Source organism: Salvelinus fontinalis, chromosome 25 (genome assembly GCF_029448725.1).
Source record: "Salvelinus fontinalis isolate EN_2023a chromosome 25, ASM2944872v1, whole genome shotgun sequence".
NCBI classification, from domain to species: domain Eukaryota; kingdom Metazoa; phylum Chordata; class Actinopteri; order Salmoniformes; family Salmonidae; genus Salvelinus; species Salvelinus fontinalis.
In genome coordinates this window covers 42838796-42982974 of record NC_074689.1, presented here as the reverse complement: position 1 = coordinate 42982974, position 144179 = coordinate 42838796, and the positions used below count along the sequence as shown (strand labels likewise).

The 144179-nt window shown below is 46.8% G+C and overlaps 1 protein-coding gene across 1 annotated transcript; it reads left to right on the top strand.

Moving 5' to 3' along the window:
- The first annotated feature begins 49006 nt into the window (after positions 1 to 49006).
- LOC129823294 (1-phosphatidylinositol 4,5-bisphosphate phosphodiesterase delta-1-like) lies at positions 49007 to 130056 on the top strand. Its single transcript, XM_055882228.1, has 15 exons — positions 49007 to 49225; positions 72893 to 73051; positions 99311 to 99539; positions 99709 to 99838; positions 100453 to 100681; positions 101676 to 101877; positions 110078 to 110222; positions 111343 to 111495; positions 122936 to 123103; positions 124990 to 125146; positions 126063 to 126179; positions 126544 to 126722; positions 127517 to 127652; positions 128001 to 128150; positions 128256 to 130056. The coding sequence occupies exons 1-15, from the start codon at positions 49195 to 49197 to the stop codon at positions 128345 to 128347; spliced, it is 2277 nt and encodes a 758-aa protein (XP_055738203.1). The 5' UTR covers positions 49007 to 49194; the 3' UTR covers positions 128348 to 130056.
- The last annotated feature ends 14123 nt before the right edge of the window (positions 130057 to 144179 follow it).

Sequence of the window (144179 nt, the reverse complement as noted above, 5' to 3'; positions counted from 1 at the left end):
CACCAGGTTAGCCCAGCTAGTAGCAGACACCAGGTTAGCCCAGCCAGTAGCAGACACCAGGTTAGCCCAGCTAGTAGCAGACACCAGGTTAGCCCAGCTAGTAGCAGATACAAGGTTAGCCCAGCTAGTAGCAGACACCAGGTTAGCCCAGCTAGTAGCAGACACCAGGTTAGCCCAGCTAGTAGCAGACACCCGGTTAGCCCAGCTAGTAGCAGACACCAGGTTAGCCCAGCTAGTAGCAGACACCAGGTTAGCCCAGCTAGTAGCAGATACCAGGTTAGCCCAGCTAGTAGCAGACACCAGGTTAGCCCAGCTAGTAGCAGACACCAGGTTAGCCCAGCTAGTAGCAGACACCCGGTTAGCCCAGCTAGTAGCAGACACCAGGTTAGCCCAGCTAGTAGCAGACACCAGGTTAGCCCAGCTAGTAGCAGATACAAGGTTAGCCCAGCTAGTAGCAGACACCAGGTTAGCCCAGCTAGTAGCAGATACCAGGTTAGCCCAGCTAGTAGCAGATACAAGGTTAGCCCAGCTAGTAGCAGATACAAGGTTAGCCCAGCCAGTAGCAGACACCAGGTTAGCCCAGCTAGTAGCAGACACCAGGTTAGCCCAGCTAGTAGCAGATACAAGGTTAGCCCAGCCAGTAGCAGACACCAGGTTAGCCCAGCTAGTAACAGACACCAGGTTAGCCCAGCTAGTAGCAGACACCAGGTTAGCTCAGCTAGTAGCAGACACCAGGTTAGCCCAGCTAGTAGCAGACACCAGGTTAGCCCAGCTAGTAGCAGACACCAGGTTAGCCCAGCTAGTAGTAGACACCAGGTTAGCCCAGCTAGTAGCAGATACAAGGTTAGCCCAGCCAGTAGCAGACACCAGGTTAGCCCAGCTAGTAGCAGACACCAGGTTAGCCCAGCTAGTAGCAGATACAAGGTTAGCCCAGCTAGTAGCAGATACCAGGTTAGCCCAGCTAGTAGCAGATACAAGGTTAGCCCAGCTAGTAGCAGATACAAGGTTAGCCCAGCTAGTAGCAGACACCAGGTTAGCCCAGCTAGTAGCAGACACCAGGTTAGCCCAGCTAGTAGCAGATACAAGGTTAGCCCAGCCAGTAGCAGACACCAGGTTAGCCCAGCTAGTAGCAGACACCAGGCTAGCCCAGCTAGTAGCAGACACCAGGTTAGCTCAGCTAGTAGCAGACACCAGGTTAGCCCAGCTAGTAGCAGACACCAGGTTAGCCCAGCTAGTAACAGACACCAGGTTAGCCCAGCTAGTAGCAGATACCAGGTTAGCCCAGCTAGTAGCAGATACAAGGTTAGCCCAGCCAGTAGCAGACACCAGGTTAGCCCAGCTAGTAGCAGACACCAGATTAGCCCAGCTAGTAGCAGACACCAGGTTAGCCCAGCTAGTAGTAGACACCAGGTTAGCCCAGCTAGTAGCAGATACCAGGTTAGCCCAGCTAGTAGCAGACACCAGGTTAGCCCAGCTAGTATCAGACACCAGGTTAGCCCAGCTAGTTGCAGACACCAGGTTAGCCCAGCTAGTAGCAGATACAAGGTTAGCCCAGCCAGTAGCAGACACCAGGTTAGCCCAGCTAGTAGCAGACACCAGGTTAGCCCAGCTAGTAGCAGACACCAGGTTAGCCCAGCTAGGAGCAGACACCAGGTTAGCCCAGCTAGTAGCAGACACCAGGTTAGCCCAGCCAGTAGCAGACACCAGGTTAGCCCAGCTAGTAGCAGACACCAGGTTAGCCCAGCTAGTAGCAGATACAAGGTTAGCCGAGCTAGTAGCAGATACCAGGTTAGCCCAGCTAGTAGCAGACACCAGGTTAGCCCAGCTAGTAGCAGACACCAGGTTAGCCCAGCTAGTAGCAGACACCCGGTTAGCCCAGCTAGTAGCAGACACCAGGTTAGCCCAGCTAGTAGCAGATACAAGGTTAGCCCAGTTAGTAGCAGATAAAAGGTTAGCCCAGCTAGTAGCAGTCACCAGGTTAGTCCAGCTAGTAGCAGACACCAGGTTAGCCCAGCTAGTAGCAGACACCAGGTTAGCCCAGCCAGTAGCAGACACCAGGTTAGCCCAGCTAGTAGCAGACACCAGGTTAGCCCAGCTAGTAGCAGATACAAGGTTAGCCCAGCTAGTAGCAGATACCAGGTTAGCCCAGCTAGTAGCAGACACCAGGTTAGCCCAGCTAGTAGCAGATACCAGGTTAGCCCAGCTAGTAGCAGACACCAGGTTAGCCCAGCTAGTAGCAGACACCAGGTTAGCCCAGCTAGTAGCAGACACCCGGTTAGCCCAGCTAGTAGCTGACACCAGGTTAGCCCAGCTAGTAGCAGACACCAGGTTAGCCCAGCTAGTAGCAGATACAAGGTTAGCCCAGCTAGTAGCAGACACCAGGTTAGCCCAGTTTGTAGCAGTCACCAGGTTAGCCCAGCTAGTAGCAGACACCAGGTTAGCCCAACTAGTAGCAGATACAAGGTTAGCCCAGCTAGTAGCAGATACAAGGTTAGCCCAGCTAGTAGCAGAAACCAGGTTAGCCCAGCTAGTAGCAGACACCAGGTTAGCCCAGCTAGTAGCAGATACCAGGTTAGCCCAGCTAGTAGCAGACACCAGGTTAGCCCAGCTAGTAGCAGACACCAGGTTAGCCCAGCTAGTAGCAGATACAAGGTTAGCCCAGTTAGTAGCAGATAAAAGGTTAGCCCAGCTAGTAGCATTCACCAGGTTAGCCCAGCTAGTAGCAGACACCAGGTTAGCCCAGCTAGTAGCAGACACCAGGTTAGCCCAGCTAGTAGCAGACACCAGGTTAGCCCAGCTAGTAGCAGACACCAGGTTAGCCCAGCAATTAGCAGATACCAGGTTAGCCCAGCTAGTAGCAGATACAAGGTTAGCCCAGCTAGTAGCAGATACAAGGTTAGCCCAGCTAGTAGCAGACACCAGGTTAGCCCAGCTAGTAGCAGACACCAGGTTAGCCCAGCTAGTAGCAGATACAAGGTTAGCCCAGCCAGTAGCAGACACCAGGTTAGCCCAGCTAGTAGCAGACACCAGGTTAGCCCAGCTAGTAGCAGACACCAGGTTAGCTCAGCTAGTATTAGACACCAGGTTTGCCCAGCTAGTAGCAGACACCAGGTTAGCCCAGCTAGTAGTAGACACCAGGTTAGCCCAGCTAGTAGTAGACACCAGGTTAGCCCAGCTAGTAGCAGATACAAGGTTAGCCCAGCCAGTAGCAGACACCAGGTTAGCCCAGCCAGTAGCAGACACCAGGTTAGCCCAGCTAGTAGCAGACACCAGGTTAGCCCAGCTAGTAGCAGATACAAGGTTTGCCCAGCTAGTAGCAGATACCAGGTTAGCCCAGCTAGTAGCAGACACCAGGTTAGCCCAGCTAGTAGCAGACACCAGGTTAGCCCAGCTAGTAGCAGACACCCGGTTAGCCCAGCTAGTAGCTGACACCAGGTTAGCCCAGCTAGTAGCAGATACAAGGTTAGCTCAGCTAGTAGCAGACACCAGGTTAGCCCAGTTTGTAGCAGTCACCAGGTTAGCCCAACTAGTAGCAGATACAAGGTTAGCCCAGCTAGTAGCAGATACAAGGTTAGCCCAGCTAGTAGCAGAAACCAGGTTAGCCCAGCTAGTAGCAGACACCAGGTTAGCCCAGCCAGTAGCAGACACCAGGTTAGCCCAGCTAGTACCAGACACCAGGTTAGCCCAACTAGTAGCAGATACAAGGTTAGCCCAGCTAGTAGCAGATACAAGGTTAGCCCAGCTAGTAGCAGAAACCAGGTTAGCCCAGCTAGTAGCAGACACCAGGTTAGCCCAGCCAGTAGCAGACACCAGGTTAGCCCAGCTAGTACCAGACACCAGGTTAGCACAGCTAGTATCAGAAACCAGGTTAGCCCAGCTAGTTGCAGACACCAGGTTAGCCCAGCTAGTAGCAGATACAAGGTTAGCCCAGCCAGTAGCAGACACCAGGTTAGCCCAGCTAGTAGCAGACACCAGGTTAGCCCAGCTAGTAGCAGACACCAGGTTAGCCCAGCTAGTAGCAGACACCAGGTTAGCCCAGCTAGTAGCAGACACCCGGTTAGCCCAGCTAGTAGCAGACACCAGGTTAGCCCAGCTAGTAGCAGATACAAGGTTAGCCCAGTTAGTAGCAGATAAAAGGTTAGCCCAGCTAGTAGCAGTCACCAGGTTAGCCCAGCTAGTAGCAGACACCAGGTTAGCCCAGCTAGTATCAGACACCAGGTTAGCCCAGCTAGTTGCAGACACCAGGTTAGCCCAGCTAATAGCAGATACCAGGTTAGCCCAGCTAGTAGCAGATACAAGGTTAGCCCAGCTAGTAGCAGACACCAGGTTAGCCCAGCTAGTAGCAGACACCAGGTTAGCCCAGCTAGTAGCAGATACAAGGGTAGCCCAGCCAGTAGCAGACACCAGGTTAGCCCAGCTAGTAGCAGACACCAGGTTAGCCCAGCTAGTAGCAGACACCAGGTTAGCCCAGCTAGTAGCAGACACCAGGTTAGCCCAGCTAGTTGCAGATACAAGGTTAGCCCAGCCAGTAGCAGACACCAGGTTAGCCCAGCTAGTAGCAGACACCAGGTTAGCCCAGCTAGTAGCAGACACCAGGTTAGCCCAGCTAGTAGCAGACACCAGGTTAGCCCAGCTAGTAGCAGATACCAGGTTAGCCCAGCTAGTAGCAGACACCAGGTTAGCCCAGCTAGTATCAGACACCAGGTTAGCCCAGCTAGTTGCAGACACCAGGTTAGCCCAGTTAGTAGCAGACACCAGGTTAGCCCAGCTAGTAGCAGATACAAGGTTAGCCCAGCTAGTAGCAGATACCAGGTTAGCCCAGCTAGTAGCAGACAGCAGGTTAGCCCAGCTAGTAGCAGACACCAGGTTAGCCCAGCTAGTAGCAGACACCCGGTTAGCCCAGCTAGTAGCTGACACCAGGTTAGCCCAGCTATTAGCAGACACCAGGTTAGCCCAGCTAGTAGCAGATACAAGGTTAGCTCAGCTAGTAGCAGACACCAGGTTAGCCCAGTTTGTAGCAGTCACCAGGTTAGCCCAGCTAGTAGCAGACACCAGGTTAGCCCAACTAGTAGCAGATACAAGGTTAGCCCAGCTAGTAGCAGATACAAGGTTAGCCCAGCTAGTAGCAGAAACCAGGTTAGCCCAGCTAGTAGCAGACACCAGGTTAGCCCAGCCAGTAGCAGACACCAGGTTAGCCCAGCTAGTATCAGACACCAGGTTAGCCCAGCTAGTTGCAGACACCAGGTTAGCCCAGCTAGTAGCAGATACAAGGTTAGCCCAGCCAGTAGCAGACACCAGGTTAGCCCAGCTAGTAGCAGACACCAGGTTAGCCCAGCTAGTAGCAGACACCAGGTTAGCCCAGCTAGTAGCAGACACCAGGTTAGCCCAGCTAGTAGCAGACACCAGGTTAGCCCAGCCAGTAGCAGACACCAGGTTAGCCCAGCTAGTAGCAGACACCAGGTTAGCCCAGCTAGTAGCAGATACAAGGTTAGCCCAGCTAGTAGCAGATACCAGGTTAGCCCAGCTAGTAGCAGACACCAGGTTCGCCCAGCTAGTAGCAGACACCAGGTTAGCCCAGCTAGTAGCAGACACCAGGTTAGCCCAGCTAGTAGCAGATACCAGGTTAGCCCAGCTAGTAGCAGATACAAGGTTAGCCCAGCTATTAGCAGATACAAGGTTAGCCCAGCTAGTAGCAGACACCAGGTTAGCCCAGCTAGTAGCAGACACCAAGTTAGCCCAGCTAGTAGCAGATACAAGGTTAGCCCAGCCAGTAGCAGACACCAGGTTAGCCCAGCTAGTAGCAGACAACAGGTTAGCCCAGCTAGTAGCAGACACCAGGTTAGCCCAGTTTGTAGCAGACACCAGGTTAGCCCAGCTAGTAGCAGACACCAGGTTAGCCCAGCTAGTAGCAGACACCAGGTTAGCCCAGCTAGTAGCAGACACCAGGTTAGCCCAGCTAGTAGCAGATACAAGGTTAGCCCAGCCAGTAGCAGACACCAGGTTAGCCCAGCTAGTAGCAGACACCAGGTTAGCCCAGCTAGTAGCAGACACCAGGTTAGCCCAGCTAGTAGCAGACACCAGGTTAGCCCAGCTAGTAGCAGATACCAGGTTAGCCCAGCTAGTAGCAGACACCAGGTTAGCCCAGCTAGTATCAGACACCAGGTTAGCCCAGCTAGTTGCAGACACCAGGTTAGCCCAGCTAGTAAGAGATACAAGGTTAGCCTAGCCAGTAGCAGATACCAGGTTAGCCCAGCTAGTAGCAGACACCAGGTTAGCCCAGCTAGTAGCAGACACCAGGTTAGCCCAGCTAGTAGCAGACACCAGGTTAGCCCAGCTAGTAGCAGACACCAGGTTAGCCCAGCCAATAGCAGACACCAGGTTAGCCCAGCTAGTAGCAGACACCAGGTTAGCCCAGCTAGTAGCAGATACAAGGTTAGCCCAGCTAGTAGCAGACACCAGGTTAACCCAGCTAGTAGCAGACACCAGGTTAGCCCAGCTAGTAGCAGACACCCGGTTAGCCCAGCTAGTAGCAGACACCAGGTTAGCCCAGCTAGTAGCAGACACCAGGTTAGCCCAGCTAGTAGCAGACACCAGGTTAGCCCAGCTAGTAGCAGACACCCGGTTAGCCCAGCTAGTAGCAGACACCAGGTTAGCCCAGCTAGTATCAGACACCAGGTTAGCCCAGCTAGTTGCAGACACCAGGTTAGCCCAGCTAGTAGCAGATACAAGGTTAGCCCAGCCAGTAGCAGACACCAGGTTAGCCCAGCTAGTAGCAGACACCAGGTTAGCCCAGCTAGTAGCAGACACCAGGTTAGCCCAGCTAGTAGCAGACACCAGGTTAGCCCAGCTAGTAGCAGACACCAGGTTAGCCCAGCCAGTAGCAGACACCAGGTTAGCCCAGCTAGTAGCAGACACCAGGTTAGCCCAGCTAGTAGCAGATACAAGGTTAGCCCAGCTAGTAGCAGATACCAGGTTAGCCCAGCTAGTAGCAGACACCAGGTTAGCCCAGCTAGTAGCAGACACCAGGTTAGCCCAGCTAGTAGCAGACACCCGGTTAGCCCAGCTAGTAGCAGACACCAGGTTAGCCCAGCTAGTAGCAGATACAAGGTTAGCCCAGTTAGTAGCAGATAAAAGGTTAGCCCAGCTAGTAGCAGTCACCAGGTTAGCCCAGCTAGTAGCAGACACCAGGTTAGCCCAGCTAGTATCAGACACCAGGTTAGCCCAGCTAGTAGCAGACACCAGGTTAGCCCAGCTAGTAGCAGATACCAGGTTAGCCCAGCTAGTAGCAGATACAAGGTTAGCCCAGCTATTAGCAGATACAAGGTTAGCCCAGCTAGTAGCAGACACCAGGTTAGCCCAGCTAGTAGCAGACACCAAGTTAGCCCAGCTAGTAGCAGATACAAGGTTAGCCCAGCCAGTAGCAGACACCAGGTTAGCCCAGCTAGTAGCAGACAACAGGTTAGCCCAGCTAGTAGCAGACACCAGGTTAGCCCAGTTTGTAGCAGACACCAGGTTAGCCCAGCTAGTAGCAGACACCAGGTTAGCCCAGCTAGTAGCAGACACCAGGTTAGCCCAGCTAGTAGCAGACACCAGGTTAGCCCAGCTAGTAGCAGACACCAGGTTAGCCCAGCTAGTAGCAGATACAAGGTTAGCCCAGCCAGTAGCAGACACCAGGTTAGCCCAGCTAGTAGCAGACACCAGGTTAGCCCAGCTAGTAGCAGACACCAGGTTAGCCCAGCTAGTAGCAGACACCAGGTTAGCCCAGCTAGTAGCAGATACCAGGTTAGCCCAGCTAGTAGCAGACACCAGGTTAGCCCAGCTAGTATCAGACACCAGGTTAGCCCAGCTAGTTGCAGACACCAGGTTAGCCCAGCTAGTAAGAGATACAAGGTTAGCCTAGCCAGTAGCAGATACCAGGTTAGCCCAGCTAGTAGCAGACACCAGGTTAGCCCAGCTAGTAGCAGACACCAGGTTAGCCCAGCTAGTAGCAGACACCAGGTTAGCCCAGCTAGTAGCAGACACCAGGTTAGCCCAGCCAATAGCAGACACCAGGTTAGCCCAGCTAGTAGCAGACACCAGGTTAGCCCAGCTAGTAGCAGATACAAGGTTAGCCCAGCTAGTAGCAGACACCAGGTTAGCCCAGCTAGTAGCAGACACCAGGTTAGCCCAGCTAGTAGCAGACACCCGGTTAGCCCAGCTAGTAGCAGACACCAGGTTAGCCCAGCTAGTAGCAGACACCAGGTTAGCCCAGCTAGTAGCAGATACCAGGTTAGCCCAGCTAGTAGCAGACACCAGGTTAGCCCAGATAGTAGCAGACACCAGGTTAGCCCAGCTAGTAGCAGACACCCGGTTAGCCCAGCTAGTAGCAGACACCAGGTTAGCCCAGCTAGTAGCAGACACCAGGTTAGCCCAGCTAGTAGCAGATACAAAGTTAGCCCAGCTAGTAGCAGACACCAGGTTAGCCCAGTTTGTAGCAGTCACCAGGTTAGCCCAGCTAGTAGCAGACACCAGGTTAGCCCAACTAGTAGCAGATACAAGGTTAGCCCAGCTAGTAGCAGATTCAAGGTTAGCCCAGCTAGTAGCAGACACCAGGTTAGCCCAGCTAGTAGCAGACACCAGGTTAGCCCAGCTAGTAGCAGATACCAGGTTAGCCCAGCTAGTAGCAGACACCAGGTTAGCCCAGCTGGTAGCAGACACCAGGTTAGCCCAGCTAGTAGCAGATACAAGGTTAGCCCAGTTAGTAGCAGATAAAAGGTTAGCCCAGCTAGTAGCAGTCACCAGGTTAGCCCAGCTAGTAGCAGACACCAGGTTAGCCCAGCTAGTAGCAGACACCAGGTTAGCCCAGCTAGTAGCAGACACCAGGTTAGCCCAGCTAGTAGCAGATACCAGGTTAGCCCAGCTAGTAGCAGATACAAGGTTAGCCCAGCTAGTAGCAGATACAAGGTTAGCCCAGCTAGTAGCAGACACCAGGTTAGCCCAGCTAGTAGCAGACACCAGGTTAGCCCAGCTAGTAGCAGATACCAGGTTAGCCCAGCCAGTAGCAGACACCAGGTTAGCCCAGCTAGTAGCAGACACCAGGTTAGCCCAGCTAGTAGCAGACACCAGGTTAGCCCAGCTAGTAGCAGACACCCGGTTAGCCCAGCTAGTAGCAGACACCAGGTTAGCCCAGCTAGTAGCAGATACAAGGTTAGCCCAGCTAGTAGCAGACACCCGGTTAGCCCAGCTAGTAGCAGACACCAGGTTAGCCCAGCTAGTAGCAGATACAAGGTTAGCCCAGTTAGTAGCAGATAAAAGGTTAGCCCAGCTAGTAGCAGTCACCAGGTTAGCCCAGCTAGTATCAGACACCAGGTTAGCCCAGCTAGTAGCAGACACCAGGTTAGCCCAGCTAATAGCAGATACCAGGTTAGCCCAGCTAGTAGCAGATACAAGGTTAGCCCAGCTAGTAGCAGATACAAGGTTAGCCCAGCTAGTAGCAGACACCAGGTTAGCCCAGCTAGTAGCAGACACCAGGTTAGCCCAGCTAGTAGCAGATACAAGGGTAGCCCAGCCAGTAGCAGACACCAGGTTAGCCCAGCTAGTAGCAGACACCAGGTTAGCCCAGCTAGTAGCAGACACCAGGTTAGCCCAGCTAGTAGCAGACACCAGGTTAGCCCAGCTAGTTGCAGATACAAGGTTAGCCCAGCCAGTAGCAGACACCAGGTTAGCCCAGCTAGTAGCAGACACCAGGTTAGCCCAGCTAGTAGCAGACACCAGGTTAGCCCAGCTAGTAGCAGACACCAGGTTAGCCCAGCTAGTAGCAGATACCAGGTTAGCCCAGCTAGTAGCAGACACCAGGTTAGCCCAGCTAGTATCAGACACCAGGTTAGCCCAGCTAGTTGCAGACACCAGGTTAGCCCAGTTAGTAGCAGACACCAGGTTAGCCCAGCTAGTAGCAGATACAAGGTTAGCCCAGCTAGTAGCAGATACCAGGTTAGCCCAGCTAGTAGCAGACAGCAGGTTAGCCCAGCTAGTAGCAGACACCAGGTTAGCCCAGCTAGTAGCAGACACCCGGTTAGCCCAGCTAGTAGCTGACACCAGGTTAGCCCAGCTAGTAGCAGACACCAGGTTAGCCCAGCTAGTAGCAGATACAAGGTTAGCTCAGCTAGTAGCAGACACCAGGTTAGCCCAGTTTGTAGCAGTCACCAGGTTAGCCCAGCTAGTAGCAGACACCAGGTTAGCCCAACTAGTAGCAGATACAAGGTTAGCCCAGCTAGTAGCAGATACAAGGTTAGCCCAGCTAGTAGCAGAAACCAGGTTAGCCCAGCTAGTAGCAGACACCAGGTTAGCCCAGCCAGTAGCAGACACCAGGTTAGCCCAGCTAGTATCAGACACCAGGTTAGCCCAGCTAGTTGCAGACACCAGGTTAGCCCAGCTAGTAGCAGATACAAGGTTAGCCCAGCCAGTAGCAGACACCAGGTTAGCCCAGCTAGTAGCAGACACCAGGTTAGCCCAGCTAGTAGCAGACACCAGGTTAGCCCAGCTAGTAGCAGACACCAGGTTAGCCCAGCTAGTAGCAGACACCAGGTTAGCCCAGCCAGTAGCAGACACCAGGTTAGCCCAGCTAGTAGCAGACACCAGGTTAGCCCAGCTAGTAGCAGATACAAGGTTAGCCCAGCTAGTAGCAGATACCAGGTTAGCCCAGCTAGTAGCAGACACCAGGTTAGCCCAGCTAGTAGCAGACACCAGGTTAGCCCAGCTAGTAGCAGACACCAGGTTAGCCCAGCTAGTAGCAGATACCAGGTTAGCCCAGCTAGTAGCAGATACAAGGTTAGCCCAGCTATTAGCAGATACAAGGTTAGCCCAGCTAGTAGCAGACACCAGGTTAGCCCAGCTAGTAGCAGACACCAAGTTAGCCCAGCTAGTAGCAGATACAAGGTTAGCCCAGCCAGTAGCAGACACCAGGTTAGCCCAGCTAGTAGCAGACAACAGGTTAGCCCAGCTAGTAGCAGACACCAGGTTAGCCCAGTTTGTAGCAGACACCAGGTTAGCCCAGCTAGTAGCAGACACCAGGTTAGCCCAGCTAGTAGCAGACACCAGGTTAGCCCAGCTAGTAGCAGACACCAGGTTAGCCCAGCTAGTAGCAGATACAAGGTTAGCCCAGCCAGTAGCAGACACCAGGTTAGCCCAGCTAGTAGCAGACACCAGGTTAGCCCAGCTAGTAGCAGACACCAGGTTAGCCCAGCTAGTAGCAGACACCAGGTTAGCCCAGCTAGTAGCAGATACCAGGTTAGCCCAGCTAGTAGCAGACACCAGGTTAGCCCAGCTAGTATCAGACACCAGGTTAGCCCAGCTAGTTGCAGACACCAGGTTAGCCCAGCTAGTAAGAGATACAAGGTTAGCCTAGCCAGTAGCAGATACCAGGTTAGCCCAGCTAGTAGCAGACACCAGGTTAGCCCAGCTAGTAGCAGACACCAGGTTAGCCCAGCTAGTAGCAGACACCAGGTTAGCCCAGCTAGTAGCAGACACCAGGTTAGCCCAGCCAATAGCAGACACCAGGTTAGCCCAGCTAGTAGCATACACCAGGTTAGCCCAGCTAGTAGCAGATACAAGGTTAGCCCAGCTAGTAGCAGACACCAGGTTAACCCAGCTAGTAGCAGACACCAGGTTAGCCCAGCTAGTAGCAGACACCCGGTTAGCCCAGCTAGTAGCAGACACCAGGTTAGCCCAGCTAGTAGCAGACACCAGGTTAGCCCAGCTAGTAGCAGACACCAGGTTAGCCCAGCTAGTAGCAGACACCCGGTTAGCCCAGCTAGTAGCAGACACCAGGTTAGCCCAGCTAGTATCAGACACCAGGTTAGCCCAGCTAGTTGCAGACACCAGGTTAGCCCAGCTAGTAGCAGATACAAGGTTAGCCCAGCTAGTAGCAGACACCAGGTTAGCCCAGCTAGTAGCAGACACCAGGTTAGCCCAGCTAGTAGCAGACACCAGGTTAGCCCAGCTAGGAGCAGACACCAGGTTAGCCCAGCTAGTAGCAGACACCAGGTTAGCCCAGCCAGTAGCAGACACCAGGTTAGCCCAGCTAGTAGCAGACACCAGGTTAGCCCAGCTAGTAGCAGATACAAGGTTAGCCCAGCTAGTAGCAGATACCAGGTTAGCCCAGCTAGTAGCAGACACCAGGTTAGCCCAGCTAGTAGCAGACACCAGGTTAGCCCAGCTAGTAGCAGACACCCGGTTAGCCCAGCTAGTAGCAGACACCAGGTTAGCCCAGCTAGTAGCAGATACAAGGTTAGCCCAGTTAGTAGCAGATAAAAGGTTAGCCCAGCTAGTAGCAGTCACCAGGTTAGCCCAGCTAGTAGCAGACACCAGGTTAGCCCAGCTAGTATCAGACACCAGGTTAGCCCAGCTAGTAGCAGACACCAGGTTAGCCCAGCTAGTAGCAGATACCAGGTTAGCCCAGCTAGTAGCAGATACAAGGTTAGCCCAGCTATTAGCAGATACAAGGTTAGCCCAGCTAGTAGCAGACACCAGGTTAGCCCAGCTAGTAGCAGACACCAAGTTAGCCCAGCTAGTAGCAGATACAAGGTTAGCCCAGCCAGTAGCAGACACCAGGTTAGCCCAGCTAGTAGCAGACAACAGGTTAGCCCAGCTAGTAGCAGACACCAGGTTAGCCCAGTTTGTAGCAGACACCAGGTTAGCCCAGCTAGTAGCAGACACCAGGTTAGCCCAGCTAGTAGCAGACACCAGGTTAGCCCAGCTAGTAGCAGACACCAGGTTAGCCCAGCTAGTAGCAGACACCAGGTTAGCCCAGCTAGTAGCAGATACAAGGTTAGCCCAGCCAGTAGCAGACACCAGGTTAGCCCAGCTAGTAGCAGACACCAGGTTAGCCCAGCTAGTAGCAGACACCAGGTTAGCCCAGCTAGTAGCAGACACCAGGTTAGCCCAGCTAGTAGCAGATACCAGGTTAGCCCAGCTAGTAGCAGACACCAGGTTAGCCCAGCTAGTATCAGACACCAGGTTAGCCCAGCTAGTTGCAGACACCAGGTTAGCCCAGCTAGTAAGAGATACAAGGTTAGCCTAGCCAGTAGCAGATACCAGGTTAGCCCAGCTAGTAGCAGACACCAGGTTAGCCCAGCTAGTAGCAGACACCAGGTTAGCCCAGCTAGTAGCAGACACCAGGTTAGCCCAGCTAGTAGCAGACACCAGGTTAGCCCAGCCAATAGCAGACACCAGGTTAGCCCAGCTAGTAGCAGACACCAGGTTAGCCCAGCTAGTAGCAGATACAAGGTTAGCCCAGCTAGTAGCAGACACCAGGTTAGCCCAGCTAGTAGCAGACACCAGGTTAGCCCAGCTAGTAGCAGACACCCGGTTAGCCCAGCTAGTAGCAGACACCAGGTTAGCCCAGCTAGTAGCAGACACCAGGTTAGCCCAGCTAGTAGCAGATACCAGGTTAGCCCAGCTAGTAGCAGACACCAGGTTAGCCCAGATAGTAGCAGACACCAGGTTAGCCCAGCTAGTAGCAGACACCCGGTTAGCCCAGCTAGTAGCAGACACCAGGTTAGCCCAGCTAGTAGCAGACACCAGGTTAGCCCAGCTAGTAGCAGATACAAAGTTAGCCCAGCTAGTAGCAGACACCAGGTTAGCCCAGTTTGTAGCAGTCACCAGGTTAGCCCAGCTAGTAGCAGACACCAGGTTAGCCCAACTAGTAGCAGATACAAGGTTAGCCCAGCTAGTAGCAGATTCAAGGTTAGCCCAGCTAGTAGCAGACACCAGGTTAGCCCAGCTAGTAGCAGACACCAGGTTAGCCCAGCTAGTAGCAGATACCAGGTTAGCCCAGCTAGTAGCAGACACCAGGTTAGCCCAGCTGGTAGCAGACACCAGGTTAGCCCAGCTAGTAGCAGATACAAGGTTAGCCCAGTTAGTAGCAGATAAAAGGTTAGCCCAGCTAGTAGCAGTCACCAGGTTAGCCCAGCTAGTAGCAGACACCAGGTTAGCCCAGCTAGTAGCAGACACCAGGTTAGCCCAGCTAGTAGCAGACACCAGGTTAGCCCAGCTAGTAGCAGATACCAGGTTAGCCCAGCTAGTAGCAGATACAAGGTTAGCCCAGCTAGTAGCAGATACAAGGTTAGCCCAGCTAGTAGCAGACACCAGGTTAGCCCAGCTAGTAGCAGACACCAGGTTAGCCCAGCTAGTAGCAGATACAAGGTTAGCCCAGCCAGTAGCAGACACCAGGTTAGCCCAGCTAGTAGCAGACACCAGGTTAGCCCAGCTAGTAGCAGACACCAGGTTAGCTCAGCTAGTAGCAGACACCAGGTTAGCCCAGCTAGTAGCAGACACCAGGTTAGCCCAGCTAGTAGCAGACACCAGGTTAGCCCAGCTAGTAGCAGACACCAGGTTAGCCCAGCTAGTAGCAGACACCAGGTTAGCCCAGCTAGTAGCAGACACCAGGTTAGCCCAGCTAGTTGCAGACACCAGGTTAGCCCAGCTAGTAGCAGATACAAGGTTAGCCCAGCCAGTAGCAGACACCAGGTTAGCCCAGCTAGTAGCAGACACCAGGTTAGCCCAGCTAGTAGCAGACACCAGGTTAGCCCAGCTAGTAGCAGACACCAGGTTAGCCCAGCCAGTAGCAGACACCAGGTTAGCCCAGCTAGTAGCAGACACCAGGTTAGCCCAGCTAGTAGCAGATACAAGGTTAGCCCAGCTAGTAGCAGATACCAGGTTAGCCCAGCTAGTAGCAGACACCAGGTTAGCCCAGCTAGTAGCAGACACCAGGTTAGCCCAGCTAGTAGCAGATACAAGGTTAGCCCAGTTAGTAGCAGATAAAAGGTTAGCCCAGCTAGTAGCAGTCACCAGGTTAGTCCAGCTAGTAGCAGACACCAGGTTAGCCCAGCTAGTAGCAGACACCAGGTTAGCCCAGCCAGTAGCAGACACCAGGTTAGCCCAGCTAGTAGCAGACACCAGGTTAGCCCAGCTAGTAGCAGATACAAGGTTAGCCCAGCTAGTAGCAGATACCAGGTTAGCCCAGCTAGTAGCAGACACCAGGTTAGCCCAGCTAGTAGCAGATACCAGGTTAGCCCAGCTAGTAGCAGACACCAGGTTAGCCCAGCTAGTAGCAGACACCAGGTTAGCCCAGCTAGTAGCAGACACCCGGTTAGCCCAGCTAGTAGCTGACACCAGGTTAGCCCAGCTAGTAGCAGACACCAGGTTAGCCCAGCTAGTAGCAGATACAAGGTTAGCCCAGCTAGTAGCAGACACCAGGTTAGCCCAGTTTGTAGCAGTCACCAGGTTAGCCCAGCTAGTAGCAGACACCAGGTTAGCCCAACTAGTAGCAGATACAAGGTTAGCCCAGCTAGTAGCAGATACAAGGTTAGCCCAGCTAGTAGCAGAAACCAGGTTAGCCCAGCTAGTAGCAGACACCAGGTTAGCCCAGCTAGTAGCAGATACCAGGTTAGCCCAGCTAGTAGCAGACACCAGGTTAGCCCAGCTAGTAGCAGACACCAGGTTAGCCCAGCTAGTAGCAGATACAAGGTTAGCCCAGTTAGTAGCAGATAAAAGGTTAGCCCAGCTAGTAGCATTCACCAGGTTAGCCCAGCTAGTAGCAGACACCAGGTTAGCCCAGCTAGTAGCAGACACCAGGTTAGCCCAGCTAGTAGCAGACACCAGGTTAGCCCAGCTAGTAGCAGACACCAGGTTAGCCCAGCAATTAGCAGATACCAGGTTAGCCCAGCTAGTAGCAGATACAAGGTTAGCCCAGCTAGTAGCAGATACAAGGTTAGCCCAGCTAGTAGCAGACACCAGGTTAGCCCAGCTAGTAGCAGACACCAGGTTAGCCCAGCTAGTAGCAGATACAAGGTTAGCCCAGCCAGTAGCAGACACCAGGTTAGCCCAGCTAGTAGCAGACACCAGGTTAGCCCAGCTAGTAGCAGACACCAGGTTAGCTCAGCTAGTAGCAGACACCAGGTTAGCCCAGCTAGTAGCAGACACCAGGTTAGCCCAGCTAGTAGTAGACACCAGGTTAGCCCAGCTAGTAGTAGACACCAGGTTAGCCCAGCTAGTAGCAGATACAAGGTTAGCCCAGCCAGTAGCAGACACCAGGTTAGCCCAGCCAGTAGCAGACACCAGGTTAGCCCAGCTAGTAGCAGACACCAGGTTAGCCCAGCTAGTAGCAGATACAAGGTTTGCCCAGCTAGTAGCAGATACCAGGTTAGCCCAGCTAGTAGCAGACACCAGGTTAGCCCAGCTAGTAGCAGACACCAGGTTAGCCCAGCTAGTAGCAGACACCCGGTTAGCCCAGCTAGTAGCTGACACCAGGTTAGCCCAGCTAGTAGCAGATACAAGGTTAGCTCAGCTAGTAGCAGACACCAGGTTAGCCCAGTTTGTAGCAGTCACCAGGTTAGCCCAACTAGTAGCAGATACAAGGTTAGCCCAGCTAGTAGCAGATACAAGGTTAGCCCAGCTAGTAGCAGAAACCAGGTTAGCCCAGCTAGTAGCAGACACCAGGTTAGCCCAGCCAGTAGCAGACACCAGGTTAGCCCAGCTAGTACCAGACACCAGGTTAGCCCAACTAGTAGCAGATACAAGGTTAGCCCAGCTAGTAGCAGATACAAGGTTAGCCCAGCTAGTAGCAGAAACCAGGTTAGCCCAGCTAGTAGCAGACACCAGGTTAGCCCAGCCAGTAGCAGACACCAGGTTAGCCCAGCTAGTACCAGACACCAGGTTAGCCCAGCTAGTTGCAGACACCAGGTTAGCCCAGCTAGTAGCAGATACAAGGTTAGCCCAGCCAGTAGCAGACACCAGGTTAGCCCAGCTAGTAGCAGACACCAGGTTAGCCCAGCTAGTAGCAGACACCAGGTTAGCCCAGCTAGTAGCAGACACCAGGTTAGCCCAGCTAGTAGCAGACACCAGGTTAGCCCAGCCAGTAGCAGACACCAGGTTAGCCCAGCTAGTAGCAGACACCAGGTTAGCCCAGCTAGCAGCAGATACAAGGTTAGCCCAGCTAGTAGCAGATACCAGGTTAGCCCAGCTAGTAGCAGACACCAGGTTAGCCCAGCTAGTAGCAGACACCAGGTTAGCCCAGCTAGTAGCAGACAACCAGTTAGCCCAGCTAGTAGCAGACACCAGGTTAGCCCAGCTAGTAGCAGATACAAGGTTAGCCCAGTTAGTAGCAGATAAAAGGTTAGCCCAGCTAGTAGCAGTCACCAGGTTAGCCCAGCTAGTAGCAGACACCAGGTTAGCCCAGCTAGTATCAGACACCAGGTTAGCCCAGCTAGTAGCAGACACCAGGTTAGCCCAGCTAGTAGCAGATACCAGGTTAGCCCAGCTAGTAGCAGACACCAGGTTAGCCCAGCTAGTAGCAGATACAAGGTTAGCCCAGCTAGTAGCAGACACCAGGTTAGCCCAGCTAGTAGCAGACACCAGGTTAGCCCAGCTAGTAGCAGATACAAGGTTAGCCCAGCCAGTAGCAGACACCAGGTTAGCCCAGCTAGTAGCAGACACCAGGTTAGCCCAGCTAGTAGCAGACACCAGGTTAGCTCAGCTAGTAGCAGACACCAGGTTAGCCCAGCTAGTAGCAGACACCAGGTTAGCCTAGCTAGTAGCAGACACCAGGTTAGCCCAGCTAGTAGCAGACACCAGGTTAGCCCAGCTAGTAGCAGATACAAGGTTAGCCCAGCCAGTAGCAGACACCAGGTTAGCCCAGCTAGTAGCAGACACCAGGTTAGCCCAGCTAGTAGCAGACACCAGGTTAGCCCAGCTAGTAGCAGACACCAGGTTAGCCCAGCTAGTAGCAGATACCAGGTTCAGCCCAGCTAGTAGCAGACACCAGGTTAGCCCAGCTAGTATCAGACACCAGGTTAGCCCAGCTAGTTGCAGACACCAGGTTAGCCCAGCTAGTAGCAGATACAAGGTTAGCCTAGCCAGTAGCAGACACCAGGTTAGCCCAGCTAGTAGCAGACACCAGGTTAGCCCAGCTAGTAGCAGACACCAGGTAAGCCCAGCTAGTAGCAGACACCAGGTTAGCCCAGCTAGTAGCAGACACCAGGTTAGCCCAGCCAGTAGCAGACACCAGGTTAGCCCAGCTAGTAGCAGATACAAGGTTAGCCCAGCTAGTAGCAGACACCAGGTTAGCCCAGCTAGTAGCAGACACCAGGTTAGCCCAGCTAGTAGCAGACAACAGGTTAGCCCAGCTAGTAGCAGACACCCGGTTAGCCCAGCTAGTAGCAGACACCAGGTTAGCCCAGCTAGTAGCAGACACCAGGTTAGCCCAGCTAGTAGCAGATACCAGGTTAGCCCAGCTAGTAGCAGACACCAGGTTAGCCCAGCTAGTAGCAGACACCAGGTTAGCCCAGCTAGTAGCAGACACCAGGTTAGCCCAGCTAGTAGCAGACACCAGGTTAGCCCAGCTAGTAGCAGACACCAGGTTAGCCCAGCTAGTAGCAGATACAAGGTTAGCCCAGCTAGTAGCAGACACCAGGTTAGCCCAGTTTGTAGCAGTCACCAGGTTAGCCCAGCTAGTAGCAGACACCAGGTTAGCCCAGCTAGTAGCAGATACCAGGTTAGCCCAGCTAGTAGCAGATTTAAGGTTAGCCCAGCTAGTAGCAGACACCAGGTTAGCCCAGCTAGTAGCAGACACCAGGTTAGCCCAGCTAGTAGCAGATACCAGGTTAGCCCAGCTAGTAGCAGACACCAGGTTAGCCCAGCTGGTAGCAGACACCAGGTTAGCCCAGCTAGTAGCAGATACAAGGTTAGCCCAGTTAGTAGCAGATAAAAAGTTAGCCCAGCTAGTAGCAGTCACCAGGTTAGCCCAGCTAGTAGCAGACACCAGGTTAGCCCAGCTAGTAGCAGATACCAGGTTAGCCCAGCTAGTAGCAGACACCAGGTTAGCCCAGCTAGTAGCAGATACCAGGTTAGCCCAGCTAGTAGCAGATACAAGGTTAGCCCAGCCAGTAGCAGACACCAGGTTAGCCCAGCTAGTAGCAGACACCAGGTTAGCCCAGCTAGTAGCAGACACCAGGTTAGCTCAGCTAGTAGCAGACACCAGGTTAGCCCAGCTAGTAGCAGACACCAGGTTAGCCCAGCTAGTAGCAGACACCAGGTTAGCCCAGCTAGTAGTAGACACCAGGTTAGCCCAGCCAGTAGCAGATACAAGGTTAGCCCAGTCAGTAGCAGACACCAGGTTAGCCCAGCTAGTAGCAGACACCAGGTTAGCCCAGCTAGTAGCAGACACCAGGTTAGCCCAGCTAGTAGCAGACACCAGGTTAGCCCAGCTAGTAGCAGATACCAGGTTAGCCCAGCTAGTAGCAGACACCAGGTTAGCCCAGCTAGTAGCAGATACAAGGTTAGCCCAGCTAGTAGCAGATACCAGGTTAGCCCAGCTAGTAGCAGATACAAGGTTAGCCCAGCTAGTAGCAGATACAAGGTTAGCTCAGCTAGTAGCAGACACCAGGTTAGCCTAGCTAGTAGCAGACACCAGGTTAGCCCAGCTAGTAGCAGATACAAGGTTAGCCCAGCCAGTAGCAGACACCAGGTTAGCCCAGCTAGTAGCAGACACCAGGCTAGCCCAGCTAGTAGCAGACACCAGGTTAGCTCAGCTAGTAGCAGACACCAGGTTAGCCCAGCTAGTAGCAGACACCAGGTTAGCCCAGCTAGTAACAGACACCAGGTTAGCCCAGCTAGTAGCAGACACCAGGTTAGCCCAGCTAGTAGCAGATACAAGGTTAGCCCAGCCAGTAGCAGACACCAGGTTAGCCCAGCTAGTAGCAGACACCAGGTTAGCCCAGCTAGTAGCAGACACCAGGTTAGCCCAGCTAGTAGCAGATACCAGGTTAGCCCAGCTAGTAGCAGACACCAGGTTAGCCCAGCTAGTATCAGACACCAGGTTAGCCCAGCTAGTTGCAGACACCAGGTTAGCCCAGCTAGTAGCAGATACAAGGTTAGCCCAGCCAGTAGCAGACACCAGGTTAGCCCAGCTAGTAGCAGACACCAGGTTAGCCCAGCTAGTAGCAGACACCAGGTTAGCCCAGCTAGTAGCAGACACCAGGTTAGCCCAGCTAGTAGCAGACACCAGGTTAGCCCAGCCAGTAGCAGACACCAGGTTAGCCCAGCTAGTAGCAGACACCAGGTTAGCCCAGCTAGTAGCAGATACAAGGTTAGCCCAGCTAGTAGCAGATACCAGGTTAGCCCAGCTAGTAGCAGACACCAGGTTAGCCCAGCTAGTAGCAGACACCAGGTTAGCCCAGCTAGTAGCAGACACCCGGTTAGCCCAGCTAGTAGCAGACACCAGGTTAGCCCAGCTAGTAGCAGATACAAGGTTAGCCCAGTTAGTAGCAGATAAAAGGTTAGCCCAGCTAGTAGCAGTTACCAGGTTAGCCCAGCTAGTAGCAGACACCAGGTTAGCCCAGCTAGTATCAGACACCAGACTTAGCCAAACTAGTAGCAGACACCAGGTTAGCCCAGCTAGTAGCAGATACCAGGTTAGCCCAGCTAGTAGCAGATACAAGGTTAGCCCAGCTAGTAGCAGATACAAGGTTAGCCCAGCTAGTAGCAGACACCAGGTTAGCCCAGCTAGTAGCAGACACCAGGTTAGCCCAGCTAGTAGCAGATACAAGGTTAGCCCAGCCAGTAGCAGACACCAGGTTAGCCCAGCTAGTAGCAGACACCAGGTTAGCCCAGCTAGTAGCAGACACCAGGTTAGCTCAGCTAGTAGCAGACACCCGGTTAGCCCAGCTAGTAGCAGACACCAGGTTAGCCCAGCTAGTATCAGACACCAGGTTAGCCCAGCTAGTAGCAGACACCAGGTTAGCCCAGCTAGTAGCAGATACAAGGTTAGCCCAGCCAGTAGCAGACACCAGGTTAGCCCAGCTAGTAGCAGACACCAGGTTAGCCCAGCTAGTAGCAGACACCAGGTTAGCCCAGCTAGTAGCAGACACCAGGTTAGCCCAGCTAGTAGCAGATACCAGGTTAGCCCAGCTAGTAGCAGACACCAGGTTAGCCCAGCTAGTATCAGACACCAGGTTAGCCCAGCTAGTAGCAGACACCAGGTTAGCCCAGCTAGTAGCAGATACAAGGTTATCCCAGCCAGTAGCAGACACCAGGTTAGCCCAGCTAGTAGCAGACACAAGGTTAGCCCAGCTAGTAGCAGACACCAGGTTAGCCCAGCTAGTAGCAGACACCAGGTTAGCCCAGCTAGTAGCAGACACCAGGTTAGCCCAGCCAGTAGCAGACACCAGGTTAGCCCAGCTAGTAGCAGACACCAGGTTAGCCCAGCTAGTAGCAGATACAAGGTTAGCCCAGCTAGTAGCAGATACCAGGTTAGCCCAGCTAGTAGCAGACACCAGGTTAGCCCAGCTAGTAGCAGACACCAGGTTAGCCCAGCTAGTAGCAGACACCCGGTTAGCCCAGCTAGTAGCTGACACCAGGTTAGCCCAGCTAGTAGCAGACACCAGGTTAGCCCAGCTAGTAGCAGATACAAGGTTAGCCCAGCTAGTAGCAGACACCAGGTTAGCCCAGTTTGTAGCAGTCACCAGGTTAGCCCAGCTAGTAGCAGACACCAGGTTAGCCCAACTAGTAGCAGATACAAGGTTAGCCCAGCTAGTAGCAGATACAAGGTTAGCCCAGCTAGTAGCAGAAACCAGGTTAGCCCAGCTAGTAGCAGACACCAGGTTAGCCCAGCTAGTAGCAGATACCAGGTTAGCCCAGCTAGTAGCAGACACCAGGTTAGCCCAGCTAGTAGCAGACACCAGGTTAGCCCAGCTAGTAGCAGATACAAGGTTAGCCCAGTTAGTAGCAGATAAAAGGTTAGCCCAGCTAGTAGCAGTCACCAGGTTAGCCCAGCTAGTAGCAGACACCAGGTTAGCCCAGCTAGTAGCAGACACCAGGTTAGCCCAGCTAGTAGCAGACACCAGGTTAGCCCAGCTAGTAGCAGATACCAGGTTAGCCCAGCTAGTAGCAGATACAAGGTTAGCCCAGCTAGTAGCAGATACCAGGTTAGCCCAGCTAGTAGCAGACACCAGGTTAGCCCAGCTAGTAGCAGACACCAGGTTAGCCCAGCTAGTAGCAGATACCAGGTTAGCCCAGCTAGTAGCAGACACCAGGTTAGCCCAGCTAGTAGCGGACACCAGGTTAGCCCAGCTAGTAGCGGATACAAGGTTAGCCCAGCTAGTAGCAGACACCAGGTTAGCCCAGCTAGTAACAGACACCAGGTTAGCCCAGCTAGTAGCAGATACCAGGTTAGCCCAGCTAGTAGCAGACACCAGGTTAGCCCAGCTAGTAGCAGACACCAGGTTAGCCCAGCTAGTAGCAGATACAAGGTTAGCCCAGTTAGTAGCAGATAAAAGGTTAGCCCAGCTAGTAGCAGTCACCAGGTTAGCCCAGCTAGTAGCAGACACCAGGTTAGCCCAGCTAGTAGCAGACACCAGGTTAGCCCAGCTAGTAGCAGACACCAGGTTAGCCCAGCTAGTAGCAGATACCAGGTTAGCCCAGCTAGTAGCAGATACCAGGTTAGCCCAGCTAGTAGCAGATACAAGGTTAGCCCAGCTAGTAGCAGAAACCAGGTTAGCCCAGCTAGTAGCAGACACCAGGTTAGCCCAGCTAGTAGCAGATACCAGGTTAGCCCAGCTAGTAGCAGATACAAGGTTAGCCCAGCTAGTAGCAGATACCAGGTTAGCCCAGCTAGTAGCAGATACAAGGTTAGCCCAGCTAGTAGCAGATACAAGGTTAGCCCAGCTAGTAGCAGACACCAGGTTAGCCCAGCTAGTAGCAGAAACAAGGTTAGCCCAGCCAGTAGCAGACACCAGGTTAGCCCAGCTAGTAGCAGACACCAGGTTAGCCCAGCTAGTAGCAGATACAAGGTTAGCCCAGCTAGTAGCAGATACAAGGTTAGCCCAGCTAGTAGCAGACACCAGGTTAGCCCAGCTAGTAGCAGACACCAGGTTAGCCCAGCTAGTAGCAGATACCAGGTTAGCCCAGCTAGTAGCAGATACAAGGTTAGCCCAGCTAGTAGCAGACACCAGGTTAGCCCAGCTAGTAGCAGATACAAGGTTAGCCCAGCTAGTAGCAGACACCAGGTTAGCCCAGCTAGTAGCAGACACCAGGTTAGCCCAGCTAGTAGCAGACACCAGGTTAGCTCAGCTAGTAGCAGACACCAGGTTAGCCCAGCTAGTAGTAGACACCAGGTTAGCCCAGCTAGTAGTAGACACCAGGTTAGCCCAGCTAGTAGTAGACACCAGGTTAGCCCAGCTAGTAGCAGACACCAGGTTAGCCCAGCTAGTAGTAGACACCAGGTTAGCCCAGCTAGTAGTAGACACCAGGTTAGCCCAGCCAGTAGCAGATACAAGGTTAGCCCAGCCAGTAGCAGACACCAGGTTAGCCCAGCTAGTAGCAGACACCAGGTTAGCCCAGCTAGTAGCAGACACCAGGTTAGCCCAGCTAGTAGCAGATACCAGGTTAGCCCAGCTAGTAGCAGATACAAGGATAGCCCAGCTAGTAGCAGATACAAGGTTAGCCCAGCTAGTAGCAGACACCAGGTTAGCCCAGCTAGTAGCGTACACCAGGTTAGCCCAGCTAGTAGCAGATACAAGGTTAGCCCAGCTAGTAGCAGACACCAGGTTAGCCCAGCTAGTAACAGACACCAGGTTAGCCCAGCTAGTAGCAGATACCAGGTTAGCCCAGCTAGTAGCAGACACCAGGTTAGCCCAGCTAGTAGCAGACACCAGGTTAGCCCAGCTAGTAGCAGATACAAGGTTAGCCCAGTTAGTAGCAGATAAAAGGTTAGCCCAGCTAGTAGCAGTCACCAGGTTAGCCCAGCTAGTAGCAGACACCAGGTTAGCCCAGCTAGTAGCAGACACCAGGTTAGCCCAGCTAGTAGCAGACACCAGGTTAGCCCAGCTAGTAGCAGATACCAGGTTAGCCCAGCTAGTAGCAGATACAAGGTTAGCCCAGCTAGTAGCAGATACAAGGTTAGCCCAGCTAGTAGCAGAAACCAGGTTAGCCCAGCTAGTAGCAGACACCAGGTTAGCCCAGCTAGTAGCAGATACCAGGTTAGCCCAGCTAGTAGCAGATACAAGGTTAGCCCAGCTAGTAGCAGATACCAGGTTAGCCCAGCTAGTAGCAGATACAAGGTTAGCCCAGCTAGTAGCAGATACAAGGTTAGCCCAACTAGTAGCAGACACCAGGTTAGCCCAGCTAGTAGCAGAAACAAGGTTAGCCCAGCCAGTAGCAGACACCAGGTTAGCCCAGCTAGTAGCAGACACCAGGTTAGCCCAGCTAGTAGCAGATACAAGGTTAGCCCAGCTAGTAGCAGATACAAGGTTAGCCCAGCTAGTAGCAGACACCAGGTTAGCCCAGCTAGTAGCAGACACCAGGTTAGCCCAGCTAGTAGCAGATACCAGGTTAGCCCAGCTAGTAGCAGATACAAGGTTAGCCCAGCTAGTAGCAGACACCAGGTTAGCCCAGCTAGTAGCAGATACAAGGTTAGCCCAGCTAGTAGCAGACACCAGGTTAGCCCAGCTAGTAGCAGACACCAGGTTAGCCCAGCTAGTAGCAGACACCAGGTTAGCTCAGCTAGTAGCAGACACCAGGTTAGCCCAGCTAGTAGCAGACACCAGGTTAGCCCAGCTAGTAGCAGACACCAGGTTAGCTCAGCTAGTAGCAGACACCAGGTTAGCCCAGCTAGTAGCAGACACCAGGTTAGCCCAGCTAGTAGTAGACACCAGGTTAGCCCAGCTAGTAGTAGACACCAGGTTAGCCCAGCTAGTAGCAGACACCAGGTTAGCCCAGCTAGTAGTAGACACCAGGTTAGCCCAGCTAGTAGTAGACACCAGGTTAGCCCAGCCAGTAGCAGATACAAGGTTAGCCCAGCCAGTAGCAGACACCAGGTTAGCCCAGCTAGTAGCAGACACCAGGTTAGCCCAGCTAGTAGCAGACACCAGGTTAGCCCAGCTAGTAGCAGACACCAGGTTAGCCCAGCTAGTAGCAGATACCAGGTTAGCCCAGCTAGTAGCAGACACCAGGTTAGCCCAGATAGTATCAGACACCAGGTTAGCCCAGCTAGTTGCAGACACCAGGTTAGCCCAGCTAGTAGCAGATACAAGGTTAGCCCAGCCAGTAGCAGACACTAGGTTAGCCCAGCTAGTAGCAGACACCAGGTTAGCCCAGCTAGTAGCAGACACCAGGTTAGCCCAGCTAGTAGCAGACACCAGGTTAGCCCAGCTAGTAGCAGACACCAGGTTAGCCCAGCCAGTAGCAGACACCAGGTTAGCCCAGCTAGTAGCAGACACCAGGTTAGCCCAGCTAGTAGCAGACACCAGGTTAGCCCAGCTAGTAGCAGATACAAAGTTAGCCCAGTTAGTAGCAGATAAAAGGTTAGCCCAGCTAGTAGGAGTCACCAGGTTAGCCCAGCTAGTAGCAGACACCAGGTTAGCCCAGCTAGTATCAGACACCAGGTTAGCCCAGCTAGTAGCAGACACCAGGTTAGCCCAGCTAGTAGCAGATACCAGGTTAGCCCAGCTAGTAGCAGATACAAGGTTAGCCCAGCTAGTAGCAGATACAAGGTTAGCCCAGCTAGTAGCAGACACCAGGTTAACCAGCTAGTAGCAGACACCAGGTTAGCCCAGCTAGTAGCAGATACAAGGTTAGCCCAGCCAGTAGCAGACACCAGGTTAGCCCAGCTAGTAGCAGACACCAGGTTAGCCCAGCTAGTAGCAGACACCAGGTTAGCTCAGCTAGTAGCAGACACCAGGTTAGCCCAGCTAGTAGCAGACACCAGGTTAGCCCAGCTAGTAGCAGACACCAGGTTAGCCGAGCTAGTAGCAGATACAAGGTTAGCCCAGCCAGTAGCAGACACCAGGTTAGCCCAGCTAGTAGCAGACACCAGGTTAGCCCAGCTAGTAGCAGACACCAGGTTAGCCCAGCTAGTATCAGACACCAGGTTAGCCCAGCTAGTTGCAGACACCAGGTTAGCCCAGCTAGTAGCAGATACAAGGTTAGCCCAGCCAGTAGCAGACACCAGGTTAGCCCAGCTAGTAGCAGACACCAGGTTAGCCCAGCTAGTAGCAGACACCAGGTTAGCCCAGCTAGTAGCAGACACCAGGTTAGCCCAGTTAGTAGCAGATAAAAGGTTAGCCCAGCTAGTAGCAGTCACCAGGTTAGCCCAGCTAGTAGCAGACACCAGGTTAGCCCAGCTAGTAGCAGATACAAGGTTAGCCCAGCTAACAGCAGACACCAGGTTAGCCCAGTTTGTAGCAGTCACCAGGTTAGCCCAGCTAGTAGCAGACACCAGGTTAGCCCAGCTAGTAGCAGATACCAGGTTAGCCCAGCTAGTAGCAGATACAAGGTTAGCCCAGCTAGTAGCAGAAACCAGGTTAGCCCAGCTAGTAGCAGACACCAGGTTAGCCCAGCTAGTAGCAGACACCAGGTTAGCCCAGCTAGTAGCAGATACAAGGTTAACCCAGCCAGTAGCAGACACCAGGTTAGCCCAGCTAGTAGCAGACACCAGGTTAGCCCAGCTAGTAGCAGACACCAGGTTAGCTCAGCTAGTAGCAGACACCAGGTTAGCCCAGCTAGTAGCAGACACCAGGTTAGCCCAGCTAGTAGTAGACACCAGGTTAGCCCAGCTAGTAGCAGACACCAGGTTAGCCCAGCTAGTAGCAGATACAAGGTTAGCCCAGCCAGTAGCAGACACCAGGTTAGCCCAGCTAGTAGCAGACACCAGGTTAGCCCAGCTAGTAGCAGACACCAGGTTAGCCCAGCTAGTAGCAGACACCAGGTTAGCCCAGCTAGTAGCAGATACCAGGTTAGCCCAGCTAGTAGCAGACACCAGGTTAGCCCAGATAGTATCAGACACCAGGTTAGCCCAGCTAGTTGCAGACACCAGGTTAGCCCAGCTAGTAGCAGATACAAGGTTAGCCCAGCCAGTAGCAGACACTAGGTTAGCCCAGCTAGTAGCAGACACCAGGTTAGCCCAGCTAGTAGCAGACACCAGGTTAGCCCAGCTAGTAGCAGACACCAGGTTAGCCCAGCCAGTAGCAGACACCAGGTTAGCCCAGCTAGTAGCAGACACCAGGTTAGCCCAGCTAGTAGCAGACACCAGGTTAGCCCAGCTAGTAGCAGATACAAGGTTAGCCCAGTTAGTAGCAGATAAAAGGTTAGCCCAGCTAGTAGCAGTCACCAGGTTAGCCCAGCTAGTAGCAGACACCAGGTTAGCCCAGCTAGTATCAGACACCAGGTTAGCCCAGCTACTTGCAGACACCAGGTTAGCCCAGCTAGTAGCAGATACAAGGTTAGCCCAGCCAGTAGCAGACACCAGGTTAGCCCAGCTAGTAGCAGACACCAGGTTAGCCCAGCTAGTAGCAGACACCCGGTTAGCCCAGCTAGTAGCTGACACCAGGTTAGCCCAGCTAGTAGCAGACACCAGGTTAGCCCAGTTTGTAGCAGTCACCAGGTTAGCCCAGCTAGTAGCAGACACCAGGTTAGCCCAACTAGTAGCAGATACAAGGTTAGCCCAGCTAGTAGCAGATACAAGGTTAGCCCAGCTAGTAGCAGAAACCAGGTTAGCCCAGCTAGTAGCAGACACCAGGTTAGCCCAGCTAGTAGCAGACACCAGGTTAGCCCAGCTAGTAGCAGATACAAGGTTAGCCCAGTTAGTAGCAGATAAAAGGTTATCCCAGCTAGTAGCAGTCACCAGGTTAGCCCAGCTAGTAGCAGTCACCAGGTTAGCCCAGCTAGTAGCAGACACCAGGTTAGCCCAGCTAGTAGCAGACACCAGGTTAGCCCAGCTAGTAGCAGATACCAGGTTAGCCCAGCTAGTAGCAGATACAAGGTTAGCCCAGCTAGTAGCAGATACAAGGTTAGCCCAGCTAGTAGCAGACACCAGGTTAGCCCAGCTAGTAGCAGACACCAGGTTAGCCCAGCTAGTAGCAGATACAAGGTTAGCCCAGCCAGTAGCAGACACCAGGTTAGCCCAGCTAGTAGCAGACACCAGGTTAGCCCAGCTAGTAGCAGACACCAGGTTAGCTCAGCTAGTATTAGACACCAGGTTTGCCCAGCTAGTAGCAGACACCAGGTTAGCCCAGCTAGTAGTAGACACCAGGTTAGCCCAGCTAGTAGTAGACACCAGGTTAGCCCAGCTAGTAGCAGATACAAGGTTAGCCCAGCCAGTAGCAGACACCAGGTTAGCCCAGCTAGTAGCAGATACCAGGTTAGCCCAGCTAGTAGCAGACACCAGGTTAGCCCAGCTAGTAGCAGACACCAGGTTAGCCCAGATAGTATCAGACACCAGGTTAGCCCAGCTAGTTGCAGACACCAGGTTAGCCCAGCTAGTAGCAGATACAAGGTTAGCCCAGCCAGTAGCAGACACTAGGTTAGCCCAGCTAGTAGCAGACACCAGGTTAGCCCAGCTAGTAGCAGACACCAGGTTAGCCCAGCTAGTAGCAGACACCAGGTTAGCCCAGCTAGTAGCAGACACCAGGTTAGCCCAGCCAGTAGCAGACACCAGGTTAGCCCAGCTAGTAGCAGACACCAGGTTAGCCCAGCTAGTAGCAGACACCAGGTTAGCCCAGCTAGTAGCAGATACAAGGTTAGCCCAGTTAGTAGCAGATAAAAGGTTAGCCCAGCTAGTAGCAGTCACCAGGTTAGCCCAGCTAGTAGCAGACACCAGGTTAGCCCAGCTAGTATCAGACACCAGGTTAGCCCAGCTACTTGCAGACACCAGGTTAGCCCAGCTAGTAGCAGATACAAGGTTAGCCCAGCCAGTAGCAGACACCAGGTTAGCCCAGCTAGTAGCAGACACCAGGTTAGCCCAGCTAGTAGCAGACACCCGGTTAGCCCAGCTAGTAGCTGACACCAGGTTAGCCCAGCTAGTAGCAGACACCAGGTTAGCCCAGTTTGTAGCAGTCACCAGGTTATCCCAGCTAGTAGCAGACACCAGGTTAGCCCAACTAGTAGCAGATACAAGGTTAGCCCAGCTAGTAGCAGATACAAGGTTAGCCCAGCTAGTAGCAGAAACCAGGTTAGCCCAGCTAGTAGCAGACACCAGGTTAGCCCAGCTAGTAGCAGATACCAGGTTAGCCCAGCTAGTAGCAGACACCAGGTTAGCCCAGCTAGTAGCAGACACCAGGTTAGCCCAGCTAGTAGCAGATACAAGGTTAGCCCAGTTAGTAGCAGATAAAAGGTTATCCCAGCTAGTAGCAGTCACCAGGTTAGCCCAGCTAGTAGCAGTCACCAGGTTAGCCCAGCTAGTAGCAGACACCAGGTTAGCCCAGCTAGTAGCAGACACCAGGTTAGCCCAGCTAGTAGCAGATACCAGGTTAGCCCAGCTAGTAGCAGATACAAGGTTAGCCCAGCTAGTAGCAGATACAAGGTTAGCCCAGCTAGTAGCAGACACCAGGTTAGCCCAGCTAGTAGCAGACACCAGGTTAGCCCAGCTAGTAGCAGATACAAGGTTAGCCCAGCCAGTAGCAGACACCAGGTTAGCCCAGCTAGTAGCAGACACCAGGTTAGCCCAGCTAGTAGCAGACACCAGGTTAGCTCAGCTAGTATTAGACACCAGGTTTGCCCAGCTAGTAGCAGACACCAGGTTAGCCCAGCTAGTAGTAGACACCAGGTTAGCCCAGCTAGTAGTAGACACCAGGTTAGCCCAGCTAGTAGCAGATACAAGGTTAGCCCAGCCAGTAGCAGACACCAGGTTAGCCCAGCTAGTAGCAGACACCAGGTTAGCCCAGCTAGTAGCAGACACCAGGTTAGCCCAGCTAGTAGCAGACACCAGGTTAGCCCAGCTAGTAGCAGATACCAAGTTAGCCCAGCTAGTAGCAGACACCAGGTTAGCCCAGCTAGTATCAGACACCAGGTTAGCCCAGCTAGTTGCAGGAACCAGGTTAGCCCAGCTAGTAGCAGATACAAGGTTAGCCCAGCTAGTAGCAGACACAAGGTTAGCCCAGCTAGTAGCAGACACCAGGTTAGCCCAGCTAGTAGCAGATACAAGGTTAGCCCAGCCAGTAGCAGACACCAGGTTAGCCCAGCTAGTAGCAGACACCAGGTTAGCCCAGCTAGTAGCAGACACCAGGTTAGCTCAGCTAGTATTAGACACCAGGTTTGCCCAGCTAGTAGCAGACACCAGGTTAGCCCAGCTAGTAGCAGACACCAGGTTAGCCCAACTAGTAGCAGATACAAGGTTAGCCCAGCTAGTAGCAGATACAAGGTTAGCCCAGCTAGTAGCAGACACCAGGTTAGCCCAGCTAGTAGCAGACACCAGGTTAGCCCAGCTAGTAGCAGATACCAGGTTAGCCCAGCTAGTAGCAGATACAAGGTTAGCCCAGCTAGTAGCAGATACAAGGTTAGCCCAGCTAGTAGCAGACACCAGGTTAGCCCAGCTAGTAGCAGACACCAGGTTAGCCCAGCTAGTAGCAGATACAAGGTTAGCCCAGCCAGTAGCAGACACCAGGTTAGCCCAGCTAGTAGCAGACACCAGGTTAGCCCAGCTAGTAGCAGACACCAGGTTAGCTCAGCTAGTATTAGACACCAGGTTTGCCCAGCTAGTAGCAGACACCAGGTTAGCCCAGCTAGTAGTAGACACCAGGTTAGCCCAGCTAGTAGTAGACACCAGGTTAGCCCAGCTAGTAGCAGATACAAGGTTAGCCCAGCCAGTAGCAGACACCAGGTTAGCCCAGCTAGTAGCAGACACCAGGTTAGCCCAGCTAGTAGCAGACACCAGGTTAGCCCAGCTAGTAGCAGACACCAGGTTAGCCCAGCTAGTAGCAGATACCAAGTTAGCCCAGCTAGTAGCAGACACCAGGTTAGCCCAGCTAGTATCAGACACCAGGTTAGCCCAGCTAGTTGCAGGAACCAGGTTAGCCCAGCTAGTAGCAGATACAAGGTTAGCCCAGCTAGTAGCAGACACAAGGTTAGCCCAGCTAGTAGCAGACACCAGGTTAGCCCAGCTAGTAGCAGATACAAGGTTAGCCCAGCCAGTAGCAGACACCAGGTTAGCCCAGCTAGTAGCAGACACCAGGTTAGCCCAGCTAGTAGCAGACACCAGGTTAGCTCAGCTAGTATTAGACACCAGGTTTGCCCAGCTAGTAGCAGACACCAGGTTAGCCCAGCTAGTAGCAGACACCAGGTTAGCCCAACTAGTAGCAGATACAAGGTTAGCCCAGCTAGTAGCAGATACAAGGTTAGCCCAGCTAGTAGCAGAAACCAGGTTAGCCCAGCTAGTAGCAGACACCAGGTTAGCCCAGCTAGTAGCAGACACCAGGTTAGCCCAGCTAGTAGCAGACACCAGGTTAGCCCAGCTAGTAGCAGACACCAGGTTAGCCCAGCTAGTAGCAGATACAAGGTTAGCCCAGCTAGTAGCAGATACAAGGTTAGCCCAGCTAGTAGCAGAAACCAGGTTAGCCCAGCTAGTAGCAGACACCAGGTTAGCCCAGCTAGTAGCAGATACCAGGTTAGCCCAGCTAGTAGCAGACACCAGGTTAGCCCAGCTAGTAGCAGACACCAGGTTAGCCCAGCTAGTAGCAGATACAAGGTTAGCCCAGTTAGTAGCAGATAAAAGGTTATCCCAGCTAGTAGCAGTCACCAGGTTAGCCCAGCTAGTAGCAGTCACCAGGTTAGCCCAGCTAGTAGCAGACACCAGGTTAGCCCAGCTAGTAGCAGACACCAGGTTAGCCCAGCTAGTAGCAGATACCAGGTTAGCCCAGCTAGTAGCAGATACAAGGTTAGCCCAGCTAGTAGCAGATACAAGGTTAGCCCAGCTAGTAGCAGACACCAGGTTAGCCCAGCTAGTAGCAGACACCAGGTTAGCCCAGCTAGTAGCAGATACAAGGTTAGCCCAGCCAGTAGCAGACACCAGGTTAGCCCAGCTAGTAGCAGACACCAGGTTAGCCCAGCTAGTAGCAGACACCAGGTTAGCTCAGCTAGTATTAGACACCAGGTTTGCCCAGCTAGTAGCAGACACCAGGTTAGCCCAGCTAGTAGTAGACACCAGGTTAGCCCAGCTAGTAGTAGACACCAGGTTAGCCCAGCTAGTAGCAGATACAAGGTTAGCCCAGCCAGTAGCAGACACCAGGTTAGCCCAGCTAGTAGCAGACACCAGGTTAGCCCAGCTAGTAGCAGACACCAGGTTAGCCCAGCTAGTAGCAGACACCAGGTTAGCCCAGCTAGTAGCAGATACCAAGTTAGCCCAGCTAGTAGCAGACACCAGGTTAGCCCAGCTAGTATCAGACACCAGGTTAGCCCAGCTAGTTGCAGGAACCAGGTTAGCCCAGCTAGTAGCAGATACAAGGTTAGCCCAGCTAGTAGCAGACACAAGGTTAGCCCAGCTAGTAGCAGACACCAGGTTAGCCCAGCTAGTAGCAGATACAAGGTTAGCCCAGCCAGTAGCAGACACCAGGTTAGCCCAGCTAGTAGCAGACACCAGGTTAGCCCAGCTAGTAGCAGACACCAGGTTAGCTCAGCTAGTATTAGACACCAGGTTTGCCCAGCTAGTAGCAGACACCAGGTTAGCCCAGCTAGTAGCAGACACCAGGTTAGCCCAACTAGTAGCAGATACAAGGTTAGCCCAGCTAGTAGCAGATACAAGGTTAGCCCAGCTAGTAGCAGAAACCAGGTTAGCCCAGCTAGTAGCAGACACCAGGTTAGCCCAGCTAGTAGCAGACACCAGGTTAGCCCAGCTAGTAGCAGACACCAGGTTAGCCCAGCTAGTAGCAGACACCAGGTTAGCCCAGCTAGTAGCAGATACAAGGCTAGCCCAGTTAGTAGCAGATAAAAGGTTAGCCCAGCTAGTAGCAGTCACCAGGTTAGCCCAGCTAGTAGCAGTCACCAGGTTAGCCCAGCTAGTAGCAGACACCAGGTTAGCCCAGCTAGTAGCAGACACCAGGTTAGCCCAGCTAGTAGCAGATACCAGGTTAGCCCAGCTAGTAGCAGATACAAGGTTAGCCCAGCTAGTAGCAGATACAAGGTTAGCCCAGCTAGTAGCAGACACCAGGTTAGCCCAGCTAGTAGCAGACACCAGGTTAGCCCAGCTAGTAGCAGATACAAGGTTAGCCCAGCCAGTAGCAGACACCAGGTTAGCCCAGCTAGTAGCAGACACCAGGTTAGCCCAGCTAGTAGCAGACACCAGGTTAGCTCAGCTAGTATTAGACACCAGGTTTGCCCAGCTAGTAGCAGACACCAGGTTAGCCCAGCTAGTAGTAGACACCAGGTTAGCCCAGCTAGTAGTAGACACCAGGTTAGCCCAGCTAGTAGCAGATACAAGGTTAGCCCAGCCAGTAGCAGACACCAGGTTAGCCCAGCTAGTAGCAGACACCAGGTTAGCCCAGCTAGTAGCAGACACCAGGTTAGCCCAGCTAGTAGCAGACACCAGGTTAGCCCAGCTAGTAGCAGATACCAGGTTAGCCCAGCTAGTAGCAGACACCAGGTTAGCCCAGCTAGTAGCAGACACCAGGTTAGCCCAGCTAGTATCAGACACCAGGTTAGCCCAGCTAGTTGCAGACACCAGGTTAGCCCAGCTAGTAGCAGATACAAGGTTAGCCCAGCCAGTAGCAGACACTAGGTTAGCCCAGCTAGTAGCAGACACCAGGTTAGCCCAGCTAGTAGCAGACACCAGGTTAGCCCAGCTAGTAGCAGACACCAGGTTAGCCCAGCTAGTAGCAGACACCAGGTTAGCCCAGCCAGTAGCAGACACCAGGTTAGCCCAGCTAGTAGCAGACACCAGGTTAGCCCAGCTAGTATCAGACACCAGGTTAGCCCAGCTAGTAGCAGACATCAGGTTAGCCCAGCTAGTAGCAGACACAAGGTTAGCCCAGCTAGTAGCAGATACCAGGTTATTCCAGCTAGTAGCAGAAATGGTGACCAAGGATGTAAGTATACAAATGTATTAGAAGTGTAGTAATTAATGTTATGTCTGTAACGCAAACATCTCACCTCGTACACATTGTATTAACAGTGTGACTTTATTTCTCTCCATAGGTGAAAGCTCTTGTCGTGTGTCATGTCCTAGACTAACAGCAGACATGTCCATGAACGTGTCCTGTCTTGTTACCTGACGGTATGATTTTTAAAATATATATTTTTTAACTAGGCAAGTCAGTTAAGAAAAAAATTCTTATTTACAATGACAGCCTAGCCCTAACCGGGATGACGCTGAGCCAATTGTGCGCCGCCCTACTCCTAATCACGGCCGGATGTGATACAGTCTGGCTTTGAACCAGCACTGCACTGAGATGCAGTACCTTGGACCGCTGCGCCACTCGGGAGCCTATGCAGGAATGCAGACGGACTGAACTTAAATAATTAAATAAAAAAATAAAATGACTGCTCTCTCTTGGTTCATATGCATTCATTCAATTGCGAAAGTATTTGAATCTTTATAAACTCTGAACCAAAACAGGATGTTCAGATAAATGGCGAGATTGTTCTTCCTCCGTTTGAGTTGATCCTGGGAAAGGAGACCATCACATGATTTGGGTGCATGTCCTCGCTTCCCTCTGGAAAATACATTCATCCCCACATCTAACTACCATACAAATCACATCTAACTACCATACAAATTACATCTAACTACCATATACATCACATCTAACTACCATATACATCACATCTAACTACCATACAAATCACATCTAACTACCATATACATCACATCTAACTACCATATACATCACATCTAACTACCATACAAATCACATCTAACTACCATACAAATCACATCTAACTACCATATACATCACATCTAACTACCATATACATCACATCTAACTACCATACAAATCACATCTAACTACCATATACATCACATCTAACTACCATATACATCACATCTAACTACCATATACAAATCACATCTAACTACCATACAAATTACATCTAACTACCATATACAAATCACATCTAACTACCATACAAATCACATCACATCTAACTACCATACAAATCACATCTAACTACCATACAAATCACATCTAACTACCATATACATCACATCTAACTACCATATACATCACATCTAACTACCATACACATCACATCTAACTACCATATACATCACATCTAACTACCATACACATCACATCTAACTACCATACAAATCACATCTAACTACCATATACATCACATCTAACTACCATACAAATCACATCTAACTACCATACACATCACATCTAACTACCATACAAATCACATCTAACTACCATATACATCACATCTAACTACCATACAAATCACATCTAACTACCATACAAATCACATCTAACTACCATACAAATTACATCTGACTACCATATACATCACATCTAACTACCATACAAATCACATCTAACTACCATACAAATTACATCTAACTACCATACAAATCACATCTAACTACCATATACATCACATCTAACTACCATACACATCACATCTAACTACCATACAAATCACATCTAACTACCATACAAATCACATCTAACTACCATACAAATCACATCTAACTACCATATACATCACATCTAACTACCATACAAATCACATCTAACTACCATATACATCACATCTAACTACCATATACATCACATCTAACTACCATACAAATCACATCTAACTACCATATACATCACATCTAACTACCATACAAATCACATCTAACTACCATATACATCACATCTAACTACCATATACATCACATCTAACTACCATACAAATCACATCTAACTACCATACAAATCACATCTAACTACCATACAAATCACATCTAACTACCATATACATCACATCTAACTACCATACAAATCACATCTAACTACCATATACATCACATCACATCTAACTACCATACAAATCACATCTAACTACCATATACATCACATCTAACTACCATATACATCACATCTAACTACCATACAAATCACATCTAACTACCATATACATCACATCTAACTACCATACAAATCACATCTAACTACCATATACATCACATCTAACTACCATACAAATCACATCTAACTACCATACAAATCACATCTAACTACCATACAAATCACATCTAACTACCATATACATCACATCTAACTACCATATACATCACATCTAACTACCATATACATCACATCTAACTACCATACAAATCACATCTAACTACCATATACATCACATCTAACTACCATACACATCACATCTAACTACCATACAAATCACATCTAACTACCATATACATCACATCTTACTACCATACAAATCACATCTAACTACCATATACATCACATCTAACTACCATACAAATCACATCACATCTAACTACCATACAAATCACATCTAACTACCATATACATCACATCTAACTACCATACAAATCACATCTAACTACCATACAAATCACATCTAACTACCATATACATCACATCTAACTACCATACAAATCACATCTAACTACCATACAAATCACATCTAACTACCCTATACATCACATCTAACTACCATACAAATCACATCTAACTACCATATACATCACATCTAATTACCATACAAATCACATCTAACTACCATACAAATCACATCTAACTACCCTATACATCACATCTAACTACCATACAAATCACATCACATCTAACTACCATACAAATCACATCACATCTAACTACCATACAAATCACATCTAACTACCATACAAATTACATCTAACTACCATATACAAATCACATCTAACTACCATATACATCACATCTAACTACCATATACATCACATCTAACTACCATATACATCACATCTAACTACCATATACATCACATCTAACTACCATACAAATCACATCTAACTACCATATACATCACATCTAACTACCATACAAATCACATCTAACTACCATACAAATCACATCTAACTACCATATACAAATCACATCTAACTACCATATACATCACATCTAACTACCATATACATCACATCTAACTACCATATACATCACATCTAACTACCATATACATTTCATCACATCTAACTACCATACAAATCACATCTAACTACCATACACATCACATCTAACTACCATACAAATCACATCTAACTACCATATACATCACATCTAACTACCATATACATCACATCTAACTACCATATACATCACATCTAACTACCATATACATCACATCTAACTACCATACAAATCACATCTAACTACCATACACATCACATCTAACTACCATATACATCACATCTAACTACCATATACATCACATCTAACTACCATACAAATCACATCTAACTACCATACACATCACATCTAACTACCATATACATCACATCTAACTACCATACAAATCACATCTAACTACCATATACACCACATCTAACTACCATATACATCACATCTAACTACCATACACATCACATCACATCTAACTACCATACAAATCACATCTAACTACCATATATATCGCATCTAACTACCATACAAATCACATCTAACTACCATACACATCACATCACATCTAACTACCATACAAATCACATCTAACTACCATATACATCACATATAACTACCATACAAATCACATCTAACTACCATATACATCACATCACATCTAACTACCATACAAATCACATCTAACTACCATACACATCACATCTAACTACCATACACATCACATCTAACTACCATATACATCACATCTAACTACCATACAAATCACATCTAACTACCATACAAATCACATCTAACTACCATATACATCACATCTAACTACCATATACATCACATCACATCTAACTACCATACAAATCACATCTAACTACCATATACATCACATCACATCTAACTACCATACAAATTACATCTAACTACCATACACATCACATCTAACTACCATACACATCACATCTAACTACCATACACATCACATCTAACTACCATATACATCACATCTAACTACCATACAAATCACATCTAACTACCATACAAATCACATCTAACTACCATATACATCACATCTAACTACCATACAAATCACATCACATCTAACTACCATATACATCACATCTAACTACCATATACATCACATCTAACTACCATACAAATCACATCTAACTACCATATACATCACATCTAACTACCATACAAATCACATCTAACTACCATACAAATCACATCTAACTACCATATACATCACATCTAACTACCATATACATCACATCTAACTACCATACAAATCACATCACATCTAACTACCATACAAATCACATCTAACTACCATACAAATCACATCTAACTACCATACAAATCACATCTAACTACCATACAAATCACATCACATCTAACTACCATACAAATCACATCTAACTACCATATACATCACATCTAACTACCATACAAATCACATCTAACTACCATACAAATCACATCTAACTACCATATACATCACATCTAACTACCATATACATCACATCTAACTACCATACAAATCACATCTAACTACCATATACATCACATCTAACTACCATACAAATCACATCTAACTACCATATACAAATCACATCTAACTACCATATACAAATCACATCTAACTACCATACAAATCACATCTAACTACCATATACATCACATCTAACTACCATACATATCACATCTAACTACCATATACATCACATCTAACTACCATACAAATCACATCTAACTACCATACACATCACATCTAACTACCATACACATCACATCTAACTACCATACACATCACATCTAACTACCATACAAATCACATCTAACTACCATACAAATCACATCTAACTACCATACAAATCACATCTAACTACCATACAAATCACATCTAACTACCATATACATCACATCTAACTACCATATACATCACATCACATCTAACTACCATACAAATCACATCTAACTACCATACAAATCACATCTAACTACCATACAAATCACATCTAACTACCATACAAATCACATCTAACTACCATATACATCACATCACATCTAACTACCATACAAATCACATCTAACTACCATATACATCACATCTAACTACCATATACATCACATCTAACTACCATACAAATCACATCTAACTACCATACAAATCACATCTAACTACCATATACATCACATCTAACTACCATATACATCACATCTAACTACCATACAAATCACATCTAACTACCATACAAATCACATCACATCTAACTACCATATACATCACATCTAACTACCATATACATCACATCTAACTACCATATACATCACATCTAACTACCATACAAATCACATCTAACTACCATATACATCACATCTAACTACCATATACATCACATCTAACTACCATACAAATCACATCTAACTACCATATACATCACATCACATCTAACTACCATACACATCACATCTAACTACCATACAAATTACATTACATCACATCTAACAAATTTATTTATATTTTTTATTTGTAACATTGGATAAAGTAGAGACTCAGAGCTAGATAAATGGTATATCACACACTACAGTTGAGGAACAAAGGGAAAGTAGTTCTGCTTTGAAAGTTGATGAACTTGTAAACTCACTTTTGAGAAAAGGGCCTTTGTATGTTTTGGTACACCTACTGGAACGTTCTCCGTTGTCTACACCCATTCAGCGTTGTTCCAACCCTCTTAAGCCAGCACCACCCATCTCTTTAAGGATTCACGTGTAACGTCATGTGCTGAACAGAGTGAGTAGTGTGAGTAAAGATGAAGACTGAAATTAGTAGTAGCCTACAATAAGGAACAATTCCAGGTTAAACAGAAAGTGTCCAGATAAAAATACGTTATAAATATTATATGACTCTTACCCAGACACACTGGTCTAAATTGGTGCGTCATGTGAAAGAAATGCGGTAACCCCCAGCCACATCCAGTGGTGGAAAAAGTACTAAATTGTCATACTTGAGTAAAAGGATAAATCATTTGAAATTCCTTATATTGAACCAGACGGCACAATTTTTGTAAAAAAATGTTTTTATTGGCGGATAGCCTGGGGAACACTCCAGTTCTGTAAACTGGTCATCTCTGTATACCCGTCACAAGACCCACTGGTTGTTGCTTATTTATAAAACCCTCTTAGGCCTCACTCCCCCCTATGTGAGTTATCTACTGCAGCCCTCGTCCTCCACATACAACACCCGTTCTGCCAGTCACATTCTCTTAAAGGTATCACATTTCAGGTACGACCCAGATGCAGACAGTGTACAAGAAACAAAAGTTTATTTCTAAAACAGGGGCAGGCAAACAACAGGTCAAAGGCAGGCAGAGGTCAGTAATCCAGAGAGGGTACAACAGGTCAAAGGCAGGCAGAGGTCAGTAATCCAGAGAGGATGCAACAGGTCAAAGGCAGGCAGAGGTCAGTAATCCAGAGAGGGTACAACAGGTCAAAGGCAGGCAGAGGTCAGTAATCCAGAGAGGATGCAACAGGTCAAAGGCAGGCAGAGGTCAGTAATCCAGAGAGGATACAACAGGTCAAAGGCAGGCAGAGGTCAGTAATCCAGAGAGGATACAACAGGTCAATGGCAGGCAGAGGTCAGTAATCCAGAGAGGATACAACAGGTCAAAGGCAGGCAGAGGTCAGTAATCCAGAGAGGGTACAACAGGTCAAAGGCAGGCAGAGGTCAGTAATCCAGAGAGGATACAACAGGTCAAAGGCAGGCAGAGGTCAGTAATCCAGAGAGGATACAACAGGTCAAAGGCAGGCAGAGGTCAGTAATCCAGAGAGGATACAACAGGTCAAAGGCAGGCAGAGGTCAGTAATCCAGAGAGGATAGAACAGGTCAAAGGCAGGCAGAGGTCAGTAATCCAGAGAGGATACAACAGGTCAAAGGCAGGCAGAGGTCAGTAATCCAGAGAGGGTACAACAGGTCAAAGGCAGGCAGAGGTCAGTAATCCAGAGAGGGTACAACAGGTCAAAGGCAGGCAGAGGTCAGTAATCCAGAGAGGGTACAACAGGTCAAAGGCAGGCAGAGGTCAGTAATCCAGAGAGGGTGCAACAGGTCAAAGGCAGGCAGAGGTCAGTAATCCAGAGAGGATACAACAGGTCAAAGGCAGGCAGAGGTCAGTAATCCAGAGAGGGTACAAAGAGTCAGACCGTTGCAGTTTGCTTGTTGCTTGTTGCATTGTTGTCTCTACCTTGTTGCCCTTTTTGCTATAGTCTGTGACCAACAATGTTTGTACCCTGTTTTTTGTGCTGCTACCATGTTGTGTTGCTACCATGTTGTGTTGCTACCATGTTGTTGTCATGTTGTGTTGCTACCATGTTGTTGTCATGTTGTGTTGCTACCATGTTGTTGTCATGTTGTGTTGCTACCATGTTGTTGTCATGTTGTGTTGCTACCATGTTGTTGTCATGTTGTGTTGCTACCATGTTGTTGTCATGTTGTGTTGCTACCATGTTGTTGTGTTGCTACCATGTTGTTGTCATGTTGTGTTGCTACCATGTTGTTGTCATGTTGTGTTGCTACCATGTTGTTGTCATGTTGTGTTACTACCATGTTGTTGTCATGTGTTGCTACCATGCTATGTTGTCATGTTGTGTTGCTACCATGCTGTGTTGTCATGTTGTGTTGCTACCATGCTATGTTGTTGTCTTAGGTCTCTCTTTATGTAGTGTTGTGTCTCTCTTGTCGTGATGTGTGTTTTGTCCTATATTTTTATTTCATATATTTTTAATCCCAGCCTCTGTCCCCGCAGGAGGCCATTTGCCTTTTGGTAGGCCGTCATTGTAAATAAGAATTTGTTCTTAACTGGGTTGCCTTGCGAAAATTGAAAAAAATGGTTGGATCCTTAAGATGTAAAATAAAGGTTAAATAAAAAATTCAAAATAAAGCTTTAACTATCAATACAACCCAATTGTGGTTAATTTATCTACTCATTTGATTAGCTGTTTTAAGTGTCACTAATACCTGCTATAGATCACTATCAGAGATAGTGTTTATGTAGGTTGGACTTTTAATTGGTATTATTGCTTTTGGTCTGAGACCTGCCATGGGGGAGAATTAATAGGTTTTTATTAGATAGTTTGAGACCTGCCATGGGGGAGAATGAATAGGTTTTTATTAGATAGTTTGAGACCTGCCATGGGGGAGAATGAATAGGTTTTTATTAGATAGTCTGGGACCTGCCATGGGGGAGAATGAATAGGTTTTTATTAGATAGTCTGAGACCTGCCATGGGGGAGAATGAATAGGTTTTTATTAGATAGTCTGAGACCTGCCATGGGGGAGAATGAATAGGTTTTTATTAGATAGTCTGAGAACTGCCATGGGGGAGAATGAATAGGTTTTTATCAGATAGTCTGTGGGTCTGGGACCTGCCATGGAGGAGAATGAATAGGTTTTTATTAGATAGTCTGAGACCTGCCATGGGGGAGAATTAATAGGTTTTTATTAGATAGTCTGAGACCTGCCATGGGGGAGAATGAATAGGTTTTTATTAGATAGTCTGTGACCTGCCATGGGGGACAATGAATAGGTTTTTATTAGATAGTCTGAGACCTGCCATGGGGGAGAATGAATAGGTTTTTATTAGATAGTCTGAGACCTGCCATGGGGGAGAATGAATAGGTTTTTATTAGATAGTCTGAGACCTGCCATGGGGGAGAATGAATAGGTTTTTATTAGATAGTCTGTGACCTGCCATGGGGGAGAATGAATAGGTTTTTATCAGATAGTCTGTGGGTCTGGGACCTGTCATGGAGGAGAATGAATAGGTTTTATTCGGATAGTCTGTGACTGATTGGCTAACCACACATTGGCTAACCGGGCTATCTGCATTGTGTCCCACCACCCGCCAACCCCTCTTTTGCGCTGCTGCTACTCTCTGTTCATCATATATGCATAGTCACTTTAACCATATCTACATGTACATACTACCTCAATCAGCCTGACTAACCGGTGTCTGTATGTAGCCTGGCTACTTAATATAGTCTGTCTTTTTACTGTTGTTTTATTTCTTTATCTACCTATTGTTCACCTAATACCTTTTTTTGCACTATTGGTTAGAGCCTGTAAGTAAGCATTTAACTGTAAGTTCTACACCTGTTGTAGTCAGCATTTCACTGTAAGGTCTACTACACCTGTTGTATTCAGCATTTCACTGTGAGGTCTACTACACCTGTTGTATTCAGCATTTCACTGTGAGGTCTACTACACCTGTTGTATTCAGCATTTCACTGTGAGGTCTACTACACCTGTTGTACTCAGCATTTCACTGTACGGTCTACTACACCTGTTGTATTCAGCATTTCACTGTAAGGTCTACTACACCTGTTGTATTCAGCATTTCACTGTAAGGTCTACTACACCTGTTGTATTCAGCATTTCACTGTGAGGTCTACACCTGTTGTATTCAGCATTTCACTGTGAGGTCTACTACACCTGTTGTATTCAGCATTTCACTGTGAGGTCTACTACACCTGTTGTATTCAGCATTTCTGTTATGCTGATGGAGGACCCAAAAGCGACGAAATAGAAACAGAGTCTTTATTCCAGTCTTAGACAAAAACGATACTCCTGATATATCTAAGGTAAAAACAAAACAGGAAAACTGAAATCCTCTCGTCAGTAGAGATGAACGACTGGAGACGCGACCCCTAGACACCTGCTCACACGCTGCATCTGATGAAGGCAAAAACACGAAAGGGCCGAACAAGGACACAGAACAGCACACATCAAACAAGAATCCGACAAAGACAGAAGCAGAAAACAGAGGGAGAAATAGGGACTCAAATCAGAGGGCAAAATAGGGGACAGGTGTGAAAGAGTAAATGAGGTCGTTAGGAGAAAGAGAAACAGCTGGGAGCAGGAACGGAACGATAGAGAGAGAGAGCGGGGGAGGGAGAGAGGGAGGAGGAGAGAGAGGAATAGAAAGAGGGAAAGAACCTAATAAGACCAGCAGAGGGAAGCACAGGGACAAGACATGAAGATCAAAGACAAAACATGACAATTTCACTGTAAGGTCTACTACACCTGTTGTATTCAGCATTTCACTGTGAGGTCTACTACACCTGTTGTATTCAGCATTTCACTGTAAGGTCTACTACACCTGTTGTATTCAGCATTTCACTGTGAGGTCTACTACACCTGTTGTATTCAGCATTTCACTTTAAAGGTCTACTACACCTGTTGTATTCAGCATTTCACTGTAAGGTCTACACCTGTTGTATTCAGCATTTCACTGTGAGGTCTACTACACCTGTTGTATTCAGCATTTCACTGTGAGGTCTACCTACACCTGTTGTATTCAGCATTTCACTGTGAGGTCTACTACACCTGTTGTATTCAGCATTTCACTGTAAGGTCTACACCTGTTGTATTCAGCATTTCACTGTGAGGTCTACTACACCTGTTGTATTCAGCATTTCACTGTAAGGTCTACTACACCTGTTGTATTCAGCATTTCACTGTAAGGTCTACTACACCTGTTGTATTCAGCATTTAACTGTGAGGTCTACTACACCTGTTGTATTCAGCATTTCACTGTGAGGTCTACTACACCTGTTGTATTCAGCATTTCACTGTGAGGTCTACTACACCTGTTGTATTCAGCATTTCACTGTAAGGTCTACTACACCTGTTGTATTCAGCATTTCACTGTGAGGTCTACTACACCTGTTGTATTCAGCATTTCACTGTGAGGTCTACTACACCTGTTGTATTCAGCATTTCACTGTGAGGTCTACTACACCTGTTGTATTCAGCATTTCACTGTGAGGTCTACTACACCTGTTGTATTCAGCATTTCACTGTAAGGTCTACTACACCTGTTGTATTCAGCATTTCACTGTGAGGTCTACTACACCTGTTGTACTCAGCCTTTCACTGTAAGGTCTACTACACCTGTTGTATTCAGCATTTCACTGTGAGGTCTACTACACCTGTTGTATTCAGCATTTCACTGTGAGGTCTACTACACCTGTTGTATTCAGCATTTCACTGTAAGGTCTACTACACCTGTTGTACTCAGCATTTCACTGTGAGGTCTACTACACCTGTTGTATTCAGCATTTCACTGTGAGGTCTACTACACCTGTTGTATTCAGCATTTCACTGTAAGGTCTACTACACCTGTTGTATTCAGCATTTCACTGTGAGGTCTACTACACCTGTTGTATTCAGCATTTCACTGTGAGGTCTACTACACCTGTTGTATTCAGCATTTCACTGTGAGGTCTACTACACCTGTTGTATTCAGCATTTCACTGTGAGGTCTACTACACCTGTTGTATTCAGCATTTCACTGTAAGGTCTACACCTGTTGTATTCAGCATTTCACTGTAAGGTCTACTACACCTGTTGTATTCAGCATTTCACTGTGAGGTCCACTACACCTGTTGTATTCAGCATTTCACTGTGAGGTCTACTACACCTGTTGTATTCAGCATTTCACTGTGAGGTCTACACCTGTTGTATTCAGCATTTCACTGTGAGGTCTACTACACCTGTTGTATTCAGCATTTCACTGTGAGGTCTACTACACCTGTTGTATTCAGCATTTCACTGTAAGGTCTACACCTGTTGTATTCAGCATTTCACTGTGAGGTCTACTACACCTGTTGTATTCAGCATTTCACTGTGAGGTCTACTACACCTGTTGTATTCAGCATTTCACTGTAAGGTCTACTACACCTGTTGTATTCAGCATTTCACTGTGAGGTCTACTACACCTGTTGTATTCAGCATTTCACTGTGAGGTCTACTACACCTGTTGTATTCAGCATTTCACTGTGAGGTCTACTACACCTGTTGTATTCAGCATTTCACTGTGAGATCTACACCTGTTGTATTCAGCATTTCACTGTGAGGTCTACTACACCTGTTGTATTCAGCATTTCACTGTGAGGTCTACTACACCTGTTGTATTCAGCATTTCACTGTGAGGTCTACTACACCTGTTGTATTCAGCATTTCACTGTGAGGTCTACTACACCTGTTGTATTCAGCATTTCACTTTGAAGTCTACTACACCTGTTGTATTCAGCATTTCACTGTAAGGTCTACTACACCTGTTGTATTCAGCATTTCACTGTGAGGTCTACTACACCTGTTGTATTCAGCATTTCACTGTGAGGTCTACTACACCTGTTGTATTCAGCATTTCACTGTAAGGTCTACTACACCTGTTGTATTCAGCATTTCACTGTAAGGTCTACACCTGTTGTATTCAGCATTTCACTGTAAGGTCTACTACACCTGTTGTATTCAGAATTTCACTGTGAGGTCTACTACACCTGTTGTATTCAGCATTTCACTGTAAGGTCTACACCTGTTGTATTCAGCATTTCACTGTGAGGTCTACTACACCTGTTGTATTCAGCATTTCACTGTAAGGTCTACACCTGTTGTATTCAGCATTTCACTGTGAGGTCTACTACACCTGTTGTATTCAGCATTTCACTGTGAGGTCTACTACACCTGTTGTATTCAGCATTTCACTGTAAGGTCTACTACACCTGTTGTATTCAGCATTTCACTTTGAGATCTACTACACCTGTTGTATTCAGCATTTCACTGTAAGGTCTACTACACCTGTTGTATTCAGCATTTCACTGTAAGGTCTACTACACCTGTTGTATTCAGCATTTCACTGTAAGGTCTACTACACCTGTTGTATTCAGCATTTCACTGTAAAGGTCTACTACACCTGTTGTATTCAGCATTTCACTGTGAGGTCTACTACACCTGTTGTATTCAGCATTTCACTGTAAAGGTCTACTACACCTGTTGTATTCAGCATTTCACTGTAAGGTCTACACCTGTTCTATTCAGCATTTCACTGTGAGGTCTACTACACCTGTTGTATTCAGCATTTCACTGTAAGGTCTACACCTGTTGTATTCAGCATTTCACTGTGAGGTCTACTACACCTGTTGTATTCAGCATTTCACTGTAAGGTCTACTACACCTGTTGTATTCAGCATTTCACTGTAAGGTCTACTACACCTGTTGTATTCAGCATTTCACTGTGAGGTCTACTATACCTGTTGTATTCAGCATTTCACTGTGAGGTCTACTACACCTGTTGTATTCAGCATTTCACTGTAAGGTCTACTACACCTGTTGTATTCAGCATTTCACTGTGAGGTCTACTACACCTGTTGTATTCAGCATTTCACTGTAAGGTCTACTACACCTGTTGTATTCAGCATTTCACTGTGAGGTCTACTACACCTGTTGTACTCAGCATTTCACTGTAAGGTCTACTACACCTGTTGTATTCAGCATTTCACTGTGAGGTCTACTACACCTGTTGTATTCAGCATTTCACTGTGAGGTCTACTACACCTGTTGTATTCAGCATTTCACTGTGAGGTCTACTACACCTGTTGTATTCAGCATTTCACTGTAAGGTCTACTACACCTGTTGTATTCAGCATTTCACTGTGAGGTCTACTACACCTGTTGTATTCAGCATTTCACTGTGAGGTCTACTACACCTGTTGTATTCAGCATTTCACTGTGAGGTCTACTACACCTGTTGTATTCAGCATTTCACTGTGAGATCTACATCTGTTGTATTCAGCATTTCACTGTGAGGTCTACTACACCTGTTGTATTCAGCATTTCACTGTGAGGTCTACTACACCTGTTGTATTCAGCATTTCACTGTGAGGTCTACTACACCTGTTGTATTCAGCATTTCACTGTGAGGTCTACTACACCTGTTGTATTCAGCATTTCACTTTGAGGTCTACTACACCTGTTGTATTCAGCATTTCACTGTAAGGTCTACTACACCTGTTGTATTCAGCATTTCACTGTGAGGTCTACTACACCTGTTGTATTCAGCATTTCACTGTGAGGTCTACTACACCTGTTGTATTCAGCATTTCACTGTGAGGTCTACTACACCTGTTGTATTCAGCATTTCACTGTGAGGTCTACTACACCTGTTGTATTCAGCATTTCACTGTGAGGTCTACTACACCTGTTGTATTCAGCATTTCACTGTAAGGTCTAAACCTGTTGTATTCAGCATTTCACTGTGAGGTCTACTACACCTGTTGTATTCAGCATTTCACTGTAAGGTCTACACCTGTTGTATTCAGCATTTCACTGTGAGGTCTACTACACCTGTTGTATTCAGCATTTCACTGTGAGGTCTACTACACCTGTTGTATTCAGCATTTCACTGTGAGGTCTACTACACCTGTTGTATTCAGCATTTCACTGTAAGGTCTACACCTGTTGTATTCAGCGCACGTAACAAATAAACTTTGATTTGAAGACCAACTCATTGTAAAGCATTATGACCATGAACTGACAATGACACCCGGGACTTGATTCCTCCCTGGCATTATTGTGAAGACACACAACACAATTGAGTCTTCAGTTCCAAATTACACCAGTAGAGGTCCTTCGTTACATAAATGATAGCAAAAGTATGATTTTTGGTGACATTCATCAACATCAACAAGGCATCATTATTTTGCAATAACAATCAATGTGTGTTGACAATTTATTATTATTAGCTTCACTACGAATTGACATTACATTTATTTGTAGTGCTTCCATTTCACTTTCCACTCAAGGATTGGTCCAGCAGAGAGTCAAGGTAGGTACTGGCTTCGGGTAAAGTCAGAGACGGTGGGTAATGAAGGGTCCTTGCTATTCTGGATCCTTGGGATGTCCCTATGCCATTGAAGTTGACATTTAAAATTGTTAAAGTAAAAAATTAAGATTATGGTAAAATAAAAGTTATGGTTAGGGATTAGAGTAAGGACGTCCCAAGGATCCCAGATAGGACTGTCCCTTGAGTAAGGACTGTCCCTTGAGTAAGGACTGTCCTTTGTCTCCATGGCATAACTGTGATTAATTTAGCCTTCTGTCTTGTTCCAGTGCAAGGAAACACAAAGACACACAGCAGTAGAAATATGTATTGGAAAACAAATCAGAATTTCCCCTGCGTCAGGAATTCCATGTAGAGGTGTAGCCTAGCCCAGGCTGCAATACGATCACCCGTCCGACCGGTGTAGCGGTGCGGAGGGTGTGGGCTGGTTGGGCTGAAGGGCAGGGCGCATACTTCGTACTGGTTATGCTGTAGGCTAACAGCTACTTTGCGCACTGTCTGTCTAGATCTAATCGGCAGCCTAAAGTGCCCAACGCTTTCCATCGCCGCTTTGTTATTCGCATTTATCCATAGAGACCCTTGGATTTGTACGTGCGCGTCATTTCTGACCTGTGGAGTGATTTTACGCAGCGGCAATTTGGGGCTGATCTTATCGAATCCGAATGGAATCAAACGGCAAAGCGGGAAAACATGGTAGGTTGAGCTGCAGATATACGGACTATTGAGTGATATCTGATCATATTTAGAGAAACTTCTTTTTTATGCTCTACTACCCGAACCACTGTAACATCCTCAATGGGCGTTGTGACCAGTTATGCTTGAGTGGAATGTGATTTGTTTGTCTGAGATTGTTGTCCCGTGTCTTGTGTAGGGCTGACTGACAGAGTGTTGTCCTGCGTCTTGTGTAGGGCTGACTGACAGAGTGTTGTCCCGTGTCTTGTGTAGGGCTGACTGACAGAGTGTTGTCCCGTGTCTTGTGTAGGGCTGACTGACAGAGTGTTGTCCTGCGTCTTGTGTAGGGCTGACTGACAGAGTGTTGTCCCGTGTCTTGTGTAGGGCTGACTGACAGAGTGTTGTCCTGCGTCTTGTGTAGGGCTGACTGACAGTGTTGTCCCGTGTCTTGTGTAGGGCTGACTGACAGAGTGTTGTCCCGTGTCTTGTGTAGGGCTGACTGACAGATTGTTGTCCTGCGTCTTGTATAGGGCTGACTGACAGATTGTTGTCCTGCGTCTTGTGTAGGGCTGACTGACAGATTGTTGTCCTGCGTTTTGTGTAGGGCTGACTGACAGAGCGTGTTGTCCTGCGTCTCGTGTAGGGCTGACTGACAGAGTGTTGTCCTGTGTCTTGTGTAGGGCTGACTGACAGAGCGTGTTGTCCTGCGTCTCGTGTAGGGCTGACTGACAGAGTGTTGTCCTGCGTCTTGTGTAGGGCTGACTGACAGAGCGTGTTGTCCTGCGTCTCGTGTAGGGCTGACTGACAGAGTGTTGTCCTGTGTCTTGTGTAGGGCTGACTGACAGAGTGTTGTCCTGCGTCTCGTGTAGGGCTGACTGACAGAGTGTTGTCCTGCGTCTTGTATAGGGCTGACTGACAGAGTGTTGTCCTGCGTCTTGTATAGGGCTGACTGACAGAGTGTTGTCATGTGTCTTGTGTAGGGCTGACTGACAGAGTGTTGTCCTGTGTCTTGTGTAGGGCTGACTGACAGAGTGTTGTCATGTCTCTTGTGTAGGGCTGACTGACAGAGCGTGTTGTCCTGCGTCTTGTGTAGGGCTGACTGACAGAGTGTTGTCCCGTGTCTTGTGTAGGGCTGATGTTAAAACAAGGACAAAGTAATGGTCGTTATTGTCCTAGGAAGAATAAGTAGAATAAATGCTTTATCTCAGGAATTAACAATGTGGTTTATTGATGAGCAACAACATGTTTGTGTGCAGCAAGATCCGATGTTATTATGTGTGGAGGCAGGTGGAGAGAGGCAGCCAACCAGGGAGCAGGCAGAAAGAGGCAGCCAACCAGGGAGCAGGTAGAGAGAGGCAGCCAACCAGGGAGCAGGCAGAGAGTGGCAGCCAACCAGGGAGCAGGCAGAGAGAGGCAGCCAACCAGGGAGCAGGCAGAGAGAGGCAGCCAACCAGGGAGCAGGTAGAGAGAGGCAGCCAACCAGGGAGCAGGCAGAAAGAGGCAGCCAACCAGGGAGCAGGTAGAGAGAGGCAGCCAACCAGGGAGCAGGCAGAGAGAGGCAGCCAACCAGGGAGCAGGCAGAGAGAGGCAGCCAACCAGGGAGCAGGCAGAGAGAGGCAGCCAACCAGGGAGCAGGCAGAGAGAGGCAGCCAACCAGGAAGCAGGCAGAGAGAGGCAGCCAACCAGGGAGCAGGTAGAGAGAGGCAGCCAACCAGGGAGCAAGCAGAGAGAGGCAGCCAACCAGGGAGCAGGCAGAGAGAGGCAGCCAACCAGGGAGCAGGTAGAGAGAGGCAGCCAACCAGGGAGCAGGTAGAGAGAGGCAGCCAACCAGGGAGCAGGTAGAGAGAGGCAGCCAACCAGGGAGAAGGTAGAGAGAGGCAGCCAACCAGGGAGCAGGTAGAGAGAGGCAGCCAACCAGGGAGCAGGCAGAGAGAGGCAGCCAACCAGGGTAGCAGGCAGAGAGAGGCAGCCAACCAGGGAGCAGGCAGAGAGAGGCAGCCAACCAGGGAGCAGGCAGAGAGAGGCATCCAACCAGGGAGCAGGCAGAGAGAGGCAGCCAACCAGGGAGCAGGCAGAGAGAGGCAGCCAACCAGGGAGGAGGCAGAGAGAGGCAGCCAACCAGGGAGGAGGCAGAGAGAGGAAGCCAACCAGGGAGCAGGCAGAGAGAGGCAGCCAACCAGGGAGCAGGTAGAAAGAGGCAGCCAACCAGGGAGCAGGTAGAGAGAGGCAGCCAACCAGGGAGCAGGTAGAGAGAGGCAGCCAACCAGGGAGCAGGTAGAGAGAGGCAGCCAACCAGGGAGCAGGTAGAGAGAGGCAGCCAACCAGGGAGCAGGTAGAGAGAGGCAGCCAACCAGGGAGCAGGTAGAGAGAGGCAGCCAACCAGGGAGCAGGCAGAGAGAGGCAGCCAACCAGGGAGCAGGTAGAGAGAGGCAGCCAACCAGGGAGCAGGTAGAGAGAGGCAGCCAACCAGGGAGCAGGCAGAGAGAGGCAGCCAACCAGGGAGCAGGCAGAGAGAGGCAGCCAACCAGGGAGCAGGCAGAGAGAGGCAGCCAACCAGGGAGCAGGTAGAGAGAGGCAGCCAACCAGGGAGCAGGTAGAGAGAGGCAGCCAACCAGGGAGCAGGCAGAGGCAGCCAACCAGGGAGCAGGTAGAGAGAGGCAGCCAACCAGGGAGCAAGCAGAGAGAGGCAGCCAACCAGGGAGCAGTTAGAGAGAGGCAGCCAACCAGGGAGCAGGTAGAGAGAGGCAGCCAACCAGGGAGCAGGTAGAGGCAGCCAACCAGGGAGCAGGCAGAGAGAGGCAGCCAACCAGGGAGCAGGCAGAGAGAGGCAGCCAACCAGGGAGCAGGCAGAGAGAGGCAGCCAACCAGGGAGCAGGCAGAGAGAGGCAGCCAACCAGGGAGCAGGCAGAGGCAGCCAACCAGGGAGCAGGTAGAGAGAGGCAGCCAACCAGGGAGCAAGCAGAGAGAGGCAGCCAACCAGGGAGCAGTTAGAGAGAGGCAGCCAACCAGGGAGCAGGTAGAGAGAGGCAGCCAACCAGGGAGCAGGTAGAGGCAGCCAACCAGGGAGCAGGCAGAGAGAGGCAGCAAACCAGGGAGCAGGCAGAGAGAGGCAGCCAACCAGGGAGCAGGCAGAGAGAGGCAGCCAACCAGGGAGCAGGCAGAGAGAGGCAGCCAACCAGGGAGCAGGCAGAGAGAGGCAGCCAACCAGGGAGCAGGTAGAGAGAGGCAGCCAACCAGGGAGCAGGTAGAGAGAGGCAGCCAACCAGGGAGCAGGCAGAGAGAGGCAGCCAACCAGGGAGCAGGCAGAGAGAGGCTGCCAACCAGGGAGCAGGCAGAGAGAGGCTGCCAACCAGGGAGCAGGTAGAGAGAGGCAGCCAACCAGGGAGCAGGCAGAGAGAGGCAGCCAACCAGGGAGCAGGCAGAGAGAGGCAGCCCACCAGGGAGCAGGCAGAGAGAGGCAGCCAACCAGGGAGCAGGTAGAGAGAGGCAGCCAACCAGGGAGCAGGTAGAGAGAGGCAGCCAACCAGGGAGCAGGCAGAGAGAGGCAGCCAACCAGGGAGCAGGCAGAGAGAGGCAGCCAACCAGGGAGCAGGTAGAGAGAGGCAGCCAACCAGGGAGCAGACAGAGAGAGGCAGCCAACCAGGGAGCAAGTAGAGAGAGGCAACCAACCAGGGAGCAGGCAGAGAGAGGCAGCCAACCAGGGAGCAGGCAGAGAGAGGCAGCCAACCAGGGAGCAGGCAGAGAGAGGCAGCCAACCAGGGAGCAGGCAGAGAGAGGCAGCCAACCAGGGAGCAGGCAGAGAGAGGCAGCCAACCAGGGAGCAGGCAGAGGCAGCCAACCAGGGAGCAGGTAGAGAGAGGCAGCCAACCAGGGAGCAAGCAGAGAGAGGCAGCCAACCAGGGAGCAGTTAGAGAGAGGCAGCCAACCAGGGAGCAGGTAGAGAGAGGCAGCCAACCAGGGAGCAGGTAGAGGCAGCCAACCAGGGAGCAGGCAGAGAGAGGCAGCCAACCAGGGAGCAGGCAGAGAGAGGCAGCCAACCAGGGAGCAGGCAGAGAGAGGCAGCCAACCAGGGAGCAGGCAGAGAGAGGCAGCCAACCAGGGAGCAGGCAGAGAGAGGCAGCCAACCAGGGAGCAGGTAGAGAGAGGCAGCCAACCAGGGAGCAGGTAGAGAGAGGCAGCCAACCAGGGAGCAGGCAGAGAGAGGCAGCCAACCAGGGAGCAGGCAGAGAGAGGCTGCCAACCAGGGAGCAGGTAGAGAGAGGCAGCCAACCAGGGAGCAGGCAGAGAGAGGCAGCCCACCAGGGAGCAGGCAGAGAGAGGCAGCCAACCAGGGAGCAGGTAGAGAGAGGCAGCCAACCAGGGAGCAGGTAGAGAGAGGCAGCCAACCAGGGAGCAGGCAGAGAGAGGCAGCCAACCAGGGAGCAGGCAGAGAGAGGCAGCCAACCAGGGAGCAGGTAGAGAGAGGCAGCCAACCAGGGAGCAGACAGAGAGAGGCAGCCAACCAGGGAGCAAGTAGAGAGAGGCAACCAACCAGGGAGCAGGCAGAGAGAGGCAGCCAACCAGGGAGCAGGCAGAGAGAGGCAGCCAACCAGGGAGCAGGTAGAGAGAAGCAGCCAACCAGGGAGCAGGCAGAGAGAGGCAGCCAACCAGGGAGCAGGCAGAGAGAGGCAGCCAACCAGGGAGCAGGCAGAGAGAGGCAGCCAACCAGGGAGCAGGCAGAGAGAGGCAGCCAACCAGGGAGCAGGCAGAGAGAGGCAGCCAACCAGGGAGCAGGCAGGGAGAGGCAGCCAACCAGGGAGCAGGTAGGGAGAGGCAGCCAACCAGGGAGCAGGCAGAGAGAGGCAGCCAACCAGGGAGCAGGCAGAGAAAGGCAGCCAACCAGGGAGCAGACAGAGAGAGGCAGCCAACCAGGGAGCAGACAGAGAGAGGCAGCCAACCAGGGAGCAGGCAGAGAGAGGCAGCCAACCAGGGAGCAGGCAGAGAGAGGCAGCCAACCAGGGAGCAGGCAGAGAAAGGCAGCCAACCAGGGAGCAGGCAGAGAGAGGCAGCCAACCAGGGAGCAGGCAGAGAGAGGCAGCCAACCAGGGAGCAGGCAGAGAGAGGCAGCCAACCAGGGAGCAGACAGAGAGAGGCAGCCAACCAGGGAGCAGACAGAGAGAGGCAGCAAACCAGGGAGCAGGCAGAGAGAGGCAGCCAACCAGGGAGCAGACAGAGAGAGGCAGCCAACCAGGGAGCAGGCAGAGAGAGTCAGCCAACCAGGGAGCAGGCAGAGAGAGGCAGCCAACCAGGGAGCAGGCAGAGAGAGGCAGCCAACCAGGGAGCAGGCAGAGAGAGGCAGCCAACCAGGGAGCAGGCAGAGAGAGGCAGCCAACCAGGGAGCAGGCAGAGAGAGGCAGCCAACCAGGGAGCAGGCAGAGAAAGGCAGCCAACCAGGGAGCAGGCAGAGAGAGGCAGCCAACCAGGGAGCAGGCAGAGAGAGGCAGCCAACCAGGGAGCAGGCAGAGAGAGGCAGCCAACCAGGGAGTAGGCAGAGAGAGGCAGCCAACCAGGGAGCAGGTAGAGAGAGGCAGCCAACCAGGGAGCAGGCAGAGAGAGGCAGCCAACCAGGGAGCAGGCAGAGAAAGGCAGCCAACCAGGGAGCAGACAGAGAGAGGCAGCCAACCAGGGAGCAGACAGAGAGAGGCAGCAAACCAGGGAGCAGGCAGAGAGAGGCAGCCAACCAGGGAGCAGGCAGAGAGAGGCAGCCAACCAGGGAGCAGAAAGAGAGAGGCAGCCAACCAGGGAGCAGACAGAGAGAAGCAGCAAACCAGGGAGCAGGCAGAGAGAGGCAGCCAACCAGGGAGGATACATCCCAGGTTCCAACTCCTTCCGTCTGTGAATGATAAGTGATAAAGGGTAGCCAATGCACCTTAGGTAATGTTGTATGCTGGATAGGCTGCAACTTGCTGTATCTGCCTGTAATGAACAGTGGCCACAGTCATTGATATACCCCTTGATTTTGTCTTACTTTATCCTAACCAAAAAAGGTAAATTAATTAAACTCCAATTTACACTTAAATGCACAAGGAAGGAGAGAGCAGTAATTAACCGTCAGAACGATGTCCAACTGACTCACCACCAGGGTTGGGTAGCTTACTTTCTAAATGTAATCCATTACAGTTACTAGTTACCTGTCCAACATTTGTATTAGTAATGTAACTTTTGGATTACCCAAACTCGGAGAAGTAATCGGATTACTTTTTAGCTACTTTTAGATTCCTTTCTCCTTAAGAGGCATTAGAAGAATACAAAAATGTACAGTGCCTTCGGAAAGTATTCAGACCCCTTGACTTTTTCTACATTTTGATACGTTACAGATACATTACGCACCATACCCCATAACCCACTGGAAATATCACATTTACATAATTATTCAGCCCCTTTACTTAGTACTTTGTTGAAGCACCTTTTTCAGCAATTACAGCCTCAAGTCTTCTTGGTTATGATGCTACAAGCTTGGCACACCTGTATTTGGGGAGTTTCTCCCATTCTTCTCTGCAGATCATCTCAAGCTCTGTCAGGTTGGATGGGGAGCGTTGCTGCACAGCTATTTTCAGGTCTCACCAGAGATGTTTGATCGGGTTCAAGTCCGGGCTCTGGCTGGGCCACTCAAGGACATTCAGAGACCTGTCCCGAAGCCACTCCTGTGTTTTACCTGCTGTTTCAGTGTAATTACCCTGTAATAGAGACCCCTTATTTTTTTGCAGTGGAGGGAACACGCCCTGTCCTCGCAGACCTGCGAATGTCATGACTTTTGAGCTTTTTTTTGGACGTTTCTAAAGGATGCATCGGTAGCATCGGTAGCATCGGTAGCATCGGTAGCATCGGTAGCATCGGTAGCATTGGTAGCATTGGTAGCATCGGTAGCATTGGTAGCATCGGTAGCATTGGTAGCATCGGTAGCATTGGTAGCATCGGTAGCATCGGTAGCATCGGGATATAGTAGAGGAGAGGAGTGAAAGGTGTTCCTGATGTATCGACGGCATAAATGTCTCAAAAAGACTCAACCAGAGGAGGTGTTCCAAGAGCACGCGAGAACAGGAGAATGGCAAACTCTTAGATAGGTAAACACCTCGTATTTAGGAAACCCTGTCTGCCGGCTTTCAAGGCAAAGTTAAAGACAATCTGTTATATTATTGCAAAGACATAGCATGGCGGTTGCTGAATACAGAGGCTGGCGGTAGACAAAGCTACTACTCCTGGATCTTCTTTTGGCAAGGGACATCACCGCCACCCATGCCTACAATTGTGATTGGAGCATTTTCTCTCAAGGATTGTACAGGAATGCAGCATCAAATCCTAAAATGTCTCAACAATTGTCACGTTCCTGACCTATTTCTGTTAGTTTGTTATATGTGTTAGTTGGTCAGGACGTGAGTTTGGGTGGGCATTCTATGTTTTCTGTTTCTATGTTGGTTTTTGGGTTGCCTGGTATGGCTCTTAATTAGAGGCAGGTGTTTGGCGTTCCTCTAATTAAGAGTCATATTTAGGTAGGCGTTGTCACAGTGTTCGTTGTGGGTGATTGTCTTCCGTGTCTGTGTCTATGTTTGCACCATATGGGACTGTTTACGGTTTGTTCGGTTTGTGTAGCCTATGTTTCCTATTCGTGCGTTCTTCTTGTTTTATGTAAGTTCGTCGTCTAGGTCTGTCTACACCGTTTGTTGTTTTTGTTAGTTTAGTCAAGTTTGTGTTTTCTTTAATAAATTATGTGTTCAAACTCCACTGCGCCTTGGTTCGATCACTACTCCTCCTTTTCGGTAGAAGAGGAGGAGGACCGTCGTTACAACAATGTAGAAAATGAAAATAATATTGGTAGTGGTGGTATGAAGGCATGTTGTAGTGACAAAATATCAGGATACATAGTATCAGAGACTTTCACCTATTCCAAACATGAATCAGTCACGTGGACGACATCAACATACTGTACATAGAATAAATAAACAAACAGTAGGGGTTTATTTACATTTGAGTCATTAAGCAGACTCTCTGATCCAGCGCCACTACAGTAGTGAGTCATTTAGCAGACTCTCTGATCCAGAGCCACTACAGTAGTGAGTCATTTAGCAGACTCTCTGATCCAGAGCCACTACAGTAGTGAGTCATTTAGCAGACTCTCTGATCCAGAGCCACTACAGTAGTGAGTCATTTAGCAGACTCTCTGATCCAGAGCCACTACAGTAGTGAGTCATTTAGCAGACTCTCTGATCCAGAGCCACTACAGTAGTGAGTCATTTAGCAGACTCTCTGATCCAGAGTCACTACAGTAGTGAGTCATTTAGCAGACTCTCTGATCCAGCGCCACTACAGTAGTGAGTCATTTAGCAGACTCTCTGATCCAGAGTCACTACAGTAGTGAGTCATTTAGCAGACTCTCTGATCCAGAGCCACTACAGTAGTGAGTCATTTAGCAGACTCTCTGATCCAGAGCCACTACAGTAGTGAGTCATTTAGCAGACTCTCTGATCCAGAGCCACTACAGTAGTGAGTCATTTAGCAGACTCTCTGATCCAGAGCCACTACAGTAGTGAGTCATTTAGCAGACTCTCTGATCCAGAGCCACTACAGTAGTGAGTCATTTAGCAGACTCTCTGATCCAGAGCCACTACAGTAGTGAGTCATTTAGCAGACTCTCTGATCCAGCGCCACTACAGTAGTGAGTCATTTAGCAGACTCTCTGATCCAGAGCCACTACAGTAGTGAGTCATTTAGCAGACTCTCTGATCCAGAGCCACTACAGTAGTGAGTCATTTAGCAGACTCTCTGATCCAGCGCCACTACAGTAGTGAGTCATTTAGCAGACTCTCTGATCCAGAGCCACTACAGTAGTGAGTCATTTAGCAGACTCTCTGATCCAGAGCCACTACAGTAGTGAGTCATTTAGCAGACTCTCTGATCCAGCGCCACTACAGTAGTGAGTCATTTAGCAGACTCTCTGATCCAGAGCCACTACAGTAGTGAGTCATTTAGCAGACTCTCTGATCCAGAGCCACTACAGTAGTGAATCATTTAGCAGACTCTCTGATCCAGAGTCACTACAGTAGTGAGTCATTTAGCAGACTCTCTGATCCAGCGCCACTACAGTAGTGAGTCATTTAGCAGACTCTCTGATCCAGAGTCACTACAGTAGTGAGTTATTTAGCAGACTCTCTGATCCAGAGCCACTACAGTAGTGAGTCATTTAGCAGACTCTCTGATCCAGAGCCACTACAGTAGTGAGTCATTTAGCAGACTCTCTGATCCAGCGCCACTACAGTAGTGAGTCATTTAGCAGACTCTCTGATCCAGAGCCACTACAGTAGTGAGTGCACACGTTTTCTTACCTTTTTCGTACTGGTCCCCTGTGGGAATCAAACCTACAACCCTGGTGTTACAAGCACCATGCTCTACCAACAACTGCCACACAGGACCACAGGAAGTCCCATTGAGACCAGATCTCTTTATTTACACAGGAAGTCCCATTGAGACCCTGTGTCTTTATTTACACAGGAAGTCCCATTGAGACCCTGTGTCTTTATTTACACAGGAAGTCCCATTGAGACCATGTGTCTTTATTTACACAGGAAGTCCCATTGAGACCATGTGTCTTTATTTACACAGGAAGTCCCATTGAGACCATGTGTCTTTATTTACACAGGAAGTCCCATTGAGACCATGTGTCTTTATTTACACAGGAAGTCCCATTGAGACCATGTGTCTTTTGCATGGGAGCCCTGCTTATTATCTAAATCTTCAATAAAGATTGGATGTCCTCTCAGTCCCAGTTACAATATGCCTATAGGGTGTCTTTATACTGTAACTGTTGTAAACAATGTTTAGACGGCTGTGGTGTGGCTGTTGAGCTCCCAGAATGCAATATGTGATTGTTATGGAGCTGTTTAATCATCACGGGAGCACTTTGTAAACTCTGTCTGGCACAAATCACTAGTACGTTGTAAAACTTTTCAACGTTTCACAGTAACATCTACATCTGGTTTGGCGTTTGGGTTAGAATGTGGAATGCTTTATTTTCCCTCCAACACTAGTCAGGAAAACACACAGGTGTCTGCAGTGCTGCTGCTCAGCCTGTGGTTCATATAGAAACAGCCAACAACTCTGAGAACAACACCGGTTTACATCTAAGGGTTCTTCATGTTGCTGTTACTGACAGGTTTTTCTATCTTTTCTGAATTTCTCTTTTTTATTTTTTGTGTTCAGGTTGGGCTGTGTTATAAGTTATATTTTTCAGGAATCAATTGGTACATATTTTTTATTTATAGGCCTAGAATGGATGTAAAATTGTAGATTGTCCCTTTAAATGAGGGCTGTTCAGCCCCAGACGAGCCCAACCGTTACTACTGCAGATGGAAATACTGAATTAATTAAAAATACTGGAATGTTTCATTACACCCAAACATGGCTACAGACACACAGACTGACTGACTGACCAATTGGCTGAATGACTGGCTGACCGATTGACTGACTGGCTGGCTGACCGACTGGCTGACCAATTGACTGACCGACTGGCTGACTGACTGGCTGACCGACTGGCTGGCTGACCAATTGGCTGACTGGCCGGCTGGCTGACCGATTGGCTGACTGGCTGGCTGATTGACTGGCTGACCGATTGACTGACTGGCTGGCTGATTGACTGGCTGACCAATTGGCTGACTGACTGGCTGACCGACTGGCTGACTGATTGGCTGACTGGCTGGCTGGCTGACTGATTGGCTGACTGGCTGGCTGACCGACTGGCTGGCTGACTGATTGGCTGACTGGCTGGCTGACCGACTGACTGGCTGGCTGACCGATTGGCTGGCTGGCTGGCTGATTGACTGGCCGACCGACCGTCTGGCTGACTGGCTGGCTGACCGACTGGCTGGCTGACTGATTGACTGACTGACTAGCTGATTGACTGGCTGACCGACCGTCTGGCTGGCAGGCTGGCAGTGTAAATAAAGACACATGGTCTCAATGGGACTTCGCACTGGACTGTTATTAGCTGGTGTTTATATTGGTTAGAGGTCTGTATAGTGGATGGATAGAGAGTCTGTTTTTAAAGAGCATGTCTCTCTGAGGTTTCATGTCTCACGGGAAACGTAGTAGTCAGCTTAAAGACAGGAACAGAAAGTGTCCACTACTAAAAGTAAAGGAAAAACATTGGGAAATCTGTCGCATATACACTGATCAGGTCTTCTTTATAATAGTAGAGGTTAGGATTGTGTTTATAATAGTAGAGGTTAGGATTGTGTTTATAATAGTAGTGGTTAGGATTGTGTTTATGATGGTAGAGGTTAGGATTGTGTTTATGATGGTAGTGGTTAGGATTGCGTTTACAATAGTAGAGTTTAATATTTGTGTTTATAATGGTAGAGGTTAGGATTGTGTTTATGATGGTAGAGGTTAGGATTGTGTTTATGATGGTAGAGGTTAGGATTGTGTTTATGATGGTAGAGGTTAGGATTGTGTTTATAATGGTAGTGGTTAGGATTGCGTTTACAATAGTAGAGTTTAATATTTGTGTTTATAATGGTAGAGGTTAGGATTGTGTTTATGATGGTAGAGGTTAGGATTGTGTTTATGATGGTAGAGGTTAGGATTGTGTTTATGATGGTAGAGGTTAGGATTGTGTTTATAATGGTAGAGGTTAGGATTGTGTTTATAATAGTAGAGGTTAGGATTGTGTTTATGATGGTAGAGGTTAGGATTGTGTTTATGATGGTAGAGGTTAGGATTGTGTTTATAATGGTAGAGGTTAGGATTGTGTTTATAATGGTAGAGGTTAGGATTGTGTTTATGATGGTAGAGGTTAGGATTGTGTTTATAATGGTAGTGGTTAGGATTGCGTTTACAATAGTAGAGTTTAATATTTGTGTTTATAATGGTAGAGGTTAGGATTGTGTTTATGATGGTAGAGGTTAGGATTGTGTTTATGATGGTAGAGGTTAGGATTGTGTTTATGATGGTAGAGGTTAGGATTGTGTTTATAATGGTAGAGGTTAGGATTGTGTTTATAATAGTAGAGGTTAGGATTGTGTTTATGATGGTAGAGGTTAGGATTGTGTTTATAATAGTAGAAGTTAGGATTGTGTTTATGATGGTAGAGGTTAGGATTGTGTTTACAATGGTAGAGGTTAGGATTGGAGGTTAGGATTGTGTTTATAATGGTAGAGGTTAGGATTGTGTTTATAATGGTAGAGGTTAGGATTGTGTTTACAATAGTAGTGGTTAGGATTGTGTTTACAATAGTAGAGGTTAGGATTGTGTTTACAATAGTAGAGGTTAGGATTGTGTTTACAATAGTAGTGGTTAGGATTGTGTTTATAATAGTAGTGGTTAGGATTGTGTTTATAATAGTAGTGGTTAGGATTGTGTTTATAATAGTAGTGGTTAGGATTGCGTTTACAATAGTAGAGTTTAATATTTGTGTTTATAATGGTAGAGGTTAGGATTGTGTTTATGATGGTAGAGGTTAGGATTGTGTTTATGATGGTAGAGGTTAGGATTGTGTTTATGATGGTAGAGGTTAGGATTGTGTTTATAATGGTAGAGGTTAGGATTGTGTTTATAATGGTAGAGGTTAGGATTGTGTTTATAATAGTAGAGGTTAGGATTGTGTTTATGATGGTAGAGGTTAGGATTGTGTTTATGATGGTAGAGGTTAGGATTGTGTTTATAATGGTAGAGGTTAGGATTGTGTTTATAATGGTAGAGGTTAGGATTGTGTTTATGATGGTAGAGGTTAGGATTGTGTTTATAATGGTAGTGGTTAGGATTGCGTTTACAATAGTAGAGTTTAATATTTGTGTTTATAATGGTAGAGGTTAGGATTGTGTTTATGATGGTAGAGGTTAGGATTGTGTTTATGATGGTAGAGGTTAGGATTGTGTTTATGATGGTAGAGGTTAGGATTGTGTTTATAATGGTAGTGGTTAGGATTGTGTTTATAATGGTAGAGGTTAGGATTGTGTTTATAATAGTAGAGGTTAGGATTGTGTTTATGATGGTAGAGGTTAGGATTGTGTTTATAATAGTAGAAGTTAGGATTGTGTTTATGATGGTAGAGGTTAGGATTGTGTTTACAATGGTAGAGGTTAGGATTGGAGGTTAGGATTGTGTTTATAATGGTAGAGGTTAGGATTGTGTTTATAATGGTAGAGGTTAGGATTGTGTTTACAATAGTAGTGGTTAGGATTGTGTTTACAATAGTAGAGGTTAGGATTGTGTTTACAATAGTAGAGGTTAGGATTGTGTTTACAATAGTAGTGGTTAGGATTGTGTTTATAATAGTAGTGGTTAGGATTGTGTTTATAATAGTAGTGGTTAGGATTGTGTTTATAATAGTAGTGGTTAGGATTGCGTTTACAATAGTAGAGTTTAATATTTGTGTTTATAATGGTAGAGGTTAGGATTGTGTTTATGATGGTAGAGGTTAGGATTGTGTTTATGATGGTAGAGGTTAGGATTGTGTTTATGATGGTAGAGGTTAGGATTGTGTTTATAATGGTAGAGGTTAGGATTGTGTTTATAATAGTAGAGGTTAGGATTGTGTTTATGATGGTAGAGGTTAGGATTGTGTTTATAATAGTAGAAGTTAGGATTGTGTTTATGATGGTAGAGGTTAGGATTGTGTTTACAATGGTAGAGGTTAGGATTGGAGGTTAGGATTGTGTTTATAATGGTAGAGGTTAGGATTGTGTTTATAATGGTAGAGGTTAGGATTGTGTTTACAATAGTAGTGGTTAGGATTGTGTTTACAATAGTAGAGGTTAGGATTGTGTTTACAATAGTAGAGGTTAGGATTGTGTTTACAATAGTAGTGGTTAGGATTGTGTTTATAATGGTAGTGGTTAGGATTGTGTTTATAATAGTAGTGGTTAGGATTGTGTTTATAATAGTAGAGGTTAGGATTGTGTTTACAATAGTAGAGGTTAGGATTGTGTTTATAATGGTAGAGGTTAGGATTGTGTTTACAATAGTAGAGGTTAGGATTGTGTTTACAATAGTAGGCTGTAGGATACCTGCTGTGGAGGGTAGATGTCAAAGGGAATCCCAGCCACAAGCTGCCCAGTGACACAAGGCTGCAAGACGAGGTAAATGACTTCTCTGCGCCCTTCGAGGCAAACAACACTGAAGCATGCATGAGAGCATGAGTCCGTAATACCTATATCTTTCAAGCAGACCACCACAGTCCCTGTGCCCAAGAACACCAAGGGTACCTGCCTAAGGGACTACCGACCCGTAGCACTCACATCTGTAGCCATGAAGTTCTTTGAAAGGCTGGTCATGGCTCACATCAACTCCGCCATCCCAGACATCCTAGACCCCCTCCAATTTTCATACCACCCCAATAGATCCATAGAGGACGCAATCTCAATTGCACTCCACACTGCGCTTTCCCACCTGGATGAAAGGAACACCTACGTGAGAATGCTGTTCATTGACTACAGCTCAGCGTTCAACCCCCTTATCCCATCCCTAGCTCGTCACCACGTTTAGGACTCTGGGTCTAAACATATCCCTCTGCAGCTGGATCCTGGACTTACGTGCTGACCGCAGGTGGTGAGGGTAGGCAAAATCCCCTCCAAAAGACTGATCCTCCACATGGGGGCCCCTCAGGGGCGCGTGCTTAGTTCCCTCCTGAACTCCCTGTTCACCCACCACTGTGTGGCCAAGCACGACGCCAAAACCATCATTAAGTTTGCCGACGACACAAAGGTGGTAGGCCTGATCATCGACACCGATGAGACAGCCTATAGGGAGGAGGTCAGAGACCTGACAACGATGAGACAGCCTATAGGGAGGAGGTCAGAGACATGACAACGATGAGACAGCCTATAGGGAGGAGGTCAGAGACAACGATGAGACAGCCTATAGGGAGGAGGACAGAGACCTGGCAACGATGAGACGGCCTATAGGGAGGAGGTCAGAGACCTGACAACGATGAGACAGCCTATAGAGAGGAGGTCAGAGACCTGACAACGGTGAGACAGCCTATAGGAGGAGGTCAGAGACCTGGCAACGATGAGACAGCCTATAGGAAGGAGGTCAGAGACCTGACAACGATGAGACAGCCTATAGAGAGGAGGTCAGAGACCTGACAACGATGAGACAGCCTATAGGGAAGAGGTCAGAGACCTGACAACGATGAGACAGCCTATAGGGAAGAGGTCAGAGACCTGACAACGATGAGACAGCCTATAGGGAAGAGGTCAGAGACCTGACAACGATGAGACAGCCTATAGCGAAGAGGTCAGAGACCTGACAACGATGAGACGGCCTATAGGAAGGAGGTCAGAGACCTGACAGTGTGGTGCCAGGACAACAAACTCTCCCTCAATGTGATCAAGACAAAAGAGATGATCGTGGACTACAGGAAAAGGAGGACCAAACAGGCCCTAACCACTACTATTATAAACACAATCCTAACCTCTACTATTATAAACACAATCCTAACCACTACTATTATAAACACAATCCTAACCTCTACCATTATAAACACAATCCTAACCTCTACCATTATAAACACAATCCTAACCTCTACTATTATAAACACAATCCTAACCTCTACCATTATAAACACAATCCTAACCTCTACTATTATAAACACAATCCTAACCACTACTATTATAAACACAATCCTAACCTCTACTATTATAAACACAATCCTAACCTCTATAATGACCTACCCTCCATAGCAGGTATCCTACAGCCTGTAATGACCTACCCTCCATAGCAGGTATCCCCCAGCCTATAATGACCTACCCTCCATAGCAGGTATCCTACAGCCTATAATGACCTACCATCCATAGCAGGTATCCTACAGCCTGTAATGACCTACCCTCCATAGCAGGTATCCTGCAGCCTATAATGTCCTACCCTCCATAGCAGGTATCCTACAGCCTGTAATGACCTACCCTCCATAGCAGGTATCCTACAGCCAGCCTATAATGACCTACCCTCCATAGCAGGTATCCTGCAGCCTATAATGACCTACCCTCCATAGCAGGTATCCTACAGCCTATAATGACCTACCCTCCATAGCAGGTATCCTACAGCCTGTAATGTCCTACCCTACATAGCAGGTATCCTGCAGCCTATAATGTCCTACCCTCCATAGCAGGTATCCTACAGCCTGTAATGACCTACCCTCCATAGCAGGTATCCTGCAGCCTATAATGACCTACCCTCCATAGCAGGTATCCTACAGCCTATAATGACCTACCCTCCATAGCAGGTATCCTACAGCCAGCCTATAATGACCTACCCTCCATAGCAGGTATCCTACAGCCTGTAATGACCTACCCTCCATAGCAGGTATCCTACAGCCAGCCTATAATGATCTACCCTCCATAGCAGGTATCCTACAGCCTGTAATGACCTACCCTCCATAGCAGGTATCCTACAGCCAGCCTATAATGACCTACCCTCCATAGCAGGTATCCCCCAGCCTATAATGACCTACCCTCCATAGCAGGTATCCTACAGCCTATAATGACCTACCCTCCATAGCAGGTATCCTACAGCCAGCCTATAATGACCTACCCTCCATAGCAGGTATCCTACAGCCTGTAATGACCTACCCTCCATAGCAGGTATCCCCCAGCCTATAATGACCTACCCTCCATAGCAGGTATCCCCCAGCCTATAATGACCTACCCTCCATAGCAGGTATCCTACAGCCTATAATGACCTACCCTCCATAGCAGGTATCCTACAGCCTATAATGATCTACCCTCCATAGCAGGTATCCTACAGCCTGTAATGACCTACCCTCCATAGCAGGTATCCCCCAGCCTATAATGACCTACCCTCCATAGCAGGTATCCTACAGCCTGTAATGACCTACCCTCCATAGCAGGTATCCCCCAGCCTATAATGACCTACCCTCCATAGCAGGTATCCTACAGCCTATAATGACCTACCCTCCATAGCAGGTATCCTACAGCCTATAATGTCCTACCCTCCATAGCAGGTATCCTACAGCCTGTAATGTCCTACCCTCCATAGCAGGTATCCTGCAGCCTATAATGACCTACCCTCCATAGCAGGTATCCTACAGCCTATAATGACCTACCCTCCATAGCAGGTATCCTACAGCCAGCCTATAATGACCTACCCTCCATAGCAGGTATCCTACAGCCTGTAATGACCTACCCTCCATAGCAGGTATCCTACAGCCAGCCTATTATGATCTACCCTCCATAGCAGGTATCCTACAGCCTGTAATGACCTACCCTCCATAGCAGGTATCCCCCAGCCTATAATGACCTACCCTCCATAGCAGATATCCTACAGCCAGCCTATAATGACCTACCCTCCATAGCAGGTATCCTACAGCCAGCCTATAATGACCTACCCTCCATAGCAGGTATCCTACAGCCTATAATGACTTACCCTCCATAGCAGGTATCCTGCAGCCTATAATGTCCTACCCTCCATAGCAGGTATCCTACAGCCTGTAATGACCTACCCTCCATAGCAGGTATCCTGCAGCCTATAATGACCTACCCTCCATAGCAGGTATCCTACAGCCTATAATGACCTACCCTCCATAGCAGGTATCCTGCAGCCTATAATGTCCTACCCTCCATAGCAGGTATCCTGCAGCCTATAATGACCTACCCTCCATAGCAGGTATCCTGCAGCCTATAATGACCTACCCTCCATAGCAGGTATCCTACAGCCTATAATGACCTACCCTCCATAGCAGGTATCCTACAGCCAGCCTATAATGACCTACCCTCCATAGCAGGTATCCTACAGCCTATAATGACCTACCCTCCATAGCAGGTATCCTGCAGCCTATAATGTCCTACCCTCCATAGCAGGTATCCTGCAGCCTATAATGACCTACCCTCCATAGCAGGTATCCTGCAGCCTATAATGACCTACCCTCCATAGCAGGTATCCTACAGCCTATAATGACCTACCCTCCATAGCAGGTATCCTACAGCCAGCCTATAATGACCTACCCTCCATAGCAGGTATCCCCCAGCCTATAATGACCTACCCTCCATAGCAGGTATCCTACAGCCTATAATGACCTACCCTCCATAGCAGGTATCCTACAGCCAGCCTATAATGATCTACCCTCCATAGCAGGTATCCTACAGCCTGTAATGACCTACCCTCCATAGCAGGTATCCCCCAGCCTATAATGACCTACCCTCCATAGCAGGTATCCTGCAGCCTATAATGACCTACCCTGCATAGCAGGTATCCTACAGCCTATATTGTCCTACCCTCCATAGCAGGTATCCTACAGCCTATAATGACCTACCCTCCATAGCAGGTATCCTACAGCCTATAATGTCCTACCCTCCATAGCAGGTATCCTACAGCCTATAATGACCTACCCTCCATAGCAGGTATCCTACAGCCAGCCTATAATGATCTACCCCCCATAGCAGGTATCCTACAGCCTATAATGACCTACCCTCCATAGCAGGTATCCTACAGCCTGTAATGACCTACCCTCCATAGCAGGTATCCTACAGCCTATAATGACCTACCCTCCATAGCAGGTATCTTACAGCCTATAATGACCTACCCTCCATAGCAGGTATCCTACAGCCTGTAATGACCTACCCTCCATAGCAGGTATCCTACAGCCTATAATGACCTACCCTCCATAGCAGGTATCTTACAGCCTATAATGACCTACCCTCCATAGCAGGTATTCTACAGCCTATAATGACCTACCCTCCATAGCAGGTATCCTACAGCCTGTAATGACCTACCCTCCATAGCAGGTATTCTACAGCCTATAATGACCTACCCTCCATAGCAGGTATCCTACAGCCTATAATGATCTACCCTCCATAGCAGGTATCCTGCAGCCTATAATGACCTACCCTCCATAGCAGGTATTCTACAGCCTATAATGACCTACCCTCCATAGCAGGTATCCTACAGCCTATAATGACCTACCCTCCATAGCAGGTATTCTACAGCCTATAATGACCTACCCTCCATAGCAGGTATCCTACAGCCTATAATGACCTACCCTCCATAGCAGGTATTCTACAGCCTATAATGACCTACCCTCCATAGCAGGTATCCTACAGCCTGTAATGACCTACCCTCCATAGCAGGTATCCTACAGCCTGTAATGACCTACCCTCCATAGCAGGTATCCTACAGCCTATAATGACCTACCCTCCATAGCAGGTATCCTACAGCCTATAATGACCTACCCTCCATAGCAGGTATTCTACAGCCTATAATGACCTACCCTCCATAGCAGGTATCCTACAGCCTGTAATGACCTACCCTCCATAGCAGGTATCCTACAGCCTGTAATGACCTACCCCCCATAGCAGGTATCCTGCAGCCTATAATGACCTACCCTCCATAGCAGGTATCCTACAGCCTATAATGTCCTACCCTCCATAGCAGGTATCCTACAGCCAGCCTATAATGACCTACCCTCCATAGCAGGTATTCTACAGCCTATAATGACCTACCCTCCATAGCAGGTATCCTACAGCCTATAATGTCCTACCCTCCATAGCAGGTATTCTACAGCCTATAATGACCTACCCTCCATAGCAGGTATCCTACAGCCTATAATGACCTACCCTCCATAGCAGGTATTCTACAGCCTATAATGACCTACCCTCCATAGCAGGTATCCTACAGCCTATAATGTCCTACCCTCCATAGCAGGTATTCTACAGCCTATAATGACCTACCCTCCATAGCAGGTATCCTACAGCCTATAATGACCTACCCTCCATAGCAGGTATTCTACAGCCTATAATGACCTACCCTCCATAGCAGGTATCCTACAGCCTATAATGACCTACCCTCCATAGCAGGTATCCTACAGCCTATAATGACCTACCCTCCATACACAAATAATTACATTTTAACAAATAATATCATATTTGCATTGATTGTTTTGAGGGGAAAATTCTCAAAAGGGTGTTATTGTTATTAATTTTGTACAATCACCTTACAGTTGTAAGGCCCTGTTTTATCTTTTGCTAAATTAAATTTTCCCGGTTTTATTTTTCCCAGTTTTCTTGTTTTTTTTCAGGTTCACTCTCAAAATCACACGTTTTTAATAGAAAAGCTACATTATTCTAAGTTCTAAGTCCACAACAATGCTTAAACCAAATCCGGAGACCATTTTTGAGGTCTGGGAAGAATACATATATTTTTTTGTCCTTTAGTTCAATTAACACCTAGCAAGAGACCATTGTGTTTGTATGGTGGTGTTAGTGTACACTGCATGTGGTGGGGGAGTTTACAAAACAATTACCCCGCGATTGATACAAATCATATGTCATTCTGCCAGACACTCTGCAGTCAACATTTAATTGCGAAGGTTTCTTGGGAAAGACTTTAGAAACGTTCATTCAAACAGTGCATGGTGACTGGATCGTGCATCACATGGTGACTGGATCGTGCATCACAGTGCATGGTGACTGGATCGTACATCTCAGTATATGGTGACTGGATCGTACATCTCAGTGCATGGTGACTGGATCGTACATCTCAGTGCATGGTGACTGGATCGTGCAACGCATGGTGACTGGATCGTGCATCTCAGTGCATGGTGACTGGATCGTGCATCGCATGGTGACTGGATCGTACATCTCAGTGCATGGTGACTGGATCGTGCATCTCAGTGCATGGTGACTGGATCGTGCATCTCAGTGCATGGTGACTGGATCGTGCATCTCAGTGCATGGTGACTGGATCGTGCATCTCAGTGCATGGTGACTGGATCGTGCATCGCATGGTGACTGGATCGTACATCTCAGTGCATGGTGACTGGATCGTGCATCCCAGTGCATGGTGACTGGATCGTGCATCTCAGTGCATGGTGACTGGATCGTGCATCTCAGTGCATGGTGACTGGATCGTGCATCTCAGTGCATGGTGACTGGATCGTGCATCTCAGTGCATGGTGACTGGATCGTACATCCCAGTGCATGGTGACTGGATCGTACATCTCAGTGCATGGTGACTGGATCGTGCATCTCAGTGCATGGTGACTGGATCGTGCATCTCAGTGCATGGTGACTGGATCGTGCATCTCAGTGCATGGTGACTGGATCGTGCATCTCAGTGCATGGTGACTGGATCGTGCATCTCAGTGCATGGTGACTGGATCGTGCATCTCAGTGCATGGTGACTGGATCGTGCATCTCAGTGCATGGTGACTGGATCGTGCATCTCAGTGCATGGTGACTGGATCGTACATCCCAGTGCATGGTGACTGGATCGTGCATCTCAGTGCATGGTGACTGGATCGTGCATCTCAGTGCATGGTGACTGGATCGTGCATCTCAGTGCATGGTGACTGGATCGTGCATCGTATGGTGACTGGATCGTACATCTCAGTGCATGGTGACTGGATCGTGCATCGTATGGTGACTGGATCGTACATCTCAGTGCATGGTGACTGGATCGTGCATCCCAGTGCATGGTGACTGGATCGTGCATCGCATGGTGACTGGATCGTGCATCGCATGGTGACTGGATCGTACATCTCAGTGCATGGTGACTGGATCGTGCATCGTATGGTGACTGGATCGTACATCTCAGTGCATGGTGACTGGATCGTGCATCTCAGTGCATGGTGACTGGATCGTACATCCCAGTGCATGGTGACTGGATCGTACATCTCAGTGCATGGTGACTGGATCGTGCATCTCAGTGCATGGTGACTGGATCGTGCATCGCATGGTGACTGGATCGTGCATCGCATGGTGACTGGATCGTGCATCGCATGGTGACTGGATCGTGCGTCTCTTCAGACTAAACTCTTTGAATAGTGAACATTCCCTTTGTTGCATAGCCATTGCTGTTTAAATAAATCTTGATAATACAAAAAAAGGTAACTGTGAAGCAAAAACGAATGAGACCAGCTTGTTAACACCATAACAACCATAACAACCATAACACCATAACAACCATAACACCATAACAACCATAACACCATAACAACCATAACAACCATAACAACCATAACACCATAACAACCATAACACCATAACAACCATAACAACCATAACACCATAACAACCATAACAACCATAACAACCATAACACCATAACAACCATAACACCATAACAACCATAACAACCATAACAACATAACAACCATAACACCATAACAACCATAACACCATAACAACCATAACAACCATAACACCCTTAATAACCATAACACCATAACACCCTTAATAACCATAACACCATAACAACCATAACACCATAACAACCATAACAACCATAACACCATAACAACCATAACACCATAACAACCATAACACCATAACACCCTTAATAACCATAACACCATAACACCATAACACCATAACACCATAACACCATAACACCCATAACACCATAACACCATAACAACCATAACACCCTTAATAACCATAACACCATAACACCATAACACCATAACACCATAACACCATAACACCATAACACCATAACACCATAACAACCATAACACCATAACACCATAACAACCATAACAACCATAACACCATAACACCATAACACCATAACAACCATAACACCATAACACCATAACACCATAACAACCATAACACCATAACACCATAACACCATAACAACCATAACAACCATAACACCATAACAACCATAACACCATAACACCATAACACCATAACAACCATAACACCATAACAACCATAACACCATAACAACCATAACACCATAACAACCATAACAACCATAACACCATAACAACCATAACACCATAACACCATAACAACCATAACACCATAACAACCATAACAACCATAACACCATAACACCATAACAACCATAACAACCATAACAACCATAACAACCATAACACCATAACAACCATAACAACCATAACAACCATAACAACCATAACACCATAACACCATAACACCATAACACCATAACACCATAACAACCATAACAACCATAACACCATAACAACATAACACCATAACACCATAACAACCATAACACCATAACACCATAACACCATAACAACCATAACACCATAACACCATAACAACCATAACACCATAACAACCATAACAACCAATACAAAATGGGTGTCGCACTGCCAAGTCAAAGGGTCACAAATGGGAGTGTTTTGGTCGCAATTTTGAGCGCTGAGTGGTAGCAAGTAGTGATGGGTCATTCACTAACTAACGGCTCTTCTTGAATGGCTCATTTTGGTGAACGTTGGGAACCAAATCGCATTGATGAAAGAGACAATAATCTGGCTTCCTGATTTACATACTGGTACTGGTGCTTTTTACCATTTAAACAATGACTATCTGCAAATAAGTTACCAAATAATTATCTGAAGATGGTGAATCCCCACTGCAGAAACAATAAATAGTAGGAAGAGCAAGTCATTCTCGTCCATGTGATCTAATAATTGTGATCTAATAATTTGTCCAGATAAAAATGTATTTGAACGAGCATATCACGATCTGACATAATGGTAGCCTACTTTTTGGTTCTCGGTCGATTTTCTAGCATTTTGAATGAAGAGCCGTTTGGGAGCCGTTTGGGAGCCGTTTGGGAGCCGTTTGGGAGCCGTTTGGGAGCCGTTTGGGAGCCAAATGATGCAGCTCTTTTATGTGACGGTTAATGTCTGCCTGACCTCTAACCTCTGTGTGACCCCACTAGGTTTAGAGGGCGATGTGGACCTCCAGTTCCTGCTGGTGGGGGGAAAGCTGATGAAAGTAAAGTCTTCCTCTTGGAAAAAGGTCCGAATGTACAAGCTGCATGATGACTACGTGACCGTATGGCATGAGTCACACAGGATCTTCAAGAGAAAACAGAACTGTGAGTACTGCACTGTTACTGTACCATGTACAACTGAATTAAAGGTAACCCATTGATGGGCCTCAAACACATTTACCTCCATTCTGTTATGAAACAACACAGCCCTGGATACCACTACTGGTCAGACTGGGGGTTACATCCCTAGATACCACTACTGGTCAGACTGGGGGTTACATCCCTGGATACCACTACTGGTCAGACTGGGGGTTACATCCCTAGATACCACTACTGGTCAGACTGGGGGTTACATCCCTAGATACCACTACTGGTCAGACTGGGGGTTACATCCCTAGATACCACTACTGGTCAGGCTGGGGGTTACATCCCTAGATACCACTACTGGTCAGACTGGGGGTTACATCCCTAGATACCACTACTGGTCAGACTGGGGGTTACATCCCTGGATACCACTACTGGTCAGACTGGGGGTTACATCCCTAGATACCACTACTGGTCAGACTGGGGGTTACATCCCTAGATACCACTACTGGTCAGACTGGGGGTTACATCCCTGGATACCACTACTGGTCAGACTGGGGGTTACATCCCTGGATACCACTACTGGTCAGACTGGGGGTTACATCCCTAGATACCACTACTGGTCAGACTGGGGGTTACATCCCTGGATACCACTACTGGTCAGACTGGGGGTTACATCCCTAGATACCACTACTGGTCAGACTGGGGGTTACATCCCTGGATACCACTACTGGTCAGACTGGGGGTTACATCCCTAGATACCACTACTGGTCAGACTGGGGGTTACATCCCTGACACACGTAGGTTGATGGAGGTTGTTTTGTGGGTGACCCGGCCTAAAGAGCGCCCGTCCAGCGCTCCCACGTCCATGGGAATGGAGAGGGGTTTAGTGTGGATGTCCAGCTCGGACGCCAGGGTAGCATCCATAAAGCTCTCAGCGGCCCCAGAGTCGATGAGTAACCGGAGAGATTTCAACTGGTTTCCCCACAGCAAGATGGCATGAAAAGGGGTGCGAGTAAGGGGAGAGGAAAAGTTCTCTGTATGGCCCACCAGAGTACTTGCTCCTACCGGTGAGCCTTGTCTTGAAGTGGACAGGCGGACACGAAATGATCAGTAGTACCGTAATACAGGCAACTTTTATTGTGAAGCCTGTATAGCTGTTCAGCTGAGGGCAGCCTGGCTCTGCCTAGTTGCATCGGCTCGGGAAGAGGTGAATCGGCAGACTTCGGAGACTCTCGGGGGAAATCGGGTAGCCTCGGGTTCTCTCGGCAACCGTGCTGTAGGGGACTTCCGGGATGCTTCGGAGGTGAGGTGGAAGCCTTGGGTGGGTGAGGGAAATCGTACCTCCCCTCCTCCCTTCACTCCCGTAGTCACCCATCGATCCAAATGGGTTATGAGCGAGTCGGGATCCGTCTGTAGTTCCCAGGCTGCTTGTCCTTCCTCCGATATGCAGGAACATGTCGAACAGCGCGTCCGAGTTCTCAGCTGCCAACGTGCGGATATCCACCGCACGGAGTGTTTTTGCAATTTTTGGGGGGGGTTTCGTTTTTCATTATTTTGTTATTTTCTTTATTTTTTTTTATTTAATTGAATATTCGAAACATACAATATACTTGCAGTGAAGCCACTCAACAACTACATCATACCAGTCATCCAACAGACTCCCATTCAGCGCGACACAGAAGTATCCAGGGTCAATGACCTGCTCAACGTTGACAGATCTCCCACTAAATATCTTTCAACTTTCAATTATTTTCTTTCAATTCTTTCAATTTTCAACTTCCTGTAATGTTTAACGTTTACTTTCCTTCTATCTAATCGAATAGAATCCACAGATTGAGAGTTGAAAATAAAAACTTTTACTAAGAGTATTAGTATATTAGTAATTGACTGACCCGGTCTCTCCAGATCTCCAAACAGTACTATTTCTAGGGTAAATTTTAGATCGATGCTATTCATTTTCAGCCATTCCTGAACCTGAGACCGGAAACAGGCTACCTGAGGACAATACCAAAAGAAATGGTCTATTGATTCTGTATCCTCACAACAAAATCTGCAGAGCTTCGATGATTTTATGCCCCAAATATTCAAAATTTTGTTGGTATACATTTTGTTGGTATACTGGTATACTTTCCTATTTATGCTATTTTTATTCCTCCGCCAGTTTTGATCCTTTATATTGGGCAGACAGACCATTTCCTTACCTCCTCCTGCTGCCACCCGCCTCCTCCATTTTTGGGGCAATGCTATAATCAATTGGTTGTACTCTTGGATTGAGCAGACCTCCATGAAGGACATAACTCTACTAATCCAATTTACAATCTCACTTAAGAACAATAAACCCTTTTCAAACATCTTTACATAAATACAGGTATTTTATTAACCAGCACATTTGAGTTCAGCCATAATATTTGTTGTAATATTTGTTCTATCTTTTCAGGGGGATGAAATAAAAATTGTAGCCAGCTCTGAAATGCTTGTGTGAAAAAGAGAGATACTTTGAAAAAAGTATAATTTTCAATTAATTAATCGAAAATGGCAATTTTTAAACAATGGATTAGCTTTTCTTAGCAATCTACTTGAGAACCATTTAGGGTTCAAATAAAACTTTTGAATGAGTGAAGCTTTTAGAGAGAGGTTTAGTGCTTTTATATTTAATAATCTCAATCCACCCAATTCATATTCATTATATAGATAGGCATGTTTTGTTTTGTCTGGTTTAGCGTCCCAGACAAAGCGAAATATTTTTTGCTCATATGATTTGAAAAACGAATCATCAGGAGTAGGCAGCGCCATCAGTAAGTGAGTAAACTGAGATATGACTAAGGAGTTAATCAGGGCAATTTTTCCATAAATAGCCTCTCCATGGGTGCAGGATCTTGTCTATTTTTACAAGTCTCTATTGAAATTCATTGTGGGGAGCTTTATTATATATTTTGTGTTATGAATACCGAGTAGGTCTACTTCACCATCAGCCCATTTTATAGGTAAACTGCAGGGTAATGTAAAAGTTGTACTTTAAGGATCCAATACGTAATATTGTATACTTATCATAATTAAGTCCAGAGAATACAGAAAAGTAATCTAGATATTCAAATGAGACATTTCAGGGGATCTAGCTCACGAACACAATATAGAAAATGTTGACTCAAGGACACCTTTGTTTTTAAGCGTTGGATTTCTAATCCTCTAATGTTGTTATCGGATCTGATTTTAACAGCATTTCGATGGCCAGAACAAATAGATATGGTGACAGTGGACACCCTTGTTTAACTCCTCTTGACAATTCAAAAGTCTGAGAAGTAGCCGTTATTTACTAGTTAACACCTGGGTTGCTATACATTATTTTTACCCATTTTATAAGAGAATTGCCGAAATTTAAAAAATCCAGGCATTTATAAATAAAATCCAGTCTTACTTTATCAAATGCCTTTTCAAAATCCGCTATAAATACCATTCCTGGCTTCTTATATGTTTCATGATGTTCTATTATTTCTGGTAGTTGTTGTATATTATCTCCAATGTATCATCCATATATGTCACGTTCCTGACCTTATTTTCCTTTGTTTAACTTTGTTTAGTTGGTCAGGACGTGAGCTGGGTGGGTAGTCTATGTTATGTGTTTCTGTGTTGGGTTCAATGTGTTGCCTGATATGGTTCTCAATTAGGGGCAGGTGTTTGACGTTTCCTCTGATTGAGAACCATATTAAGGTAGGTTGTTCACACTGTTTGTTTGTGGGTGATTGTTCCTGTGTCTGTGTCTGCCACACGGGACTGTTTCGTTTGTTCGTTCGTTTGGCTAGTCTTTCCTGTTCGTGCGTTTTTCGTGTCTATGTAAGTTCTCAAGTTCAGGTCTGTCTACGTCGTTTTGTTAGATAGAGTACAGTATATACATATACATATGAGATGAGTAATGTAGGGTATGTAAACATTATATTAAGTGGCATTGTTTAAAGTGGCTAGTGATACATGTATTACATAAAGATGGCAAGATGCAGTAGATGATATAGAGTACAGTATATACATATACATATGAGATGAGTAATGTAGGGTATGTAAACATTATATTAAGTGGCATTGTTTAAAGTGGCAAGTGATACATTTTTACATACATTTCCATCATTTCCCATTATTAAAGTGGCTGGAGTTGAGTCAGTATGTTGGCAGCTGCCGCTAAATGTTAGTGGTGGCTGTTTAACAGTCTGATGGCCGTGAGATAGAAGCTGTTTTTCAGTCTCTCGGTCCCTGCTTTGATGCACCTGTACTGACCTCGCCTTCTGGATGATAGCGGGGTGAACAGGCAGTGGCTCGGGTGGTTGTTGTCCTTGATGATCTTTATGGCCTTCCTGTGACATCGGGTGGTGTAGGTGTCCTGGAGGGCAGGTAGTTTGCCCCCGGTGATTCGTTGTGCAGACCTCACTACCCTCTGGAGAGCCTTACGGTTGTGGGCGGAGCAGTTGCCGTACCAGGCGGTGATACAGCCCGACAGGATGCTCTCGATTGTGCATCTGTAGAAGTTTGTGAGTGCTTTTGGTGACAAGCCGAATTTCTTCAGCCTCCTGAGGTTGAAGAGGCGCTGCTGCGCCTTCTTCACAAAGCTGTCTGTGTGGGTGGACCAATTCAGTTTGTCCATGATGTGTACACCGAGGAACTTAAAACTTACTACCCTCTCCACTACTGTACCGTCGATGTGGATAGGGGGGTGCTCCCTCTGCTGTTTCCTGAAGTCCACAATCATCTCCTTTGTTTTATTGACGTTGAGTGTGAGGTTATTTTCCTGACACCACACTCCGAGGGCCCTCACCTCCTCCCTGTAGGCCGTCTCGTCGTTGTTGGTAATCAAGCCTACCACTGTAGTGTCGTCCGGCAAACTTGATGATTGAGTTGGAGGCGTGCATGGCCACGCAGTCGTGGGTGAACAGGGAGTACAGGAGAGGGCTCAGAACGCACCCTTGTGGGGCCCCAGTGTTGAGGATCAGCGGGGTGGAGATGTTGTTACCTACCCTCCCCACCTGGGGGCGGCCCGTCAGGAAGTCCAGTACCCAGTTGCACAGGGCGGGGTCGAGACCCAGGGTCTCGAGCTTGATGACGAGTTTGGAGGGTACTATGGTGTTAAATGCTGAGCTGTAGTCGATAAACAGCATTCTCACATAGGTATTCCTCTTGTCCAGATGGGTTAGGGCAGTGTGCCGTGTGGTTGCGATTGCGTCGTCTGTGGACCTATTGGGTCGGTAAGCAAATTGGAGTGTGTCTAGGGTGTCCGGTAGGGTGGAGGTGATATGGTCCTTGACTAGTCTCTCAAAGCACTTCATGACGACGGAAGTGAGTGCTACGGGACGGTAGTCGTTTAGCTCAGTTACCTTAGCTTTCTTGGGAACAGGAACAATGGTGGCCCTCTTGAAGCATGTGGGAACAGCAGACTGGGATAAGGATTGATTGAATATGTCCGTAAACACACCAGCCAGCTGGTCTGCGCATGCTCTGAGGACGCGGCTGGGTATGCCGTCTGGGCCTGCAGCCATGCGAGGGTTAACACATTTAAATGTTTTACTCACCTCGGCTGCAGTGAAGGAGAGCCCGCAGGTTTTGGTAGCGGGCCGTGTCAGTGGCACTGTATTGTCCTCAAAGCGAGCAAAAAAGTTATTTAGTCTGTCTGGGAGCAAGACATCCTGGTCCGCGACGGGGCTGGTTTTCTTTTTGTAATCCGTGATTGACTGTAGACCCTGCCACATACGTCTTGTGTCTGAGCTGTTGAATTGCGATTCTATTTTGTCTCTATACTGGCACTTAGCTTGTTTGATTGCCTTGCGGAGGGAATAGCTACACTGTTTGTATTCGGTCATGTTTCCGGTCACCTTGCCCTGGTGGAAAGCAGTGGTTCGCGCTTTCAGTTTCACACGAATGCTGCCATCAATCCACGGTTTCTGGTTTGGGATTTTTACTTTGGCTGTGAGTGTCTCGTTTTCTCCTTGGATCGTGAGAATTTCACTCTGGAAGAACTCCAAACTCCCCCTCAGCCCTGATACCTCCTCACACAACACAGTGTTGCATGGATTCCAGCCAGAGCACAGGCCTCTACTTCAATGGGAAGTAAATTGTCCGTTTCTGTAGATTAATCAGTTTTTCTTTTTTTTGTAGGGTTTAAGTTATTTTGTGAGGTAGTTGGATCTTTCCATGAAGGAGTATGTTGTTCCTCCATAGCGTAAAGCTGTTGGCACTCGTAGATTTCCCTCATGATCTCTTTAGTATCCAGATTGGCTCTTTACTGCAACCAGTTGTTTTACAAAAAGATAACAATGAGTCTTTCCCACGACGATGACAGGTGTCTGTAGTACAGCCAGCTAGCACTCGCGGAATCCACGCAAAAAAAGGAACACAAACTTGCAGTCCCAGCCGTAAAGGCTAACTACTTCGTGGAATCCTTAGCAACAAAACTTCGATTTAATGAAAATGTTGTAATGTAAACAACAAACCGAGTGTAGACAGTACAATGTCCTGTTGCCGCTCTGATGTATGATGACGTCTGCTGAATAGTTAGCTTGTTTAGCGATTACCACTAACAGATCGTGTGCTAGATATTTAGCTTGTTTAGCGATTACCACGAACAGATCGTGTGCTTGATAGTTAGCTTGTTTAGCTAGTTACCACTAACAGATCGTGTTCTAGATAGTTAGCTTGTTTAGCTAGTTACCACTAACAGATTGTGTTCTATATAGTTAGCTTGTTTAGCTAGTTACCACTAACAGATTGTGTGCTACATAGTTAGCTTGTTTAGCTAGTTACCGCTAACAGATTGTGTTCTAGGTAGTTAGCTTGTTTAGCTAGTTACCACTAACAGATTGTGTGCTACATAGTTAGCTTGTTTAGCTAGTTACCACTAACAGATTGTGTTCTAGATAGTTAGCTTGTTTAGCTAGTTACCACTAACAGATCGTGTGCTAGATGGTTAGCTTGTTTAGCTAGTTACCACTAACAGATTGTGTTCTAGATAGTTAGCTTGTTTAGCTAGTTACCACTAACAGATCGTGTGCTACATAGTTAGCTTGTTTAGCTAGTTACCACTAACAGATCGTGTGCTAGATGGTTAGCTTGTTTAGCTAGTTACCACTAACAGATTGTGTTCTAGATAGTTAGCTTGTTTTGCTAGTTACCACTAACAGATCGTGTGCTAGATGGTTAGCTTGTTTAGCTAGTTACCACTAACAGATTGTGTTCTAGATAGTTAGCTTGTTTAGCTAGTTACCACTAACAGATTGTGTGCTAGATGGTTAGCTTGTTTAGCTAGTTGGCCGAAGACAAGGAGGAAATAACAAGTGGTGAATCCTGACTGTTCCCTCACTACTTCCCTTTCCACTGTCCAGGCCGGTGTGTGTTTGTATGTGTGCTGGTGTGTCTTTCCACTCCACCCTTGGCTTCCTCTGAGACATCTCCAGGCATAGGACTGTTCATGTTTATCTGCTCAAGCCCAGAACCCAGCTGGCCCCTCCATCCACTCCACCCAACCCAGAGAAGGCTGCTCCTGCTGAGCCTGATAACCTCTGGCCTCTCCCTGAGCAAACACTGGAGCCCGGACCATACCAGTGGCCACACACACCCAGACTGTGCAGAGACACAGAGGGGAGTGGTCATGTGAAGGCTATTGTTTCCTGTGGGTAGGCATGCTATAGCAGGCTGGTGCTGGGTTAGAGCAGGGCTGGAGATGGGTTAGAGTAGGGTTGGAGATGGGTTAGAGTAGGGTTGGAGATGGGTTAGAGTAGGGCTGGAGATGGGTTAGAATAGGGCTGGAGATGGGTAAGAGTAGGGTTGGAGATGGGTTAGAGTAGGGTTGGAGATGGGTTAGAATAGGGCTGGAGATGGGTTAGAGTAGGGTTGGAGATGGGTAAGAGTAGGGTTGGAGATGGGTTAGAGTAGGGTTGGAGATGGGTTAGAGTAGGGCTGGAGATGGGTTAGAGTAGAGTTGGAGATGGGTAAGAGTAGGGTTAGAGATGGGTTAGAGTAGGGTTGGAGATGGGTTAGAGTAGGGCTGGAGATGGGTTAGAGCAGGGTTGAAGATGGGTTAGAGTAGGGTTGGAGATGGGTTAGAGTAGGGCTGGAGATGGGTTAGAGTAGGGTTAGAGATGGGTTAGAGTAGGGCTGGAGATGGGTTAGAGTAGGGTTGGAGATGGGTTAGAGCAGGGTTGGAGATGGGTTAGAGTAGGTCTGGAGATGGGTTAGAGTAGGTCTGGAGATGGGTTAGAGTAGGGCTGGAGATGGGTTAGAGCAGGGTTGGAGATGGGTTAGAGTAGGGCTGGAGATGGGTTAGAGTAGGGCTGGAGATGGGTTAGAGTAGGGTTGGAGATGGGTTAGAGCAGGGTTGGAGATGGGTTAGAGTAGGGCTGGAGATGGGTTAGAGTAGGGCTGGAGATGGGTTAGAGTAGGGTTGGAGATGGGTTAGAGTAGGGTTGGAGATGGGTTAGAGCAGGGTTGGAGATGGGTTAGAGTAGGGTTGGAGATGGGTTGGAGATGGGTTAGAGCAGGGTTGGAGCAGGGCTGGAGATGGGTTAGAGTAGGGCTGGAGATGGGTTAGAGCAGGGTTGGAGATGGGTTAGAGCAGGGTTGGAGCAGGGCTGGAGATGGGTTAGAGTAGGGCTGGAGATGGGTTAGAGTAGGGCTGGAGATGGGTTAGAGTAGGGTTGGAGATGGGTTAGAGTAGGGTTGGAGATGGGTTAGAGTAGAGTTGGAGATGGTTTAGAGATGAGTTAGAGTAGGGATGGAGATGGGTTAGAGTAGGGCTGGAGATGGGTTAGAGTAGGGTTGGAGATGGGTTAGAGTAGGGTTAGAGCAGGGTTAGAGCAGGGTTGGAGATGGGTTAGAGTAGGGTTGGAGATGGGTTAGAGTAGGGTTGGAGATGGGTTAGAGCAGGGTTGGAGATGGGTTAGAGTAGGGTTGGAGATGGGTTAGAGTAGGGTTGGAGATGGGTTAGAGCAGGGTTGGAGCAGGGCTGGAGATGGGTTAGAGTAGGGCTGGAGATGGGTTAGAGTAGGGCTGGAGATGGGTTAGAGCAGGGTTGGAGATGGGTTAGAGTAGGGTTGGAGATGGGTTAGAGCAGGGTTGGAGCAGGGCTGGAGATGGGTTAGAGTAGGGCTGGAGATGGGTTAGAGTAGGGCTGGAGATGGGTTAGAGTAGGGTTAGAGATGGGTTAGAGTAGGGTTGGAGATGGGTTAGAGTAGGGCTGGAGATGGGTTAGAGCAGGGTTGGAGATGGGTTAGAGCAGGGTTGGAGATGGGTTAGAGTAGGGTTGGTGCTGGGTTAGAGCAGGGCTGGAGATGGGTTAGAGTAGGGCTGGAGAGGTGTTAGAGCAGGGTTGGAGATGGGTTAGAGTAGGGTTGGAGATGGGTTAGAGTAGGGTTGGAGATGGGTTAGAGTAGGGTTGGAGATGGGTTAGAGTAGGGTTGGAGATGGGTTAGAGTAGGGTTGGAGATGGGTTAGAGTAGGGCTGGAGATGGGTTAGAGTAGGGTTGGAGATGGGTTAGAGTAGGGCTGGAGATGGCTGGGCATGCTATAAGGCAGCGTTTCCCAAACTTGATACTGAGGGCCCCATTATTGGAATTCATATTTGAATCAGCAGTGTAGTGCTAGGGCGAAAACCAAACCGTGCACCCCTTGGGGTCCTGCAGACAGAGTTTGGGAAACTCTGCTATAAGGGCAGGGATGATGTTGATGGGACAGTATGGGGACAGAAGAGGAAACAGAACAGTAGTGATTTCAGAGGCATTTTGTTGTTGAAGGAAGAGTGCAGCACTTGTATTGCATTCCTGTGGTCTTGAATGAGCCAAGTTTCCCCAGATCTCTGTGGAATGGGAAGAGGTCATGGGGTGTGTCAGAAATATTCTAGCTATTTTCACAACCAGAATTATGAGTGTAATAGCTGGCAGTGGCTAGGGCAGTGATGAGGGCAGTGGCTAGGGCAGTGATGAGGGCAGTGATGAGGGCAGTGGCGAGGGCAGTGATGAGGGCAGTGGCTAGGGCAGTGGCTAGGGCAGTGATGAGGGCAGTGGCGAGGGCAGTGATGAGGGCAGTGATGAGGGCAGTGATGAGGGCAGTGGCGAGGGCAGTGATGAGGGCAGTGATGAGGGCAGTGGCGAGGGCAGTGATGAGGGCAGTGACGAGGGCAGTGGCTAGGGCAGTGATGAGGGCAGTGATGAGGGCAGTGATGAGGGCAGTGGCGAGGGCAGTGGCTAGGGCAGTGATGAGGGCAGTGGCGAGGGCAGTGATGAGGGCAGTGATGAGGGCAGTGGCTAGGGCAGTGATGAGGGCAGTGATGAGGGCAGTGGCGAGGGCAGTGATGAGGGCAGTGATGAGGGCAGTGGCTAGGGCAGTGATGAGGGCAGTGATGAGGGCAGTGGCTAGGGCAGTGATGAGGGCAGTGACGAGGGCAGAGGCGAGGGCAGTGGCTAGGGCAGTGGCTAGGGCAGTGATGAGGGCAGTGATGAGGGCAGTGGCTAGGGCAGTGATGAGGGCAGTGATGAGGGCAGTGGCTAGGGCAGTGATGAGGGCAGTGACGAGGGCAGAGGCGAGGGCAGTGGCTAGGGCAGTGGCGAGGGCAGTGATGAGGGCAGTGATGAGGGCAGTGGCTAGGGCAGTGATAAGGGCAGTGACGAGGGCAGTGGCTAGGGCAGTGACGAGAGCAGTGGCTAGGGCAGTGACGAGAGCAGTGGCGAGGGCAGTGATGAGGGCAGTGGCCAGGGCAGTGACGAGGGCAGTGGCTAGGGCAGTGATGAGGGCAGTGATGAGGGCAGTGATGAGGGCAGTGGCGAGGGCAGTGGCTAGGGCAGTGACGAGGGCAGTGATGAGGGCAGTGATGAGGGCAGTGGCGAGGGCAGTGGCTAGGGCAGTGACGAGGGCAGTGACGAGGGCAGTGGCTAGGGCAGTGATGAGGGCAGTGATGAGGGCAGTGATGAGGGCAGTGGCGAGGGCAGTGGCTAGGGCAGTGACGAGGGCAGGCGCGAGGGCAGTGATGAGGGCAGTGACGAGGGCAGTGGCTAGGGCAGTGATGAGAGCAGTGATGAGGGCAGTGATGAGGGCAGTGGCGAGGGCAGTGGCTAGGGCAGTGACGAGGGCAGGCGCGAGGGCAGTGATGAGGGCAGTGACGAGGGCAGTGGCTAGGGCAGTGATGAGGGCAGTGATGAGGGCAGTGATGAGGGCAGTGGCGAGGGCAGTGGCTAGGGCAGTGACGAGGGCAGGCGCGAGGGCAGTGATGAGGGCAGTGACGAGGGCAGTGGCTAGGGCAGTGACGAGGGCAGTGATGAGGGCAGTGATGAGGGCAGTGGCGAGGGCAGTGGCTAGGGCAGTGACGAGGGCAGGCGCGAGGGCAGTGATGAGGGCAGTGACGAGGGCAGTGGCTAGGGCAGTGATGAGGGCAGTGACGAGGGCAGTGGCTAGGGCAGGGATGAGGGCAGTGACGAGGGCAGTGGCTAGGGCAGTGATGAGGGGAGTGGCAGTGACGAGGGCAGTGGCTAGGGCAGTGATGAGGGCAGTGACGAGGGCAGTGGCTAGGGCAGTGATGAGGGCAGTGACGAGGGCAGTGGCGAGGGCAGTGATGAGGGCAGTGACGAGGGCAGTGGCGAGGGCAGTGATGAGGGCAGTGACGAGGGCAGTGGCTAGGGCAGTGATGAGGGCAGTGACGAGGGCAGTGGCGAGGGCAGTGATGAGGGCAGTGATGAGGGCAGTGACTAGGGCAGTGATGAGGGCAGTGGCTAGGGCAGTGATGAGGGCAGTGACGAGGGCAGTGGCTAGGGCAGTGATGAGGGCAGTGACGAGGGCAGTGGCTAGGGCAGTGATGAGGGCAGTGGCTAGGGCAGTGATGAGGGCAGTGACGAGGGCAGTGGCTAGGGCAGTGATGAGGGCAGTGGCTAGGGCAGTGATGAGGGCAGTGACGAGGGCAGTGGCTAGGGCAGGGATGAGGGCAGTGACGAGGGCAGTGGCTAGGGCAGTGATGAGGGGAGTGGCAGTGACGAGGGCAGTGGCTAGGGCAGTGATGAGGGCAGTGACGAGGGCAGTGGCTAGGGCAGTGATGAGGGCAGTGACGAGGGCAGTGGCGAGGGCAGTGATGAGGGCAGTGACGAGGGCAGTGGCTAGGGCAGTGATGAGGGCAGTGGCGAGGGCAGTGGCTAGGGCAGTGATGAGGGCAGTGACGAGGGCAGTGGCTAGGGCAGTGATGAGGGCAGTGACGAGGGCAGTGGCTAGGGCAGTGATGAGGGCAGTGGCGAGGGCAGTGATGAGGGCAGTGATGAGGGCAGTGGCTAGGGCAGTGATGAGGGCAGTGACGAGGGCAGTGGCGAGGGCAGTGATGAGGGCAGTGACGAGGGCAGTGGCTAGGGCAGTGATGAGGGCAGTGACGAGGGCAGTGGTGAGGGCAGTGGCGAGGGCAGTGATGAGGGCAGTGACGAGGGCAGTGACGAGGGCAGTGACGAGGGCAGTGATGAGGGCAGTGGCGAGGGCAGTGATGAGGGCAGTGATGAGGGCAGTGATGAGGGCAGTGGCTAGGGCAGTGATGAGGGCAGTGACGAGGGCAGTGGCTAGGGCAGTGACGAGGGCAGTGACGAGGGCAGTGGCTAGGGCACTCACCTGGACTCCATCACCTCCTTGATTATCTTCCCTGTATATGTCACTCCCTTTGGTTTCTTCCCCAGGTGTTTCTGACTCTGCTTTCATGTCGGTGCGCTTGTTTGTGTTTCGTGTTCATTGTTTCAGTTATTTATTAAAACACTTCCCTGAACTTGCTTCCCGACTCTCAGCGTACTCGTTACAAATAGCCTGTGTTTGGAGTTGGCAGTTAACAATCCTAACCTAGCCTACATGTCTTTACACATCGCACTTCTCCTAAAAAAAAAAGACTAATTTGTATTGTATGTGTGAGGCATGATCTCAATAAGAAAAGTATAGCCTAAGCCTACTGTTGATACTGCATTATAGGACTGAATCATTGAAGTACATTCGGAGGAGTACGTCTTTGGTAACCAGATGAGAGGCTCTCTCTGGAGATGGGGATGCCTGAACACGCTAAATGAACACGCTAAATGAACACGCTAAATGAACACGCTAAATGAACACGCTAAATGAACAAGCTAAATGAACACGCTAAATGAACACGCTAAATGAACACGCTAAATGAACAAGCTCAATGAACACGCTAAATGAACACGCTAAATGAACACGCTAAATGAACACGCTAAATGAACACGCTAAATGAACACGCTAAATGAACAAGCTCAATGAACACGCTAAATGAACACGCTAAATGAACACGCTAAATGAACACGCTAAATGAACACGCTAAATGAACACGCTAAATGAACACGCTAAATGAACACGCTAAATGAACAAGCTAAATGAACACGCTAAATGAACACGCTAAATGAACACGCTAAATGAACAAGCTCAATGAACACGCTAAATGAACACGCTAAATAAACACGCTAAATGAACACGCTAAATGAACACGCTCAATGAACACGCTAAATGAACACGCTAAATGAAGAAGCTAAATGAACACGCTAAATGAACACGCTAAATGAACACGCTAAATGAACACGCTAAATGAACACGCTAAATGAACACGCTAAATGAACACGCTAAATGAACACGCTAAATGAACACGCTAAATGAACACGCTAAATGAACACTCTAAATGCAGTAGGCTGCGTGTGTGTATGTTTTAGGATGTGCAGGATTTATTAAATTCAAGGCACTCTGACGAATAGTCCATTTAAACACCTTTTATGGATTGTAGAATAACTATCTTCAAAGTAATGACTCCGGACGTCGGGTTTGATATGAAAGCTTCTTTTAGTAATAATTCTTGATCACGTTACATTTAACAACTTTACATTCTACAGAGCAATGCCAGCAAGTTGCTAGCGCAAAGGAGCCAAACTAATCACCTGTTAATTGCACTTAACTAGCGCGTTCACTCTCTACTTCCTGACGCAAGGCATTCTGGAACTTGCAGTCAAAAGTGTAATTCAATACTAACCAATACAATTACATATGTAAATAACTGTAAAGAAATATCTTTACATACAGCTCAAGGAATTAACTTAAACATTAACTCTGTAACACATTAAAGTTACAACATGGATAGGCTGATTGGACACTAGATCGGCGGTACCTGGGTCCTTCGTTTGAACTTCTCGAGGCAACTCTTTTCATCCCTTGAGCTGCACCAAAAGGCCAGAGATGAGGTGGAAGGAGTGGGGCCCTATTTAGACTCAGGTGGTGTACATACCATCCACCGTTTCTGAGTGTATTACTCACTAATGTTCAGTCCCTGGGATAATAAAGTAGATGATCTGTGGGCGAGGATCTCCTTCCAGCGAGACATAAGGGACTGTAACATTTGGTTGTGGAAACAGTCTGGTGGGAATATTGTCGGTACATCACTAAAGATTTGCTCTCGAAACCCAAAAACTGTCCAGTTGTGTGGATGATTAGATTGACATTTTAGTCATTTAGTGAAAGGTGCTTGGGGGAACCGTTGAGCTACTGTTAGAGGAAGTATGTCTGGAGTGACTTCCTGTCACTTTGGCACCTATTGTCCTCACTCCGTTGCAACAGACTGAGACAACCTTTTCATTATAGTCTGTACCCCGTAACCCAGTTTTGTCTCTCCTTCTGTACACACACACACACACACACACACACACACACACACACACACACACACACACACACACACACACACACACACACACACACACACACACACACACACACACACACACACACACACACACATACATAAGATCATGTGTTTGCATAAGATAGCTAGACTATATAAGGCCTACGTACTCTTTGTACAGGAGGCTCTCACTTCATTTCACCTGCGTGGGTGATGTCCCCTCCTTATTATAATACGTTTCTAATAAATTAATACCTTGATTGATTATTGACTATGCCTCTTCTCATTATTAGATAAAGGTAGAATTTCCACCACAGGTGCAAAAAAAACATTAATCTGATGTTACTAGAACATTCCCAGAACATATTTAATCTGTTCTATAAAGGTTCCCAGAATGTTTCATTAGGTTGTGGGAACATTGTGGGGACATGACAAGAGATGTGTTCCCAGAACACATTTAATCTGTTCTATAAAGGTTCCCAGAACATGTCATTAGGTTGTGAGAACAGAGTGGCTAATTACAAAATAGGTTCCCAAAAAACAAAACAAAAAATATAGTCAGTTGTGATGACATTCATACAATGTTTAAGTTAGGTTGCACAGGATATCCAATTATAGCTGTAAGAATGAAATAAGTCTGTTTATATGACGTTCGTAGCATATTTATTTTAAGGTTTAACACAATACACCATTGACGTTCACGCATCATGCATTTTACCTTGTCTTGGAGATCCTAAGCACATTTCAAGAACATTTTGAAAATATTATATTTAAGTTTTACAGCATTTAAAACACCACATTCTCAGCATGCAAATTAAAGCATAAAAAAGTCGATTGGAATACATTCCCATTATGTTTCTCTATAGACTGGAATACATCCCCATTATGTTTCTCTATAGACTGGAATACATCCCCATTATGTTTCTCTATAGACTGGAATACATCCCCATTATGTTTCTCTATAGACTGGAATACATCCCCATTATGTTTCTCTATAGACTGGAATACATCTCCATTATGTTTCTCTATAGACTGGAATACATCCCCATTATGTTTCTCTATAGACTGGAATACATCCCCATTATGTTTCTCTATAGACTGGAATACATCCCCATTATGTTTCTCTATAGACTGGAATACATCCCCATTATGTTTCTCTATAGACTGGAATACATCCCCATTATGTTTCTCTATAGACTGGAATACATCCCCATTATGTTTCTCTATAGACTGGAATACATCCCCATTATGTTTCTCTATAGACTGGAATACATCCCCATTATGTTTCTCTATAGACTGGAATACATCCCCATTATGTTTCTCTATAGACTGGAATACATCCCCATTATGTTTCTCTATAGACTGGAATACATCCCCATTATGTTTCTCTATAGACTGGAATACATCCCCATTATGTTTCTCTATAGACTGGAATACATCCCCATTATGTTTCTCTATACACTGGAATACATCTCCATTATGTTTCTCTATGGATTGGAATACATCCCCATTATGTTTCTCTATAGACTGGAATACATCCCCATTATGTTTCTCTATAGACTGGAATACATCCCCATTATGTTTCTCTATAGACTGGAATACATCTCCATTATGTTTCTCTATAGACTGGAATACATCCCCATTATGTTTCTCTATAGACTGGAATACATCCCCATTATGTTTCTCTATAGACTGGAATACATCCCCATTATGTTTCTCTATAGACTGGAATACATCCCCATTATGTTTCTCTATAGACTGGAATACATTCCCATTATGTTTCTCTAAAGACTGGAATACATCCCCATTATGTTTCTCTATAGACTGGAATACATCCCCATTATGTTTCTCTATAGACTGGAATACATCCACATTATGTTTCTCTATAGACTGGAATACATTCCCATTATGTTTCTCTATAGACTGGAATACATCCCCATTATGTTTCTCTATAGACTGGAATACATCCCCATTATGTTTCTCTATAGACTGGAATACATCCCCATTATGTTTCTCTATAGACTGGAATACATCCCCATTATGTTTCTCTATAGACTGGAATACATCCCCATTATGTTTCTCTATAGACTGGAATACATCCCCATTATGTTTCTTTATAGACTGGAATACATCCCCATTATGTTTCTCTATAGATTGGAATACATCCCCATTATGTTTCTCTATAGACTGGAATACATCCCCATTATGTTTCCCTCCAGACTGGAATACATCCCCATTATGTTTCTCTATAGACTGGAATACATCCCCATTATGTTTCTCTATAGACTGGAATACATCCCCATTATGTTTCTATGGACTGGAATACATCCCCATTATGTTTCTATATAGACTGGAATACATCCCCATTATGTTTCTCTATAGACTGGAATACATCCCCATTATGTTTCTCTATATACTGGAATACATCCCCATTATGTTTCTCTATAGACTGGAATACATCCCCATTATGTTTCTCTATAGACTGGAATACATCCCCATTATGTTTCTCTATAGACTGGAATACATCCCCATTATGTTTCTCTATAGACTGGAATACATCCCCATTATGTTTCTCTATAGACTGGAATACATCCCCATTATGTTTCTCTACAGACTGGAATACATCCCCATTATGTTTCTCTATAGACTGGAATACATCCCCATTATGTTTCTCTATAGACTGGAATATATCCCCATTATGTTTCCCTCCAGACTGGAATACATCCCCATTATGTTTCTCTATAGACTGGAATACATCCCCATTATGTTTCTCTATAGACTGGAATACATCCCCATTATGTTTCTCTATAGACTGGAATACATCCCCATTATGTTTCTCTATAGACTGGAATACATCCCCATTATGTTTCTCTATAGACTGGAATACATCCCCATTATGTTTCTCTATAGACTGGAATACATTCCCATTATGTTTCTCTATAGACTGGAATACATCCCCATTATGTTTCTCTATAGACTGGAATACATCCCCATTATGTTTCTCTATAGACTGGAATACATCCCCATTATGTTTCTCTATAGACTGGAATACATCCCCATTATGTTTCTCTATAGACTGGAATACATCCCCATTATGTTTCTCTATAGACTGGAATACATCCCCATTATGTTTCTCTGTAGACTGGAATACATCCCCATTATGTTTCTCTATAGACTGGAATACATCCCCATTATGTTTCTCTATAGACTGGAATACATCCCCATTATGTTTCTCTATAGACTGGAATACATCCCCATTATGTTTCTCTATAGACTGGAATACATCCCCATTATGTTTCTCTATAGACTGGAATACATCCCCATTATGTTTCTCTATAGACTGGAATACATCCCCATTATGTTTCTCTATAGACTGGAATACATTCCCATTATGTTTCTCTATAGACTGGAATACATCCCCATTATGTTTCTCTATAGACTGGAATACATCCCCATTATGTTTCTCTATAGACTGGAATACATCCCCATTATGTTTCTCTATAGACTGGAATACATCCCCATTATGTTTCTCTATAGACTGGAATACATCCCCATTATGTTTCTCTGTAGACTGGAATACATCCCCATTATGTTTCTCTATAGACTGGAATACATCCCCATTATGTTTCTCTGTAGACTGGAATACATCCCCATTATGTTTCTCTATAGACTGGAATACATCCCCATTATGTTTCTCTATAGACTGGAATACATCCCCATTATGTTTCTCTATAGACTGGAATACATCCCCATTATGTTTCCCTCCAGACTGGAATACATCCCCATTATGTTTCCCTATAGACTGGAATACATCCCCATTATGTTTCTCTATAGACTGGAACACATCCCCATTATGTTTCTCTATAGACTGGAATACATCCCCATTATGTTTCTCTGTAGACTGGAATACATCCCCATTATGTTTCTCTATGGACTGGAATACATCCCCATTATGTTTCTCTATAGACTGGAATACATCCCCATTATGTTTCTCTATAGATTGGAATACATCCCCATTATGTTTCTCTATAGACTGGAATACATCCCCATTATGTTTCTCTATAGACTGGAATACATCCCCATTATGTTTCCCTCCAGACTGGAATACATCCCCATTATGTTTCCCTATAGACTGGAATACATCCCCATTATGTTTCTCTATAGACTGGAATACATCCCCATTATGTTTCCCTATAGACTGGAATACATCCCCATTATGTTTCTCTATAGACTGGAATACATCCCCATTATGTTTCTCTATAGACTGGAATACATCCCCATTATGTTTCTCTATAGACTGGAATACATCCCCATTATGTTTCTCTATAGACTGGAATACATCCCCATTATGTTTCTCTATAGACTGGAATACATCCCCATTATGTTTCCCTCCAGACTGGAATACATCCCCATTATGTTTCTCTATAGACTGGAATACATCCCCATTATGTTTCTCTATAGACTGGAATACATCCCCATTATGTTTCTCTATAGACTGGAATACATCCCCATTATGTTTCTCTATAGACTGGAATACATCCCCATTATGTTTCTCTATAGACTGGAATACATCCCCATTATGTTTCTCTATAGACTGGAATACATCCCCATTATGTTTCTCTATAGACTGGAATACATCCCCATTATGTTTCTCTGTAGACTGGAATACATCCCCATTATGTTTCTCTATAGACTGGAATACATCCCCATTATGTTTCTCTATAGACTGGAATACATCCCCATTATGTTTCTCTATAGACTGGAATACATCCCCATTATGTTTCCCTCCAGACTGGAATACATCCCCATTATGTTTCCCTATAGACTGGAATACATCCCCATTATGTTTCTCTATAGACTGGAACACATCCCCATTATGTTTCTCTATAGACTGGAATACATCCCCATTATGTTTCTCTGTAGACTGGAATACATCCCCATTATGTTTCTCTATGGACTGGAATACATCCCCATTATGTTTCTCTATAGACTGGAATACATCCCCATTATGTTTCTCTATAGATTGGAATACATCCCCATTATGTTTCTCTATAGACTGGAATACATCCCCATTATGTTTCTCTATAGACTGGAATACATCCCCATTATGTTTCCCTCCAGACTGGAATACATCCCCATTATGTTTCCCTATAGACTGGAATACATCCCCATTATGTTTCTCTATAGACTGGAATACATCCCCATTATGTTTCCCTATAGACTGGAATACATCCCCATTATGTTTCTCTATAGACTGGAATACATCCCCATTATGTTTCTCTATAGACTGGAATACATCCCCATTATGTTTCTCTATAGACTGGAATACATCCCCATTATGTTTCTCTATAGACTGGAATACATCCCCATTATGTTTCTCTATAGACTGGAATACATCCCCATTATGTTTCCCTCCAGACTGGAATACATCCCCATTATGTTTCTCTATAGACTGGAATACATCCCCATTATGTTTCTCTATAGACTGGAATACATCCCCATTATGTTTCTCTATAGACTGGAATACATCCCCATTATGTTTCTCTATAGACTGGAATACATCCCCATTATGTTTCTCTATAGACTGGAATACATCCCCATTATGTTTCTCTATAGACTGGAATACATCCCCATTATGTTTCTCTATAGACTGGAATACATCCCCATTATGTTTCTCTATGGACTGGAATACATCGCCATTATGTTTCTCTATAGACTGGAATACATCCCCATTATGTTTCTCTATAGATTGGAATACATCCCCATTATGGTTCTCTATATACTGGAATACATCCCCATTATGTTTCTCTATAGACTGGAATACATCCCCATTATGTTTCTCTATAGACTGGAATACATCCCCATTATGTTTCTCTATAGACTGGAATACATCCCCATTATGTTTCTCTATAGACTGGAATACATCCCCATTATGTTTCTCTATAGACTGGAGTACATCCCCATTATGTTTCTCTACAGACTGGAATACATCCCCATTATGTTTCGCTATAGACTGGAATACATTCCCATTATGTTTCTCTATAGACTGGAATACATCCCCATTATGTTTCTCTATAGACTGGAATACATCCCCATTATGTTTCTCTATAGACTGGAATACATCCCCATTATGTTTCTCTATAGACTGGAATACATCCCCATTATGTTTCTCTATAGACTGGAATACATCCCCATTATGTTTCTCTATAGACTGGAATACATCCCCATTATGTTTCTCTATAGACTGGAATACATCCCCATTATGTTTCTCTATAGACTGGAATACATCCCCATTATGTTTCTCTATAGACTGGAATACATCCCCATTATGTTTCTCTGTAGACTGGAATACATCCCCATTATGTTTCTCTATAGACTGGAATACATCCCCATTATGTTTCTCTATAGACTGGAATACATCCCCATTATGTTTCCCTATAGACTGGAATACATCCCCATTATGTTTCTCTATAGACTGGAACACATCCCCATTATGTTTCTCTATAGACTGGAATACATCCCCATTATGTTTCTCTGTAGACTGGAATACATCCCCATTATGTTTCTCTATGGACTGGAATACATCCCCATTATGTTTCTCTATAGACTGGAATACATCCCCATTATGTTTCTCTATAGATTGGAATACATCCCCATTATGTTTCTCTATAGACTGGAATACATCCCCATTATGTTTCTCTATAGACTGGAATACATCCCCATTATGTTTCCCTCCAGACTGGAATACATCCCCATTATGTTTCCCTATAGACTGGAATACATCCCCATTATGTTTCTCTATAGACTGGAATACATCCCCATTATGTTTCCCTATAGACTGGAATACATCCCCATTATGTTTCTCTATAGACTGGAATACATCCCCATTATGTTTCTCTATAGACTGGAATACATCCCCATTATGTTTCTCTATAGACTGGAATACATCTCCATTATGTTTCTCTATAGACTGGAATACATCCCCATTATGTTTCCCTCCAGACTGGAATACATCCCCATTATGTTTCTCTATAGACTGGAATACATCCCCATTATGTTTCTCTGTAGACTGGAATACATCCCCATTATGTTTCTCTATAGACTGGAATACATCCCCATTATGTTTCTCTATAGACTGGAATACATCCCCATTATGTTTCTCTATAGACTGGAATACATCCCCATTATGTTTCTCTATAGACTGGAATACATCCCCATGATGTTTCTCTATAGACTGGAATACATTCCCATTATGTTTCTCTATAGACTGGAATACATCCCCATTATGTTTCTCTATAGACTGGAATACATCCCCATTATGTTTCTCTATAGACTGGAATACATCCCCATTATGTTTCTCTATAGACTGGAATACATCCCCATTATGTTTCCCTCCAGACTGGAATACATCCCCATTATGTTTCTCTATAGACTGGAATACATCCCCATTATGTTTCTCTATAGACTGGAATACATCCCCATGATGTTTCTCTATAGACTGGAATACATTCCCATTATGTTTCTCTATAGACTGGAATACATCCCCATTATGTTTCTCTATAGACTGGAATACATCCCCATTATGTTTCTCTATAGACTGGAATACATCCCCATTATGTTTCTCTATAGACTGGAATACATCCCCATTATGTTTCCCTATAGACTGGAATACATCCCCATTATGTTTCTCTATAGACTGGAATACATCCCCATTATGTTTCTCTATAGACTGGAATACATCCCCATTATGTTTCTCTATAGACTGGAATACATCCCCATTATGTTTCTCTATAGACTGGAATACATCCCCATTATGTTTCTCTATAGACTGGAATACATCCCCATTATGTTTCTCTATAGACTGGAATACATCCCCATTATGTTTCTCTATAGACTGGAATACATCTCCATTATGTTTCTCTATAGACTGGAATACATCCCCATTATGTTTCTCTATAGACTGGAATACATCCCCATTATGTTTCTCTATAGACTGGAATACATCCCCATTATGTTTCTCTATAGACTGGAATACATCCCCATTATGTTTCTCTATAGACTGGAATACATCCCCATTATGTTTCTCTATAGACTGGAATACATCTCCATTATGTTTCTCTATAGACTGGAATACATCCCCATTATGTTTCTCTATAGACTGGAATACATCCCCATTATGTGTCTCTATAGATTGGAATACATCCCCATTATGTTTCTCTATAGACTGGAATACATCCCCATTATGTTTCTCTATAGACTGGAATACATCCCCATTATGTTTCTCTATAGACTGGAATACATCCCCATTATGTTTCTCTATAGACTGGAATACATCCCCATTATGTTTCTCTATAGACTGGAATACATCCCCATTATGTTTCTCTATAGACTGGAATACATCCCCATTATGTTTCTCTATAGACTTGAATACATCCCCATTATGTTTCTCTATAGACTGGAATACATCCCCATTATGTTTCTCTATTTCATGTCATGTTGTGACAGAGTGAAACACCATGTAAACTACACTACATACTGGGGCTGGTCCCCTTACTATGTCATGTTGTGACAGAATGAAACACACCATGTAAACTACACTACATACTGGGGCTGGTCCCCGTACTATGTCATGTTGTGACAGAGTGAAAACACACCATGTAAACTACACTACATACTGGGGCTGGTCTCCTTACTATGTCATGTTGTGACAGAGTGAAACACACCATGTAAACTACACTACATACTGGGGCTGGTCTCCTTACTATGTCATGTTGTGACAGAATGAAACACACCATGTAAACTACACTACATACTGGGGCTGGTCTCCTTACTATGTCATGTTGTGACAGAGTGAAACACACCATGTAAACTACACTACATACTGGGGCTGGTCTCCTTACTATGTCATGTTGTGACAGAGTGAAACACACCATGTAAACTACACTACATACTGGGCCTCGTCCCCTTACTATGTCATGTTGTGACAGAGTGAAACACACCATGTAAACTACACTACATACTGGGCCTCGTCCCCTTACTATGTCATGTTGTGACAGAGTGAAACACACCATGTAAACTACACTACATACTGGGGCTGGTCTCCTTACTATGTCATGTTGTGACAGAGTGAAAACACCATGTAAACTCCACATGAAGTCACACTGTGCCTATTCAGAGTTCAACCTCAGAGACTTCAACTGTGCAGCAAGGCAAGTCAAGTGAGTTCCCGTTGGCTTGGAAATGTGCTGTTAACCACAGTATTACCCAAACCCAAAAAATCCATGGAATGTGTCTTGTTGGCCAAATCAAGTATTTAGTAAACAACAGTCGGATAGTGTAGAGTACGGTAGACACCAGGGACTAGGTCTGTCAGGGTGCGTAGGAAGGAGCTGCTTCTCACATAAACTATAGACCATTAAGGAAGGAAGGGTGTAGATAGATAGGGGGCATGGGCGCACTAGATAGGGGGCATGGGGGCACTAGATAGGGGGCATGGGGGCACTAGATAGGGGGCATGGGGGCACTAGATAGGGGGCATGGGGGCACTAGATAGGGGGCATGGGGGCACTAGATAGGGGGCATGGGGGCACTAGATAGGGGGCATGGGGGCACTAGATAGGGGGCATGGGGGCACTAGATAGGGGGCATGGGCGCACTAGATAGGGGGCATGGGGGCACTAGATAGGGGGCATGGGGGCACTAGATAGGGGGCATGGGGGCACTAGATAGGGGGCATGGGCGCACTAGATAGGGGGCATGGGGGCACTAGATAGGGGGCATGGGGGCACTAGATAGGGGGCATGGGGGCACTAGATAGGGGGCATGGGGGCACTAGATAGGGGGCATGGGGGCACTAGATAGGGGGCATGGGCGCACTAGATAGGGGGCATGGGCGCACTAGATAGACAGACATGTTTTTATCTGTTGTAGGTTTGTGTGAGTTTTTATCTTTTGCACTGTTGGGTCCTGTGAGTGGCAGAAAGCCTTAGATGTCCACCGTCACATTGAGACACAGTGTTTTCCTGTAGATAGATGGGTGAAAGAGGGCCTGGTACACCCTGCCTACCCTCCTCTCTCACCCTGTCCTATCAAACCCACCCTCTCCTATATGTTTCTGTCTGGGGTAGATGTGATAAAGACATGATTGGTACAGGCTCTGGTGACATCCATGTCATCACACGGTTTCTCTAGCCTGGACCTTGAGGCTCTTTGGTTTTAATTAAGGAACTATCAAATCTCAGGTAGCCTAGCGGTTAGAGCATTGGTCCAAAAGGTTTGAATCCCCGAGCCGTCAAGGTGAAACATCTGCCGATGTGCCCTTGAGCAAGGCACTTAACCATAATTGCTCCTGTGAGTGGCACTGGATCAGATTGTCTGCTAAATAAAAAATAATATGTACTCCCCCTCTTCCCCCTCTCTTCCCCCTCTCTTCCCCCTCTCCTCCCCCCCTCCGCCCCCTCTCTTCCCTCTCTGCCCTCTCTTCCCCCTCTCTGCCCCCTCTTTTCCCCCCCTCTGCCCCCTCTTCCCCCTCTCTCTGCCCCCTCTCTCTGCCCCCTCTGCCCCCTCTCTTCCCCCTCTCTTCCCCCCCTGCCCTCTCTGCCCCCTCTCTGCCCCCTCTCTGCCCTCTTTTCCCCCTCTTTTCCCCCTCTTATCGCCCCCTCTTCCCCCTCTTATCGCCCCCTCTTCCCCCTCTCTTCCCCCTCTCTTCCCTCTCTCCCCCCTCTCTCTGCCCCCTCTCTCTGCCCCCTCTGCCCCCTCTCTTCCCCCTCTCTTCCCCCCCTGCCCCCTCTCTGCCCCCTCTCTGCCCTCTTTGCCCTCTCTTTTCCCCCTCTGCCCCCTCTGCTCCCTCTGCCCTCTCTGCTCCCTCTGCCCCCTCTTCCCCCTCTGCTCCCTCTGCCCCCTCTGCCCCCTCTCTGCCCCCTCTCTGCCCTCTTTTCCCCCCCTCTCTGCCCTCTCTGCCCCCCCTCTTTTCCCCCTCTTTTCCCCCTCTCTGCCCCCTCTGCCCCCTCTCTGCCCCCTCTCTGCCCCCTCTTCCCTCTCTGCCCTCTCTGCCCTCTCTGCCCCCTCTCTGCCCCCCCTCTGCCCCCACTCTGCCCCCCCTCTGCCCTCTCTTCCCTCTCTTTTCCCCCTCTCTGCCCCCTCTCTGCCCTCTCTTTTCCCCCCCTCTGCCCCCCCCTCTGCCCCCCCCCTCTGCGCCCCCTCTGCCCCCCCCTCTGCCCCCTCTCTTCCCCCTCTTCCCCCTCTTCCCCCTCTCTGCCCTCTTTTCCCCCTCTTTTCCCCCTCTCTTCTCTCTCTCTTCACCCGCTCTTCCCTCTCTACCTCCTCTCTTCCCCCTCTCTACCCTCTCTTCCCCCTCTCTTCTCTCTCTTCCCCCTCTTCCCCCTCTCTGCCCTCTCTTCCCCCTCTCTACCCTCTCTTCCCCCTCTCTTCTCTCTCTTCCCCCTCTTCCCCCTCTCTTCCCCCTCTCTTCTCTCTCTTCCCCCTCTTCCCCCTCTCTGCCCTCTCTTCCCCCTCTCTACCCTCTCTTCCCCCTCTCTTCTCTCTCTTCCCCCTCTCTTCTCTCTCTCTGCCCTCTCTTCCCCCTCTCTGCCCTCTCTTCCCCCTCTTGTCTCCCCTTTCAGTTTCCATTGACGACGTAGACTCTGTGCGTAAAGGCCGTCAGTCGGAGGGTCTTCAGAAGCACACAGAGGCCCACGTGGAGGACCTCTGTTTCTCCATCTTCTTTAAGGGCCGCAGGAGGAACCTGGACCTGGTGGCGACCTCGGTGGAGGAGGCTAGGCAGTGGGTCAACGGTCTGGAGAAGATCCTCTCTAACATGAAGAAACTCAACCGCCAGCAGACGAGTGAGCAGTATCCTCTTTCGTTGAAATTCACAACTAAAACCGTTGTTTAGATAGAGTAACACATCTGAAACTATTGGTTCAGCCTATGCAGTAAAGTGTATTCCCATCTATAATGTGCTTAGGTCAAAGGTTAATCTCTGTTCAGTGTTTGATCCTTCCATCTGGAGGTGTTAAAGCTGGATCTTCAACTGTATGAGGAAAGCAGACAAGAACAATGACAACATGATGACTCTGAAGGAGCTGAAACACTTCCTCCGACAGATCAACATCGAGGTGGACGACGCCTACGCTAAATTGCTGTTTACAGTGAGTGGATATCTGTTGGTCATTGACTTACAATGAGGTTGTTAATGACTACCAATGAGGTTGTTAAAGACTTACAATGAGGTTGTTAATGAGTAACAATGAGGTTGTTAATGAGTAACAATGAGGTTGTTAATGAGTAACAATGAGGTTGTTAATGAGTAACAATGAGGTTGTTAATGACTACCAATGAGGTTGTTAATGACTACCAATGAGGTTGTTAATGACTACCAATGAGGTTGTTAATGACTACCAATGAGGTTGTTAATGACTACCAATGAGGTTGTTAATGACTACCAATGAGGTTGTTAATTACTACCAATGAGGTTGTTAATGACTACCAATGAGGTTGTTAATGACTTACAATGAGGTTGTTAATGAGTAACAATGATGTTGTTAATGAGTAACAATGAGGTTGTTAATGAGTAACAATGAGGTTGTTAAAGAAGATTACAACTGTAGAGGCATGATAGTTCTTAATTAATGCAGTTCTTTCATGTTCCTGTATGCATATCAGTTTCATATTAAGGTTCTGCCAGGTCTCAAAGCATTTCATGTCATCTGAGGAGGAAGTCAATGTAGTAAAGTACTGTTTTGTAAATGATCTTGTCCTGTAGAAATGTGACACATCAAACTCTGGCACCCTGGAGGGTGCTGAAATCAAACACTTCTATGACCTGTTGACTCACCGGGAGGAGATCGATGTGATCTACAAGAAGCACGCCACCACGGGGGGGCAGATGAGCGCCGATGACCTGCTCAACTTCCTGCTGAATGAGCAGCGTGAGGTGGCCACCTTGGAGGACGCTTTAAGACTCATAGAGAAATACGAGCTGGACGACTCAGGTGAGAGATGCTCTGTTGTTTTTATTTAACCATTATTTTACCAGGTAAGTTGACTGAGAACACATTCTCATTTACAGCAACAACCTGAGGAATAGTTACATGGGAGAGGAGAGGGATGAATGAGACAATTGGAAGTTGGGGGTGATTAAATACTCTGGTACTGACTCAATATGAGCTGGATGACTCAGGTTAGAGCTGCTCTGGTACTGACTCAATATGAGCTGGATGACTCAGGTTAGAGCTGCTCTGGTACTGACTCAATATGAGCTGGATGACTCAGGTGAGAGCTGCTCTGGTACTGACTCAATATGAGCTGGATGACTCAGGTGAGAGCTGCTCTGGTACTGACTCAATATAAGCTGGATGACTCAGGTTAGAGCTGCTCTGGTACTGACTCAATATGAGCTGGATGACTCAGGTTAGAGCTGCTCTGGTACTGACTCAATATGAGCTGGATGACTCAGGTGAGAGCTGCTCTGGCACTGACTCAATATGAGCTGGATGACTCAGGTTAGAGCTGCTCTGGTACTGACTCAATATGAGCTGGATGACTCAGGTTAGAGCTGCTCTGGCACTGACTCAATATGAGCTGGATGACTCAGGCTAGAGCTGCTCTGGCACTGACTCAATATGAGCTGGAGGACTCAGGTGAGAGCTGCTCAGTTCACACAAACATGAAGTCACTGTATAAGGAAGCATATACTTAAGGATGCAGTTGGATGTCATTAGGTGAATGCACCAATTTGTAAGTCGCTCTGGATAAGAGCGTCTGGTAAATGACTTAAATGTAATGTAAATGTATGGGATGACAAAATACCGTTTTATGGTGTTCTAGGAATGTGCCAAAATAGTTCAACCTTTAATATTTCTGTAGCACTTTTCCTTTATAAACTAAATTATATATATCTGGTAGGCCTATTCCACACGGCCACTCTATCCCCAATCCCCTAATTCATTTAGCCCCCCCCCCCCCCCCCCCCGTTCCCTCCTCCAGCAAAGCATATGAATCACATGACCAAAGATGGCTTCCTGATGTACATGCAACAGGAGGAGGGGTCTATCTTCAACCCCGCCCACAAGAAGGTGTTCCAGGATATGAGCCAGCCAATCAACCACTACTTCATCAGCTCCTCCCACAACACCTACCTGATGGAAGACCAGCTCAAAGGCCCCAGCAGCACAGAGGCCTATATCAAGTAACCATGACAACCTCTAATCTAAACTAAACATACATTACCATTTTTTATCTAAACTAACCATACCTTACAAATTGTAATATAAACTAACCATAAATTACAGCATCTAATCTAAACGAACCATACATTACAAACTCTAAACTAAACTAACCATACCTTACAACCTCTAATCTAAACTAACCATACCTTACAACCTCTAATCTAAACTAACCATACCTTACAACCTCTAATCTAAACTAATCATACATTACTACCGCTAATCTAAACTAATCATACATTACTACCGCTAATCTAAACCAACCATACCTTACTACCTCTAATCTAAACTAACCATACCTTACAACCTCTAATCTAAACTAACCATACATTACTACCTCTAATCTAAACTAACCATACCTTACAACCTCTAATCTAAACTAACCATACCTTACTACCTCTAATCTAAACTAACCTTACTACCTCTAATCTAAACTAACCATACATTACAATTTCTAATCTAAACTAACCATAAATTACTACCTCTAATCTAAACTAATCATACTTTACAACCTCTAATCTAAACTAGCCATACCTTACTATCCAGCAGCACTAAGGCTTACAAGATAGAGCTGCCAAAAGGGGCAGAGTTGCAATCTACTGTAGAGATAGCCTGCAGAGTTCTGTCATACTATCCAGGTCATACTATCCAGGTCCAAACAATTCCAGCTTCTACTTTTAAAATCCACCTTTCCAGAAATAAGTCTCTCACCGTTGCCGCCTGTTATAGACCCCCCTCAGCTCCCAGCTGTGCTCTGGACACCATATGTGAATTGATTTCCGTTAGGTGACCTAAACTGAGACATGCTTAAAACCCCGGTCGTCCTACAATCTAAGCTAGATGCCCTCAATCTCAACAAATCATCAAGGAACCTACCAGGTACAACCCTAAATCCATAACCATGGGCACCCTCATAGATATCATCCTGACCAACCTGCCCTCTAAATACACCTCTGCTGTCTTCAACCAGGATCACAGTGATCACTGCCTCATTGCTTGCGTGCGTACTGGGTCTGCGGTCAAACGACCACCCCTCATCACTGTCAAACGCTCCCTAAAACACTTCAGCGAGCAGGCCTTTCTAATCGACCTGGACAGGGTATCCTGAAAGGATATTGACCTCATCCCGTCAGTAGAGGATGCCTGGTTGCTCTTCAAAAGTGCTTTCCTTTCCATCTTAAATAAGCATGCTCCATTCAAAAAATGTAGAACTAAGAACAGATATAGCCCTTGGTTCACCCCAGACTTGACTGCCCTTGACCAGTGTAACGGATGTGAAATGGCTAGCTAGTTAGCGGGTACGCGCTATTAGCGTTTCAATCAGTTACGTCACTTGCTCTGAGTCTTGAAGTAGGGTTTCCCCTTGCTCTGCAAGGGCCGCAGCTTTTGTGGAGCGATGGGTAACGACGCTTCGTGAGTGTCAGTTGTTGATGTGTGCAGAGGGTCCCTGGTTCGCGCCCGTGTCGGGGCGAGGGGACGGTTTAAAGTTATACTGTTCCACCAGCACTAAACATCCTGTGGCGTTCTGCATTATCATCAAATAGCCGCCGTGATATGCAACTTTTCAGGGAAGTCAGGAACCAATATACACAGGCAGTTAGGAAAGCAAAGGCTAGCTTTTTCAAACAGACATTTGCATCCTGTAGCACTAATTCCCAAAAGTTCTGGGACACTGTAAAGTCCATGGAGAATAAGAGCACCTTCTCCCAGATGCCCACTGAGGATTGGAAACACTGGGAAACACTGGGAAACACCCCCCCCCCCCCCCCCCCCCCCCCGCCGCTTCTCTTTCACCCAAATCCAGACAGTTGATGTTCTGTAAGAACTGCAAAATCTGGATCCCTACAAATCAGCTCTTTCTAAAATGATCCGCTGAAATTGTTGCAACCCCTATTACTAGCCTATTCAACCTCTCTTTCGTATCGTCTGAGATCCCCAAACATTGGAAACATTGGGGGACTCTAGACCCAAACTGTTATAGACCTATATCCATCTTAACCTGCCTTTTTAAAATCTTCGAAAGCCAAGTTAACAAACAGATCACCGACCATTTTGAATCCCACCGTACCTTCTCCATTATGCAATCTGGTTTCCGAGCTGGTCATGGGTGCACCTCAGCCACGCTCAAGGTCCTAAACGATTACATAACCGCCATCGATAAAAGACAGTACTGTGCTGCCGTCTTCATCGACCTGGCCAAGGCTTTCGACTCTGTCAATTATCGCATTCTTATCGGCAGACTCAATAGCCTTGGCTTCTCAAATGACTGCCTCGCCTGGTTCACCAACTACTTCTCTGATAGAGTTCAGTGTTTCAAATCGGAGGGACTGTTGTCCGGACCTCTGGCAGCCTCTATGGGGGTGCCACAGGGTTCAATTCTTGGGCCGACTCTTTTCTCTGTATATATCAATGATGTTGCTCTTGCTGCTGGTGATTCCCTGATCCACCTCTACGCAGACGACACCATTCTGTATACATCTGGCCCTTCTTTGGACACTGTGCTAACAAACCTTCAACGCCATTCTTCTGTGGACTCCAACTGCTTTGAAATGCTAGTAAAATTAAGTGAATGCTCTTCAACCGATTTCTGCCCGCACCCGCCTAGCATCACTACTCTGGACGGTTCTGACCTAGAATATGTGGACAACTACAAATACCTAGGTGTCTGGTTAGACTGTAAACTCTCCTTCCAGACTCACATTAAGCATCTCCAATCCGAAATGAAATCTAGAATTGGCTTCCTATTTCGCAACAAAGCCTACTTCACTCATGCTGCCAAACATACCCTCATAAAACTGACTGTCCTACCGATCCTTGACTTCGGCGATGTAATTTACAAAATAGCCCCCAACACTCTACTCAGCAAACTGGATGCAGTCTATCACAGTGCCATCCGTTTTGTCACCAAAGCCCCATATACTACCCACCACTGCGACCTGTATGGTCTCGTTGGCTGGCCCTCACTGCATATCTGTCGCCAAACCCACTGGCTCCAGGTCATCTATAAGTCTTTGCTTGGTAAAGCCCCGCCTTATCTCAGCTCACTGGTCACCATGGCAGCACCCACCGGTAGCACGCGCTCCAGCAGGTATATCTCACTGGTCATCCCCAAAGCCAACTCCTACTATGGCCGCCTTTCCTTCCAGTTCTCTGCTGCCAATGACTGGAACGAATTGAAAGAATTGCTGAAGCTGGAGTCTTATGTCTCCCTCTGTAATTTTAAGCTTCAGTTGTCTGAGCAGCTTGCCGATCACTGTACCTGTACACAGCCAATCTGTAAATAGCCCACCCAACTACCTCATCCCCATATTATTACTTACCTTCTTGCTCTTTTGCACCACAGTATCTCTACTTGCACATCATCATCTGCACATATATCACTCCAGTATTAATGCTAAATTGCAATTATTATCGCCTCTAGGGCCTATTTATTGCCTACCTCCCTACTCTTCTACATTTGCACACACTGTACATAGATCTTTCTATTTTAATTTTATATTGTGTTATTGACGGTACGTTTGTTTATGTGTAACTCTGTGTTGTTGTTTTTGTCGCACTGCTATGCTTTATCTTAGCAAGGTCACAGTTGTAAATGAGAACTATAAAAGTGAAATAAAAATAAAATAAATTACATCAAGTAATCATAACTACCTCTAATTTAAGATAACCTTTCTACTTGTAGTCTATTACCTTGCAGCACTGAGACCTATATCAAGAAAATATACATATTACAGCACATTACAACATAGCACATACATATTACTACATATTACATACATATTACAACATATTACATACATATTACAACATATTACATACATATTACAACATATTACATACATATTACATACATATTACAACATATTACTACATATTACTACATATTACATACATATTACTACATATTACTACATATTACAACATATTACTACATATTACATACATATTACAACATATTACTACATATTACTACATATTACTACATATTACATACATATTACATACATATTACTACATATTACATACATATAACATACATATTACAACATATTACATACATATAACATACATATTACAACATGGTACAACATGGTACAACATATAACATACATTACAACATTTTACATACATATTACAACATATTGCAACTGGATCCTGGACTTCCTGACAGGCTGCCTCCAGGTGATAAGTGTAGGTAGCAACACATTCGCCACGCTGATCCTTAACATGGGGGCCCCTCAGGGGTGCGTTTTCAGTCCCCTCCTGTACTCCCTGTTCACTCATGACTGCACGACCAGGCACGACTCCAACACCATCATTAAGTTTCCCAATGAACAAAACAGCGGTAGGCCTGATCTTCAACATCGCCGAGACAGCATACAGGGGGAGGTCAGAGACCTGGCAGTGTGGTGCCAGGACAACAACCTCTCCCTCAACGTAATCAAGACTAAGGAGATTATTGTGGACTACAGGAAAAGGAGGACCGAGCACGCCCCCATTCTCATTGATGGGGCTGTAGTGGAGCAGGTTGAGAGCTTCAAGTTCCTTGGTGTCCACATCAACAACAAACTAGAATGGTCCAAACACACCAAGACAGTCGTGAAGAGGCCACGACAAAACCCATTTCCCGCTCAGGAGACTAAAAAGATTTGTCATGGGTCCTCAGATCCACAAAAGGTTCTACAGCTGCACCATCGAGAGCATCCTGACTGGTTGCATCACTGCCTGGTATGGCAACTGCTCGGCCTCCGACCACAAGGCACGACAGAGGGTAATGCGTACGGCCCAGTACATCACTGGGGCCAAGCTGCCTGCCATCCAGGACCTCTATACCAGGCGGTGTCAGAGGAAGGCCCTAAAAATTGTCAAAGACTCCAGCCACCCTAGTTATAGACTGTTCTCTCTGCTACCGCACGGCAAGTGGTACCGGAGCGCCAAGTCTAGGTCCAAGAGGCTTCTAAACAGCTTCTACCCCCAAGCCATAAGACTCCTGAACACCTAATCAAATGGCTACTCAGACTAATTACATTGCCCCCCCCCCCCCCCTTTTACGCTGCTGTTATCTCTATTATAATCTATGCACACGTCACTTTAATAACTCTACCCACATGTATATATTACCTCAATTACCTCGACTAACCGGTGCCCCCACACATTGACTCTGTACCGGTACCCATGTATATAGTCTCGCTATTGTTATTTTACTGCTGCTCTTTAATTATTTGTTACTTTTATTTCATTTTTTTTTTGGTATTTTTCTTAAAACTGCTTTGTTGGTTAAGGGCCTGTAAGTAAGTATTTCACTGTGTTGTATTCGGCGCATGTGACAAATAACATTTAATGTTATATTACATTCATATTACACTGGACAAAAATATACATGTAAAGTATCGGTCCCATTATTTTGGCAAAGGAGAAATGCTCACTAACAGGGATGTAACAAAAACTGTGCTCAAACTTTGAGAGAAATAAGCTTTTTGTGCACATGGAACATTTCTGTGATCTTTTATTTCAGCTCATGAAACACGGGACCAGCACTTAAGATGTTGATGTTTCTATTTTTCTTTAGTACTAGATACAGATACAGTACTATATATAGGAGATATAGATACAGATACAGTACTATATATAGTAGATATAGTACTAGATACAGATACAGTACTATATATAGTAGATATAGTACTAGATACAGATACAGTACTATATATAGTAGATATAGTACTAGATACAGATACAGTACTATATATAGTAGATATAGTACTAGATACAGATACAGTACTATATATAGTAGATATAGTACTAGATACAGATGCAGTACTATATATAGTAGATATAGTACTAGATACAGATACAGTACTATATATAGTAGATATAGTACTAGATACAGTACTATATATAGTAGATATAGTACTAGATACAGATACAGTACTATATATAGTAGATATAGTACTAGATACAGTACTATATATAGTAGATATAGTACTAGATACAGATACAGTACTATATATAGTAGATATAGTACTAGATACAGATAGAGTACTATATATAGTAGATATAGTACTAGATACAGTGCTATATATAGTAGATATAGTACTAGATACAGATACAGTACTATATATAGTAGATATAGTACTAGATACAGTACTATATATAGTAGATATAGTACTAGATACAGATACAGTAATCTATATAGTAGATATAGTACTAGATACAGATACAGTACTATATATAGTAGATATAGTACTAGATACAGATACAGTACTATATATAGTAGATATAGTACTAGATACAGTGCTATATATAGTAGATATAGTACTAGATACAGATACAGTACTATATATAGTAGATATAGTACTAGATACAGTACTATATATAGTAGATATAGTACTAGATACAGATACAGTACTATATATAGTAGATATAGTACTAGATACAGATACAGTACTATATATAGTAGATATAGTACTAGATACAGTGCTATAAATAGTAGATATAGTACTAGATACAGATACAGTACTATATATAGTAGATATAGTACTAGATACAGTACTATATATAGTAGATATAGTACTAGATACAGATACAGTACTCTATATAGTAGATATAGTACTAGATACAGATACAGTACTATATATAGTAGATATAGTACTAGATACAGATACAGTACTATATATAGTAGATATAGTACTAGATACAGATACAGTACTATATATAGTAGATATAGTACTAGATACAGATACAGTACTATATATAGTAGATATAGTACTAGATACAGATACAGTGCTATATATAGTAGATATAGTACTAGATACAGATACAGTACTATATATAGTAGATATAGTACTAGATACAGATACAGTGCTATATATAGTAGATATAGTACTAGATACAGATACAGTACTATATATAGTAGATATAGTACTAGATACAGATACAGTACTATATATAGTAGATATAGTACTAGATACAGTACTATATATAGTAGATATAGTACTAGATACAGATACAGTGCTATATATAGTAGATATAGTACTAGATACAGATACAGTACTATATATAGTAGATATAGTACTAGATACAGATACAGTGCTAGATATGGATACAGTACAATATATAGTATCTATAGTATTAGATACAAATATAGTACTAGATATAGTAGATGTAGTAGTAGGTACAGATAAAGTAATAGATATAGTAGATGTCAGATATAGTACTAGTTACAGATACAGAACTAGATAAAGTAGATATAGCACTAGAAACAGATATAGTACTAGGTATAATATACATAGTACTAGATATAGCAAATATAGTACTAGATACAGATACAGTATTCGACATACTAGCTATAGTACTAGCTACAAACATAGTACTAGAGATATTAGATACGGTACCAGATACAGATATAGTACTAGATACAGATATAGTACAAGGTATAATATACATAGTACTAGATATAGTACATATAGTATGAGATACAGATACTGTATTAGATATAGTAGCTATAGTATTAGCTACAGATATAGTACTAGAGATATTAGATATAGTACTAGATACAGATATAGTACTAGATATAGTACATATAGTACTAGAGATAATATATTTGGTACTAGATATAGTAGAAATAGAACTAGATACAGTTACAGATATAGTACTATATATGATAGATATAGTACTAGATACAGTACTATGTATAATAGATATAGTAGATTATACAGTACTAGGTAGAATAGATCATGTACTGGATAGAGATAATGTACTAGATGCAGTACTAGATATAGAAGATATTGTACTAGATACAGTAGTACACATAATAAATGTAGTACTAGATACAGTACTACAATTAATAGGTATAGTACTAGATACAGTAGTAGATATAATAGATATTGTACTAGATACAGTATTAGACATAGTAGATGTAGTTCTAGATACTGTTCTATATATAATAGATACAGTACTAGATATTGTAGATGTAGTACTAGATGCAGTAGTGGATATAATAGATATTGTACTATATACAGTACTAGATATAGTAGATGTAGTACTAGATGCAGTAGTGGATATAATAGATATAGTACTAGATACAGTACTAGATATAATAGATATAGTACTAGATACAGTACTAGAGTTAACAGTAGTACTGTATGTTTGTGTTGTGGTCTTTAGGGCCCTGATGAAGAGTTGTCGCTGTGTGGAGCTAGACTGTTGGGACGGGGCCCAGGGGGAGCCAGTCATCTACCACGGCCACACCCTCACCTCCAAGGTCCTGTTTAAAGACGTCATCAAGGCTATCAAGGAGTACGCCTTCAAGGTAACCATGACACCTGACCCTAACCCATCATGGAGTACGCCTTCAAGGTAACCATGACACCTGACCCTAACCCATCATGGAGTACGCCTTCAAGGTAACCATGACACCTGACCCTAACCCATCATGGAGTACGCCTTCAAGGTAACCATGACACCTGACCCTAACCCATCATGGAGTACGCCTTCAAGGTAACCATGACACCTGACCCTAACCCATCATGGAGTACGCCTTCAAGGTAACCATGACACCTGACCCTAACCCATCATGGAGTACGCCTTCAAGGTAACCATGACACCTGACCCTAACCCATCATGGAGTACGCCTTCAAGGTAACCATGACACCTGACCCTAACCCATCATGGAGTACGCCTTCAAGGTAACCATGACACCTGACCCTAACCCATCAAGGAGTACGCCTTCAAGGTAACCATGACACCTGACCCTAACCCATCATGGAGTACGCCTTCAAGGTAACCATGACACCTGACCCTAACCCCTTGAGTAAGCCTTCAAGGTAACCATGACACCTGACCCTAACCCATCATGGAGTACGCCTTCAAGGTAACCATGACACCTGACCCTAACCCATCAAGGAGTACGCCTTCAAGGTAACCATGACACCTGACCCTAACCCATCAAGGAGTACGCCTTCAATGTAACCATGACACCTGACCCTAACCCATCATGGAGTACGCCTTCAAGGTAACCATGACACCTGACCCTAACCCATCATGGAGTACGCCTTCAAGGTAACCATGACACCTAACCCTAACCCATCATGGAGTACGCCTTCAAGGTAACCATGACACCTGACCCTAACCCATCATGGAGTACGCCTTCAAGGTAACCATGACACCTGACCCTAACCCATCATGGAGTACGCCTTCAAGGTAACCATAACACCTGACACTAACCCATCATGGAGTACGCCTTCAAGGTAACCATGACACCTGACCCTAACCCATCATGGAGTATGCCTTCAAGGTAACCATGACACCTGACCCTAACCTATCATGGAGTACGCCTTCAAGGTGAAGTTTCCCCATAAAGCCAAACCAGCCCTTACCAGAAGAGATGGACATGACTGCTAATGTTATGTTGTTGTCCTCCTGTCCCCCAGACATCAGAGTACCCAGTGATCCTGTCCCTGGAGAACCACTGTACCCTGGAGCAGCAGAAACTGATGGCCAAGCACATGATCTCCATCCTGGGCAGCGCCCTGCTCACCTCCCCCTTGGAGGACCAGATGCCCACTGCCTTCCCCTCACCCCAGGTCAGAGACTAGCAGATAATCAATCCATCCACCCACCATCCATCCACCCATCCATCCATCCACCCACCCACCCACCCACCCACCATCCATCCATCCATCCACCCATCCACCCATCCATCCATCCATCCATCCACCCATCCACCATCCACCCACCCACCCACCACCCATCCATCCATCCATCCACCCATCCATCCATCCATCCATCCATCCACCCACCCATCCATCCACCCATCCATCCACCCATCCATCCATCCATCCACCCACCCACCCATCCACCCATCCATCCATCCACCCATCCATCCATCCACCATCCACCCACCCATCCATCCACCCATCCACCATCCATCCACCCATCCATCCACCCATCCATCCATCCATCCACCCACCCATCCATCCACCCATCCATCCATCCACCCATCCACCATCCACCCACCCACCCATCCATCCATCCACCCATCCATCCATCCAACCATCCATCCATCCACCCATCCATCCATCCACCCATCCACCATCCACCCACCCACCCATCCATCCATCCATCCACCCACCCACCCATCCTTCAATCCATCCCCCATCCATCCACCCATCCATCCATCCCCCATCCATCCATCCATCCACCCATCCATCCACCCACCCACCCATCCTTCCACCCACCCATCCATCCTTCCATCTATGCAACCTTATTTGTTTTTCAACCCTCTGTGGTTAAAGCCTGGAGCTTCGTAACCACATACCCAGTATTTAAAATCTGAAAGCACTAAGGCAAGCCTGAACAAGTTGTGGATGTTAGACAGATGAAAGGCGTTGAGTCGTACTGAGAATGTGAAGGAAGAACAACAACACCTTGTTTGACTGGTTGGGAACGGGGTGTTCCCAGAAGGAATGTGATTTCCCTGCTAACAGTATCTGGTTGGGAACGGGGTGTTCCCAGAAGGAATGTGATTTCCCTGCTAACAGTATCTGGTTGGGAACGGGGTGTTCCCAGAAGGAATGTGATTTCCCTGCTAACAGTATCTGGTTGGGAATGGGGTGTTCCCAGAAGGAATGTGATTTCCCTGCTAACAGTATCTGGTTGGGAATGGGGTGTTCCCAGAAGGAATGTGATTTCCCTGCTAACAGTACCTGGTTGGGAACGGGGTGTTCCCAGAAGGAATGTGATTTCCCTACTAACAGTACCTGGTTGGGAATGGGGTGTTCCCAGAAGGAATGTGATTTCCCTACTAACAGTACCTGGTTGGGAATGGGGTGTTCCCAGAAGGAATGTGATTTCCCTGCTAACAGTATCTGGTTGGGAACGGGGTGTTCCCAGAAGGAATGTGATTTCCCTGCTAACAGTATCTGGTTGGGAATGGGGTGTTCCCAGAAGGAATGTGATTTCCCTGCTAACAGTATCTGGTTGGGAACGGGGTGTTCCCAGAAGGAATGTGATTTCCCTACTAACAGTATCTGGTTGGGAATGGGGTGTTCCCAGAAGGAATGTGATTTCCCTGCTAACAGTATCTGGTTGGGAACGGGGTGTTCCCAGAAGGAATGTGATTTCCCTACTAACAGTACCTGGTTGGGAATGGGGTGTTCCCAGAAGGAATGTGATTTCCCTGCTAACAGTATCTGGTTGGGAACGGGGTGTTCCCAGAAGGAATGTGATTTCCCTGCTAACAGTATCTGGTTGGGAACGGGGTGTTCCCAGAAGGAATGTGATTTCCCTGCTAACAGTACCTGGTTGGGAACGGGGTGTTCCCAGAAGGAATGTGATTTCCCTGCTAACAGTACCTGGTTGGGAACGGGGTGTTCCCAGAAGGAATGTGATTTCCCTGCTAACAGTACCTGGTTGGGAACGGGGTGTTCCCAGAAGGAATGTGATTTCCCTGCTAACAGTACCTGGTTGGGAACGGGGTGTTCCCAGAAGGAATGTGATTTCCCTGCTAACAGTACCTGGTTGGGAATGGGGTGTTCCCAGAAGGAATGTGATTTCCCTGCTAACAGTACCTGGTTGGGAATGGGGTGTTCCCAGAAGGAATGTGATTTCCCTGCTAACAGTACCTGGTTGGGAACGGGGTGTTCCCAGAAGGAATGTGATTTCCCTGCTAACAGTATCTGGTTGGGAATGGGGTGTTCCCAGAAGGAATGTGATTTCCCTGCTAACAGTATCTGGTTGGGAACGGGGTGTTCCCAGAAGGAATGTGATTTCCCTGCTAACAGTACCTGGTTGGGATTGGGGTGTTCCCAGAAGGAATGTGATTTCCCTGCTAACAGTATCTGGTTGGGAACGGGGTGTTCCCAGAAGGAATGTGATTTCCCTGCTAACAGTACCTGGTTGGGAATGGGGTGTTCCCAGAAGGAATGTGATTTCCCTGCTAACAGTATCTGGTTGGGAACGGGGTGTTCCCAGAAGGAATGTGATTTCCCTGCTAACAGTACCTGGTTGGGAATGGGGTGTTCCCAGAAGGAATGTGATTTCCCTGCTAACAGTATCTGGTTGGGAACGGGGTGTTCCCAGAAGGAATGTGATTTCCCTGCTAACAGTACCTGGTTGGGAATGGGGTGTTCCCAGAAGGAATGTGATTTCCCTGCTAACAGTATCTGGTTGGGAACGGGGTGTTCCCAGAAGGAATGTGATTTCCCTGCTAACAGTATCTGGTTGGGAACGGGGTGTTCCCAGAAGGAATGTGATTTCCCTGCTAACAGTATCTGGCTGTTAGAGCGTGTCTGTCTTCGAGGCTCAGCAGGAATGCTACAGCTGCCTTTGATTTAATATATTAACAGTGATTATGATTTAATGTGTCTTCATATAGCCAACACAAAGAATGTTGCTGGAGAAAAACAAAATTAACGTCCTCTCTCTCTCTCTCTCTCTCTCTCTCTCTCTCTCTCTCTCTCTCTCTCTCTCTCTCTCTCTCTCTCTCTCTCTCTCTCTCTCTCTCTCTCTCTCTCTCTCTCATCTCTCTCCTCTCTCTCTCTCTCCTCTCTCTCTCTCTCTCTCTCTCTCTCTCTCTCTCTCTCTCTCTCTCTCTCTCTCACTCTCTCTCACTCCCTCTCTCCTCTCTCTCTCTCTCTCTCTCTCTCTCTCTCTCTCTCTCTCTCTCTCTCTCACTCTCTCTCTCTCTCTCTCTCTCTCTCTCTCTCATAGATATGTGTGTATACAGTATCAGTCAAAAGTTTGGACACACCTTCTCATTCAAGAGTTTGTCTTAATTTGTACTATTTTCTACATTGTGGAATAATAGTGAAGACATCAAAACTATGAAATAGCACAAATAGAATCATGTGGTAACCAAAAAAGTGTTAAACAAATCAAAACATGTTTTATATTTGAGATTCTAAAAAGTAGCCACCCTTTGCCTTGATGACAGCTTTATACACTCTTGGCATTCTCTCAACCAGCTTCATGAGGTAGTTACCTGGAATGCATTTCAATTAAAAGGTATGCCCTGTTAAAAGTTTATTTGTGGAATGTCTTTTCCTTCGTAATGCGTTTGAGCCAATCAGTTGTGTTCTGACAAGGTAGGGGGGTATACAGAAGATAGCCCTATTTGGTAAAAGACCAAGTCCATATTATGGCAAGAACAGCTCAAATAAGCAAAGAGAAACGACAGTCCATCATTACTTTAAGACATGAAGGTCAGTCAATGGGGAAAATATCAAGAACCTGGTAGGTTTATCTGAGCTGGAGCAGACTGGGAGGCTGGTTGGTTGACCTGGGCTGGAACAGACTGGTCGGCTGGTAGGTTGACCTTGCCTGGAGCAGACTGGGAAGCTGGTAGGTTGACCTGGGCTGGGTTCACCTGGGTTGGAGCAGACTGGTAGGTTTATGATGGTACACTGTGGTATTTCACCCATAGAGTATTACTGCTGTGATGGCACACTGTGGTATTTCACCCATAGAGTATTACTGCTGTGATGGTACACTGTGGTATTTCACCCATAGAGTATTACTGCTGTGATGGTACACTGTGGTATTTCACCCATAGAGTATTACTGCTGTGATGGTACACTGTGGTATTTCACCCATAGAGTATTACTGCTGTGATGGCACACTGTGGTATTTCACCCATAGAGTATTACTGCTGTGATGGCACACTGTGGTATTTCACCCATAGAGTATTACTGCTGTGATGGCACACTGTGGTATTTCACCCAGTAGATATGGGAGTTTATCCAAATTGAATTTGTTTTCAAATTCTTTGTGGATCTGTGTGTTCTGAGGGACATATGTGTCTCTAATATGGTCAAACATTTGGCAGGAGGTTAGGAAGTGCAGCTAAGTTTCCACCTCATTTTGTGGGCAGTGAGCACATAGCCTGTCTTCTCTTGAGAGCCATGTCTGCCTACAGCGGCCTTTCTCAATAGCAAGGCTATGCTCACTGAGTCTGTACATAGTCAAAGCTTTCCTTAATTTTGGATCAGTCACAGTGGTCAGGTATTCTGCCACAGTGTACTCTCTGTTTAGGGACAAATAGCATTCTAGTTTGCTCGTCAAGTAATTATCTTTTTGTCTTCTCATAATTTGGTTGGGTCTAATTGTGTTGCTGTCCTGGGGCTCTGTGGGGTCAGTTTGTGTTTGTGAACAGAGCCAGCTTGTCACGATCGTGTGGAGGATTGACGGACCAAAACGCAGCATTTGGAAAATACGCCATCACTTTTATTGATGACGAAGGCAAAACGAAACAAAAACACTTACACGCTAAACAAAACAATAAACGATCGTGAAGCTAATAAAACGTAGTGCTCACACAGGCTACAAACGTATAACATAGACAATTACCCACATCACATGAAAGCCTATGGCTACCCTAAATATGGCTCCCAATCAGAGACAACAGAAATCAGCTGTCTCTAATTGGGAACTCATTCAGGCAACCATAGACTCTCCTAGACAACTAAACCAACATAGACAACGCTAGACACATGCACTCAACACAATCCCATACACTACACCCAACACCCCCTTTACCATATAATCACCCAAAACCAACAAAACACAAACATTCCCCATGTCACACCCTGACCTAACTAAAATAATAAAGAAAAACTAAGAATACTAAGGCCAGGGCGTGACACAGCTGGCTGAGGGGACTCTTCTCTAGATGAATCTCCTTGCAGGTTAGGGCTTTGTGATGGAAGGTTTGGGCATCGATTTCCTTTAGGTGGTTGTGGAATTTAATGTCTGTTTTCTGGATTGATCATTTGTGTGTATAGTCCTAATTCTGCTCTGCATGCATTACTTGGGGTTTTGCGTTGTACTCTGAGGATATTTTAGCAGAATTCTGCATGCAGACTCTCAATTGGGTGTTTGTCCCATTTTGTGAATTCTTGGTTGGTGAGTGGACCCCAGACCTCACAATGTGTTCTTTAACTGATTGGAGTATTTTTAGCCAGATGTTAGTTGGGATGTCCATTTTTTATGTTTCTTTTGATGGCGTAGAAGGCCCTTCTTGCCATGTCTCTCAGATCGTTCACAGACTTGTGGAAGCTATCTGTGGTGCTGATGTTTCAACAAGCTCTCACAGTGGAAGCTATCTGTGGTGCTGATGTTTCAACAAGCTCTCACAGTGGAAGCTATCTGTGGTGCTGATGTTTCAACCAGCTCTCACAGTGGAAGCTATCTGTGGTGCTGATGTTTCAACAAGCTCTCACAGTGGAAGCTATCTGTGGTGCTGATGTTTCAACCAGCTCTCACAGTGGAAGCTATCTGTGGTGCTGATGTTTCAACCAGCTCTCACAGTGGAAGCTATCTGTGGTGCTGATGTTTCAACCAGCTCTCACAGTGGAAGCTATCTGTGGTGCTGATGTTTCAACCAGCTCTCACAGTGGAAGCTATCTGTGGTGCTGATGTTTCAACCAGCTCTCACAGTGGAAGCTATCTGTGGTGCTGATGTTTCAACCAGCTCTCACAGTGGAAGCTATCTGTGGTGCTGATGTTTCAACCAGCTCTCACAGTGGAAGCTATCTGTGGTGCTGATGTTTCAACCAGCTCTCACAGTGGAAGCTATCTGTGGTGCTGATGTTTCAACCAGCTCTCACAGTGGAAGCTATCTGTGGTGCTGATGTTTCAACCAGCTCTCACAGTGGAAGCTATCTGTGGTGCTGATGTTTCAACCAGCTCTCACAGTGGAAGCTATCTGTGGTGCTGATGTTTCAACCAGCTCTCACAGTGGAAGCTATCTGTGGTGCTGATGTTTCAACCAGCTCTCACAGTGGAAGCTATCTGTGGTGCTGATGTTTCAACCAGCTCTCACAGTGGAAGCTATCTGTGGTGCTGATGTTTCAACCAGCTCTCACAGTGGAAGCTATCTGTGGTGCTGATGTTTCAACCAGCTCTCACAGTGGAAGCTATCTGTGGTGCTGATGTTTCAACCAGCTCTCACAGTGGAAGCTATCTGTGGTGCTGATGTTTCAACCAGCTCTCACAGTGTCAAGTCAGAATGAGACGTTCATCCGTGTTTCTCAAAGTGTTTGGTTACTTCTCTGTATTGTTCCAAGGTTAAGTTTACTCATTAACTCCGAATTCTTAAGGTTAGGCATTAACTCTGAATGGTTAAGGTTAGACATTAACTCTGAGAGGTTAAGGTTAGACATTAACTCTGAATGGTTAAGGTTAGGCATTAACTCTGAATGGTTAAGGTTAGACATTAACTCTGAGTGGTTAAGGTTAGGCATTAACTCTGAATGGTTAAGGTTAGGCATTAACTCTGAATGGTTAAGGTTAGTCATTAACTCTGAATGGTTAAGGTTAGTCATTAACTCTGAATGGTTAAGGTTAGGCATTAACTCTGAATGGTTAAGGTTAGGCATTAACTCTGAATGGTTAAGGTTAGGCATTAACTCTGAATGGTTAAGGTTAGGCATTATGGTTAAGGTAAGGGTTAAGGTTTGGGATAGGCATTAAACAAAAATGTGACTAGCACCTCGATTTAGACTTATGTAGCAAAATTTGAAATGGCTTTACATTCGATAAAAGTAGAGACTTAGAGCTAGAAAATCATATATATCATGCACTGCAGTTGAAAAAGAATGGGAAAGTAGTTCTGCTTTGAAAGTTGATAAACTGGTAACCCCACGTCTGAGAAAATGGCCCTTGAATGTTTTGGTACACCTACTGGAGAGTTCCTCTTTGTCTACACCCATTGAGCATCGTTCACACCCTCTTTTTTTTTAAACTAGGCAAGTCAGTTAAGAACAAATTATTATTTACAATGAGAGCCTAGGAACAGTGGGCTAACTGCCCGGGGATTCTATCTAGCAACCTTTCGGTTACTGGCCCAACGCTCTAACCACTAGGCTACTTGTCGCCTCTTTATCCATGACCTCACCCATCTCTTTAAGGATTCACATGTGAGGCCAGAGTGAGTAGTGTAGTAAACAACCAAAGATTTCAAAACTAAAAGTGGTGAAAATAGAAGCAGATAATCTTCTTTCTCATTGTAGGAGCCTTTTGGCAAAGTCTAAGAGAGCATGTGCCTTTTACTGAAGAGTGGCTTCCATCTGGCCACTCTACCATAAAGACCTGATTGGTGGAGTGCTGCAGCGATGGTTGTCCATCTGGAAGGTTCTCCCATCTCCATATAGGAATGCTGGAGCTCTGTCAGAGTGAGCATCGGGTTCTTGGTCACTTCCCTGACCAAGGCTCTTCTCCCCTGATTGCTCAGTTTGGCCGGGCAACCAGTTCTAGGAAGAGTCTTGGTGGTTCCAAACTTCTTCCATTTAAGAATGATGGAGGCCACTGTGTTCTTGGGGACCTTCAATGCTGCAGAAAGTTTTTGATACCCTTCCCCAGATTTGTGCCTCGATACAAACCTGTCTCGGCGCTCTACGGACAATTCCTTCGACCTCATGGCTTGGTTTTTGCTCTGACATGCACTGTCAACTGTGGGACCTTATATAGGCAGGTGTGAAGCCTTTCCAAATCATGTCCAATCAATTGAATTTACCACCGGTGGACTCCAGAAACATATGAAGGATGATCAATGGAAACAGGATGCACCTGAGCTTAAGGGTCTGAATACTTATGTAAAAAAGGTATTTCAGTTGTTCATTTTTAATACATTTGCAAAAACATCTAAAAACCTATTTTCACTTTGTCAAAATGTGGAAAGAGTCAAGGGGTCTGAAAAATTTCCAAAGGCACTCTGTGTATATATATATATCCGACTTCAACTGTATATATATGTATATGTAATATCTTTTGCACTGGAATCAGACTGTGTTTGCGCCGACTCAGTACTTTTACTGCTACTAACTAGCATGCTACTAAATCAGCATGTTAGACAGGTATTGACCTCTCCATGGTTGCAGGATCTTGTCAGTTTTTACAAGTTTTGTATTGAAATTCATTGTGGACAGCTTTATTATATATTTTGTGTTATGAATAGCGAGTATTTTTAGTTCACCATCAGCCCATTTTATAGGTAAACTGCAAAGTAATGTAAAAGTTGTATTTTTTAAAGATCCAATACGTAATATTGTACACTTATCATAATTAGGTTTTAGTCCAGAGAATACAGAAAAGTTAAGATCTTCAATGAGACATTACAGGGATCTAGCTTGCAGACTTAATATAAAACTTGAGTCATCGGCATACATGGACACCTTTGTTTTTAAGCCTTGGATTTCTAATCCTCTAATGTTGTTGTTGGATCTGATTTTAATAGCATTTCATGGCCATAACAAATAGATATGGTGACAGCGGACACCCTTGTTTAACTCCTCTTGGTCAAATCAAATCAAATATATTTATATAGCCCTTCATACATCAGCTGATATCTCAAAGTGCTGTACAGAAACCCAGCCTAAAATCCCAAACAGCAAGCAATGCAGGTGTGGAAGCACGGTGGCTAGGAAAAACTCCCTAGAAAGGCCGGAACCTAGGAAGAAACCTAGAGAGGAACCAGGCTATGAGGGGTGGCCAGTCCTCTTCTGGCTGTGCCAGGTGGAGATTATAACAGAACATGGTCAAGATGTTCAAATGTTCATAAATGACCAGCATGGTCAAATAATAATAATCACAGTAGTTGTCGAGGGTGCAACAAGTCAGCACCTCAGGAGTAAATGTCAGTTGGCTTTTCATAGCCGATCATTAAGAGTATCTCTACCGCTCCTGCTGTCTCTAGAGAGTTGAAAACAGCAGGTCTGGGACAGGTAGCACGTCCGGTGAACAGGTCAGGCTTCCATAGCCGCAGGCAGAACAGTTGAAACTGGAGCAGCAGCACGGCCAGGTGGACTGGGGACAGCAAGGAGTCATCATGCCAGGTAGTCCTGAGGCATGGTCCTAGGGCCCAGGACCTCCAAGAGAGAGAGAGAAAGAAAGAGAGAAAGAGAAAATTAGAGAGAGCACACTTAAATTCACACAGGACAGCGGATAAGACAGGAGAAGTACTCCAGATATAACAGACTGACCCTAGCCCCCCGACACATAAACTACTGCAGCATAAATACTGGAGGCTGAGACAGGAGGGGTCAGGAGACACTGTGGCCCCATCCGATGATACCCCTGGACAGGGCCAAACAGGCCCAAAACTCTCTGAGAAGTAGCCGTTATTTACCATTTTACACCTGGGGTTGCTATACATTAATTTTACCCATTTTTTAAGAGAATTACCGAAAATAAAAAAAAATCCAGGCATTCATAAATAAAATCCAGTCTTACTTTATAAAATGCCTTTTCAAAATGCGCTATGAATACCAGGCCTGGCTTAGATGACTGGGTCTTTCAACTTGTTTTAATAACAGAGAACCTTCCAGAGGTTTCAGACCTTCCAGCTGAGGACAGACCACCATTTCTATAGGAGTAGTTCAAACAAGCTAACAATGGAGCTGTTAGTATAATCAAAAAAGGCTTGATATACCTCTACCGGTCTGCCATCAAGCCCTGGGGTTTTTCCAGACTGAAAGGATTTAATAACCTCAAGAAGTTTGTCCTCTGTAATTTGGCCTTCGCACTGATCTTTCTGTACATTTAGTTCATTTTTTTATTTTTATTATTATTTGGAAAGAGTTCCTGCCCGTAATCTTCATTCAGTGATTAGCGAGAGTGTGTACGATGTCTGTATAAGAGTAAGGCTATAATGTGTGATGTAGAGATAAATAACAACTGCCAATTTGCATGTTTGAGTGTCTGTGTGTGTAACATGTAGTGCGTATAGTCTTAATATTCATGATGATAATTGTAATCCATATCGTATCACCATCATAGCTGCATCATAACTACCTTTAACATCATTGAAAACCCCATCTCAGCATTTCCACAGCAATTGAAGTTTCACATGAGAGACCTTGCATTACTCTAGAAACGGCTTCACAACAGTACAAATGTATTCCGGCATTGCATGACAGGGTGTGGACTATGGGCCTTTACCATCATGTCAAGTTGCACCCTCCTCAGCTATTTCATGGGGATTTTCATTTTCCTTGCTAGAAGAACCGGTATAATAATAATAACAATAATGAAAAAATAGAACAGGGCTTTAGCCAGCTTCGCTGGGAGGGAGGGAGGGAGGGAGGGAGAGGTGGGAGGGAGGGAGGGAGGGAGAGCTGGGAGAGAAGAACAGCTTCGCTGGGAGGGAGGGAGGGAGGGAGGGAGGGGGGGAGGGAGGGAGGGGGGGAGGGGGGGAGGGAGGGAGGTAGGTAGGGAGGGAGGGAGGGAGGGAGAGCTGGGAGGGAAGAACAGCTTCGCTGGGAGGGAGGGAGGGAGAGCTGGGAGGGAAGAACAGCTTCGCTGGGAGGGAGGGAGGGAGAGCTGGGAGGGAAGAACAGCTTCGCTGGGAGGGAGGGAGGGAGGGAGGGAGGGAGGGAGAGAAGAACAGCTTAGCTGGGAGGGAGGGAGGGAGAGAAGAACAGCTTCGCTGGGAGGGAGGGAGGGAGAGCTGGGAGGGAAGAACAGCTTCGCTGGGAGGGAGGGAGGGAGAGCTGGGATGGAAGAACAGCTTCGCTGGGAGGGAGGGAGGGAGGGAGGGAGAGAAGAACAGCTTAGCTGGGAGGGAGGGAGGGAGAGAAGAACAGCTTCGCTGGGAGGGAGGGAGGGAGAGCTGGGAGGGAAGAACAGCTTCGCTGGGAGGGAGGGAGGGAGAGCTGGGAGGGAAGAACAGCTTCGCTGGGAGGGAGGGAGGGAGAGCTGGGAGGGAAGAACAGCTTCGCTGGGAGGGAGAGAGGGAGAGCTGGGAGGGAAGAACAGCTTCGCTGGGAGGGAGGGAGGGAGAGCTGGGAGGGAAGAACAGCTTCGCTGGGAGGGAGGGAGGGAGAGCTGGGAGGGAAGAACAGCTTCGCTGGGAGGGAGAGAGGGAGAGCTGGGAGGGAAGAACAGCTTCGCTGGGAGGGAGGGAGGGAGAGCTGGGAGGGAAGAACAGCTTCGCTGCTGGATCCTTCTCAAGGTGTCCTGGTATTTAGGAGTCATTCGATTATCTCGTATAGATGCATCTCCCTCAACACAATGTCTGTCTCTGTGTAGGAGTTGAAGGGTCGGTTCATCATCAAGGGGAAACGGCTGAACAAGCTGGATGCCGTCTTCAGCAGTACTAGTCCTGGAGTAGAGGAAGACTGTGTCTCAGAGGAGGACGAGGCTGCAGAGACCAACCACTCCAAGACAGACTCCAACGGACAGAAGGCCAAAGCCAAGGTATGGTAACACGCTGCTGTGGTGCCAAGGTAGTTAAAGCCATGGTGTCCCAATGTCACCCTAGTCCCTAGTAGTGCACTACCAGCCCATAGGACTGTGGTAAGAAGAAGTAGAATAGAGTGCCATTTTGGACATGGTCATGCTACTGTGGTGTCATGCTACTGTGGTGTCATGCTACTGTGGTACCATGCTACTGTGGTGTCATGCTACTGTGGTGCCATGCTACTGTTGTGCCATGCTACTGTGGTGCCATGCTACTGTGGTGTCATGCTACTGTGGTACCATGCTACTGTGGTGTCATGCTACTGTGGTGTCATGCTACTGTGGTGTCATGCTACTGTGGTGTCATGCTACTGTGGTGCCATGCTACTGTGGTACCATGCTACTGTGGTGTCATGCTACTGTGGTGTCATGCTACTGTGGTGCCATGCTACTGTGGTGTCATGCTACTGTGGTGTCATGCTACTGTGGTGCCATGCTACTGTGGTACCATGCTACTGTGGTGTCATGCTACTGTGGTGTCATGCTACTGTGGTGTCATGCTACTGTGGTGTCATGCTACTGTGGTGTCATGCTACTGTGGTACCATGCTACTGTGGTGTCATGCTACTGTGGTGTCATGCTACTGTGGTGTCATGCTACTGTGGTACCATGCTACTGTGGTACCATGCTACTGTGGTACCATGCTACTGTGGTGTCATGCTACTGTGGTGTCATGCTACTGTGGTACCATGCTACTGTGGTACCATGCTACTGTGGTGTCATGCTACTGTTGTGTCATGCTACTGTTGTGCCATGCTACTGTGGTGTCATGCTACTGTGGTACCATGCTACTGTGGTACCATGCTACTGTGGTGTCATGCTACTGTGGTGCCATGCTACTGTGGTACCATGCTACTGTGGTGTCATGCTACTGTGGTGCCATGCTACTGTGGTACCATGCTACTGTGGTGTCATGCTACTGTGGTGTCATGCTACTGTGGTGTCATGCTACTGTTGTGCCATGCTACTGTTGTGCCATGCTACTGTTGTGCCATGCTACTGTGGTGTCATCCTACTGTGGTACCATGCTACTGTGGTGTCATGCTACTGTGGTGTCATGCTACTGTGGTGCCATGCTACTGTGGCGCCATGCTACTGTGGCGCCATGCTACTGTGGTGCCATGCTAATGGTGCCATGCTAATGTGGTGTCACTCTACTGTGGTACCATGCTACTGTGGTACCATGGTACTGTGGTGCCAAGCTACTGTGGTGCCATGCTACTGTGGTACCATGCTACTGTGGTGTCTTGCTACTGTGGTACCATACTACTGTGGTACCATGCTACTGTGGTACCATGCTACTGTGGTGCCAAGCTACTGTGGTGTCACTCTACTGTGGTACCATGCTACTGTGGTACCCTGGTACTGTGGTGCCAAGCTACTGTGGTGCCATGCTACTGTGGTACCATGCTACTGTGGTGCCAAGCTACTGTGGTGTCAAGCTACTGTGGTACCATGCTACTGTGGTACCATGCTACTGTGGTGCCAAGCTACTGTGGTACCATGCTACTGTGGTGCCAAGCTACTGTGGTGCCATGCTATTGTGGTGTCACGCTACTGTGGTACCAAGCTACTGTGGTGCCATGCATCTGTGGTGCCATGCTACTGTGGTGCCAAGCTACTGTGGTGCCAAGCTACTGTGGTGCCAAGCTACTGTGGTGCCAAGCTACTGTGGTGCCAAGCTACTGTGGTGCCAAGCTCTACTGTGGATTAGCTGCAAAACTGTCCTCAGCAGAACTAGTTCCATTTCAAATGCCAGGCCATATGCCAAGGAAAACACATATGGGAATACTTCTCTGAAAACATCTCTATTTCTATAAAAATGCTGTTTTATTGCTTTTCAGAAGTCAAAGATCAAGCTTGCCAAGCAGCTGTCTGACCTGGTGATCTACTGTAAGAGTGTCCACTTCTCAGGGTTTGAGCACGCTAAAGACAACCAGGCCTTCTATGAGATGTCCTCCTTTAAAGAGAGCAAGGCTGTTAACCTGGCCGAGACAGCAGGTAAAACCCTATGTTCTGTTACAGCAAGCATGAATAACAACAAGCCTGAATTATAGCAAGCCTGAATAACATCAAGCCTGAATAACATCAAGCCTGAATAACATCAAGCCTGAATAACATCAAGCCTGAATAACATCAAGCCTGAATAACATCAAGCCTGAATAACATCAAGCCTGAATAACATCAAGCCTGAATAACATCAAGCCTGAATAACAGCAAGCCTGAATAACAGCAAGCCTGAATAACAGCAAGCCTGAATAACATCAAGCCTGAATAACATCAAGCCTGAATAATATCAAGCCTGAATAACATCAAGCCTGAATAACATCAAGCCTGAATAACAACAAGCCTGAATAACAGCAAGCCTGAATAACATCAAGCCTGAATAACAGCAAGCCTGAATTATAGCAATCCTGAATAACATCAAGCCTGAATAACATCAAGCCTGAATAACATCAAGCCTGAATAACATCAAGCCTGAATAACATCAAGCCTGAATAACATCAAGCCTGAATAATATCAAGCCTGGATAACATCAAGCCTGAATAACGGCAAGCCTGAATAACATCAAGCCTGAATAACATCAAGCCTGAATAACATCAAGCCTGAATAACAGCAAGCCTGAATAACATCAAGCCTGAATAACATCAAGCCTGAATAACATCAAGCCTGAATAACATCAATCCTGAATAACATCAAGCCTGAACAACATCAAGCCTGAATAATATCAAGCCTGGATAACATCAAGCCTGAATAACATCAAGCCTGAATAATATCAAGCCTGAATAATATCAAGCCTGGATAACAGGACCTTTCAGCCTTGATTCAGTGTACTATAAACATTTCATTATGCATGTTCTAGAACAGTTCTTACAAGGATAGCACCACTAACCTGTCTGGTTTACATCTCTCCCAGCTAAAGCGTTTATCCAACACAACATGACCAAGCTGAGCCGTATCTACCCAGCGGGCTCCAGAACAGCCTCTTCCAACTACAACCCAGTTCCCCTGTGGAACGCAGGCTGTCAGATAGGTACAGTCTCTTCAACTAGACTCATAATGAAGAATCCTCTGATAGAATTGACATGAACAATCTCTGTACCAGCTCAGGTCACAGTCTTCCCCTTTCTCTATAAATGAACAATCTCCGTACCAGCTAAGGTCACAGTCTTCCCCTTTCTCTATAAGTGAACAATCTCCGTACCAGCTAAGGTCACAGTCTTCCCCTTTCTCTATAAATGAACGATCTCCGTACCAGCTCAGGTCACAGTCTTCCCCTTTCTCTATAAATGAACGATCTCCGTACCAGCTCAGGTCACAGTCTTCCCCTTTCTCTATAAAGTCACGATAGATGCTTTATTGATCGATTCTTTATTGATTATGATTTGTCTCTCCAGTGGCGCTGAACTTCCAGACTCCCTCTAAGGAGATGGACTTGAACCAGGGCCTGTTCCGATCCAACGGGCTGAGTGGATACGTCCTGAAGCCCGAATTCCAGAGAGACCCTGGGTCAGAGTTCAATCCTATGACCCTAACCAAGGGACCCTGGATCAAACCCCAGGCCTTCCACATCATGGTGAGAGGATCATCGCTATAGTGTGTTATATATATATATATATATACTCTATGTATTATATTGATTTATATATGATACTATAGTGGATTACATTAGTGGAATATTAGAACACAGTGAAGAATGGTACATTGATGAATAAAATAGCAATATATTGCGGAAGTAAAATGGCCTTCTGATAACATAAATGAGTTTCTGTGTTTAGTGTTCATCATTGTAGATCGTATCTTATAGTTAACACTGCTAAGAGGAATGGGGCTCGGAACTGAGTGGCATCGCTTCAAATGATAAGATTTGATTGAGATGAGATATGGTTCAAGAGGGATTCATTAGGTACTAAACTGCACTACAGTACATCAAATCAATGCTGCTTTGAAATATCCTTAGTCATTAGGCTTCTGCTATAGACCTCTCTCTCTCTCTCTGTGTCTCTGTGTGTGTGTGTGTGCGCGTGTGTGCGGTGTGTGCTCGTGTGTGCGGTGTGTGCTGTGTGTGTGCGGTGTGTGCTGTGTGTGTGCGGTGTGTGTGGTGTGTGTGTGCTGTGTGTGGTGTGTGTGTGTGGTGTGTGTGTGTGCTGTGTGGTGTGTGTGTGTGGTGTGTGTGTGGTGTGTGTGTGGTGTGTGTGTGGTGTGTGTGTGGTGTGTGTGTGCTGTGTGTGCTGTGTGTGCTGTGTGCGCGCTGTGTGTGCGCTGTGTGTGCGCTGTGTGTGCGCTGTGTGTGCGCTGTGTGTGCGCTGTGTGTGCGCTGTGTGCGTGTGCGTGTGCGTGTGCGTGTGTGTGTGTGTGTGGTGTCTCCAGGTGATCTCAGCCCAGCAGCTGCCCAAGCTAAACAAGGACAAGCCTAAATCCATCGTGGACCCGCTGGTTAAAGTGGAGATCTACGGTGTTCCAGCTGACACGTGCAGCAAGGAGACACGCTCCATCGAGAACAACGGTGACACACACACACACACAGACACACAGACACACACACACACCACACACACACACACACACACACCACACACACACACACCACACACACACACCACCACACACACACCACACACACACACACCACACACACACACACCACACACACACACAGTACGTATCAGTATCTGATCCAGGCCTTGATGATGTTCCTCTCACCAGGTTTTAACCCCATGTGGAATGATGTTCCTCTCTGCAGGTTTTAACCCCATGTGGAATGATGTTCCTCTCACCAGGTTTTAACCCCATGTGGAACGATGTTCCTCTCTGCAGGTTTTAACCCCATGTGGAATGATGTTCCTCTCTGCAGGTTTTAACCCCATGTGGAATGAGACGTTCCAGTTTGACATCCAGGTACCAGAGCTGGCCATGTTGCGCTTCCTGGTCGAAGACTATGACGCTACCTCACAGAACGACCTGATTGGACATTACTGCCTGCCACTGACCAGTCTACAGAACGGTAATACCTCCCTCTTGTCTTATTTCTCTCTCTTTCTCTCCCTCTCTATTCTCTCCTCTCATTGCTGACTGCTGACTTATTCAAACCTCACATCCTGTTTCCCAGGTTACCGCCACGTCCCTCTGCTCACCAAGCGTGGTGATGTCATCCCCTCCGCCGGCCTGTTTGTTCACCTCATGCTGCTGGACGCCAAATAGATCCCGACCCACTTCACACTGACGCCTCCCACACCACACTGACCCCTCCCACACCACACTGACCCCTCCCACATCACACTGACCCCTCCCACATCACACTGACCCCTCCCACATCACACTGACCCCTCCCACATCACACTGACCCCTCCCACATCATACTGACCCCTCCCACATCATACTGACCCCTCCCACATCATACTGACCCGTCCCACATCATACTGATCCCTCCCACATCACACTGACCCCTCCCACATCACACTGACCCCTCCCACATCACACGGACCCCTCCCACATCACACGGACCCCTCCCACATCACACGGACCCCTCCCACATCACACGGACCCCTCCCACATCATACGGACCCCTCCCACATCATACTGATCCCTCCCACATCATACTGACCCCTCCCACATCATACTGACCCCTCCCACATCATACTGACCCCTCCCACATCATACTGACCCCTCCCACATCATACTGACCCCTCCCACATCATACTGATCCCTCCCACATCATACTGACCCCTCCCACATCCTTGAGCTGTAACTGACAAGGTTTTTAATATGTTGATATTTAATGTTTTATCTATTTAAAAAAAAAAAAATCCACTTCTTTTAAGTTTGTTCCACCTGAGTAAGTCTGACCACAAGTCAGAGACCACTATGATGACACACCAAAATGTGTTTGACGGATTGCGGGAAAACAGGCTTTTGAAGACTACAGTCCAAACTGTGGTGTTTTTGTCACACTGCTTTGCTTTATCTTGGTCGCAGTTGTAAACGAGAACTTGTTAAATAAATTGAAATAATATATATATATATGTCTTCCAATGGTGCGATTGCTGTCGGTATGCAAATATTATCCAACTTTAATAAACACTTGGAGGTCAGGATGACAGCGGTGGTATAGTCTACGGCGATACAGATATCACTTATTATTGATATCTACATAGTGCATTGATGTGAATCACACTGCTGCTCTCTCATTTAGCTGTTTCCGCCTTACAGATTGTGGTTGTTGGCTGTTCACGAATCTAAATGTGTATTTGAACCCAATAATGGTTGAATTCAAGAAGTTTAAGCTGCATGTCAATCATTGTTTTTGAAACCAGTGGACAGCCAGTGAAAAATGCACTCCTGCAACAGCTGTATAGTGAGGATCCCAGCCAATAGAATAACAGCTGCATAGTGAGGATCCCAGCCTATAGAATAACAGCTGTATAGTGTGGATCCCAGCCTATAGAATAACAGCTGTGGGGATCCCAGCCTATAGAATAACAGCTGTGGGGATCCCAGCCTATAGAATAACAGCTGCATAGTGAGGATCCCAGCCAATAGAATAACAGCTGCATAGTGAGGATCCCAGCCTATAGAATAACAGCTGTATAGTGAGGATCCCAGCCTATAGAATAACAGCTGTATAGTGTGGATCCCAGCCTATAGAATAACAGCTGCATAGTGAGGATCCCAGCCTATAGAATAACAGCTGTATAGTGAGGATCCCAGCCTATAGAATAACAGCTGCATAGTGTGGATCCCAGCCTATAGAATAACAGCTCCATAGTGTGGATCCCAGCCTATAGAATAACAGCTGCATAGTGTGGATCCCAGCCTATAGAATAACAGCTGTATAGTGAGGATCCCAGCCTATAGAATAACAGCTGTATAGTGAGGATCCCAGCCCATAGAATAACAGCTGTATAGTGAGGATCCCAGCCTATAGAATAACAGCTGCATAGTGAGGATCCCAGCCTATAGAATAACAGCTGCATAGTGAGGATCCCAGCCTATAGAATAACAGCTGTATAGTGTGGATCCCAGCCTATAGAATAACAGCTGCATAGTGTGGATCCCAGCCTATAGAATAACAGCTGCACAGTGAGGATCCCAGCCTATAGAATAACAGCTGCATAGTGTGGATCCCAGCCTATAGAATAACAGCTGCATAGTGTGGATCCCAGCCTATAGAATAACAGCTGCATAGTGTGGATCCCAGCCTATAGAATAACAGCTGCACAGTGAGGATCCCAGCCTATAGAATAACAGCTGCATAGTGAGGATCCCAGCCTATAGAATAACAGCTGCATAGTGGGGATCCCAGCCTATAGAATAACAGCTGCATAGTGTGGATCCCAGCCTATAGAATAACAGCTGCATAGTGAGGATCCCAGCCTATAGAATAACAGCTGTGGGGATCCCAGCCTATAGAATAACAGCTGTATAGTGAGGATCCCAGCCTATAGAATAACAGCTGTATAGTGAGGATCCCAGCCTATAGAATAACAGCTGCATAGTGAGGATCCCAGCCTATGGAATAACAGCTACATAGTGAGGATCCCAGCCTATGAAATAACAGCTACATAGTGAGGATCCCAGCCTATAGAATAACAGCTGCATAGTGAGGATCCCAGCCTATAGAATAACAGCTGCATAGTGTGGATCCCAGCCTATAGAATAACAGCTGCATAGTGAGGATCCCAGCCTATAGAATAACAGCTGTGGGGATCCCAGCCTATGGAATAACACACATCAAGCCATATATGACCTAGTGACTGTTCATGTGAAACACACATCAAGCCATATATGACCTAGTGACTGTTCATGTGAAACACACATCAAGCCATATATGACCTAGTGACTGTTCATGTGAAACACACATCAAGCCATATATGACCTAGTGACTGTTCATGTGAAACACACATCAAGCCATATATGACCTAGTGACTGTTCATGTGAAACACACATCAAGCCATATATGACCTAGTGACTGTTCATGTGAAACACGCATCAAGCCATATATGACCTGACTGTTCATGTGAAACACGCATCAAGCCATATATGACCTACTTCTGTTCCTCTAACATCTTCCCTTAATATCAGCTGTGTAACATATAGCAGAGTATAAAGACATTAAGTAGCTGTGGTAGTAATATCTTACTGTTGTTTTCCAGTAAACTGCATTTGCACATGCTCTTGAATAAAATCATCATTTAGAAAAGTTGTTTGATGGTGATTTTTTTTTTTTTTGAGAGAGATTTTGAGGCAACTTTATGATAATTAGCCATGTTGTTATGAAAGGCTTAGTTGATTATGATGGTCAAACTGAGTTGCAGTAAATATAACAAAACACAAGCCAGCAAGATCTTCCTTGATGTGATTCATTTTGAACGTTAAAAACTCTCCTGCTTCTTATTCTGTTCAGCATACTGGTAGAACGTGTCAGTGAAGGACTGGGCATGTTTTTGTTCAATAAAAAATGTTAAAGGGACTTTGTTAGAGACACTGAAAAGGAAAGTGGTATTGCTGTTGGTAACATCCAGTATCTGGCAGGTTCTTTCCATCAGCTGGAGTATAATAATAATCCTATTTAATTTGCAGAGCGCATAATGTGTGCATGTACAGTTCCTCTAGCTTAAACTGTATTTGAAAAGTATGGCAACATAAACACAATCAATGAAAATATAACCATTCAACTCTAATAAGGTAGGTGCCCTTGTCGTCCCAACTGACTGACTCCGCCCACTCAGAACAGCCCTGCCTTCTTCAGATCGTTGGGCAGCCGCTGGAAACCAGACCGAGAACAACCCAGCAGGTTCTCCAGATCCACATCAGAGAGACAGTCCTGACAACGGAGAGAGACAGTCCTGACAACGGAGAGAGACAGTCCTGACAACGGAGAGAGAGACAGTCCTGACAACGGAGAGAGAGACAGTCCTGACAACGGAGAGAGAGACAGTCCTGACAACGGAGAGAGAGACAGTCCTGACAACGGAGAGAGAGACAGTCCTGACAACGGAGAGAGAGACAGTCCTGACAACGGAGAGAGAGACAGTCCTGACAACGGAGAGAGAGACAGTCCTGACAACGGAGAGAGAGACAGTCCTGACAACGGAGAGAGAGACAGTCCTGACAACGGAGAGAGAGACAGTCCTGACAACGGAGAGAGAGACAGTCCTGACAACGGAGAGAGAGACAGTCCTGACAACGGAGAGAGAGACAGTCCTGACAACGGAGAGAGAGACAGTCCTGACAACGGAGAGAGAGACAGTCCTGACAACGGAGAGAGAGACAGTCCTGACAACGGAGAGAGAGACAGTCCTGACAACGGAGAGAGAGACAGTCCTGACAACGGAGAGAGAGACAGTCCTGACAACGGAGAGAGAGACAGTCCTGACAACGGAGAGAGAGACAGTCCTGACAACGGAGAGAGAGACAGTCCTGACAACGGAGAGAGAGACAGTCCTGACAACGGAGAGAGAGACAGTCCTGACAACGGAGAGAGAGACAGTCCTGACAACGGAGAGAGAGAGACAGTCCTGACAACGGAGAGAGAGAGACAGTCCTGACAACGGAGAGAGAGAGACAGTCCTGACAACGGAGAGAGACAGTCCTGACAACGGAGAGAGAGAGACAGTCCTGACAACGGAGAGAGAGAGACAGTCCTGACAACGGAGAGAGAGAGACAGTCCTGACAACGGAGAGAGACAGTCCTGACAACGGAGAGAGACAGTCCTGACAACGGAGAGAGAGAGAGACAGAGAGGGAAGGAAAGAAAGATGGAAGGAAAGGGAGGAGAGAGGAGAGAGATGTGTTATGCTGCCCTGTGCTGTCGATTTACAAACATTACCAATGTGTCTCACCTCTACTGGGTTAGTGATAGTCAATGTGTCTCACCTCTACTGGGTTAGTGATAGTCAATGTGTCTCACCTCTACTGGGTTAGTGATAGCCAATGTGTCTCACCTCTACTGGGTTAGTGATAGTCAATGTGTCTCACCTCTACTGGGTTAGTGATTGTCAATGTGTCTCACCTCTACTGGGTTAGTGATAGCCAATGTGTCTCACCTCTACTGGGTTAGTGATAGTCAATGTGTCTCACCTCTACTGGGTTAGTGATAGTCAATGTGTCTCACCTCTACTGGGTTAGTGATAGCCAATGTGTCTCACCTCTACTGGGTTAGTGATAGCCAATGTGTCTCACCTCTACTGGGTTAGTGATAGCCAATGTGTCTCACCTCTACTGGGTTAGTGATAGCCAATGTGTCTCACCTCTACTGGGTTAGTGATAGCCAATGTGTCTCCTCTACTGGGTTAGTGATAGCCAATGTCTCACCTCTACTGGGTTAGTGATAGCCAATGTGTCTCACCTCTACTGGGTTAGTGATAGCCAATGTGTCTCACCTCTACTGGGTTAGTGATAGCCAATGTGTCTCACCTCTACTGGGTTAGTGATAGTCAATGTGTCTCACCTCTACTGGGTTAGTGATAGTCAATGTGTCTCACCTCTACTGGGTTAGTGATAGTCAATGTGTCTCACCTCTACTGGGTTAGTGATAGTCAATGTGTCTCACCTCTACTGGGTTAGTGATAGTCAATGTGTCTCACCTCTACTGGGTTAGTGATAGTCAATGTGTCTCCTCTACTGGGTTAGTGATAGTCAATGTGTCTCACCTCTACTGGGCTATTGATAGTCAATGTGTCTCACCTCTACTGGGCTATTGATAGTCAATGTGTCTCACCTCTCTCCTGTTAGGGTCTTCTCCCTGGGGTAGCTCATTGGGGCTCTTGTTGAGCAGCAGCTCAGCGGCCAGGTACTCTCAAGTCCTGGGGGCCGAGGAGGATAAGGTGGGAGACAGAGTGGTACTGATGGTGGTGGACCTGCGGGTCTGGGCTCCAGGGGTGGCTGGGCTAGAGGGGCTAGAGGAGCCTCCTCCCCCTAGATGGAGCTGGCTGGGCTAGAGGGGCTAGAGGAGCCTCCTCCTCCCCCTAGATGGAGCTTGTAGGATGGGCTAGAGGGGCTAGAGGAGCCTCCTCCTCCCCCTAGATGGAGCTTGTAGGATGGGCTAGAGGGGCTAGAGGAGCCTCCTCCTCCCCCTAGATGGAGCTTGTAGGATGGGCTAGAGGGGCTAGAGGAGCCTCCTCCTCCCCCTAGATGGAGCTTGTAGGATGGGCTAGAGGGGCTAGAGGAGCCTCCTCCTCCCCCTAGATGGAGCTTGTAGGATGGGCTAGAGGGGCTAGAGGAGCCTCCTCCTCCCCCTAGATGGAGCTGGCTGGGCTAGAGGGGCTAGAGGAGCCTCCTCCTCCCCCTAGATGGAGCTGGCTGGGCTAGAGGGGCTAGAGGAGCCTCCTCCTCCCCCTAGATGGAGCTTGTAGGATGGGCTAGAGGTGCTAGAGGAGCCTCCTCCCCCCCTAGATGGAGCTTGTAGGATGGGCTAGAGGGGCTAGAGGAGCCTCCTCTTCCCCCTAGATGGAGCTTGTAGGATGGGCTAGAGGAGCCTCCCCCTCCCCCTAGATGGAGCTGGCTGGGCTAGAGGGGGTAGAGGAGCCTCCTCCCCCTAGATGGAGCTGGCTGGGCTAGAGGGGCTAGAGGAGCCTCCTCCTCCCCCTAGATGGAGCTGGCTGGGCTAGAGGGGCTAGAGGAGCCTCCTCCTCCCCCTAGATGGAGCTGGCTGGGCTAGAGGGGCTAGAGGAGCCTCCTCCTCCCCCTAGATGGAGCTTGTAGGATGGGCTAGAGGGGCTAGAGGAGCCTCCTCCTCCCCCTAGATGGAGCTGGCTGGGCTAGAGGGGCTAGAGGAGCCTCCTCCTCCCCCTAGATGGAGCTTGTAGGATGGGCTAGAGGGGCTAGAGGAGCCTCCTCCTCCCCCTAGATGGAGCTTGTAGGATGGGCTAGAGGGGCTAGAGGAGCCTCCTCCTCCCCCTAGATGGAGCTTGTAGGATGGGCTAGAGGGGCTAGAGGAGCCTCCTCCTCCCCCTAGATGGAGCTTGTAGGATGGGCAGTGGTGTGAAGTACTTAAGTAAATTACAGATACCCCAAAAAAATACTTTACTAATTTATATTTTTGGCAACTATTACTTCACTATATTCTGAAAGAAAATGTACTTTTTACTCCATACATTTTCCCTGACACCCAAAAGTACTTGTTACATTTTGACAGGAAAATTGTCCAATTCACACACTTATCAAGAGAACATCCCTGGTCATCCTTACTGCCTCTGAACTGGCTGACTCACTAAACACAAATCCTTTGTTTGTAAATGATGTCTGAGTGTTGGAGTGTGCCCGTGGCTATCTGTAATGATGTCTGAGTGTTGGAGTGTGCCCCTGGTTATCTGTAATGATGTCTGAGTGTTGGAGTGTGCCCGTGGCTATCTGTAATGATGTCTGAGTGTTGGAGTGTGCCCGTGGCTATCTGTAATGATGTCTGAGTGTTGGAGTGTTCCCCTGGCTATCTGTAATGATGTCTGAGTGTTGGAGTGTGCCCGTGGCTATCTGTAATGATGTCTGAGTGTTGGAGTGTGTCCCAGTCTATCTATCTGTAATGATGTCTGAGTGTTGGAGTGTGCCCCTGGCTATCTGTAATAATGTCTGAGTGTTGGAGTGCTCCCCTGGCTATCTGTAATGATGTCTGAGTGTTGGAGTGTGCCCGTGGCTATCTGTAATGATGTCTGAGTGTTGGAGTGTGCCCCTGGCTATCTGTAATGATGTCTGAGTGTTGGAGTGTGCCCCTGGCTATCTGTAATGATGTCTGAGTGTTGGAGTGTTCCCCTGGCTATCTGTAATGATGTCTGAGTGTTGGAGTGTGCCCGTGGCTATCTGTAATGATGTCTGAGTGTTGGAGTGTGCCCCTGGCTATCTGTAATGATGTCTGAGTGTTGGAGTGTGCCCCTGGCTATCTGTAATGATGTCTGAGTGTTGGAGTGTGCCCGTGGCTATCTGTAATGATGTCTGAGTGTTGGAGTGTGCCCCAGGCTATCTGTAATGATGTCTGAGTGTTGGAGTGTGCCCCTGGCTATCTGTAATGATGTCTGAGTGTTGGAGTGTGCCCGTGGCTATCTGTAATGATGTCTGAGTGTTGGAGTATGCCCGTGGCTATCTGTAATGATGTCTGAGTGTTGGAGTGTGCCCGTGGCTATCTGTAATGATGTCTGAGTGTTGGAGTGTGCCCCTGGCTATCTGTAATGATGTCTGAGTGTTGGAGTGTGCCCGTGGCTATCTGTAATGATGTCTGAGTGTTGGAGTGTGCCCCTGGCTATCTGTAATGATGTCTGAGTGTTGGAGTGTGCCCGTGGCTATCTGTAATGATGTCTGAGTGTTGGAGTGTGCCCGTGGCTATCTGTAATGATGTCTGAGTGTTGGAGTGTGCCCGTGGCTATCTGTAATGATGTCTGAGTGTTGGAGTGTGCCCGTGTCTATCTGTAATGATGTCTGAGTGTTGGAGTGTGTCCCAGTCTATCTATCTGTAATGATGTCTGAGTGTTGGAGTGTTCCCCTGGCTATCTGTAATGATGTCTGAGTGTTGGAGTGTGCCCGTGGCTATCTGTAATTATGTCTGAGTGTTGGAGTGTGCCCCTGGCTATCTGTAATGATGTCTGAGTGTTGGAGTGTGCCCGTGGCTATCTGTAATGATGTCTGAGTGTTGGAGTGTGCCCGTGGCTATCTGTAATGATGTCTGAGTGTTGGAGTGTGCCCGTGGCTATCTGTAATGATGTCTGAGTGTTGGAGTGTGCCCCTGGCTATCTGTAATGATGTCTGAGTGTTGGAGTGTGCCCCAGGCTATCTGTAATAATGTCTGAGTGTTGGAGTGTGCCCGTGGCTATCTGTAATGATGTCTGAGTGTTGGAGTGTGCCCCTGGTTATCTGTAATGATGTCTGAGTGTTGGAGTGTTCCCCTGGCTATCTATAATGATGTCTGAGTGTTGGAGTGTTCCCCTGGCTATCTGTAATGATCTCTGAGTGTTGGAGTGTTCCCCTGGCTATCTGTAATGATGTCTGAGTGTTGGAGTGTGCCCGTGGCTATCTGTAATGATGTCTGAGTGTTGGAGTGTGTCCCAGTCTATCTATCTGTAATGATGTCTGAGTGTTGGAGTGTGCCCCTGGCTATCTGTAATAATGTCTGAGTGTTGGAGTGCTCCCCTGGCTATCTGTAATGATGTCTGAGTGTTGGAGTGTGCCCGTGGCTATCTGTAATGATGTCTGAGTGTTGGAGTGTGCCCCTGGCTATCTGTAATGATGTCTGAGTGTTGGAGTGTGCCCCTGGCTATCTGTAATGATGTCTGAGTGTTGGAGTGTTCCCCTGGCTATCTGTAATGATGTCTGAGTGTTGGAGTGTGCCCGTGGCTATCTGTAATGATGTCTGAGTGTTGGAGTGTGCCCCTGGCTATCTGTAATGATGTCTGAGTGTTGGAGTGTGCCCCTGGCTATCTGTAATGATGTCTGAGTGTTGGAGTGTGCCCGTGGCTATCTGTAATGATGTCTGAGTGTTGGAGTGTGCCCCAGGCTATCTGTAATGATGTCTGAGTGTTGGAGTGTGCCCCTGGCTATCTGTAATGATGTCTGAGTGTTGGAGTGTGCCCGTGGCTATCTGTAATGATGTCTGAGTGTTGGAGTATGCCCGTGGCTATCTGTAATGATGTCTGAGTGTTGGAGTGTGCCCGTGGCTATCTGTAATGATGTCTGAGTGTTGGAGTGTGCCCCTGGCTATCTGTAATGATGTCTGAGTGTTGGAGTGTGCCCGTGGCTATCTGTAATGATGTCTGAGTGTTGGAGTGTGCCCCTGGCTATCTGTAATGATGTCTGAGTGTTGGAGTGTGCCCGTGGCTATCTGTAATGATGTCTGAGTGTTGGAGTGTGCCCGTGGCTATCTGTAATGATGTCTGAGTGTTGGAGTGTGCCCGTGGCTATCTGTAATGATGTCTGAGTGTTGGAGTGTGCCCGTGTCTATCTGTAATGATGTCTGAGTGTTGGAGTGTGTCCCAGTCTATCTATCTGTAATGATGTCTGAGTGTTGGAGTGTTCCCCTGGCTATCTGTAATGATGTCTGAGTGTTGGAGTGTGCCCGTGGCTATCTGTAATTATGTCTGAGTGTTGGAGTGTGCCCCTGGCTATCTGTAATGATGTCTGAGTGTTGGAGTGTGCCCGTGGCTATCTGTAATGATGTCTGAGTGTTGGAGTGTGCCCGTGGCTATCTGTAATGATGTCTGAGTGTTGGAGTGTGCCCGTGGCTATCTGTAATGATGTCTGAGTGTTGGAGTGTGCCCCAGGCTATCTGTAATAATGTCTGAGTGTTGGAGTGTGCCCGTGGCTATCTGTAATGATGTCTGAGTGTTGGAGTGTGCCCCTGGTTATCTGTAATGATGTCTGAGTGTTGGAGTGTTCCCCTGGCTATCTATAATGATGTCTGAGTGTTGGAGTGTTCCCCTGGCTATCTGTAATGATCTCTGAGTGTTGGAGTGTGCCCGTGGCTATCCATTAAAAAAAAAATAATAATAATTGTGCCGTCTGGTTTGCTTAATATTTGAAATGATTTATACTTTTGATACTTAAGTATTTTTTAAAACTAAATACTTTTAGACTTCTACTCAAGTAGTATTTTACTGGGTGACTTTTACTTGAGTCATTTTCTATTAAGGCATCTTTACTTTTTCTCAAGTTTGACAATTTAGTACTTTTTCCACCACTGAGGATTGGGGAGAGCTAAGCTGGTCTGGGCCTCCTGGAGCGCTCTACCCACGACCTCCACTACTCGCCCAAGCAGAACACGTACTCAGGTCTGTGTTGTTCAAATTCTACAGACACGTAAGAAGAGGTTGAGTGATATCCACCAGCAGGTGAAGGCCGATATCCACCAGCAGGTGAAGGCCGATATCCACCAGCAGGTGAAGGCCGATATCCACCAGCAGGTGAAGGCTGTATGGAGGATTTAGAAAATATGAGGATTCATGTTTCTTCTGTTACAATCATGCATGTTTGATGCATGCGAAGGTTAGGCTTGTATTGGTTATATCATAATGACTTTGAAAGGTGGTTAATGGTTATATCATGGTTATTGTTAGAGTTTTCTAGTGAATCACTTACTGCAGTAATCTGAGAGACGCAATGTCGCCCAGCTTGTGTTACATTTCCTCCTAGAAGGAGCCTCCCTGTTGAGAAGAGAAGATCCACTAGACCAGAGCTGCCCAACCCTCTTCCTGGAGATCTACTGTCCTGTAGGTTTTAGCATAATTTAGCAGATTCAGCTAGTTAACTTCTAGTTGCACACAATCCCGGATCCGGGAGCACCCCCATCAGTAAAAAAGATGACTAGCATAGCCTAGCATAGCGCCACAAGTAAATACTAGCATCTAAATATCATGAAATCACAAGTCCAAGACACCAGATGAAAGATACACATCTTGTGAATCCAGCCATCATTTCTGATTTTTAAAATGTTTTACAGGGAAGACACAATATGTATTTCTATTAGCTAACCACGATAGCAAAAGAATCAACTTTTTTTCCCCACCATTTTTTTACTGCATAGGTAGCTATCACAAATTCGACCAAATAAAGAGATAAATAGTCACTAACCAAGAAACAACTTCATCAGATGACAGTCTGATAACATATTTATTGTATAGCATATGTTTTGTTCGAAAAATGTGCATATTTCAGGTATAAATCATAGTTTTACATTGCAGCCACCATCACAACTCTCACCAAAGCAACTAGAATAACTACAGAGAGCAACGTGAATTACCTAAATACATCATAAAACATTTATGAAAAATACACAGTGTACAGCAAATGAAAGACAAAGATCTTGTGAATCCAGACAATATTTCAGATTTTGTAAGTGTTTTACAGCGAAAAACACAATATAGCATTATATTAGCTTACTACAATAGCCAACCACACAACAGCATTGATTCAAGCCAACAGTAGTGATAACGAATAAACCAGCAAAATATATTAATTTTTCACTAACCTTCTCAAACTTCTTCAGATGACAGTCCTATAACATCAAATTACAGAATACATATATGGTTTGTTCGAAAATGTGCATATTTAGCGGCACAAATCGTGGTTATACAATATGAATAGTAGCCAAACAACAAACAAAATGTCGGGAGAAATCTTGGGAGAGGCACCTAATCTAATCAATAACTAATCATAAACTTGACTAAAAAATACAGGTTGGACAGCAAATGAAAGATACATTAGTTCTTAATGCAACCGCTGTGTTAGATTTTAAAAATTAACGTTACTACGACATACAGCGTGCGTTAAAGCGAGACCGCACCGAAATGAATGGCGGAATAATACTTTCACATTTTTCAACAGAACAACGAATTAACATCATAAATAGTTCTTACTATTTGATGAGCTTCCATCAGAATCTTGTGCAAGTTGTCCTTTGTCTAGAATCATCGTTGCTCTGTTGTAGATTGTCGTCTTCAACTTAGGAATTAGCAGCAAACATTAGCCATGTGGCGAAGACGTGTCCAACTATTCATAACGCAGCACTAAGAAAATTCCGAAAATTGCAATATACTGATATAAACTGTCATCTTCATCTGTGGAATTAGCTAACGAAGCTAGCCATGAGGCACATAAGTGGCCAACCCACCATAACGCCAAACAAAGAAAATATCGAAAATCGCATTAAACTGATATAAACTGATATAACTCGGTTTAAAATAACTACATTATGATGTCTTTAAAGCCTATATCGAATAAAATCAGAGCCGGATATATCTAAGGCCTATAACGAGAGATTTTCAGAATGCCATCCTGAGGTCTGCTTTGCGCCATGACGAACGTTGAAAAGAGTGCACCACCCGTTCCAAGAGCCTTTATACTGCCTCAGATCTACCTAGCAACTCCATTCCAATTCTCACTGCCTACTGACATCTAGGGGAAGGCGTATGCAGTGCATGTCGACCCATAGATTACATGCAGATTTATAAACTGACCCTGGAACAGAGCCCCAGATTTCTGATTTTTCAGTTCCTGACAGGAAGTTTGCTGCAAAAGGAGTTCTGTTTTACTCACAGATATAATTCAAACGGTTTTAGAAACTATAGAGTGTTTTCTATCCAATAGTAATAATAATATGCATATTGTACGAGCAAGAATTGAGTACGAGGCAGTTTAATTTGGGAACGAATTTTTACAAAGTGAAAACAGCACCCCCCTATTGAGAAAAGGTTTTAAGGTCTTGTTGAGCAGCTTATTAGTATTACCCCTCACCTCCTCCCAGGTGTCTAGCAGCATGACATCATCCTGGTCCAGGTTATAGTGGTGAAGAAAAGACGGAGAGAAAAGGGAGAGGAGGGCAGGGTGCCTTGTAAGAATTCGCTGACAAGTAGGTAAACCACCACTACCCTCCGTATTATTGGCCAACGTGCAATCATTGGAAAACAAACTGGACAATCTACGATTAAGACTATCCTACCAACGGGACATTAAAAACTGTAATATCTTATGTTTCACAGAGACTTGGCTAAACGACGACACGGAAAATATAGAGCTGGGTTACTTCTCCGTGCATCGGCAGGACAGAGCAGCTATGTCTGGTAAGACAAAGGGCAGGGGTGTGGGTCTATTTGTCAAAAACTGCTGGTGCGCGATGTCTAATATTAAAGAAGAATCGAGCTATTGCTCGCCTGAGGTAGAATACCTCATGATAAGCTATAGACCACACTATCTACCAAGAGAGTTCTCATCTATATTATTCGTAACCGTCTACTTACCACCACAAAACGATGCTGGCACTAACACCGCACTCAACGAGCTGTATAAAACCATAAGCAAACAAGAAAATGCACATCCAGAAGTGGCGCTCCTAGTGGCAGGGGACTTTATTACACGCACATTTATATCCATTTTATCGTATTTCTACTAGCATGTCAAAATGCGCAACCAGAGAAAATTAAACATAAATAAATAAACTAGACCAACTTAATCCACACAGAGAGATAGATACAAAGCTCTCCCTCGCCCTCCATTTGGCAAATCTGACCATAATTCTATCCTCCTGATTCCTCCTTTCAAGCAGGAATTCATCCAATGTTTACCACCTCAGTCACCGGCTTCATCAATAAGTGCATCGACGAAGTCGTCCCCACAGTGACCATACGTACATATTCCAACCAGAAGCCATGGATTACGGGCAACATCCGCACCTTGCTAAAGGTTAGAGCTGCCGCTTTCAAGGAGCGATACACTAATCCAGATGCTTAAAATAAATCCCGCAATGCACCCAGACGAGCCATCAAACAGGCAAAGCTTCAATACAGGATTAAAATTGAATCTTACTACATCAGCTCTAACGCTCGTCGGATGTAGCAGAGCTGCCCAGTGACGCAAGCCTACCAGATGGGCTAAATGCCTTTTATGCTCGCTTTGAGGTAAGCAACACTGAAGCATTCATGAGAGCACCAGCTGTTCGGGACGACTGTGTGATCACGCACTCCATAGCTGATATGAGCAAGACCTTAAAACAGGTCAACATTCACATTGCCGCTAGGCCCGACGGATTACCAGGATGTGTAATCGGAGCATGCGCAGACAAACTGGCAAGTGACTTCAATTATATTTTCAACCTCTCCCTGACAGAGTCTGTAACACCTACATGTTTAAAAAATACTACCATTGTCTCTGTGCCCAAGAAAGCGAGGGTAACCTGCCTAAATGACTACCGCCCTGTAGCACTCACGTCGGTAGCCATGAGGTGCTTTGAAAGATTGGTCATGGCTCACATCAACACCATCATCCCAGAAACCCTACACCCACTCCAAATTGCATACTGCCCCAACCGATCCACAAATTATGCAATCTCTATTGCACTCCACACTGCCCTACGTGAGAATGCTATTCATTGACTACAGCTCAGCGTTCAACACCATAGTGTCCTCCAAGCTCATCACTAAGCTAAGGACCCTGGGACTAAACACCTCCCTCTGCAACTGGATCCTGGACTTCCTGACGGGCCGCCCCCAGTTGGTGAGGGTAGGTAACAACACATCCGCCACCCTGATCCTTAATCCATTTTAGAACAAGGCTGTAACGTAACAAAATGTGGAAAAAGTCAAGGGGTCTAAATACTTTCTGAAGACACTGTATATAATAATTATTGGCTTTACAGCTAGCTAGCTAAGTTTACTAGTTAACAGTGAGGACAAACAATAATACAACAATTTACTGTTGTAAATCTCAAACTGAAACTGGTTTAACTATAAAACTATTTGTCTAATCATGCCTGATAGACAGACATGGCCATAGCTAGATACTGTCTACCTACCTAGGTACATTTGTACAATCTGGTCACTGTGCAAAGGTTGATGGTCATGCCATATTTATTTATATTAGGCTAGATATTGTTCTAAATGTAATCTCATTGCTGTGGACATGTACGCATGTTGAACTATTCTAACCCAATGTTGATGTTATGCACAATTCAAGTGTCGTTCAAACTGTACAATAGAGTAAATGTATAATTTTTTGTCTTCCAGACAATACCCTGTGGTGCCTGGGCTTCTTCCTGCAGTGGATTCTAGATACTGAAACATAATTATTTTGCCTGCGTCATTGTAGCAGAAAGGAATCCAGTGAAGGGTATTCCTCTTGAGGGATTAGACATTATGCTGGATTTCAAGCAGATGACTCATGAGGAGCTGAATGGCAGTCTTATCATGACAACACTCCTCCCACAGCTGTACAAGTATACCGTGAACTTAGTGTGTTCCTTTGTGAAGTTTCATCATGACCACCTCTCCCATCATCTGCTGATCACCAGTTATCCACAGACTGTTACACCAGTTAGTGTGATTTAACCACAGATTGTTGGTGTCCATTACTGGAAGTTAAATGATAGCTACTGTTTGGTGTAACATAGAGAACTTTCAACCAACCTTAGCCATGTTGTCTTCGTCCTTGATTCGGGGAAACAGGAGTCTCACAAAACGTCTGTGTTCAGATGCAGGGGGTCAGTTTGAATTAAAAAAATGCTCTGTTATTAAAATAAAAAATGTTTTGCTCCATAAAGTAATCCAACAAGGTGTGCGCCACCATC

Coding starts and splice junctions, on each gene's coding strand:
- LOC129823294 (XM_055882228.1), top strand. CDS start 49,195: ATGGAATCAAACGGCAAAGCGGGAAAACATG. Junction 99,839..100,452: donor ACGCTAAATTGCTGTTTACA/GTGAGTGGATAT, acceptor CTTGTCCTGTAG/AAATGTGACACATCAAACTC. Junction 126,180..126,543: donor GAACGCAGGCTGTCAGATAG/GTACAGTCTCTT, acceptor TTGTCTCTCCAG/TGGCGCTGAACTTCCAGACT.